The sequence below is a fragment of the Schistocerca gregaria genome, chromosome 3 (genome assembly GCF_023897955.1).
Source record: "Schistocerca gregaria isolate iqSchGreg1 chromosome 3, iqSchGreg1.2, whole genome shotgun sequence".
NCBI lineage: Eukaryota > Metazoa > Arthropoda > Insecta > Orthoptera > Acrididae > Schistocerca > Schistocerca gregaria.
In genome coordinates, this window is record NC_064922.1 from 231,058,092 (window position 1) to 231,202,270 (window position 144,179).

The 144,179-nt window shown below is 43.0% G+C and overlaps 1 protein-coding gene across 1 annotated transcript; it reads right to left on the reverse strand.

Moving 5' to 3' along the window:
- Nucleotides 1-28,880: 28,880 nt before the first annotated feature.
- On the reverse strand, nucleotides 28,881-104,777 carry LOC126355323 (basic proline-rich protein-like). The gene is made up of 4 exons (XM_050005617.1): nucleotides 104,685-104,777; nucleotides 62,690-64,568; nucleotides 43,335-43,782; nucleotides 28,881-31,634 (listed from the first exon to the last, which is right to left on the reverse strand). Exons 1-4 carry the CDS (start codon nucleotides 104,715-104,717, stop codon nucleotides 31,415-31,417), a joined length of 2,580 nt encoding a protein of 859 aa, XP_049861574.1. The 5' UTR covers nucleotides 104,718-104,777; the 3' UTR covers nucleotides 28,881-31,414.
- Nucleotides 104,778-144,179: the final 39,402 nt, after the last annotated feature.

Consider the following 144,179-nt stretch of genomic DNA (forward strand, 5'->3'; position numbering starts at 1 on the left):
TCCGAGACCGGAGCCGCTACTTCTCAGTCATGTATCTCTTCATTTTGCCTCACAAGGGCTGAGTGCACCGCGCTTCCCAACAGCGCTCGGCAGACCGGATGGCCAGCCATCTAAGTGATAGCCCAGCCCGACAGCGCTTAACTTCGGTGATCTGATGGGAACCGGTGTGACCACTACGGCAAGGCCGTTGGCAGAATAGACATTAAAAATGAAAACTATTTATCGCTACTAGCTCGTTGTGCATATACTAGGACTTCAAATGAAAGCACGAATATTTTTGTACTGTACCACTATTCGAACTCATATATGCGCCTTTCGTGCAGACCTAATGGAGTTTGAAACCTCGTTGTGTGTGGGTCAGATATCACACCACACCACCATCCGAATTCGAATCCAAGCCCAGCACCAAATTTTTTAAAGTCTCAAGTTCAAATAAAATAAGAACCCTGTCACCTAATGTAACCATTGGCTCATTAAATAAAATAGAGTTTCTACTGTACGGAAGCTCACTGGTGACAGAGTTTCTGTTTCTCGCGATTTCCGCTTCTGCTATGGCCCGACCTAATCCGGCTGTGCCCCAGTTGGTAGCGAAGGGATTCTCAACTACGGTACAACCTGGCGTTCTTCACTTGGCATTACTAGACGAGAAGAAGGTCTTTCCATGTTTGTTTAAAATAGATGACGGAAGCGGGAATCGGACCCCTGGGTTGCAGCTAAGAAACTACGATCAGTTCACGACACCCTCGAAGGCCACATTTGCTACATTCATGATTGTGTCGTGACAAATGACGCCCTTACAAATTAGGAAATTTGTTTGTCTATTAAGTTAATTATCTGCAGAGCACGGAAATTATGGTAGACTTATGTCAGCGTAATGTAAAGAATCTTTCAGACCTCACAGCCTCGATTCTAAGCCCTTTTGAAATATTCATTGGTTCAAGAAATTTCTTACCTCGAGAAATATTATTGAACAGTATAAAGCTACCAAATACTTTGATTAATACAGCCATTAGCGCTATTAACTTCTTACTTCTGCTGTTACTACAACACACAAACATGAAGGAAGCATTTAATGCTTGTTGGTCAATTTTGGAAGCAGGTCTTCAAAAATAACTAAATAGTTCGCAGGTTGCAGCGTTCTACGGGAAGTGAACCATAACAAGCAGTTATTTAGTTGTTTCCGTGTCTAGGGAATACTTTTCTAGTTAATACTGAACATCTCCAATTATTCGTAGATTACGTTAAAACTATATAAAGTGATGAAGACGTTACTTCATGTACCTGCGCTTAACAGTGATGCCTATAAAATTGTAACACTGGAGGTAAACATCACCTTCAAAGCCAGAGGATATTACTGTCGTCTGTTAATTGTTAAATAACAGGATTATTCTTTCCATATGACTTTGTCGGCGTCTCCTATTTCAAGCAGTACAAGGAAGAAAATAATACACAAGATTAATTGTTCTCGTTGCAAAAACTCACTTTACGTAGCCCAAGATCACATTTTCGCAGAAATACTCTAACTGTAGTATCAATTTCAACAATGTAGGAAACTATTTCAACGTTGCAAAGCTGACATCCGACTAAGAGGCCTTACACTTAATCACCAACCAGACATTCTAACTTTGAGGAATACCACTTTTAGTAAATGTGATGTAGCGAAGATTGTTCTCCACTGCTCCTTATCAGCAGAAAAAAAAACGCAGTTGACTTTTTAGGCTCTATAACTGTATTACAACACTATTTTCGTATGCAAGCAATGCAAAGTTTCCTCCCTGCATATTCCTGATGCAAACTGGCTCTGCATAATTTCACGCCTCAGGCACCGCTACGTAATACTAACACCGATACTGTGCTCGTGTTGCCAACTTTATTGTTCGTTTCATGTGGTTTTGTAATCACTGAAACACAAGGCACATGACATCTCAACACGCGAGGTTTCATTTCGTCCCTCCTTTCCTTCTGGGAGATTAGTTTTCTGGTGAGTAATCTCCCTCCCTTGTAACCAGCGAAATACTGCAAAATGCGGCCAGTAATTGCTCCACAAACCGCTATTTAGTACTGTTAAGAAGATTTCTCTTAACGTAATCAAAAGTGAACGGGTTTGGTTTAATCTTCAAACATCTGACGTATCAACGTTCACAAATTTACCGAATAAGAAAAGTTTATTGTACAGGTAGAAAGAGACAAAACAAAGTCTGCACAGCCTGAGCTATGGCGAGTTTCTCGTCTAATAGCATTGCATTATAGTTGGTCTAAGAGGTACCACCCGTTGCATTTTTGTAGTTTTGGAAGTTATTAGTTGAAACCAAGTTTAACACCCGAGGGCAAGGCACAGCTAAAAATACAAAATGATTAACATCTAAAGACTGAGTTCATCCTCCAACTGAGGTGTATTTATAATACGGAAAGCAGGGTAGACGATCTGTCTCTGCTTTCCCCCAATGAGCATTGCAAGCCATAGACGCACATGTTTACAACACTACGAGTATTTTGAACGTTACAATTCACGTTCTACCCCTGAACTAACGATTCTTTGTTTACAACGAATTAAGATTTGTAGAAGCGGCAGAATTCGAACTCGTGAAAAAGATTGTACAAACTCACCGCTTTACCTACACCACTATACACCCACTTGAATGAAGCGCTGTTACATACATGTGTAGTGTAATACCGGAGGTAACAGTTGACTAAAACACAATAGCTGGAGCGACATGACCTTCATCATAACTTGAATCAAAATTTTATCTTTAATCTCTGAAAAAGATACTATTTTCACTACGTATGATGTTTAGAGGCAAAATACATTTACTCTATACTCTAGGCAATACTCGTAAGAATCCAATTTATGAAATACTTTTTCAAAGCACGTAATGTGGAATGGGTTTTCCTTCTGAAGCGAAGAAAGTTCTCTCCGGCTTGAATCGCACTTGGTTTCCTTCTATTTTGACAGTATGACCTTACTTGATAACTGTCACGGCTCAAATAATTTGATGAAGGTCGCTTACATGCACTTTATGCAGATAGATACAGTATCAGTCCCATTTCCCGTGCCCTAGGATGAGGAAAGTCTACGATACATCTGTAGGTCAACAGGATAGGGGAGGATAACGACGTCAAATGGCGTCGGCGCCCTTGACGTTCACAGACTGCCACGGAGAATCAAGAAAAAAGTACATTTCAGTGACGAAAAGCCTTTCAGGTCGAGCATACAAATTAGGGACATCATCCAGCTAAGTGTGAGAAGGTCGATCATCCGTCGTCAACATGAACGGGAGGTATGGGCGAAAACCAGTGGTTGAGGAAATGTTGTAGGAGGAATCTAAGACTGTCAGACTAAACATCGCACTGGCATAATGAAGATAACCGTTTTCGCACAGAAAAAAGTTATATTTTCGCTCGAGAAGGTATTTTCTACTTCACAAAATACTTCTGTACCCGTATATCGACCAATTGGAGCGAGATTCGACAGAAAATATGTTAATCAGAGACAATGGTGAGGCATAACTTCTGTCACAGTTTGGGGATGGATATCAGCAAGTGGTTGCGGTTTTCTGTGGCAACTGGACCGTTCGTTTTCTACTCAGTACTACTGAGAAGTACTGGAGAACGTAACGCTTCCTTCTATTCGTCTGAGATTTTCGGGAGGCAGAATAATCTTCCTTTCTCTTGGACACACAGGCAACTGAGTGAGACACTGCTTTCAAACGAACGGCGGCATTGAGCTGTTGGTCTGGCCTCCTAAAGGTGCTGACAGCAGTCCTATATAGTAGGTACTGGCAGAGATGGAGAAAATTATTAGGTGAAGAAAACCAGCACCGTGAACCATGCCAGCACTCTCCCACGCAGTTGAGGACGCACATAAAGAGTAATCACAGAATCGCAAATTCATCTGGGTACTTGTTGCCTCTTCCCCTGCGGCTATATCCAATTGTAGAAGAGGATGGAAACTAGACAATTTACTGAATTATTGTATTGTTACAGAGAAAATTTAGTTTATGACGAATGAACGTTTTGTTTTCCTCCGACGAAGAGGAAAATTCTTCTGCCTTATCTCTGCTTTTAAAAAAGGAAAAAAAGTGATAGAGTGGATGAATTTACATAAATCATAGCTACCTATTTCATTCTTTCCTGTCGTTCGACAGACTCTTGATTTTAGATTATTTTACGAGCATGGTAAAAATGATTGATGTACACATTTTTTGTCGCATGGCGATGAAGGTATCAAAGAAAGAAATTTTTTTTTAATCGAGAAAAATCATCACATTAGTTTGTGTTCGCTTTATTTGCATGCAGGCAGGACGCCAATACTGACGAAAGTAAAAAAGCTGTATCATTTTCTTTTAATGCCAAGCAGAAATCACAGTGGATAAGGAGAAAATGTGGTGCAAGGCCGTCGGTGTAGATGTAGTCAGTATTTAGGTTCACTAGATGGCAGTTATAAGACTCGAGGGGCATGAAATGGAAGCAGCGGTTGGGAAGGTAGTGAGACATGGTTGTAGCCTGTCCCTGATGTTATTCAATCTGTATATTGAGGAAGCAGTAAAGGAAATAAAAGAAAAATTCGGAGTAGGTATTAAAAACCATGGACAAGAAATAAAAATGTTGAGGTTCGCCGATGATATTGTAATTTTGTCAGAGACAGGAAAGGACTTGGAAGAACAATTGAACGGAATGGACAGTGTCTTGAAAGGAGGATATAAGATGACCATCAACAAAAACAAAACTAGGATAATGGAATGTAGTCGAATTAAGTCAGGTAATGCTGAAGGAATTTAATTTAGGAAATGAGACGCTTAAAGTAGTAAAGGAGTTTTGATATTTGGGGAGCAAAATAACTGATAATGGTCGAAGTAAAGAGGATATAAAATGTAGACTGGCAATGGCAAGGAAAGCGTTTCTGAAGAAGAGAAATTTGTTAACATCGAGTATTAAGTGTCAGGAAGTCGTTTCTGAAAGTATTTGTATGGAGTGTAGCCATGTATGGTAGTGAAAAATGGACGATAAATAGTTTGGACGAGAAGAGAATAGAAGCTTTTGAAATGTGGTGCCACAGAAGAATGCTGAAGATTCGATGGAAAAATCACGTAAGTAATGAGGAGGTATTGAGTAGAATTGGGGAGGAGAGGAGTTTGTGACACATCTTGAGAAGAAGAAGGGATCGGTTGGTAGGACATGTTCTGAGGCATCAAGGGATCACAAGTTTAGCATTGGAGGGCAGCGTGGAGGGTAAAAATCGTAGAGGGAGACCAAGAGATGAATACACTAAGCAGATTCAGAAGGATGTAGGTTGCAGTAAGTACTGGAAGATGAAAAAGATTGCACAGGATAGGGTACCATGGAGATCTGCATCAAACCAGTCTCAGGACTGAAGACAACAAAAACAACATCCTCAGATATGTACTTATGAGTTCTTTATAATAATCATTGGTTAGTAATAGTCATTGTGCTGCTTAACTAAAAACTCTTACCACGAATTAAAAATTCTTGGAAGTTCCTTATATCCAGAGCGATGTTGGGATGCGAATCCACAACACGTCACATCTGGGATATGGCCTGAAGGTGAACCAATCACGCATTACATACGGAGAAGTGTTCTTTGTTCGTAGCTGGATCCACCATCGAGAAGAGCTCGTCGTGGGAGCCTTCTGCGACACATGAAGAAACAGAGCAAACGTGCTGCCTGCCTCGTTTGTCTCAGGTCGACGCTGCAGGTACGACCCCTAACCATTAGGGTGCCTGTGTCACTATACTTTAGATGAACAAGTTGCACTTAAGACGACCATCCCTTTATATCCTATTGTTTAGTTGACTATACACGCTATTGTGTTGGCGTAGGAACGACCAGGCGGCGACCAGATGGTGGAAATCCGAGTGCTGACGGACCACCTGGACTGTGACTGTTCTCGGGGTGGGCAGGGTTATGCCGGTAAACTTCTCTTTTGTGTTGTCTAGGACCGTCGCCTCAAGGAACGTGTCCTTCCCGTAGGTGGATAGTGAGAGGCAGGGGGGTGGGGGTAGGGCGACGCCTGAGGGGAAGTGAGAGGGCCTCAGTTTTCGGCAGTTTGTGACTCCACATCGAGGAGAACACATGTCCAACTATCGCCTCCCCTGCAATCTTTAAGGACGACGATTTTCCCCGGTTCATATGCTGCATTATGACCCATTCATTGCGAGTGCTTTCCTTTGTTCACGATATTTTCGAAGTGTAATTGGAACTGCTACGCATTTTTGCCATCAGTTGTGATACTGTGTATTGTCTTCGATTATCTGGGCTGTAGAGTGGGTTTTGAGTAGGCAGTTGCGGCCAACTCTGTTATCAAACAACAACAGATACTGTATGCTTTCAGGTAATAGATTTTTAAACTCCTCTCTGTCCAACGCCAGTACCTCGTCTGTTGTATGTATTTCTCACCAAAAACAATAAATATAGTACCTTACACCACTGCCTTTTCTCCACCAGCTTGTAGGTGTTGAGTAAAGTGTGAGTGTGTCTGTCACAAGTTTCGAGTGGTATTGCGAAATTTTTTCCCGGCATGATAACACCAGTTGTATGGCATCTTCAGTTTTTGAGTTATATTGCGATTTTATACCATCCTTGTGTAGTGCTATGAATATGGTTGTGTTATTAGGCCCAATATTCCTGATTAATTACGTAATTAGGGTCGAACTTTGCGTCAGTTCCCTCCCACATCTGGACAGTCTCCTTTTGTTAGAGGGTGCACTTGGGCTTTCCGTCCAGTGGAATCAGTGTTCGAGTCCCAGAAACGGCACCACCAATTTTAATTTTCTGCCACTACAAGGTGCCTCTGGTGGTTAAATTATGTTAGGGGGATGCACTTGGGCTTTTCACCCAGATTGGGCACCACCAATTTTAACTTCCTGCCATTTTCGGGATGGGGAAGGGGGAGTCAGCACAGCCCTGGGACAAAGAAATTACCACCAAAATTCGAAATTTTCACCAAAATTCGAAACTCCTTGTCATAGGTTAGAGGGTGGGTGGGGAGGGGCGGAGGGGGAAGACGAGACTGGGGCCCACGTGCAGGCTGAGAAAAACACGTGACGTCATCTGGGGAGGGGGGCGTGTCCGGGCCCGGGAATGGTTGGGGGCGGAGTCATTAATTGACAAATTTAATTAATTTGTATATCAATTTGATATCAAAAGTACTACTGGCTTTTCGTGTATGAATTAGATCAGGATTTATGTGTTCTATATTTATTGATACATGCTGTGCTGGCGGTGCCAAAGTCGTAAAAAAAAATTGGTGATAGTATTTTGATTATTTTTCATTATTCTTAACGTTCTGTGGAAAAAAGCAGCGGTGAATTGTGATTTTACAACCTTGCGTCCTAGTCCCCCTTGGTGGCGTGCTGACTACATGGTTTTGCAGGGTACTTTAAAAATGTTCCCCCTCCAAATGTACCAATCCGCACAGGTTAAAATGTTTAGCAACATCTTTAGGTATCGGTAAGGTTGATACTATAGGATACCGTTTATTTTATATATATTAGTTGCACTTTATGTACACTACCTAAATTTCTGCCTGCCCGTTCCTGAATGCGGAGCCTACTGTCTAGACCTTTTCTTACCATTTTCGTTTCATCAAATGGGTCAAATGGCTGTATGCACTATTGGACTTAACATCTGACGTCATTAGTCCCCTACACTTAGAACTAATAAAACCTAACTAACCTAAGGACATCAGACACATCCATGCGCGAGGCAGGATTCGAAGGCAGCTAACTGAAGGCAGCGAGGCAGCTAATTGAAAGTGACACAGTAGGTACTCTGCTGTATTTTATCAGATCAGCTAGTTTTGATGATGTCGTGTGTGATACAGTGTGAGAACTTAACAGGTGCCTACGCAAGTGTCGTAAAATTTCGGCATAGTGATGGCGAGTTTAGTAACGTGGCAATTGCTCGTGCAGAAACTAGCTTGAGAGTCGTTGAAGCATATTTTTTATCATCATCGTTGAAATGTATCACAACATATACTTGAGTTATACACTTATCATTCTATGTTAAGAAGAAAGTTTGATGTAATGATAGAAAACTGATTGTCTCAGTGACATGAAATGTTAAAGTGTACAACACAGTAAACAAAATGTATATTTACAAGGAAAATGAATCTCTCCTGATGCAGGTATGCAGATACAGAAAGAGGGAGATGAAAAAAGCGTGAAATTCTGCTATGCAATACGTTTTTCACCTCCAGATGTACCTCACTATGTTCACTTCATCCGTAACATGTGCCTCGGGTGGTGATTCAATAAAAGACAAGCAACACAAAAATTACTGCTATTAACAGGCCCTGTGAGGCCTTTCTGAGCCTTCCTTGTGAAGAAACTTAGTATTTCCAGAACGGACACTTCTGCTCACTTCTACGATGTAACTGAATGGAGGTTGTGAGATGGCATATGATGCAGATCTTGCCATATGATCTAGTCGCTGAATTTCGTTCTGGCCGTTTGCAGATTGAATAAAGAAAACGACAGAAAGACTTCAATAACGACTTGTACATCAACCAGTGCTTTGGAAATCGATGACGTTACCGCTAAACCAAAGTGACACTGCTGTGGTACACCTTCTTTCATTACGTCCATGTTCTCTAATGTAGATTTACTCGGGACGTGACATTAGAGAGCAATCATGGCATAGATGGGAAACGTCAAATCTGGGTTCTAACAATGAATTTCACATACTTATTGCGTTATTTGAAGTATTTTTCTCGCAGTTACGTCTCGGATACTGCACGCCTGAAACCATGGAGGTAAGAATAGAGGCTGAAAGCGCTAAGTATCCCAGCCGTACTACGTTTTGAAGCCATGAGGGCGCAACTCGCCGCCATGATACTCTGACCAAAACATAGCCAGTGTGCTATGGCGCTGCGCGTATTCATAGTCGCTAATTGCACCATATACGCATGTAACGTTGTCAAATTAGTTGTTTTAAAGTTTTTGTTTAAAATAAAATCTCGTAAAGGCCTGATACGACAATCTGATTGGACGAATCAGTGCCAGATTTACGAAAAGCGACGATGTCTTTTCCGATTTTCGTGACATACAAACCAATACTTTTCAGTTGTTTGACTTCGGAATGATGTATCGGTTCAAATGGCTCTGATCACTATGGGACTTAACGTCTATGGTCATCAGTCCACTAGAACTTAGAATTACTTAAACCTAACTAACCTAAGGACAACACACAACACCTAGTCGTCACGAGGCAGAGAAAATCCCTGACCCCACCGGGAATCGAACCCGGGAAGCGAGAACGCTACCACACGACCACGAGCTGCGGACAAATGATGTATTATAGCAGCTTTTTACTAATGTGTAACAGACTGTTGTAGTTCTGACCACCACATATATCTGAAGAAGCAGATAAATAAGTCTGATAAAATAACTCAGTGTGAGTTAATGTTTAGCCAACAACCTGTCACATTGTGCACAACTTCATTCTATTGTCAAATGGAATAGAACTGTGGAAAATCCAAACAAATATAAATTAGGAGTTTTTTATCCACAAAAAAGGTACATTCAGCGTGTATAACATTGATTCTGAGGAAGAAAACATAACTCTTTGTCACGCGTTTAATTCACACATCAACAAATACCCATACTTCTTCTCTGAAGTGTTACGCAGCAGCTATAGTGTGAGGCTAGTGTACTTTCTTCGATAACTAACACATCATTTGCGGCAGCAGCACTTGCTTCATGACATGTCTGTTTGTCAAGGCAGTAGCAATTTTGATCTGTTAAGGGAGTCATTTTAATATTTGTAAGGATTTTTAGTTATTCCTTACTTACCGTAGGTTCCGATTTCTTATTTTGGTATGAAAGAGATTTCTTAACAGGAAACAGTTTCCCATGTTTTTAGGTAATTTAGGCATAAAACTTTACACACTGAACTTTGTTTACTTCGATCCCTATTTTATAATTAGCAGTCTTTTAAATCCAGTCGTTTCTTGCCAAGCTGACAGGTATTTACTGTGGTACAAAATGAAATGATGAAGGAATTAAGACAGAGATCATGGACCAAAACCTTATATCAGAGTTTGAGAAGTGTGGAATATCCCAATAAATAAACATATGCGTCATTGCTAGGCAATGACAAAGTTTTATTAACGTTGAAAATAGGTTTTGCTTTTGAAATCATTCTCCTAATAAAAATATTGGCTATATATTCCTTATTCATTCATGAAAAGTATAGTAACTGGGAGGAATGAAATTAAGCATAAACATTAGGTATTATAGTTAGAATTTTATTCCAGCAAAAAATCTTTCCTTGATCTGTTGTTATCCACTTTATGTTGAATTGCTTGTTATTGGTATATAGAAAAATTATTACAATGTGATCATTTTTGGTTAACTACCTTTTTCACAAGATTATGGAATTTAAAAATAACACAGTTCTATGTAAAAAATGTTATTATATAAAATTGCCACATGAAGGTCCACATCAAAACTTAAATGTACTGAAAAATGTGTGTCCATTATGAATCAGATTTCACCAAACAATAGGACTGAAACAATTACGGTAGGAACTGTGCAAGTATAACATTTGTGACGAACACAGTCTTGAACCTAGCGATTTTTTCATCCTAACTGAAAACAGTATTACTGAAACCAAGCATCAAAATCCCAGAAGCATGAGCATTGCTACACAAGACCCTATTTAGATACTCGTAATTAGACTGTGCTTACCTGATATTCCTCTGAAAAACCTTCGATACTGTCACCAATATAGTGCCACAAAAACACGGTTAATCACACCACCTTCAGAGGGATAGTGGAAAGTTGACTAACAAAGACACACAAAACATGATATTCCAACACTACTTTATTTCGGTATTAGAAGCACAGAAAATTAAGTTCTCGCAGGTAGCTACTGTTGCAGCCTGCATTCACTCATAATTGAAGTCTCTACTGTGAATGCATCGACATCGATCAATCTTCACCAAACTTTGTGAACTGACTAACTTATCAGAAGTCAGTAAACCAACTCCCATAGATTGTATAATGTTGCATGGTGACTCAAATAACACTTCCAAAAATGAAACGCCTACTGCTTTTTGAGAATTAAAAAAATGTTTCAGTCTCCTGACCACACAAATGTAATACTATTTACCATTCCTCTTAGATATATCACAGTGGTCCTGCATAAACCAGGAAAGTAGTCAAGCAAACAGACATAAGAAAATATGCAATCATTTATAAAATATGTCTTACGACAGATATAAATATTGTGATCTGTATTTTCCATACAACACATGGGTTACATTTCAGTGGATTAGGGGAGACACTGCTTGCAAATTTAGTGCTCAATGAAGTAGCAAAATTCCAATAAAGCACATCTTTGAACACTACTATCTCTCTTTCATTTTTTGAGGGTAAACCACTGCCAGACTAGATCACAAAAAAATATAATTTGTAATCACACACAAGCAAAAACTCTAACATACTGTACAATGATGGGAGTGTATTTGAAAGTGCCAAAAATGATACAATTCTATTTCTTATTAATTTGTTGTCACTCATGGTGAAAACTTAATTAACAACACTGGCTAAAATGAACTATAGCATACGCGGCCAAACAGTGGCTAAAGAGTTAAAAAAGAAATATGTGTCCCATTTGAAAGAGCACAGATCACAAGTTATTGTAGAACCAATATTGCATACTGGTATGGTGGAGTATCTGTCTGTTGGAAACACTCTACATATAAAGTAGCTATAAATGTTTGTCTGTGGAAGATATATTGGAAAGACATTTCTCAAGTAAGGACCTACTGGTATGGCAGACCTGCACGCCAGTCTAAAGAGTGGGCAGCGCCGCACCTCCAGGAAGAATTCAGTGCCCGCTGTCAGCGCTGACTAAACCAACCTCCCATCTCTGGTCGGCCCCAGTTCGGTGGCAGAGTTCGAGAGCATCAGTTCGGAGTAACAGGAACACGATACTTACGTTGTATTCTGTGAGTAGTAATACTGGATAAATGCAAATGCAAGCAGGAGCCACAAGAAGATATGTTTCTTTTCTTTTTAGACACAAAGTGTCTCTTAAACTTCAAGTATTATGTACATATCATTTTGGATTCCTGCCACCGGCCATCGGCTCTTCTCTTCTCCCTTGTTTGTGCCGGCGCTGACGCCCACAGTAGCAGACACAAAATCTGGCGAGGAGGATTACACAACCACCGCAGTCTACGCTCTTCGCCGCTGCATCACAGCGTGTCACTAATATTTCTCTTTTTTTCTTTTTTTTTTTAGAGGCGCGTTTGTCTGTAATTACTTTGTCGCGGCGCTCCTCTAATTATAATGGTCTCTCACACGCTTCCTCCACCACCTGCGCCTACAACTCCGGTTTCTGCCGTCTTTCATCTGATGCGGGTTATTCACTTTCAGATCCATCAAATGTCGCAGTTAATGACGGGAGTCCAGCAGCTCATTAATGAACAAGCCGCTGCTGCATCGACTCTGCCATAAATAGCCAGTCAGCCATATGTACGCCACAAGCCACTGCTCCCGTGTCCACCGTACTGAGCTTTTAATAAACAACAAGAGGAATGGAATTACTACTACGCTCATTTCAGCGCTCATTGTGCTAACGTCAAGAATGAAACTTTCGTATTTCTTGTCAACGGCCGACACAGGACTTCACTGCCTCGCTCAGGAGTTATTCCTGACTAGTAGGCAGGAGTTGCTAGTTCAAAAAATGGTTCAAATGGCTCTGAGCACTATGGGACTTAACATCTATGGTCATCAGTCCCCTAGAACTACCTAACTAACCTAAGGACATCACACAACACCCAGTCATCACGAGGCAGAGAAAATCCCTGACCCCGCCGGGAATCGAACCCGGGAACCGGGGTGCGGGAATCGAGAACGATACCGCACGACCACGAGCTGCGGACGGAGTTGCTAGTTTTTGAAGATTCAGTTTCCTCTCTTCGCTTACGAGGATCAGCTGCAGCTTGTTACAAGTTATTTCGATTGCGGAAAGGGCCAGAACAGAAAGTGGCTCACTGACCTTCAAGGTTTGCACGACACTGTCGTTTTCATTGTAGCTGGGAACAGTACTACAGTGACGCCATGATTCGTGACACAATTACGCACAAAGTGCCAGGCAGTAGGATTCGTGAACAAATTCTTCAACACTCTGATCCTACTTTGAAACAAGTGTTACAAATTATTGAACATCAGGACACGTGTGATAATGCCTTGAGGGAGTTACCCGCGACAAAATGAGAAACAGGTACGGCCTTGCGACCGACGGCTCCACTCGAACAAGCCACTGCTCTGTGGCCAGGGTAAACAAGTGTCAGCGCATGTGTCTGCTGTGGAATCATGTCGCTGCTGCTTTTCTATACATAAAAGAGAGAAATGCCTTTCACAGAACGCAGCCTTGAGGGCAGCCAGGTCAAGTCTGCGTGCTTGCAACAGAAAAAGAATTCTACTCATGTTCACGCTCGCAAGCACGCAGCGTCTCCTCACTCAATAAATGGATTTATTTCTAAACTGGCTACCGATACCAGTAACGATCGGACTCAGGATGCGTCTTCACGCAGCCCAAGTGCTGTGCAACAACAGTGAAACAAACTCTTTGTGAACTCAGTCAATGCCAGACGCTGTATTCAACTTCAGTTACACACTGACGCTTCCGTTACATTGCTTAATACCGGCCGGGGTGGCAGAGCGGTTCTAGGCGTTACAGTCTGGAACCGCGTGACCGCTACGGTCGCAGGTTCGAATCCTGCCTCGGGCATGGATGTGTGTGATGTCCTTAGGTTAGTTAGGTTTAAGTAGTTCTAAGTTCTAGGGGACTGATGACCTCAGAAGTTAAGTCCCATAGTGCTCAGAGCCATTTGAACGTTGTTTAATCGTGCCACTTATGATCAGTTGGGTTCGCCACAGTATTTGCAAATTCCGCTACAGAAGGGATCTCGGGAAGTGTTTGTGGTGTATACAGATTTTTTTCTTTTTTTTGTCATCAGTCTACTGACTGGTTTGATGCGGCCCACCACGAATTCCTTTCCTGTGCTAACCTCTTCATCTCAGAGTAGCACTTGCAACCTACGTCCTCAATTATTTGCTTGACGTATTCCAATCTCTGTCTTCCTCTACTGTTTTTGCCCTCTACAGCTCCCTCTAGTATCATAAAAGTCATTCCCTCATGTCTTAGAAGATGTCCTATCATCCTGTCCCTTCTCCTTATCAGTGTTTTCCACATATTCCTTTCCTCTCCGATTCTGAGTAGAACCTCCTCATTCCTTACCTTATCAGTCCACCTAATTTTCAACATTCGTCTATAGCACCACATCTCAAATGCTTCGATTCTCTTCTGTTCCGGTTTTCCCACAGTCCATGTTTCACTACCATACAATGCTGTACTCCAGACGTACATCCTCAGAGATTTCTTCCTCAAATTAAGGCCGGTATTTGATATTAGTAGACTTCTCTTGGCCAGTAATGCCTTTTTTGCCATAGCGAGTCTGCTTTTGATGTCTTCCTTGCTCCGTCCGTCATTGGTTATTTTACTGCCTAGGTAGCAGAATTCCTTAACTTCATTGACTTCGTGACCATCAATCCTGATGTTAAGTTTCTCGCTGTTCTCTTTTCTACTACTTCTCATTACCTTCTTCTTTCTCCGATTTACTCTCAAACCATACTGTGTACTCATTAGACTGTTCATTCCGTTCAGCAGATCATTTAATTCTTCTTCACTTTCACTCAAGATAGCAATGTCATCAGCGAATCGTATCATTGATATCCTTTCACCTTATATTTTAATTCCACTCCTGAACCTTTCTTTTATTTCCATCATTGCTTCGTCGATGTACAGATTGAAGAGTAGGGGCGAAAGGCTACAGCCTTTTCTTACTCCCTTCTTAATACGAGCACTTTGTTCTTGATCGTCCACTCTTATTATTCCCTCTTGGTTGTTGTACATATTGTGTATAACCCGTCACTCCCTATAGCTTACCCCTACTTTTTTCAGATGGTTGAACAGCTTGCACCATTTTATAATGTCGAACTCTTTTTCCAGGTCGACCAATCCTATGAACGTGTCTTGATTTTTCTTTAGCCTTGCTTCCATTATTAACCGTAACTTCAGAATTGTCTCTCTCGTGCCTTTACTTTTCCTAAAGCCAAACTGATCGTCACCTAGCGCATTCTCAATTTTCTTTTCTATTCTTCTGTATATTATTCTTGTAAGCAGCTTCGATGCATGAGCTTGTAAGCTGATTGTGCGATAATTCTCGCACTTGTCAGCTCTTGTCGTCTTCGGAATTGTGTGGCTGATGCTTTTCCGAAAGTCACGTGGTATGTCACCAGACTTATATATTCTACACACCAACGTGAATAGTCGTTTTGTTGCCACTTCCCCTAATGATTTTAGAAATTCTGATGGAATGTTATCTATCCCTTCTGCCTTATTTAACCGTAAGTCCTCCAAAACTCATTTAAATTCCTATTCTAATACTGTATTCCCTATCTCTTCTAAATCGACTCCTGTTTCTTTTTCTATCACATCAGACAAATCTTCACCCTCAAAGAGGCTTTCAATGTATTCTTTGCACCTATCTGCTCTGTCCTCTGCATTTAACAGTGGAATTCCCGTTGCACTCTTAATGTTACCACCGTTGCTTTTAATGTCACCAAAGGTTGTTTTGACTTTCCTGTATGCTGAGTTTGTCCTTCCGACAATCATACCTTTTTAGATGTCTTCACATTTTTCCTGCAGCCATTTCGTCTTAGCTTCCCTGCACTTCCTATTTATTTCTTTCCTCAGCGACTTGTATTTCTGTATTCCTGAGTCTCCAGGAACATTTTTGTACTTCCTCCTTTCATCAATCAGTTGAAATATTTCTTCTGTTACCCATGGTTTCTTCGCAGCTACCTTCTTTGTACCTATGTTTTCCTTCCCAACTTCTGTGATGGCCCTTGTTGGGGACGTCTATTCCTCTTCAACTGTGTTGCCTACTGCGCTATTCCTTATTGCTGTATCTATAGCGTTAGAGAACTTCAAACGTATATCGTCATTCCTTAGAACTTCCGTATCCCACTTCTTGGCGTATTGATTCTTCCTTACTAATGTCTTGAACTTCAGCCTACTCTTCATCACTACTATATTGTGATCTGAGTCTATATCTGCTCCTGGATACGCCTTACAATCCAGTATCTGATTTCGGAATCTCTGTCTGACCATGATGTAATCTACTTGAAATCTTCCCGTATCTCCAGGCCTTTTCCAAGTATACCTCCTCCTCTTGTGATTCTTGAACAGGCTATTCGCTATTACTAGCTGAAACTTGTTACAGAACTCATTTAGCCTTTCTCCTCTTTCATTCCTTGTCCCAAGCCCATATTCTCCTGTAACCTTTTCTTCTACTCCTTCCCCTACAACTGCATTCCAGTCACCCATGACTATTAGATTTTCGTCCCCCTTTACATACTGCATTACCCTTTCAATATCCTCATACACTTTCTCTATCTGCACCGAAATTGCGTGAAAATGTAATCACATGTCAGTTCTAGTAATGCCCGTTTATCATCTGCATTTCTTCTTAGTGTAGCAATTTTAATGGCCAGTAGTGTACGTCCTAGTCTCCTCCTAGCCCCCTCTCTCTGTCGTGCTCCCCCCCCCCCCTTTCTTTGTCCAACTCATCATCCTCTCCTTTCCCTCTCTATCCATCACCTTCTCACCCTCTCTCTGTTCACCTTCTCCTCCCTCCCCAATTTCTCCAACTCCTCTAGCCCCCCTCTCTCCGGCCATCTCCCGCATCCACTTCTCTATGTCCATTTTCTCCTCCTCCCCCTTTCTTCATCTCCTCTTCGTCGCTCTCTTCCTGAAATTCTAATTATACTTTGTTCATGGTTACTTAAAATTAAAGATGTTATAATAGTATTTTAATCACATGCCGATAATAATCTATAAATAAGTCTTCGTGTTTTCTGTGGAAACCTACTGCGAGAAAGAGGTGAGATAGTGTTAGCCAGTTTGCTCCCATACCACTGTCGTGACCCAACATGCTCTACAGAGTGTCAAAATGTTGCCTCGGCCTGCTCAAGCACCAGATTTGTCATGAACCACTATCGGACGACAACTAAAGCTTCATCCATAAACCGATCAAGAGTCATGGAACCCCATCCCAGAAACTGACCTGGCATCTGACCCTTAGGAACACAATTTATGCACGTTCCGTGCTTGCAGTGAACATTCTGGCGGTTACACCGTTTTTGGATGAAACAGCAATTTAAAAAAAAACGGCAAATGGCTCTGAGCATTGTGGGACTTAACAACTGAGGTCATCAGTCACCTAGACTTAAAACTAATTAAACCTAAGTAACCATGCCCGAGGCAGGATTCGAACCTGCGACCGTAGCAGCAGTGCGGTTCTGGACTGAAGCGCCTAGAACAGCTCGGCCAGAGAGGCCGGCCCAGCACGTCACTTTTGCAATTGCTTACCTCGCTCATACGTTAAGCTATGGTTTTGCAATATTAATCACTTAAATACACTCCTGGAAATTGAAATAAAAACACCGTGAATTCATTGTCCCAGGAAGGGGAAACTTTATTGACACATTCCTGGGGTCAGATACATCACATGATCACACTGACAGAACCACAGGCACATAGACACAGGCAACAGAGCATGCACAATGTCGGCACTAGTACAGTGTATATCCACCTTTTGCAGCAATGCAGGCTGCTATTCTCCCATGGAGACGATCGTAGAGATGCTGGATGTAGTCCTGTGGAACGGCTTGCCATGCCATTTCCACCTGGCGCCTCAGTTGGACCAGCGTTCGTGCTGGACGTGCAGACCGCGTGAGACGACGCTTCATCCAGTCCCAAACATGCTCAATGGGGGACAGATCCGGAGATCTTGCTGGCCAGGGTAGTTGACTTACACCTTCTAAAGCACGTTGGATGGCACGGGATATATGAGGACGTGCATTGTCCTGTTGGAACAGCAAGTTCCCTTGCCGGTCTAGGAATGGTAGAACGATGGGTTCGATGACGGTTTGGATGTACTGTACACTATTCAGTGTCCCCTCGACGATCACCAGAGGTTTACGGCCAGTGTAGGAGATCGCTCCCCACACCATGATGCCGGGTGTTGGCCCTGTGTGCCTCGGTCGTATGCAGTCCTGATAGTGACGCTCACCTGCACGGCGCCAAACACGCATACGACCATCATTGGCACCAAGGCAGAAGCGACTCTCGTCGCTGAAGACGACACGTCTCCATTCGTCCCTCCATTCACGCCTGTCGGGACACCACAGGAGGCGGGCTGCACGATGTTGGGGCGTGAGCGGAAGACAGCCTAACGGTGTGCGGGACCATAGCCCAGCTTCATGGAGACGGTTGCGAATGGTCCTCGCCGATACCCCAGGAGCAACAGTGTCCCTAATTTGCTGGGAAATGGCGGTGCGGTCCCCTACGGCAGTGCATAGGATCCTACGGTCTTGGCGTGCATCCGTGCGTCGCTGCGGTCCGGTCCCAGGTCGACGGGCACATGCACCTTCCGCCGACCACTGGCGACAACATGGATGTACTGTGGAGACCTCACGCCCCACGTGTTGAGCAATTCGGCGGTACGTCCACCCGGCCTCCCGCATGCCCACTATACGCCCTCGCTCAAAGTCCGTCAACTGCACATACGGTTCACGTCCACGCTGTCGCGGCATGCTACCAGTGTTAAAGACTGCGATGGAGCTCCGTATGCCACGGCAAACTGGCTGACACTGACGGCGGCGGTGCACAAATGCTGCGCAGCTAGCGCCATTCGACGGCCAACACCGCGGTTCCTGGTGTGTCCGCTGTGCCGTGCGTGTGATCATTGCTTGTACAGCCCTCTCGCAGTGTCTGGAGCAAGTATGGTGGGTCTGACACACCGGTGTCAATGTGTTCTTTTTTCCATTTCCAGGAGTGTATGTTACCTAGACGAATGTATTTCTGAAATTTCATTACACTACGTGTTATTTTTTGTCGCTGCGATATTATTCCTTCAGTGCATACTGGAACTATTTCGATGACATCGTTAATTCTTCAGTTATAGAGTATATCTGTATATTTCTGAAATTAGTTAGAGAAAGTGTGGATGTTCAAGCCATACTTCCTCAGCCATACACAATCTTGTACCTCGAAGATGAAGAAAGCCTTCTGCCATAAAATACGTGATATTTGCAGATGAACTGCTTTTCTTATATGTCTTAAAAATTTTCCCCTTCTTTAAAATCGAAATTTTTGTTTGTTGCCAATAGCCTGTTTCAAAATGTTTTTAACTTGTAAGTGATTTTTGATAATGCTCGGTCTTAATGTGATTAGACTTTCTTATTATTATTGGTGTATTGTAGAGCAATAACGTAACACAGTAACTCTTAAATACAGTACTGACAACATATTTTTGTGCTGTTACACATTTAAATTTGGATGGAGTATTTCTTCCTAGGTACATGGCCAACCTTGGAGCAGTTGTTACATTTTGAATCCCCTCACTTTTCGGGTGTATCTGTTGTAATCTCAGGAAAAAGAGTGCAGCCAACGTATAGCGACTGAGCGAGGTGGCGTAGTGGTTACCGCACTGGACTCTCATTTGGGTGGACGAGAGTTCAAACCCGCGTCCGCCATCCTCATGTAGGTTTTACTTGATTTCCCTAAGTAGTTTCAGCCAAGTGCTGGAATGGTTCCCTTGAAAGGGCACGGCCGACGTCATTCCCGATCTTTTCCTAATGCGATGGGACCGATGACCTCGCTGTTTGGTCCTCTCTACCAAGTAACCAAAAATAAATTGAAGACCGTCATTTCGAAATGACGTAAGACAAAATACTAAATCTGTAGACGAACATCTGAAATGTGTTCCAAAGTACAACACTCCGCTATAAATAACCGGATATGTAGTCTGGTTGGTGAGGATGAGAAACTGTAAACTAGTTACATTGATGTTGTATGGTGTTAATTATAGTGTACACTGAGATGAAAAGAGTCATGTAATACCTGCTAATATCGTGTCGGACCTCCTTTTGCCCTGTGTGTAGGAGCAACTCTACGTGGCGTGGACTAAACAAGTCGTTGGAAGTCCCCTGTATAAACATTGAGCCCATGCTGCAGCTATAGTCAACCTTATTTGCGAAAGTGCTCCCGGTGCAGGGTTTTGTGCACGATTCATGTCAGGCGATCTGTGTGTCGAATCAAGAGCTCAAACTATCCAGAATGTTCTTGAAACAAGTCGTGAGAAATTGTTTCCTTGTGACAAGTTTGGGAATATGAAGTCCATGAATGGCAGCAAATGGCTTCCAAGTAGCCAAAGATAAACATTTTCAGTCAATGACAGGTTTAGTAGGACCAGAGGAACCCCATTCATCCCATTACGGAGGCAGCATCATGGTCCATGCCTTCATGGGGTCTGCGCCACACTCGAATGCTACCATCAGCTCTTACCAAACTAAATCGAGAATCATGTGATCAGGCCACGGTTTCCCAGTCGTCTCGGATCCAATCGACATTGTCAAGAGCCCAGGAGAAACGCTGCAGGCGATGACATGCTGTCATTAAAGGCACTCTTGTCTGTCGTCTGTCGCTGTATACATTAACGCCAAACTTCACAGCACAGTCCTAAAGGACACTTCGTCATAGCCCCATATTGGTTTCTGCGTTAGTTCACGAAAAGTTGCTTGTCTATTAGCACTGATAACTACGCAAACGCCGCTGCTCTTGGACGTTAGGTGAAGGCCGGCTGTGGTGAGAGATAATGCCTGCAATTTGGTATTCTTGGTACACTCTTGGCACTGTGGATCTCTGAATATTGCACTCCCTAACGATTTTCCCATACGTCTGTCTCCAACCGACATTCCGCGTTCAAACTCTTATTTTCCGTCAGGCGGCCCTAATTACATCGGAAACCTTTTGACATGAATCACCTGAATACAAATAACAGCTCTGCCAATAAACTGCCTTTCCCTGCATTGTGTACGCGATACTACCGCCATCTGGTGTATGTGAATCCTACTATCCCATGACTCCTCAGTGCATGTGGGATTACCAGCGGAATGGAATCTTACACACTCACTGAGGTGAACATCTGCGGAGAAGGGTAAGGAACACATGGGTGCATGGTACGGGGATTACACCATTTGCTAGTTCCAAATCTAAGTCGGGCCATCCAGAATTATGTTTCCTATGATTTAATTGCTTTAAAGCCAATGCCCATCTTTGTAAAAGGAAAGTAAGTTTCAGGAAATTCAATTGTCCATCCTTAATTCGTTTGGTCTCCGATGACTTTGGGTGGAACGTTAGATCCTAACTTCCTGTTGTTTCTTTATGAGTTTCCATATGTAATGGACTTACAGAAATGCATAGTGCTACACTTACATAGCACCCGTCCAATATCAATCAAATTTTGTAAAGGTGTTCAACATAGAATGAGTATTAAATGATTTACATCCCACTTCATTCGGAAATTCAGGGTAGGCCGGCCACTTTGTCGATTCCTGCGTCGATGATGATGACGACGACGACGACGAAGAAGAAGAAGAAGAAGAACAAGAAGAAAAAAACACATACATTGTAAGGTGTCAGGCAAATCCTACACCTTCCATGAAAACCCTGACATGATAAGCAAATCCAGTAGTATGTCACATAGCTCCGAATAAATAGTGACATTAAATTAACCAAAGTAATACGTGTAACGAGTGAGCAAATGGAATACCACAGACTAACACAAGAATGCCTAAATGCATGTCGTACCTTCCCACCGTGAGGCAGACGCAGTTCCGAGGGGAGAAACGAGGACAGAAGCCGAGAGCAGAACCGTGTTAAGCTAGAAGGCCCTACGATAAGGGTCGGACATCCACGTCTCCAGCTAACCACTAGGGCTCACCAGCCGCACTTTTTAATGTGAGACTTTTTCGCGTCTCAGGTACGTTAAGGACCACCCCCCAGCCGATGTTAAAAGATAGAGCCCTCCAGAAGAGCAGTATAGATCTCACGATAACGCTAAAAGGACCACACCAGCTGCAGGTTTTAGCGTGAGACTTTTTAGAGTCTCTGAAACGTTGCAAACTTTAAAAACATTGCCCCACCACGAAAAGTATAACTTTTCTCATTGGATAGACAGAATTTTTGTAGGCGGAGCTTAAGGTTAACATTGAGACCCTGATTGGTTAGATTAAAACACAGCCAGATAGGTTTTTTTAAACCAACTTCGGTGAATTGTAGTAAGGAGAAGTTAGAGAAGAGTTGGTTTCGAGACGGCGAGCTGGATGGCTGGTGCGCCGGCCGCTGTCGCCCTGACGCTGCCTAAACACCGACAAGGTAATGAACGCACGCGATGCCGCATTTTTGAGCGCATAAGGCTTCACTCAGAACTGCAGAAGACTCATCTGTTACACCCCCTTTTTGCGTAATACTAGTGTCGATCGTTAATTAAAACTCATGGTGTTCACATTTGCCACTTGAAGTAAAGATCTGAAACTAGATGATTTTTCTATTTTATAGTTATTGAGAAGCCACATCAGCCACTGTAATTTACGACAGGTTAGATAAGTAATTAAAGATAATTGAGGGTCACTGTAGACCATTTTGATAGTTTTCTCTTTTGTGAAACTTAATTTAAACCTAGATTATAGATGTGATATGGCATAGGTCATCCTTCGATCGATTGTAGAACTTGGAAACCCATTTAGGGAATATTCGTTCACATTTTTGTTGAACGCAGTTGGTTTTTACTGTCCTGTATTAAAACATTTCCTTTTATCAATAGTGCAATTTATAAACGATGTTTTGTGAGTAGAATAAAATTTCCAATGGTAAACTTAACTGCTTTTTCGACGTTATTTTACCAGCTAACTAAAAATAGGATAGCCTTGAACCCTTTCCACTAAATTTAGTTAGTATTAAGATTCTTTTACAGGGAGTGCAGTGGAGCTTACGCTGAGATCATTTAGTATTTGGTTATATAATCGCTAGTCTCACTGAACTCTTCTGAATTCTACATGTCATGTGTGGTCTGGCGTCTCCTTACCAGCTACAGGTCCCAGGTTCAAACTAGTTAATTCCCTAAAAACACACTCAGAGCGTCGTTGCGCGAAAGTGGTAGGGAGACACGATATAGTACAATCAGACACCACCATGAATGTTTAGAACATACAAGCAGAGAAAATCCCCGACAGACCGGGAGTCGAACCGAGGACTCGGTGATCTAATCAGCAATTCTGAACCGAAGACCACGGGTCTATGACTATGTGGAAGCGAACGACCTCCTGGTCAATGTCATCTTGAGGAATTTCTTACTACGCTTCGAACGGATGTTCTACCAAGATCGCTCGTTGGAGACTGGCGTAGAAGTGTACGTCTTACCACCACAGCCCAAGTATGCTGTTCTACGTCTTTTAATTAGCGGACACCCCGTCTAGTACTCAAGTTTGGCAAATTTATCTTCATTTACCTACGTAGCTGGATGTCCTCCCTTCGCCGCAGCCGTCAGTTACCTGAGGTAGCTAAGTCGTGTGCGTCACCTGTGTGTAAATGATGTAAACATTGTGTTATCTTATTTTAAAAGTTTGTATATCGTATTTTGTGAGGTGAAAATTGGTTACTAGTCCAGTGTTTGCCTAAACGAGCTTGGGAACCGTCTGAAAACCATAGTAAGTCTGACCGGTGCATCAGCCACGGTGCTTAACCTGCTGCGTGCATTAGATCCGCGATTGCTTATCTTCCCGCGCGTTGTGCTTTACGGACGGTTAACTCAAATATGCTCTGTGGGTGACAACTTATAGGACACGGGAGTCCAGTCATGGTTGTGCGTTCCCTTTAGACGTTTGTGTTGTGAACTGCAATGTATAATCTTGCACGATCTTGTGGCAGTATGTTATTCATGTAGGGTATAACAACAAGGTTTACCATGGTTTGCAAGCATTCTGCCACCTTTGAGCAAATCAGTCATTTTGTCACATTCGATAGCTCCCTACACGATGATCTCAGCAGTTTCAAAGGCATGGACTGTAAGAATCTGATCTGCTCGTCTGCAGACACCTTGATGTCGGTCTGACTGCCACGAATTGAATCGAAACTCGTTACTAAACACCACAGAATGACCCTAAATGTGCCAGTGGCATCTCGCTCCTCACCGTGAATGGATTTATCGCCCTTATTAGGATGTCAGCGGTAAACGATGCGTGGTAAATCTCGGTCTCGACCCTGTCGGTAAATAGTGGCGGGCTATGACCTTCGTCCAGATTTCAGCTGTCCTCGCACGCCCATTCCTAAGAACCGGGCGAAAAATCCTCTCGTGGTGTGCGACCTGTACCTGCCCTTCCTGCCACGCTGTCATCCTCAGCCCACCTTGTCACTACCGGTTCTGCAGTGATTACACTACAGCGAGCTGCGTGTACGATCTGTCGATATGACGCCCTCATTTCACTTCTATAAATTCTCGACCTGTCTTGAACTCCAAGAGATGGTGATAAGCTGCAGATGCACGTCCGCTGAGCTCGTGTTGCTGTCTCCACCTGCAAAGTTATTATGACGTTTGTAAAGTTTTCATATCTTTTCTGTCATTGCAAATATTTCACCTTTACTGTACTGGGACAAAGATGCGGGATAGCGCTGCATGAGTAATGAATAAGATCCTTGATTCTGCGGTTAATGTAATATGTGGTGCCCTTATTTGCCAGTCAGTTGTGCAGCGCTGTGTAGCGAGCAGTTGAGTTTCGGAGGAGATATATTTGTCAATCTTGGAGAAATTAGCCAAAATGTTTTATTATGGAGATGTAAATTTGTTTATCAAGCTATTTGATTGTTCGTATATGGACAAGATATTTTTGGAGCAATATTTCAAGGTGACCCATGCCCGCGCAAGAATGAGATGTTTGTCACAACTATCAATTGTTAGAAATCTTGTTCCTGAGATAACTAATAATACTCACAATGTCTTAATTTGATCTCTGTTTTCATTTTGTCACAGATCACACAACTGAATGAAATGTCTGTAATTTTTGTAATGACAGAATTTCCTAATTGTTATGTTGTACAGCCTTTTTTCCTCTACTATAATCAGAGTTCAATTTTTACAAGAACGCTTTTCTTTAAAGTAAAACCCTCTCCCATCATTCTTAATAAAGTTTAAAATGCCACGTGTGCATTGCACGTATGCCACACGCAGTCATAGATTGCTTCTCATAAGCAAAGAAAAATTGGAAGTACATTATTTTTCTTTAGATGCTGTATTTGTTGACAAATTTTCTTTCCAGAACTTCAGTACTCCACACACGGAATAGCAAATGAGCAAGTGGTAAGCTACTTTTCCTTCAAGACACCCCTCACTGTGCGTTCTTGTGAGCCAACTGTACATAATCAGAATTAGCGTGTTGTGCTAAGTAAGCAGATTAATTTACAGTGAAGTGTAAGTTTTCTAAATATTTTCTTCCGTGGTGAGCAGTATTTTATTTTGTGCATATTTCAAGTCAGAGATTGCCTTTCATGTTACGTAACTTTCATGAGGTACTTCAGTACTGAGTTTCAGCTCACGAGTTTTCACTGAGAACAGCACTACTTTTTTTGGGATTTAATTAGATTCATTATTGCCCACGATTAAAGTTTTGTTTCACGCTTCTGTTCACATGCACATCACTGGGCCAAACAACAGTTAGTGTTGTTCAGCATTTGAACACGACGTCCTTAATAGAAGTTACAAGAAGAGAAAGTTTTTGAGAACAGAATATTATGTGCCTCATAGACAAATTACAAAGAAAACTACCTCATTACACACTCACCTAACCGCCGCCATGCACTCACAAAACTCATCTATAAGAATAACTCTTGATGTAGGTACTGGAAATTTTCAGAGTAAGCTTCATTCCTGCTCAAATTTTAACAAAGTTTTCAAAGAAGCGTGTAAATATCGGAGTATCAGTGTGGTAGCATTCCGTCAGTGTTCACGACATAGCGCTATGCCTGCCTTAAGCGCATTTCTCTATAGAATAGCAAACATACAACTGTCCGCTATGTACATATGACTCAAACAATGAGCAACACCGCTCCATCGCAATAGCAGCAGAAATATTCCCAAATTTAATTTCTGTTATATTATCTTTTTGCGAGTTGCTGATGCTTCCTTTTAATATTTCCCAACCTATGGCAACCATAATATTAAATTCCAAATAAATTAGACACGACGTCCTAATGTCAATGTAACTAGTACTGAAACGAAAGCTAGATATGAGTGGTCAAGGGAAAAAACTAAGTAGGTAATTTTTTTTCTAAACTGAATTATTGCTATACCTCGAATCGGACTTACATATGCAACTGTTAAGAACCTAAAAAAAATTTAAAAAACTAACCCACACATGAGCATTCAAAGTTTTGCTGTAAGGGGAAGCAGTCATGGAAGTCAGTTTTTCAGGGGAAAGAAGCAGCCACGTCAGGATGACTCATCTGCCTACAAAAGGGCAAAAGAACAGACATACCTCTGATGCAATCTCTCCCCTTAGTAAATTAGAGGCACTGAACAACAAAAAGGAAGGAGGCTGGCTGCATAGACTTTGCAAAAAATGTATCCGTGCAAACTATAGCAGCCATTGACGTTTACGTTAAGCAGCAGTCTGTTTTCTTTCATTATCCATGTTCTTGCAACAGTCGAATGTTTTTTACGTTTGTCCTGAATCCATTGCGAAGAAGATCACAAGTAATGTGACGTCATTCCTTTTTCACTATCACATATTCCTTGGATGAGGACACTGAACTACACTACACTCTGTGCCAAAAGAGTTATGTTCAGTATTCATGGATACGACATCAACGATTATTCGAAGCCAAAATATGTAGTAAACACGGGCATTAAACTGCATACCGGTAACTTGACAGCTATGAGCACAGCTTCGTGATCGATACTATGAAACAAACCTCTTCTACTGCTAGCTCTTTTCTTTCTGTATTTGAGAGGAAATAGTATGGACCAAAACAAGAAAAATTATCTGGTAAACATGTGTTCTAAAATACATGTCTTAAGAACTATGAGCTCTTGTCCAGTAGAAGTGATATGTTTCACAGTAAAGATGAACAAATGCTTATAGCTCTTAAGATATGCACTTTAGAGCCCATGTTTAGTGGACTTCTTTGCTTAGACCTTTCTTGTCATATCCACGAATATTGGGCATTGCCCTGGGACAGCCTGTAAATTTTGTGATTCTTCTTCATTCAGTCAAATTAGAGGGCTCAAGAAGATCAAAATTACATTCCCTGTTCGTGGCCATTCGATTTTAGAGAGCGATAAAAAATTTAGATTATGGGACACAAAGACACTGATGGTAGCACCTGAAGATTTCAAGAAAATGATCGAATCATCCCTGTGTAAGCCATCTCCTGGTTACTGATAACGAAGAAATGCAAAACACTGCTGGACTGAAAGGGTGATGAGAAACTCCCTTTCAAAACTAAGCCCATTGACATAATATCTGATCCCGTATGCTTACATATCAAACGATTTATCACAGAGGAATGAGCACTGGAATCAAAGACACCACGAGAATGTCAACCAGTGGATGGAGTGTCTGAACTGCTTATAATAGTACCGTATGTTTAATGTCAGAATTTCTTACTTGTCTAGAGCACAGTAGCTTTGCAGTTATTTTCAATTCGCTGCAATCTAACTTGAACAATTCCTCCTTCCAATTTGCAGGCTAAAACAAAGATTTTCAAACCCTGATTATGTTTTTCTGTCGTGATGTTTTTCTGTCAGCTGCTCTGAACGTTCCTGATGTTAGTACTATAGCTGTACTATCACAGAAATTCGTTTCGTCGTGATTGTTTCGCTCCACTTACCTGTTTCTTCTCTCTTACGTTTGACTGCATTCTGTGAAACTACATCATTCTGGGAACACTCCGGATACAAATAATGCTATTTCCACATTCAGTGCACCAAAGATGTTTAATTTATTAAGTAAAAAGTATTTAATGTACTTACATTTTCATGTAATGGCAATTCGAACATTAAAATCGCTTTTCACCGAGTTTCATAAACTCTGACTTCTCATTCTTTCCCCTCGCCCTTCAAGCAAGAAAACATGATAACGTGTCGTGATTCTTAATGTTACCCGAAATGATAAATAAATTAATGATTATGGCTAGAGTCACAATGCCAAATTTAAAATTTATGTTCAAATCTGCTTGTCAAATTGTTGTGTCCACTCCATACTTTTAAGGATAAAGTAGTGTGTTGTTAATACCGTCTGTTCCAGCATACACGCGAACCGTGACAGTAAAAGGAACTAAACTACTCGCATTGTTAACGACCTGTTTCTCGTGTCGTATTTCTATTTTTTTTTTTTTTTCAACTAGTTCACTACAGTCAGGCTCTGATACCCCACGGCAAGTACTTCCTTAACATTAGGCAGTAAGAAAAGTCTCCTGTTCTGATGAATCGCTCTTGGTGCCTAACGCGGTGGGAAGTTCAGTTAGCGGGAAGTTCTATTAATGTTAAGATTCACTATTGTAGAGGTGCAGTAATTTGCCTCTCTGAGTTCCGCCTTTATAGTGTGAAGTAGGACAACGTACGATACTTCAGCGATAGCTATAACATGTATTACGGAAAGGAGTGCGTTCTTCTGTAGTTATATATTTTCGCTCCTACATTCTGTCTACAACGCTCGTCTGTGGGCTGCTATGTTGCTGTGGAAGACTGCAGTTGACGTACTTCGAGACATACAATTTGCCCGCCATTAGCACCCGAGGAGACCAAATATAACGGCGGAACCGCTGGAATAGCCGATACAGCTGCCATCTGTGCGTCGCTCAACGTAACCACCCTCAGTCGCTGGATTCGCTTGCCATCTAGAGGTCAGTTTGGGAACAATTTCTGCGCTATGTAAGAAATAGTAAGTCATGTGAAGCTGTAAACTTTAATTAAAAAATATTTTACACAGATACGAACTAATTAAATAAATATATTATTAGATTAACTGAATCAGGAAACTTGCGGAGAAAACTCATTGACAGTTTAAGCGCTGAAACACAGCTAATATAAACGCAATTATATGACAATCATGTTACGAGTTAATTTTCCCTTAATAAACCTAATATCGTGCACGGTACACTGACAGGAGTAAGCGATAACATTGTTATTCGCTATTGTATTTATTATCACACCCTCTGCTACAATATAGATTGATTTAATTCCAAAAATGTAATCAACAGGATAATAACATAGGAATCAGTGAACATAGAAACGTAAATCAGTAACTTTGAAGTACACATATATATGGCCCATGTGTATCTGTCTTCTAAACGCAATTCTCAGAGATAATACAATATCCTCATTTATTCTCAGAATAAGTTAATAATGTATCATACGTTTCACGTCAACGAAACTTTTTTAAAACCTTTTTTTTTTTGTTATATCAAGAATGATTCCTACGACGAATATCGTCGCTAGTGTTCCTAGATGTGTAGGTAGATGATATTCGAAGAAACTTTCTACATGTGAACACGCTGGTAACAAACTGTCACCCCAACAAAGAAGAAAACGAATAATTTACACAGCAGACCACCATACGTTGGGCATAGCTGTGAGAGTAAATTGTTTGAGCATTAGTTAATTTCGACGGCATATCATAGGAAAACATAAAACAAAAATTCCAAAGCCATAAAATTCACAAATTTTGGAAGCACAGCACTTGACCGTAAACAATTCCATAGGGGGTGAGATTCTTTTCTGCGTAACTATCTTCCACAACAGTTACTTGCTGCTACTTGATGTACTGAAAGGAAGTATTTAAAATCGTTTGGTTTCTCGGTTCTCTCCCAGCTCTCCTTCATAGCTCTTACGGTCGTAATAACGAACACTACTGTCTCGTAGGATGAACTGAAGTTGAAGAGTTCAGGCGTGGCTTCTGACCCATTAGCTAATGAACTATTGCTGCTGCTTCGACAGCAAATCTGTGATATGGAGCCAAGGTGTTTGGTAATGGTATCTGCGCCACTGCAAAAGACTAAAGGATCTATAACCGAAGTATGTAATTACTATTTGTGTGTGTGATATCCTTTATGGAGATATGAAATGAATGCCAAGTAACCTCAGTCAGATAAAACCTACCTGATCTTACGAAACATATCCTCATCAAACATTATTTCGAAACACATCTTTACCGAATATTATCAAATTGTTATTTTATTTGATTATCAATGCCGCTACTTCTGAAGTAAGTACATATGGATTTATTGCTTCAAATTCTGTACACATATAAAGAATCAACTGCACGGTTAATCTAGATTCCCAACTCTCGGAGTCGGATAACGGAAACAGTTGCCCTATGGAATGCTGGCAGGACACTTTGAAGATGGGAAGTCAGTAGGGCACGAAATAGAAATATAGTTCCGTGGCGCGTTTCCAGTGGACCTTAAGCAACGTCTTTATGGCCCTCACAATTCACCTTCCAGAGAAGGTATCACACTGGGCTACGAGAACGGTGCGATTGATCACTACACTGCCGTACCGTTAGCTATAAATTGTTGGCCCAAATATTTCAGAGGCATGCATGTGCGTTTTTTTTTTTTTTTTTCAAGACAGTGTCACCAGAAAATCAAGCATCGGCGCCCTGCATAGCCCATTGTTTTTGGAGTGTTAATAATGTATCGTGATATCTTTCCACTCCAGCGCTGGATTTGCTGATGTTATGGTCGCGCCACGGGATGTCCGCTATGTGAAGAGCGAGGGGGCACTAACGGATAGAACTTTGTGCGCATGCGCACAACGAGTAGCGAAGTTCAAGGCCGGAAACAGCCGGCTAGTTGCAGGTGTGGTTAAGTGGGGCAAGTGTTCCTTAGCTCAGGCTGTGGATTAGGGGCCATGTGGCATGCCTTGAAGAGCTACTGCGACTTCTAGCGGCGCGAGGACAGTAGGAAACCGGCTGATGCTGACCTGTCAAAGGAGTGTGTGTGTACGTAAATGCCCAATTTCTCCTTTCTTGACTAAAGTGCTACTCGCGAAAGTGTAGCAGTGCTCCTAGGATAAAGTAGTTGCGAGGTACATGTAGAAAACACTACTAGGGTGCGATAAGAGGGTTTCGTACCCTCAGGCAATAAACTGCACGGATCTATTTAGGACATCGATTTGTTCTGCAGGTGATGATTCTGCAGAGCAGAAAGTGGACGTTTTCGAACAGAAAGGTAAGCATGGTTTGTTGTGTGCGATTTAAATTAATTGTGGTTCAGTAACCAGTGTGGCAATGTTTGGTGGACGCCATCATCATCGACAAGTCCTCAGTGGCATATAAGCAGTGAACACTGCAGAGTCCGTAGGTGATAGCATGTGTCGTCTGTTGACTGCGCTGGCTGTGGCGGTTGTGGTGTTCGCAGGTCGCGACTGAGGAGACCACCGTCGGTGCGAGGTGGCTCCTAGTCGGGGGCGGTGGTCGTCTAGACGAAGGAGGGCGTGACGGGGGTGGGAGGCACGGGCAGGTGGTCTCCCACGGCGTGGAAGCCCGTCTCGTCGGCCACGTAGCTCAGCGACACCTGCTTGCCCTCGGGGCTTATATAGGTGTAGGAGCCTTCCTTGACCAGCACCGCCTCCCAGCCATTGTTCACCGGCACCAGCCTGCCGTGCTCCGTCACCACAGCGCCCTTCTTTTCCGCGTACCTGCAAAACCAACGGGACACACCTCAAGAACTATGCAGTACAAAAGTGGTCGCTTAGTGCACTAACATCATTCAGCTACAATATAGCAGGTCAGCGACTGGAAGCAGTTAATTCCATAAATTATCTGCGAGTAGGTATTAGGAGTGATTTAAAGTGGAATAACCATATAAAGTTGTTCGTCGGTAAAGCAGATGCCAGACAGGTTCATTGGAAGAATCCTGAGGAAATGCAATCCGAAAACAAAGGAAGTGGGTTAGAGTACGCTTGTTCGCCCACTGCTTGAATAGTGCTCAGCAGTGTGGGATCCATACCAGATATGTTTGATAGAAGAGAGAGAGAGAGAAAATACAACGGAGAACAGCGCGCTTGGTTACAGGATAGTTTAGTAATTGCGAAAGCGTTACTGAGATGATAGATAAACTCCAGTGGAAGACCCTTTTTTTACACTCTCTGTATAGAAATTTAGCACTTGAGGGTCTACATCTACATCCATACTCCACAAGCCACCTCACGGTGTGTGGCGGAGGGTACCTTGAATACCTCTATCGGTTCTCCCTTCTATTCCAGTCTCGTATTATCCGTGCAAAGAAAGATTGTCTTTATGCCTCTGTGTGGGCTCTAATATCTCTGATTTTATCCTCCTGGTCTCTTCGCGAGATATACGTAGGAGGAAGCAATATACTGCTTGACTCCTCGGTGAAGGTATGTTCTCGAAACTTTTCAACAAAAGCCCGTACCGAGCTACTGAGCGTCTCTCCAGCAGAGTCTTCCACTGGAGTTTATCATCTCCGTAACGCTTTCGCCACTACTAAATGATCCTGTAACGAAGCGCGCTGCTCCAGTTGGATCTTCTCTATCTCTTCTATCAACCCTATCTGGTACGGATCCCACACCAGTGAGTAGTATTCAAGCAGTGGGCGAACAAGTCTATTGTAACCTACGTTCTTTGTTTTCGGACTGCATTTCCTTAGGACTCTTCCAATGAATCTCTCCTAATGCCTACTCCCAGATAATTTATGGAATTAACTGCTTCCAGTTGCTGACCTATATTGCAGCTAATTAATAAAGGATCTTTCTATGTACTCGCAGCACATTACACTTATCTACATTGATATTCAATTGCCATTCCCTGCACCATCCGTCAATTCGCTGCAGACCCTCCTGAAATTTCAGTACAATTTTCCATTGTTACAACCTCTCGATATACCACAGCATCATCCGCAAAAATCCTCAGTGAACTTCCGATGTTATCTACAAGGTCATTTATATTTATTGTGAACAGCAACGGTCCTACGACACTCCCCTGCGGCACACCTGAAATCACTCTTACTTCGGAAGGCTTCTCTCCATTGAGAATGACATGCTGCGTTCTGTTATGTAGGAACTCTTCAATCCAATCACACAATTGGTCTGATAGTCCATATGCTCTTACTTCGTTCATGAACGACTGTGAGGAACTGTATCAAACGCCTTGCGGAAGTCAAGAAACACGGCATCTACCTGGGGACCCATGCCTATGGCCCTTTGAGTCGCGTGGATGAATAGCGCTAGCTGGGTTTCACACGATCGTCTTTTTCGTAACCCATGCTGATTCCTACAGAGTAGATTTCTAGTCTCCAGAAAAGTCATTATACTCTAACATTCCATGGACGCCACATGTCAGCAGGGAACCGTTCAAGCTGGTGGGGGCTCTGTAATGATGTGAAGCGAATTTAGTTTACTCGTGATATGTCTAGAAACGACAATGATAGTGACACGAACGTAAGTATCCTGTCCAATCACCTGCATCCATTCATGACCATTGTGCATTCCGACAATGTATTCCAGCAGGACAATGCGACACCCCACACGTCTAGAACTGCTACAGAGTTGCTCCAGGAACACACTTCTGAGTTTAAACACTTCCGCTTGCCACCAAACTCCCCAGACATGAACATTATTAAGCATATTTGGGGTGTCTCCCACTCTTACGGATTTATGGACAGTCCTGCAAGACTGATGGCGTCAAACAGCACTATTTCAGATATGAGTCGAGTCCTTGCCACGTCGTGTTGCGGCACTTACTCGTGCTTGCGATCTCTACACGGTATCAGGCAAGAGTACCAGTTTCTTTGCCTCTTCATTGTAGGAGGGCTTGTTTGCCCGCATGGTACCACTCTACTGGTCCACATCGGTGCTAATGTCTTGCTACATCAAAACCTCGCCGTCGTCCTTGTACTGATTTCTGCTGAGTGCACCCTTCATTCGAGCAAACAGATGGAAGTCGGAAGATGCGAGATCCAGGATGAAAGATGGATGAGGATGAACAGTACAATGAAATTTTGTGAACTACTTCAGGTGCTGTTCCCGTGAGATGACCGAAGTTAAGCACTGTCGGGCGTGGTCGGCACTTGGATGGGTGACCATCCTGGCCGCCATGCGCTGTTGCCACTTTTCGGGGTGCACTAAGCTTCGTCATGCCAATTGAGTAGCTACTCGATCGATTAGTAGCGGCTTCAGTCAAGAATACCATCATAACGTCCGGGAGAGCGGTGTGCTGACCCCAAGCCCCTCCTATCCGCATCCTCCACTGAGGATGACAAGGCGGTCGGATGGTCCCGCTAGGCCACTCTTGGCCTGAAGACGGAGTACTCACAGGTGCACAGACTTGTGTGAAACCTTACGTTGTCATAGAGAAGGAGCTGTTCGTCTGCAAACTTTCGTGGCCGTTGTCACTGAAGTTAAAATCTTCTGGGTTATTAGGCCGCGTCATGTTTCTTCTACAATGTTCGACATTTCGACCCCTCTGCTGGGATTTTCTTCAGGATCTTTTGTGTCCACTACTGCTACAACTCAGATAGGACACCAAAAGATCCTGAAGAAGGTCCCAGCAGAGGGGTCGAAACGCCGAACATTTTAGAAGAAACATGACGCGGCCTAATAACCCAGATGATTTTAACTTCTAGATGTTGGTTAGCATTTTTGTGGCGACGAACACCGTAACACCGTAAGTCCTCTCTTTCAATTTCCTTAGGGGAGCACAACACACTTCAGAGTTGCTCGTTGCATCAGGGGCGGCGGGGGATGGGGGGGGGGGGGGGGGGGCAGACATCAAACAGAATAACCCATTCAGAGTCCCAGAGTCCCTCGAGACCATTACCATGACTTGACTGGATCAAGGTGCGGCATTGAACTTTGTCTTCGGAGGTTGGTGGCACTCCATGGATTGCGGTTTTGTTTCCGGTTCCAAGTGATGAACCCGCGTTTCATAGCCCTTGACGACTTTCGACAAAAATTGTCACGCACACATGTGAGCCCTTGTTCCTCCTTACACTCTTCTGTTGGGCGGTGAAGAACCCAGAGGACACACACCTTTGAATATCCCAACTGATGGACGAGTGTCTGAGCACTATCAGCAGAGACATCGAGGTGTGTAGCGTGATGTTTGTTTGAGATTCGTCGCTCATCGCGAATCCCAGACTGTACTCATCTATTCTTTGATAATGAGAGCACTCAGCTCCTTCCATCGAACTTTAGGCAAAATTTCGAACATTTCTTGCACTACTTCTCCCTTACATGCTTAAAGTCAAGTATAAGGGGACATAGAAACTTTCCCTTAGAGACATTGCCGCAGCGTATATGCAACATAGCGCAACTCCGAAGCGGCTATATACACGCCGACATGTAGGCAAGGTGTTAATGTCGTATGCGTGTCTTTCCGACGTGCATACGATAAATGCGGAAACGTCAACTGCGGCGGCGTTGTTACCAAATCCGTCCACACAGGACCAACGTGTTGTTCGTACTTTCTTGGCTGCCCAAGGAGTAACACCGGTACACATACATCGAGCAATGAACAGTGTATACGTGGCAGCATGTGTGTGTCGGAAACCACCGTCGTAAAATGGTGCGCCATGTTCCCCGCTGGTCGCGATTCGACACAAGTCGGAGCCCATTGTTAATTTCCTGGTGGCCCCGTCATTTGGGAACGACACTGCGAAACGTCAGAGACATGGCGGCGTATAATTAAGGCGAAACGTTGAGGAAAACTGCGATAAGGGGTGTGTTGCTTCATGGTAACTCATGTCCCAATATCGCAAATGTCGTAACGCAGATGTGACAATAACTGAGTGGGAGAGTTTCGAGAACCTGTCCAACAGTACTGATCTTTGTCCATGAGATTACTAAAGGTCGACGATTTCTGTCAGACAAGGAAGATGTGTATAAGGCAGTTATAAACTACTTCACGCGGCAGGAGACGTTGTTTTCCCAAACGGTTATCTTCAACCTGGTACATCGATGGATTGATTGCCTCTGTGCTCAAGGAGATTCTGCCTGATTGGTGTACCGATTTTGAACTCCACGGTCTTCGAATGTAAACTTCTCAGTCGCCCCTTATATTTAACACGAACTCGTTTGTAAGATAATCAGGAGTTTGAAGTTTTCGGCAACACATAAGACTTTGAATCTTTAAAGAATTGGGAATGTATGCAATTCTAACATTCCGTTGCTAAAAGTATCACCAATTCAAGTTTGATTAGTATTTTATCGTTTTCCTGTCACAGTTGCGTAATATTCCTTGATAGTGACTAGTTTGGAACGTTGAAGTTCGAAAGTAGACACCACCACGAATTTGAAAGTAACTGTGACAGAAAGATTAAACGAGACTTACTGGTTACTTTCTATCTGGAAAGGAGCACTGTGGGATTAAGAACGATCTACATCCCAAGGAATGGGAATGAAAAGGGGCCGACAGTGAAACATCACTCAGGAGCGCTTGGAGCATTTTCAACCAAAATTATTTGGAACAAGATTTGTTATTTGTATATAAATACTCCCTACTTTCATATGGGGGGTTGCGGTTGGGGGGGGGGGGCGCGATGAGAAGGGATGAGGTAAAAATATTCGAAAGCGACCTGTTGGTGTGCATTTTCTATATTTAGTTGTTTGTACTACTTTTAAAAGTATGAAGTGGTATTTGACCCTCATTTCTACTGGTCAGTGTGGCAACCGTGTCCCAAAAATGAGGACAGCGGCAAGCCAGTTATAGAGTCAACGCCACGAGGAGTAGTATAAATATATCGAACATGTTCCCTGGATTCGTATAGCGTAAAACAGCAGAGAATGTGACGGGTACCCCTAAAACGGCGCAGGACGTATTCGCCTTTATGTGCTATGATAGGAGCGCATTATTCATTCCGTTTTTGAAGAACAAACAACCCATTTACACGATCACTATCATCTAAGGTCATACCAAGAGTACAGGGAAAAAAGTAGGAAAACTGTTCCAGACTCGACCATGGACAGAACATATTCCAAGTCAGAAGCAGTACCAGTAGCACACGCGGCTCTAGGACAGGTAGCAAGAGTGCTATCTGTGGCCGAGTAGCTCAGAGGGCTGTGCTGAGGTCCTCACCAACGTATGGAGCGTACAGTAGACTTCAGCTACGTCCCCGCAGGACGTGTATACGCAAGTGTGACGTGCTCTGACACTAGCTGCCGCGCGTTTGTGGCTGTGACCGCACAATTCTTGTGTAATTCACACGACCAGAAACACACGAGTTTGACAAATATGGAAAGAAGTCTAGACCTACGTGCCTTGGACATAAACGCAGATAACTAACGTAGCCTAGGGCTCATGCAATTTTATTTGGCCACGAACGGCACCTGTGCAATGTCCTTAATACGTTATAAGTGCTAGTTGTGATCAAAAGAGTCTTCTTGTCGTTGGGCGTGCATTATCTCGGAGCTAAGTGAATTCGTACGTCGCCAAATTGGTGGTGGACCTATAGTGGGTGCTTCCATTACCAAGGTGGTAGAAGTGTCTAGTGTTTGAAGAGGGACCGTGTTGAAAATTTATTCCGTGTACAGGGAATGCCGAAAAACATTAGCCGGAAAGTGTGTGTTGAATGATCGTGGCGGACGGTCATTCAAGAGACTGGCGAAAAATAAGACAGCAGCGAAAGTCACAGCAGATTGGTTGGTTAGTTGTTTTGGGGAAGGAGACCAGACAGCGAGGTCATCGGTCTCATCGGATTAGGGAAGGACGGGGAAGGAAGTCGGCCGTGGCCTTTGAAAGGAACCATCCCGGCATTTGCCTGGAGCGATTTAGGGAAATCACGGAAAACCTAAATCAGGATGGTTGGACGCGGGATTGAACCGTCCTCCTCCCGAATGCGAGTCCAGTGTCACAGCAGAGCTGAATGTCGCACGAAGGAAGCTCCACATGCTGGGAATTGCAGTGTCAGCTGTAATCAAAAAACCAATCATCATTGATGCAAATGTCCATATCAGGAAAATGCGGTGTCGAAGCCATAAAACCTGGACTGTGGTGTGATAGAACACACAGTCATTTCGTCAGATGAGTCTTCTTTTCTTCCACGCTGTTTCCTAATTCTTGCCGAGTTTACATTCCAAGAGAAACATGGTGGGTATTCGGTGATAATTTGGGCAGCCATGTTGTGGTACCCCTTATTCCCCATGGCTAATCTGAAACGTCGCATTACTGTCTAGGATCATGTTGCCATTTTGGCTGATAACGTCCATCCTGTGGAAAAATGGTTGTTCCCGGATGGTGATACTGTGTTCCAAGACGATAGGGTCTCTGTTCTCACAGCTTGCATCACCCAGAACTGGTTTTGTGACAACGAGGATGATTTGTCGTATCTTCGCTGGCCACCAGTCACCAGATTTCAACAGTCATCTGTTTCGTAAAGAGGGATGGTTGACTGATCTGTCCATTTAACCTAAATCATTCTGGTACTGCAGTACAGCTGAAAGCAACGGGAACTACCTCTATTGTATACCCCCAAGACCTGCAGCTCTACTGTATAGTGGAATGCTCATGCCCCATTCTTAGGTAAAATATTCCAGACGCAATGTAGTCCCTATTCGCATTTCTAGGCATTAACTACTCAGTAAAACTAATAAACCACATTCTACCGGTGAAAGTGTGGAATATTAGATCTCTCAGTCAGTTAGTGGTTAGGTAATCCGAAAAGAGAAAAGGATAGGTTGAATTATGATATAGTGGGAATTACCGAAGTGCTAGGCACGGAGAACAAGATACCGTCACAAAATAAAACAGTGATAACGCAGGAGTTGGTCTACTGACGAATATGAAAATAGAAGTGTAATTAAACTACTGTGAACAATATAGTGAATAGATTATTACAGCCAATATACAGGTTGTTTCAGGAGGAACAGGCAATATTCAGGAGTAAGACAAAAGGATCATTTGAAGCACAAGTCTAGTAAAAATGGGCTCCAAAATGCAAACCTTAAGAACTATGAGCATTTGTTCAGTAGAAGAAATGTACTTCACAGCACCGAAGGTGAATAACCATCTTAACTTATGCGCCTTAGAGCCCAGCTTTACTAGACTTTTCTGCTTCGAATGGTGGTTCTAAATGTTGATAGGACCTTCTGGGACACTGCGGTCACAAAGTCAATACACACCATAACAGAGGAAGTCACGCGTCTGCTCATTCCGTGTATGATTAATAGATTGAATTGTGAATGTTGAGATGAAAAAAATTATTCGATACGTTAACGGGTACTAAACTTCATTTGTGATTCTGCACAGTAACTCGGTAATAGGGAAAGGAACGAAAATGAAAATACTAGAGACTATAACGTTGACAGGAACTCATTCTTTGAATTTCTGCAGTGATAACAGCGAGGAAACACAGGAAGAGAAGCGTTATCTAATACTCGTTAAGAAACCAGACTGAAGTGATAAGGACATGAAAGTTAGGTCTTGGATGAGAAGGGAATGGGATAGGATATTTTAGTCTGTACATAGAGCAAGCAATGAAGGAAGCCAAGGAAACATTGGTAAAGACAATTTAATTTCAGGGAGAGAAATTTAAAACCCTGAAGTTTCCGAATAGCGTAGTAATTCCGCCAGAGAAAATTAAGCAGCAGACTCCATGTTAATCGTCACAATGTGTATGTTTTAAAGCTGAAAGAACAAAACCGTTTCGGATGTTATTGCCTTCCATTACTGCACAGAATGGGCCTACAATGAAAACAGACCTTTTTTCATATCAACATTATGACTCAGTCAAGCTGAGAAGTTTTCACCATTTTTTGCAGCTTGCAGAGACAAGCCCAATAGAAATTTGCAACCAATGCCAGTGCTGTAAATGCAGACACGTCGTGCGGAATGTCAAGCAGCGTACCTGTTACGTGGTTCCATCTGCCGGCGAGCTGTTGAACTCTTAGCGCTGACTTGCGCGAAGCAGATGCGCAACGAGATTTCTGAAACCTCTGATCACAGTTCAGTATCGTCCCTACCATGTGGGGTAGTGAAATTTATTGTAAGAGAAGGCATTTTTGCGGCAAACATTTACTATTATTCACAGAAAGAATTCGCTAACCAGTGTACATCTGAAAGTAGGAGCCAATTTTTTTAAACTTAAATCGTGACACTAGATAATGTCCAAAGGCCTCTAGTTTGGATAGCTATACCCAGAGACTGGGCTTTCCCCCTATTCAGACAACACATACACTTCTAGAAAGACAGAGAGCTGCCCCGGGCATGTTTTATGATGTTTAATAGTTGTCGGATCTGTTGCTGCCCATGAAGGATATATTCCACATGACTAATAAATCCTGATGAAATTATCTACTGCAGTTATTGCGAGAATCAAGTTTTTGGTTTGGGATACTCCTTGTGGATAGTGTGGAGTTCAGATAAGAAGTATTTTCAGCCTCTCAGTGCAGCAAATTGAAAGAAAATTGTTTTAATGGCATTACAGAAGCGTACTTCCAGTTCTTCGCGGAAGTGATATATTACCGTTTTCATTTACTGGCGGCTGTTATCATCAAAAAATAAAGAGCGGGAAGCTGTTTTGAATTTCTATCCCATCTCTGTATTTCATGATTAATGACAATCAGCTTTGCAGAATGTCACCAACCCTTTATTCCGTTAATTTATATCGCAGGAGAAACAAGAGCGATAGATCAGCTAATGTATACAGTCGATGTAAGCCTGAGCTGTACTCGACATAGGGTTCGGTAACTAATCGAAAGTAATCCATTAATTGTAATTATTTGTGTAACTGGTTTTGGCTTTAGCGATATTCTTTTCATGTCAATCTTACGTAATCGATAATCTTCACGATTACTTAGTGCAGTTCTCTCTCTCTCTCTCTCTTCAAGTTTAGGAATTGCACTTTATAATACACAGCTGTAATATTTCACCTTTGTTAAAGACGATCAGATTCATGACCGAAATGGATACTCTTTTATGAATATAAAACAGTAGAGCTGTATATCTGTAAGAGTAAATTCCCTTTTTTTGTTGTAAAACCTGTTGACTGTTTATTTGATGTCTGTAGCTTCATTATGGAAATATGTCTCTCGTCTAGTAACTATGGTGTGAAGTCGGTAAAAGGACGAATATTCATCTCGACTGTGTACCATATACGATCGATGACGACATCAGCGATCTAACAGTACTTTTAAGTGGAGTGGCGAAGTTGTGTGTTGATTGTGGGATTTCAGAAATAAATAAAGCAACAATTGTGTTTGCACATGTCTCTACGATGTGCTGTCACGACATTTTGTTACTTCTATTAGTTAGAAAAAGAGAAATATAAAAGTGATGACATCACTTTATCTTTTATGGGTCAAAATCTATCGTAAAAATACTGGACAAGTGCGAGTAGGACACGCCCTATGGCGGCTCCACGCTAAGTTAATTATGTATGTGGGTAGCTGATCTACAGGTTTTGATGCGTTAGTTTGCGAATATCCAAATATATGAGATAAATGGACGAATTGATTTAGAAGCTTCAACTTTTTGCACTGCCAAGGGAGCACGAAGCTTAATGGCTCTGAGCACTATGGGACCTAACATCTGAGGTCATCAGTCGCCTAGAACTTAGGACTAGTAAAACCTAACTAACCTAAGGACATCACACACGTCCATGCCTGAGGCAGGATGCGAAACTGACTGAAGCGCGTAGAACAGCTCGTCCACCGCGGCCGGCCAAAAAGCTTAATATTTCACAGTTTTCAGTTTGATGTATCTACCCATTCCTGAGAAAAAGGAGCTTAGCAGAGGGACAGGAGGACGGAAAACAAATTGATCCTGTAAGAGTTCTGATGTGTATTTTCAACTTTTCTCGGCGTAAAGAGAAGTCAATTATATTTCGGGCATGCAGCTGCGGATAATGAAGCTATAGGCAGCAATTCTTCAGACTTATTCCCTAAAATGGCCGGACGATACGCGGCCGAAATATCAGTGGAAGAAATTTTATTTGCGCAGCTGCATGCTCGAAATACAATGGGTGGACCATAAGAGTCCTTTTTTTATCACTTCAGTTACACAACTCTAAAAAATATTTTTATGGGAATGCTTTACAGGCCTAAAAATAGAGACGTAAAATGTTGTTGTTGTTGTCTTCAGTCCTGAGACTGGTTTGATGCAGCTCTCCATGCTACTCTATCCTGTGCAAGCTGCTTCATCTCCCAGTACCTACTGCAACCTACATCCTTCTGAATCTGCTTGGTGTACTCATCTCTCGGTCTCCCTCTACGATTTTTACCCTCCACGCTGCCCTCCAATGCTAAATTTGTGATCCCTTGATGCCTGAAAACATGTCCTACCAACCGATCCCTTCTTCTAGTCAAGTTGTGCCACAAACTTCTCTTCTCCCCAATCCTATTCAATACCTCCGCATTAGTTACGTGATCTATCCACCTTATCTTCAGTATTCTTCTGTAGCACCACATTTCGAAAGCTTCTATTCTCTTCTTGTCCAAACTAGTTATCGTCCATGTTTCACTTCCATACATGGCTACACTCCAAACAAATACTTTCAGAAACGACTTCCTGATACATAAATCTATATTCGATGTTAACAAATTTCTCTTCTTCAGAAACGCTTTCCTTGCCATTGCCAGTCTACATTTTATATCCTCTCTACTTCGACCATCATCAGTTATTTTACTTCCTAAATAGCAAAACTCCTTTACTACTTTAAGTGTCTCATTTCCTAATCTAATTCCCTCAGCATCACCCGATTTAATTTGACTACATTCCATTATCCTCGTTTTGCTTTTGTTAATGTTCATCTTATATCCTCCTTTCAAGACACTGTCCATTCCGTTCAACTGCTCTTCCAAGTCCTTTGCCGTCTCTGACAGAATTACAATGTCATCGGCGAACCTCAAAGTTTTTACTTCGTCTCCATGAATTTTAATACCTACTCCAAATTTTTCTTTTGTTTCCTTTACTGCTTGCTCAATATACAGATTGAATAACATCGGGGAGAGGCTACAACCCTGTCTCACTCCTTTCCCAACCACTGCTTCCCTTTCATGCCCCTCGACTCTTATTACTGCCATCTGGTTTCTGTACAAATTATAAATAGCCTTTCGCTCCCTGTATTTTACCCCTGCCACCTTTAGAATTTGAAAAAGAGTATTCCAGTCAACATTGTCAAAAGCTTTCTCTAAGTCTACAAATGCTAGAAACGTAGGTTTGCCTTTTCTTAATCTTTCTTCTAAGATAAGTCGTAAGGTCAGTATTGCCTCACGTGTTCCAACATTTCTACGGAATCCAAACTGATCTTCCCCGAGGTCTGCATCTATCAGTTTTTCCAAATAAAATAACAGTCTCAAAAATATTACTGGGATACAGTTAACTGATGTGATTAATTGAATCATTTACATATTCAACTATTACTCAGTGTCCATCACCATACGTACCCTTGTGTGAACTGGCCCAGGTTGTCAGCAAAGTGAACCCGTGTGCCGACAGGGAATGACTGCGGAGATGTGGCCACGTTCGGCGGCGGCGGTGGTGGTGGAGGCGGCGGAGGTGGGGCACCCGGAGCGCCGGGGCCACCAGGAGCACCTGGTGTGCCAGGGGCACCTGGTGTGCCAGGTGTGCCGGGGGCACCCGGTGTCCCAGGGGTGCCAGGGCTGCCAGGCGCGCCGCGGGCACCTGGAGAGCCAGGGGAGCCAGGCGTGCCAGGGATGCCAGGGATACCTGGCGTGCCAGGTGCACCTGGTGTGCCGGGGCCGGGGACACCTAGTGTGCCGGGGGTGCCTGGTGTGCCGGGCACACCTGGCATGCTGGAGCCGGGGACACCTGGTGTGCCGGGGGTGCCGGGGGTGCCTGGTCTTCCAGGGGCACCTGGGGCGCCGGGCGCTCCTGCACAGGCCAGATACATCCAGTGGCACATACGTGGCTGCTATCACAAAAAACCAACGTACTAATAGTCATATTTCTTAACACATTCTTAAAGTGTAGGACCACCTTTTTCTTCCACATATCTTGCCTACTCCTTCATTGCCCAATAGAACACATCTCTCAAAGAAAAACACACATCCACTGTCTTCAAATATACTGCAGAAGGATAACTAAGTGTATATTATGTGCCTACTAAAAAGTGTAGTGGAAAGAAAAATAGGTATATTTGTGGAATTCCGTTTTAATTTTATGCCATATTTGAATTCACACACTAATTTATTGTTACATAGCAATCAGCAATTACTAAGCACTAGTGAGATTAGGCATCTATGACCGGACAACATATCTGGAATAGTGGTAATAAATTTTATACGCACCACATTAATCGAAGGTCAGTCTGCCTATTAATGAAAACCATCTCAAAATCCATACAGTACTTCCTGAGATTAACCATCACATACAGACAGAACGAAACAGCGCTGGACAGTCCATTAACAATGTGTATAGATGTACAGATTGATTTTGAACATAATGGGTATGAATGAGTGTTGTTTAGAAATTAACCTTCAATAAATTTCAGTATGAGAGCAAATGTGACAGAAAATAAACACAGGGAAACAGTAGATAATATCGATTATCACAAAAATTGCGAACTGTGCAGTAGGGGAACAAGTAGAGGAATTCTCATAGTTTTGAAGAAAGATTAGCCGTAGCAAGGAAAGTACAGGACAAGGTGTTGTGTATCAGCATCAAATATTGATATGGGATGGAGAAAGTAGGCCTTCAAAGGGCACATTTGGAGCACAGCACGGTATAAGAATGATACGTCAGCCATTGGGAATATGGAGAATTAGAAACGGGGTACATTAAAAATCTATCATTGTCGGAGATTGTTCAGAATCAATTGGACAAGTAAAATATGAAGTGAAAAAAAAACGTAAATAGTTAGGAAACAATTGTGTGGGAAGCTCTTACCATTAACAGCAGCAAGTCACTAGAATAATGCTACAGCTTCCTGGAATAGGAAAGTTGAAGAAGCAGAAGAGAGCAAAACTACATGACCTGATTAAAAGTATCTGCGCACATATTAGTGGACTTTAAGATGAGGTGTGTCTACCATTCACCTTTATTGAACTCTGGTGGCGACACTGTCAGTGAGATGTCTGAATGGCGGCCTATACTTTCACAAAAGCCGAAACCACACAAAGTAGAGATATTGCATTCTAAACGCTTGGGCCTGGAGTCAAGTCGACGTTGTAATTCATCTAAAAGTTATTCCATTTGCTTCAGATCCTAACTCTGGGGTAGCCAGTTTGTTTCAGGAATTACATCACACATGCTACTTACGACAGGGTAAACTGCCGTAGGGCACAGTCATCGACTCCCACCTGTTCCTTTACTGTACACAATAACAATACTGTAAAGGGTGTACATGTCCTTCCAAATTTGCCATGTTCTTAATCCTAGTAAGTGGACCACACACTAACCACGAGAAACACACCCATACACTAATAGCACATCCCCTATACTGTACTGTTGGCACAACATGATGGCAGGTAATGTTCTCCTGGCATTCACCACAACCAAACACTTCCATCAGATTGCCAGAGGCTATAGCGTGAGTCATCACTCGTTTCAAGTAATCCACAATTCATTGGCGTGGCTCTTTTCACCACGTAATGCAGACAGAAAAACGCGATGGGGGAGTTCATATATTGGGCACAACGGGTAAAGTGCAGATATTTTGTGTGTGTTGCCTTAATGTGTACACACATTAGTGTGTTGACTGTTTTCTCTTTGTATGGAACAGTCTTTCCACAAACACGTGAGAAACTTTATATCGTGCAGTTTTCTGCACAATTTTAACTGCACCACTAAGTGGTCTACACATGTCAGTAGAGACTAAACGTTTTTTGCCCTCTCGTCGACGCTACAGTAGCTAACCGGTTGCCCAGGGGAAAATAAGTGTTGATTGCTTACTCTTGCCACATCTACTAGGAGGCACTAATCAACCTAAAAACATACTATTCCTGATAGCTATAATTACACTCGTGTTCAGAAAAAGACGGAACACCTTGAACGACTAGAGAGATAGGACGTTCATATTCACAGGACACGTACATTAATAAGTTCTGCAGAAATCATTAACACTTCAGTCGCCTGGGTTCAGCATGTGTCCTGTCGCTTAGTTGGCACAGGGGACGCCTTGGGCCCTGATAGCTTGTTCCATGCATGATGGCACCGACGCGTATAAGACGCAAATGGCGTCCTGTGGTGTAGCCACCTACGCTGCATTCAGCTGGTTCCAAATTCATCTGCGGTGGCTGGCATAGGGCCAGAACACTGCACCTGTCATTTCACAATATCCCACACATTTTCGACTGGCTACAAGTATTGTGATCTGGCGGTCCAGGGTAAAAGGCTGACATCCTATGATACCAAGAAGGCAAGTGTTCGAGCAGTGTTGTCTTCTTGAAAAATGTCGTATGGGGTCTTGAGCTGAAAGGGTACAGCTACGGGGTGCAGGAAGTCATTTACTTAGTTCCCACTGGTCACAGTGCCATGGATAGACAGCATCTGTCATTTGTGGTTGTACCAAGTAGCACCCCACACCATATGGCCTTGAGTTAGCGCTTTATCTCCAGTGCGGATGCGACATTGCCATGGCGCTCCCCCTGTGTGAGGCGAACCAAAATGCGGCCATCATTTTCAAACAAACAGAACCTGGATTCGTCCGATAACAGTATCAGATATCATTCCTGTCCCCAGTGACACCATTGCGGTCTAGCATGTTTCTGCACGATCCTCAAAGATAGGAAGAGAAGTGGACGACGCCCAGTAAACCATGTCGTAATAAATGGTGACGGACTGTCACCCCTGACAGTGTACGACGTGTCACACTGTTCCACTGATGCCCAAGAGCCGAAGATCTGTTCCGCAGTGCCATTTGGGTTAGGTGTTGATCTTCTCGGGTGGCAGGCAGGAGGTGGTCTGTCGTGCGATCTGACCCATCTCGTCGTGTTTTCTGGCCTTCCGTGAACCGTTCTGCACACACCCGTTGCACTGCCGAAACACTTCGTCCCACACGAGCAGCAATTTCGCGGATAGACGCATCACATTTCGTCATGCTAGTAATGCTCCCACTTTCACTCTCTCTGATTTGACCCTACCGTTCACGTAGACGTCTGTGAAGTACCTTCAACGTCTGCTGAACTCGCACTGATCCATTACCTTGGGTTTATAGCGTCAATGAGAGCGGCAAGCACATTTTACCGGTAAGTGGTGTTGCGCCACGGTGTCTATGTTGACCTTGAACCCACGGGCCGAAATGGTTCAAAAGGTAATCTTTTCTGCTGAACGTACTCATGTACATATCCTATGAATACGAACGCCATGTTCTTCGTCATTCAAGGTGGTGTTCTTTTTTTCTAAACATGATTGTATTATCTGCAAATGACGTAAATACTGATGTAATGTAGTTTAGCACCTGTTACATCCCCGTATATGTATAGATGTGTAGCACGTGTACGACTGCTATATGTGGAAGGAGGGCAAACATTTTTGTCTTCGTCGGAGCTACTGCAGGAAGCGTTCCGAGGTAAAGCCTCGAATGTAGTTCACATTTAACGGCAATGATTTATTTGGTATTTGTACAAAAGCGACATTAGGAATGCAGATACTTTATGGTAACAACTTACTTTTGTGGAAAGAGTCATAGTTTACAATTCGAGAGAGAGTAAGTTGACAGTACGTCACTTATTTGGATAAAGAGCCGGAACAATCTTTAGCTTTTCTTCCTTTCGTTGGCAACACTTCGTTTAAAATAGTAAGAATCTTCCGAAAATTTCAGGTAAAAGTGGGTTTCCGCCCACCATCGAAGATTGCGGACGACGAAGACGCCGTTATCAACACCTCAGTTAGTTTCAGTGTGGTCAGGCAGTTGCACTACGAGAAGCTGGATGTTCCTTCTGCAATATCGCAGAACGACTTGACAGGAATGTAGGCACTATACACGACTGCCGGCAGCAGTGGTCACGTTAATGTACGGTCGCAAGACGACACCGCTCCGGACGGCTACGTGGCACTAACGAGAGGGAAGATCGTCGAGTTCGGCGCATGGCTCTGTTGCAATGTACTGCAGCCATTTTGAAAGCAGCTGGCACTACAGTGACAAAACGAACAGTTACAAATTAGTTGCTTCAAGAAAAGCACCGAACCAGGAGCCCTGTATAGTGCCCTCCACTGACCCCAAACCACCGCCATTTGCGACTTCAGTGGTGTCATGGGAGAGCGCACTGGAGAACAAGGTGGAGGTCTGTTGTTTTCTGATGAACTCTGATCCTGAATCGATGCCATTGATGGCCATATGCTGGTTACATGACGGCCAATTGGGGGGCTGCAACCAACCGGTCTACATGCGAGATACTCTGGACCTACACCTCGAATTATGCTCAGCGGTGCGATTTCGTATGACAGCAAGAGCACTCTCGTGGCTATCACACCCACCCTGACTGCAAATTTCTACCTCAGTCTGATGATTCAACCTGTTGTGCTGCCATTCATGAAGTAGTTCTCAGCTGAATAACGCTCGCCAACATACTATTGTTGTAACACAACGTACTCTACAAATATTGTCTTTGCGCACTCGATCCCAAGATCTGTCTCCAAACGAACAGGTATGGGACATCATCATCGGACGACAATTCCAGCGTCATCCACGAACAGAATTAACCGCCCCTGTACTGACCAACCTGGAACTCCATCACATAAACTGACATCCGGATCATACACAACACAATGCATGCCCGTTTGCTTGATTGCATTCAACTTTAGGCGGCTACGCCGGTTATTAATTTACCAGCAGTTCACATCCGTGATGAAAGAACGTCAAGTACCGCTTACACCTTTATCACTCTCTGATACACGGACGCTGATAATCTTTCCCTCTGCTCCTGAGATCCACATTCTCCATTCGACACCAAATCCTGACAACTTTTCTAGACAAGTGCAGAAGATTGTAACAGTGTCGAGTGTCATGTGAACGAGTGATACAACCTCGGGAGATAGTGTTTCTTTTCTAATAAAAACTATTAATTGTTGTTGTTGTCTTCAGTCCAGAGACTTGTTTGATGCAATTCTTCATGCTACTCTATCCTGTGCAAGCCTCTTTATCTCCGAATAACTACTGCAACCTACATCCTTCTAAACCTGCTTAATGTATTTATCTCTTGGTCTCCCTCTACGATTTTTAACCCCCCCCCCTCCACGCTTCCCTCCAGTACTAAATTGAAAATTCCTTGATGTCTCAGAACGTGTCCTGTCAGCCCATCCCTTCTTCTAGTCAGGTTGTGCCACAAACTCCTCCGCAATTCTATTCAATACCTCCTCAATAGTTACGTGATCTATCTATTTAATCTTCAGCATTTTTCTGTAGCACCACATTTCAAAAGCTTCTATTCTCTTCTTGTCTAAACTGGTTATCGTTCATATTTCACTTCCATACATAGCTACACTCCATGCAAATACTTTCAGCAACGACTTCCTGACACTTAAATCTACACTCGATGTTTACAAATTTCTCTTCTTCAGAACCGCTTTCCTTGTATAGCCACTCTACATTTTATATCGTCTATAATTCGACCCTCAATTATTTTGCTTCCCAGATAGCAAAACTCATCTACTACTCTACGTGTCTACTTTCCTAATCTCATTCCCTCAGCATTTAATTCGACTACATTGCATTATCTTCATTTTGTTTTTGTTAATTTTCATCTTATATGCGCCTTTCAAGACACTGTCCATTCCGTTCAACTGTTCTTCCACGTTCTCTGACAGAATTTCAGTATCATCGGCGAACCTTAAAGTTTTTATTTCTTCTCCATGAATTTTAATTCCTACTCCGACTTTTTCTTTTGTTTCCTTCACTGCTCGTTGAATATAAAGATTGAATGACATCAGGGGTAGGCTACAACCATGTCTCACTCCCTTCCCAACTACTGCTTCCCTTTCATGCCCCTCGGGACTCGTAACTGCCATTTGGTTTTTGTACAAATTGTAAATAGCCTTTCACTGCCCGTATTTCACCCCTGCCACCTTCAGAATTTGAGAGAGAGTATTTCAGTCAACATTGTCAAAAGCTTTCTCTCAGTCTACAAATGCTAGAAATATAGTTTTGTCATTCCTTAACCTATCTTCTAAGTCTTAGGATCAGTATTTCCTCGCGTGTTCCAACATTCCTACGGAATCCAAACTAATCTTCTCCGAGGTCGGCTGCTACCAGTTTTTCTATTCGTCTACAAAGAATTCGTGTTCGTATTTTGTAAACGTGGCTTATTAAACTGATAGTTCGGTAATTTTCACACCTGTCAGCATCTGCTTTCTTTAGAATTGGAATTATTATATTCTTCTTGAAGTCTGAGGGTATTTCACCTTTCTCATACGTCTTGTTCACCACATGGTAGAGTTTTGTCATGGTTGGCTCTCCCATGGCTATCAGTAGTTCTCCTCACGGGGCCTTCTTTCGACCTAGGTCTTTCAGTGCTATGCCAAATTCTTCACGCAGTATCGTATCTACCATTTCATCTTCATCTACGTCCTCTACCATTTCCATACTATTGACCTCAAGTACATTCCCCTTGTATAGTCCCTCTATATACTCCTTTCACCTTAAGGCTTACCATTCGTTGCTTAAGACTGGTATATCATCTGAGCTCCTGATATTCATACCAGTGGTTTCCTTTTCTCCAAAGGTCCCTCTAATTTTTCTGTTGGCGGCATCTATTTTATCCCCAGCAATATATGCTTCTGCATCCTTACATTCGTCCTCTAGCCATTCCGGCTTACCCATTTTGCTCTAATCTCTTCGATCTAATTTATGACACATTTGTATTCCTTTTCGTCTGCTTCATTTACTGCATTTTTATACTTTCTTCTTTCATCAGTTAAATTCAATATCTCTTCTGTTATTCAATGATTTTACTAGCCCTCGTCTTTTCACCTACTTGATCCTCTGCCGCCTTCACTGTTTCGTCTCTCCTTCACTGTATTCCTTTCCCTTGTTAGTCGTTCCCTAATGCTCCCTCCTAAACACTCTACAACCTCTAGTTTTTTTCAGTTTATCCAGGTCCAATCTCCTTAAATTGCTATCTTTTTGCAGCTTCTTCAGTTTTAATCTGCAGTTCATGACCAATAAATTGTGGTCAGAGTCCACATCTACCCCTGGAAATGTCTTACAATTTACAACCTAGTTCCTAAATCTCTGTCTTACCATTATATAATCTAACTGATACTTCCTAGTATCTCCAGGCTTCTTCCATGTATACATAATTCTTAAACGAAGTAGTAGCTACGATTAAATTGTACTCTGTGCAAAATTCTACTAGGCGGCTTTCTCTTTCATTCCTTAACCCCAGTCCATATTGGCCTAATACTTTTCCTTCTCTTCCTTTTTGGACCGAATTCTAGTTCCCCAACAAAATTAAATTCGTCTCTGAATAATTTCTTTTATTGCATCATACATTTCTTCAATCTCTTCATCTAGTTGGCATATAAAGATGTACCACTGTGGTTGCCGTGAGCTTCGTGTCTATCTTGGCTAAAATAATGCGTTCATTATGATGTTCGTAGTAGCTTATATGCGTTCTATTTTTATTTATTATTTTTTATTCATTATTTTTGATTCATTTTTATTCATTATTTTTTCATGATTAAACCTACCCCTCATGCCACCGCGCTTCTCTAATTCCCACTATATCTAACTTTAACCTATCCATTTCCATTTTAAAATTTTCTAACCTACCTTCCTGATTAAGGGATCTGACACTCCACACTCCGATCCGTAGAACATGTTTTGTTTCTCCTGATAACAACGTCCTCTTGAGGAGTCCCCGGCCGGGGATCCGAATGTCGGAAGTTTTTACCTCCGGAATATTTTACCCAATAGGACGCCATCAAAATATAAGCACGCAGTAAAGCTGCATGCCCTCGATAAAAGTTGCAGATGTAGTTTCCCAGAGCTTTCAGCTCATTTATACTCTAAAAAAGTAAACGACGCGCCACTGAGAAATCACGCGTTGGAACTAAAATCGGTAGATGTAATGTACATGTAAAGACAAACTCATCTTTAAAATTTCAGAAAAATGGACTGTTTGTTGAAGAGAAAGTTCACAAGCTAATCAAGTAAATAACGTGTTGGTCAAAGTGAGGGTTCGCCATCCACATAATTCAGTCTGGAACAGGAGGACTGGCAAGTATCTGCTCGAACGCCTTAAATCTCGGACCAAGGGCTAGGTCTCTGTTAATCCATTGTGGACATGGGACAGCAACTTTTCAAATATTTAGCAGTGAAATTCGCCGGTCAGCCGTGCATTTGAGACATTTTTATTTTATTTTCTCTTTCAGTTTCGGCATTTAATTATGCGATCTTCAGGTCACATATGCAGCTCTAAAAAGTAATCGATATTGGCATACTAGAGCCGTATGTTTCTGGATGTCGTGAATTTGTAGCTCAGGTGCTTCCTTCGAAGACTAGACTTCAAAAGTGATGTCTTCGAAGTAAGAACTTGAGTTAAGATCTGACATCTGGAAACATATGATCCCAGTATGTAAATATCGATTATGTCTGAGAGGTGCATATTAGGACTGAAGATGGTATAATGAAACTTCCTGGAAGATTAAAACTGTATGCTGGACCGAGACCTGAACTCGTGACCGTTGCCTTTCGCGGGCAAGTGCTCTACCATCTGCGAAACCCAAGCACGACTCACGCCCCGTCCTCACAGCTTCACTTCTACCAGTACCTCGTCTCCTACCTTCCAAACTTTACAGAAGTTCTCCTGCGAACCATGCAGAACTAGAACAGGAAGTTTCATATCAACGCACACTCCGCTGCAGAGTGAAATCTCGTTATGGTGTAATGAATTGCCGAAAGTGATAGCGAAAGTATAATAGAGTAACATCTCAATTGCATGGCAGTATGGCGAATTTCATTGTTAAAATAGCAGGATTCGTGAGTCATTGTCAGTGTATCACCAATTAGAAACGCCTGAAAACGGAAAGAAGTCGGTCTGTTAAAATACCGCGGCTCTAGGCGACGCCACCCACCTGAATACCTGAGAACTGCAAAAAATTGGAAATTAGTGGTAAGGTCCTATGGGACCAGACTGGTGAGGTTATCGGTCCCTAAACATACGCACTACTTAATATTACTTTAACTAATTTACGCTAAGGACAACACACGCACACACACACACACACACACACACACACACACACACACACACACTCACACACACTAACACACACACACACATACACACACACACACACACACACAAACACACACACACAAGCCCGAGGGAGGACTCGAATGTCCGACGGGCGGAGCCGCGTGGACCGTGACAAGGCGTCCTAGACCACGCGGCTACCTGACAACTATTCAATATTTTCCTACCCCGAGAAAACCTAAAAGTACACAAACAATCAGTGCAGAGGCGTTATCGGCATCTTAGATACGTAGTGACCCATCACAGCAATTAAATGAATGTAACAGGTGGTCAAAAAGTCAGTATAAATTTGACAACTATAAATTTGACAACTGAATAAATCACAGAATAATGTAGATAGAGAGGTACAAATTGAGACACATGCTTGGAATGACATGGTGTTTTATTAGAACAAAAAAAAATACAAAAGTTCATGACGCTTCGTCTGATCAGAACAGCAATAATTAGCATAACAAAGTAAGACAAAGCAAATATGATGTTCTTTACAGGAAATGCTCAATATGTCCACCATAATTCCTCAACAATAGCTGTAGTTGAGGAATAATGTTTTGAACAGCACTGTAAAGCATGTCCGGAGTTATGGTGAGACATTGGCGTCGGATGTTGTCTTTCAGCATCCCTAGAGATATCGGTCGATCACAATACACTTGCGACTTCAAGTAACCCCAAAGCCAATAATCACACGGAGTGAAGTCTTGGGACCTGGAAGGCCAAGCATGGCGAAACAGGCGACTGAGCACACGATCATCACCAAACGACGCGAGCAAGAAATCTTTCACGCGTCTACCAATGTGGGGTGGAGCGCCATCCTGCATAAACCTCGTACGTTCCAGCAAGTATTTGTCAGCCAGGCTGTAACATATCGGCGTACCTCCCACCCGTCACGGTAGCACTTACAAAACCTGAATCACCCATTTCCTCGAAGAAAAAAGGCCCGATAACGGTAGATGTGGTAAATCCAACCCATACCGTGGCTTTCTCGTCGTGCAATGGAGTTTCCACGACAGTTCTAGGATTTTCGGTAGCCCAAATTCTGCAGTTGTGGACGTTGACAGACCCTCGGAGCGTGAATTGAGCTTCGTCGGTCCACAATACGTTACTCAACCAATCACCTTCCGCCATCTTTTGAAACGCCCAAACCGCAAATGCCCTCCGCTTCACTAAATCGCCAGGATAGCATCGGAGGGTACGCCTCAGTGCCAACCAAACGGTAGTGTATGGAATGCCAGTGAGACGTGCGTGTACACGAGCGCTGACTTCCCCGTTCGTAGACGAACCCGCTACAGTCTCCATTTCTTCCTGAACTATCTCAGCAGCATTACGCCTTGTGCTCGGTCTGCCACTACGAGGTTTATCGTCTAAACAACCCGTGGCTTCGAACTTCGAAATCATTCTCGCCACAGCTGCATTTCTCACGAAATTCGAAATCATTCTCGCCACAGCTGCATTTCTCAACGGACCTTTACCCGTTCGAATCCCCTTCCTATGGCGATAGGACCGTAACGCTGAACTAGCACATTCCCCACTAAAAGCGCCTTTTCAGATAACGTCACCATGCTGCGACTGCTGGCGAATCTGATTCTCTCTCTCATTACAGCTCCTTTTACACACGATTGTCATGCGCAATCACTGACGTATTGCTGTCCAGCGCCATCTGTCGGACATTTTGTGAACTTCGTTTTCGGTTTGGTTCTAATAAAACCCCATGTCATTCCAAGCATGTGTGACAATTTTTACCCCTCTATCTACATTATTCCGTGGTTTATTAAGTTTTCAAATTTATACTGACTTTTTGATCACCCGGTATAATAGTTGGGAGCAACATAATTGGAATACGAATATTTCTTCGTGTCTGTGAGTATGCTTGGGAGAGGGTGCCCGCGATTAGTAGTTTCTAGGTAGGTACATCAGGCTCACCCTGGATGTCACGAAAATGGGAACCGCGCGTGGACAAGTGCAGCGTCCATTTTTGTCCGGCTGATTCCAGGTCGCAGTGCATCACCCTGAGCCTCGCATGAACCTACAGGACACATTGGACGTCTCAGTCGGAACATGCCATTTACGAGTTCAGGATGTCGTAAGGGACACCCTGGCGCCTACTTATAGCATATCCCTGGGGAGAAGAGCGTTGTCTGCCACGGAAAGAGGACAGCCGTTGACATCAGAATACGTCATGTGGGTATACATAGCTGTTGTCGGCAAATTTCGCTTTTGGGAGAGTGCTTTACACATTGTCTACAGTTGAGTCAGCGTAAGTTGACCCCCGACAGTTACATCGGCTGGGCACGGCACTTTTGCTCGGCCACTTTAGCCAATAATGCAAACGCCTCAGTGTTGCCACAGCTCTGTAGCCGTCTACCGTTTCTGCCTGGGGCCGTTAGTGCTCGACAATTGGAGACAGTTTTTTGGCGACTGTCCTTTTGAAGCGATGGTGTTGAGAAGGGAAGCAGGGGAGAATTTTTTCGGACATTCAGCGGAGATATGCCCGAGAGTATGGTCTTGGTTGTTCGCGGGTGCCAACCAGTATTCTCCACTCAACTTTGTGCAAGTACACACTAGTTGCTGTTGTAACAGTTACGCACCTAGGAGCAGACACCGTGTCATACATTCCGCAGTACACAGGTGAACATATCCACAACCAGTGCATATTAGGGATTTTTCTTGAGGAGTTGATTCTTCACTTGACTGAGTCCATCTGACCTGTAGTTCTTATACTTCAGCCAATATAGTGAACTGGCAGCTAGAGGTGCCTAATCTCTGTCAATTCAGGGGAAGTCAGATACATCTGTATCGAATCTCTTCAAATCATATTTAAGTGCCTGGCAGTCATGGTTCACCGAACCACTTTCACAATTCTCTATTATTCCAATCTCGTACAGCGTGTGGAAATATCGAACAAATATCTTTTAGTGCGAGTTCTGATTACCCTTAATTTATCATGGTGGTGGTATCTCGCTATGTAGGTCGGTGTCAAGAAAACATTTTCGAATTTAGGTGACAAAGTTGGTGATTGGAATTTCGTGAGAATATTCCTCTGCAACGAAAAACGCCTTTGTTTTAATGATGTCCATCCCAAATTCTGTATCATTTCAGAGACACTCTTTCCCCTATTTCGTAATAGTACAAAACGTGCTGCCCTTCTTTGAATTTTTTCGATGTACTTCGTCAATCCTATCTGGTAAGGATCCCACACCATGCAGCAGTATTCTAGAAGAGGACAGCCAAGCGTAGTGGAGGCAGTCTCCTTAGTAGATCTGTTACATTTTCTAAGTGTACTGACAATAAAACGCAGTCTTTGGTTAGCCTTCCCCACAACATTTTCTGTTTATTCCGTCCAAAGATCTAACTTCTACGTATTTGTTTGAATTTACGGCCTTTAGATTTGACTGATTTATCGTGTAACCGAAGTTTAACGGATTCATTTTAGCACTCAAGTGGATGACCACACACGTTTCGTTATTTAGGTTCAATTGCCAATTTTCGCGCTATACAGATATGTCTTCTAAATCGTTTTGCAATTTGTTTTGTCTTGAGGGCTTTACTAGTCGATAAACGACAACCTAAGACGGCTGCTCTGATTGTTTCCCAAATCGTTTATATAGACAAGAAACAGCAGAGTATCTGTAACACTGCCTTGGAGAACGCCTAATATCACTTCTGTTTTACTCGATGTCTCTCCGTCAGTTGGTACGAACTGTGACCTCAGACGGGAAATCACGTCACATAACTGAGACGATATTCCACAGGCACGGAGTTTCACTACAAGCCGCTTTTACGTATAGCGTTTACGTTGCAATTATTTTATGGGACGGATCATGTCAACTTGACTATTCCTTTCCAATTTTATAACTGTCATCCGTTGATACCTGTCAATTTTCGTTCATGTTTTTTCAATAATTTCTACCAGTGTCGTTTTTCTGTGCTTTCACATGTTTCAGTCTGGGCAGAACACTTAGTCATTTCAGTACATAATTCTTACAATTCATTTATGAATTTATTAATTACCTTGTGAGTGGAGCAGACGTTAGCAGAAAAGTAATCTTATACTAAAAGTCCAACTTATAGTCACTTCTGAACGTTAGTGTTATGAAGTCCATTGTGCAGCATTATTGGTGGTGAGCCTTAAGAATGATACTGATCTGCGGAAGAAATTCTGGATCAGGTATTCCAGCAAGTTAAACTGAACTACACCTCTTACAAATTTCAATCAACAGGCGGATTTTTTATCTGAAGCTTTGTTGCCTGCCCTACTGGCTAGTCTATGAGGTGGTTGTACAGATAGATAGGTGCAACTGAAGTTTCCTGGAAAAAAAAAATCTTTAAACATACACAGAGGCTGCCCAAAGGGCTCTGTTTGTGGTCCAGAGTTCTGGGAGTTTGGCATAGAACCGTTAAGTGGACCAGCTCCAGAGTATTACGCTAGATGCTGCATCGGCTGTCATCATAATGATCATAGTACTGCTAACAAAAATCCTGAATTAGAGGAAAATCGTATGGTAATTCACGAAAGACTAAATAACTGATGCGTAGAAATCTAACGATAGCAGCACACAAAACAGTTTGTATGTCACAAAAGGAAACATTATCAAGAACGAGAAACCCCACAATCAGAATAAATGACCAACTTGTGGAAAAAAATAAGTGTACGTGTGCCTTGGAATTAACATCGACGAAATGCCGAACTTCCTTCTGCATTTATAAATCTTCCACAGGCGCATTTAAGTCCTTGACAAAATAGCAGCAACTGGCCAAAGAGTATTTCAGATGTCACTAAGTGCAATAAGACTGTACCACAAAGCAACCCTACTTCCTGTTGTGGGCTACAGGCCGAGCGCTTGGGCCCACAGAGCTGGGCTCATAGCCAGAAAGTTAAGGACAGCACAGGCTGTTAGGCGAGCACGGAAAGTGTACTCTTGCGCCTGACAGGCGCTTACTAAATAGCACTGACTGAAGCGTTGCTTGTGGTCTACGCTTGCTGCCTCTAGACCTACCCGTAAGAGAGAAAGAGGTGCACAATATTGGCTCAGAAATCTCGAATACGATAAAGTAAATAAAGGCATGATTTGACAGAGAAGGGCAACCAGCCTGGGGACAGGGCAGAAACAGGGAGGAGAACCCATCAGTTCCTTCGTAACATAAAAGGAAGAACAAGACTGACGTACTTCCTTTTGACCAAGAGAGCTATACGCAGGCTGTCGCGACATGGTCCATATGCATGCTACTTACTAAAAATACAGTACAACGTACCACAGACACTTGGGAATGTGGATCAAACAGCACCCCTGAATCACATCGCCGGGCAACGTGCTATTAGAGCAGACGTTACAGACGAGTACAGGAACGCTTTGCTAATACAACTGTCTACACTGAGATGAAAAAAAAGCCATGGGATCCTTTTTACCCGGCGTCGTGCAGCAACTCGACAAGTCGTTGGAAGTCCCCTGCAGAAGTATAGAACTATACTGCCTGTCTAGTCGCCCGTAATTGCGAAAGGTTGCCTGTGTAGGATTTTGTGCACAAACTGCACCGTCCATTATGTGTTATAAATTTCAATAGGATTCATGTCTGGTTGCCTGGGTGGCTAAGTGATTCGCTAGATTTGTCCAGAATCATCTTCAGACCAGTCGTCAACAACTGTGGCCCAGACAGATATTTGGGAACATGAATTATGAGAGGCGTTCGACAAGTCCGTGCAAAAATAAAAACTACTCACGTGTTTGGGGCAAACCTGTTTTATTTTTCGACATAGTCTCCTTCTGGACATATACACTTCGTCCAATGCTGTTCTAATTTGTTGATCCTTTCCTAATAAAAGGAACTGTCAAAGTCTGCAAAATAGTTATTAGTTGCTGCACCTCCTAGTTCGAATAAAATCTTCGTCCCGCCAGCCATTTCTTCAAATTGGGGAACGAATAGTAGTCCTAGAGAGCCAAGTCTGGAGAATAGGGGGGATGTCAAACGAGTTGGAATCCTGTTTCCATTAATTTTGCGACCACAACTATTGAGGTGTGTGCTGGTGCATTGTCATGCTGGGAAGGACTACTTTGCGGTTCAATCGCCAGCATTTTTCTTGCAGATCGGTTTTCAAACGGTCCAAAAACGATTAATAATATGCACCTATAATAGTTTTACCCTTTCCCAGATAGTCGATGTGGATTATCCCTAGCGAATCCCAAAAGACAGTCGCCATAACCTATCCGGACGAAGAACAGGTCTTCACCTTTTTTGTTGCGGGTTCTCCCTTGGTGTGTGCTGGTGCATTGTCGTGCTGGGAAGGACTACTTTGCGGTCCAATCGCCGGCATTTTTCTTGCAGATCGGTTTTCAAACGGTCCAATAACGATGAATAATATGCACCTATAATAGCTTTACCCTTTCCCAGATAGTCGATGAGGATTATCCCTAGCGAATCCCAAAAGACAGTCGCCATAACCTATCCGGACGAAGAACAGGTCTTCACCTTTTTTGGTGCGGGTTCTCCCTTGGTAACGCATTGTTTAGATTGTTCTTTGGTTTCAGGAGTATAGTAATGTATCCATGTTTCATCCACAGTGACGAAATGACACTTCCTCAACAGCTGCAAACCATCCTTGCAACACATCACACGATTCCATTTTTGGTCAAGCGTGAGCAATCGCGGAACCCATCTTGCGGATAGCTTTCTCATGTCCAAATGTTTATGCAAAATATTGTGTACCCGTTGATTCGAGATGCCCACAGCACTAGCAATCTCACGTGCCTTAACTTTTCTGTCATTCATCACCATATCAAGAATTTTATCAATGATTTCTGGAGTCGTAACCTCCACAGGGCGTCCAGAATGTTCAGCATCACTTGTGCCCATATGGCCACTCCGAAAATTTTGAAACTACTTATAAACTGAAACTTCCTGGCAGATTAAAACTGTGTGCCCGACCGAGACTCGAACGCGGGACCTTTGCCTTTCGCGGGCAAGTGCTCTACCAACTGAGCTACACAAGCACGACTCACGCCCCGTCCTCACTGCCTTACTTCTGCCAGTATCCGTCTCCTACCTTCCAAACTTTACAGAAGCTCTCCTGCGAACCTTGCAGAACTAGCACTCCTGAAATAAAGGATATTGTGGAGACATGGCTTAGCCACAGCCTGGGGGATGTTTCCAGAATGAGATTTTCACTCTGCAGTGGAGTGTGCGCTGATATGAAACTTCCTGGCAGATTAAAACTCTGGGCCGGACCGAGACTCGAACCCGGGACCTTTTGACAATCACTCGACTTCCTTGATTCACACTAATGACAAATACGAAGAAATCGACCAATATGTCTGAAACTTGGGTGTGCATTCTTTCCAAAGATGCTACTAACTAAACATGACCTCGATGCGCGCCTGTGGTGCCATCTCTCGGACTTTGCACGGACTATTCTAACTCCCCTCGTACATGAATGGCTGCAGACTGACAATAAGTAGCCGAACATAACAATTTCCAGTCAGCGATCAGTTCACCTGGACCAGATGACCCAGTCCATTTCGTTATGGACCACCACCAGCTTGCACAGTGCCTTGTTGACAACTTGGGTCCATGGTTTCGCGGCATCCGCGCAACACTCTAACAGTACCATTAGCTCGTACGAACTGAAATCTGAACTTATCTGACCAGGCCACCGTTTTCCAGTCGTCCAGAGACCGACCAATGTGGTCACCAGTCCAGGAGAGGCGCTCGATATCGTTCTATCACCAAAGGCATTCGCGTCGCCACAGCTCTTCAACGCCAGATTTTGTCGCACGTCCCACTTTCATTTGTGCTGTTATTTCACGCAATGTTGCTTGTCTCTTAGCACTGAGAACTCTACGCAAACTACGCTGCTCTCGCTCGTATAGTGAAAGCCGTAGGTCGCTGCGTTGTCCGTGGTGAGAGGTAATGCATAAAATTTGGTATTCTCGACACACACTTGACACTGTGTATCTCGGAATACAGAATTCCCTAATGACTCCAAATGGAATGTCTCATGCGTCTAGCTCCAACTACAATTCTGCGTTCGATGTGTTAATTCCCATCCTGTAGCCATAATCACGTTAGAAACATTTTCAAATAAATCACGTCGGTACAAATGACAGCTCCGCAAATGCGTATTCCTTTTATATCTTCTACACGCGGTACTGCCACCTTCTGTTTATGTGCATATCGCTATCACGTGACTTTTGTCACCTTCCATACAGTGCCTTTTAAAATACCAAATATTTCGATTCCCTTGGTTGTGGAAGCACACGCCATACGAGCACTAACAATTTGCCAACGTTCAAGTTTACTTAGCCACGCTGTGATGCACTCCGAACTGCACAGAACACTATCGTGACCATTACTGACACTTTCAACCTATCGACGATGCTGTACAGGTACCGTTCTTGATCAGATTCAATAGCGCTTCTTGCAGAATCGGCTATCATCTGCATTTGCGTTCAATAGTGCATTTCTCGCGTTCTTTCCAAATTTGTGTCCAACCCTGTAGCTCTCATTGGAAATCCGAGAACTGTCTGTTTTTGGTTCATTTACGTTCAGATCCTGCAGTGTCCTGTTAATTGCATCAGTATTTCTAATATTAAACAACAGTTGCAATACACCAAGATGGGTATCACAGTTTCACAGTCTCTCTGGAAATTTAGTCTATCCATATTAGAAAGCTACAAATATCAAAAGAACACAAGAACTGCTTTAGCAAGTCACTAAAATGTGTATGTTTCACATCGCGTTTCTGACTGCTATACCTGCATTACTTAGTGTGTAGTACTGTTGTCAGTATTTAATTAATTATGTTCGCACCTAGTGCATTTCTCTACAGTGGTCCTAAGTTTAATTTCGAAGTTATTTATAAAATAACATTTTCCAAATCGTTTTGTGTGTAGTGGAACATGTAATCTATGTATAATTCCCGAAATGGTACATACCACTGAAGTGTAGCACCACGGATTTAGCTCAGAAATATTTCTTGAAGAAAACATTCCTGACCTTGTAGGAATTGTTATATCCACCGAATGAATCAAGAATGACACTGTGAAACATGGTTTATAACTGCAAAGAAGAAACGGCAGTAAACAGAAAACTATTATTTCACCTGAAGGGTAAAGCAATTCACCAAACAATAAAGACATTATACTCGAGAACGCCCTGTAAATATATGAAGTGATGGTGGTGGTTAGTGTTTAACGTCCCGTCGACAACGAGGTCATTAGAGACGGAGCGCAAGCTCAGGTTAGGGAAGGAATGGGAAGGAAATCGGCCGTACCCTTTCAAAGGAACCATCCCGGCATTTTCCTGAAACGATTCAGGGAAATCACGGAAAACCTAAATCAGGATGGCCGGAGACGGCATTGAACCGTCGTCCTCCAGAATGCGAGTCCAGTGTGCTAACCACTGCGCCACCTCGCTCGGTAAATATATGAAATGAAAGTAACATTCAGTGCAGTGTGAAAATAATCCTTGAAGGAACTGTATATAAAATACCTTCCATTCAAGTCGACTGTGTTGTTACCCTTCATAATATTTGTAGATATTCCATGAACAGTAGTCTTTATGCTCACTAACAGGGCATATTAAAAATATACTGTTACCTGTTGGAAGTACACCAGCATTCCTTTCAGGTGCACGAACAGTTGGGGCACCTGGAAAAGCTGGAGTAGGCGCACCAGCAGCTCCAAACTGGCTGGGGAAGCCTGGAGGTTGCGGTGCACCTGGAACTGTGGGCAAAGGCTGTCTCTGCAAGAAAGAGGGTGGCGGCGGTGGTGGCGGCGGCGGTGGCGGTGGTGTTGGCGGCGGCGGGGGCGGCGGCGGCGGCGGCGGCGGTGGTGGTGTTGGAGGTGGCGGCGGTGGCGGCGGTGGCGGCGGCGGCGGTGGTGGTGTTGGAGGTGGCGGCGGCGGCGGCGGCGGCGGTGGCGCAGGTATTGGAAAATGGGTGGGAGGGCTAGTAGGTTGGGGTGAGACAGCTTTGCCAGGCCCAGAAAACATTGGTTGCTCAAATGGCTGTGGTGGAGGTGGTATTGGAACTTTCGGTTGCCTACCACCTGTAAGTATAGGTGGTAGTGATTGTGTTGTAGGTAGCTCAAATGGCTTTGGAGGAGATGGTGGTGGAGGTCTAGATGGGAGAGGAGGTGGTGGTGGTGGTGGTGGTGGTGGTGGAGGAGGAGGAGGAGGAGGAGGAGGAGGAGGAGGTGGGGGTGGTGCTGATAGAGAAGGCAGTTGGGATAGTTGAAATGATGGTGGTGGAGGTGGAGGTGAAGGAGGAGGAGGAGGAGGAGGAGGAGGAGGAGGTGGTGGTGGTGGTGGAGGACTAGGAAATTTTACTACTAGATTAGGTGGCAATCCTTTCGTTTCTGTAGGTAAAGGCTGCAGCTGGAGTGGTTGTGGTGAGGGTGGAGCTGGAACACTTGGCTGCCTCCCACCTGGAACAACAGTAGGTGGTGAGAATACCTTACCTGTAGGTGGTGAAACAGGCAGTTCAAATGGCTTTGGTGGTGGTGGTGGTGCGGGAATGGGAACTGGAGCAGATTGGATAGTAGGTGGAGGGGAAACAGCTTTACCAGGTACAGGAAACAATGGTAGTTCAAATGGTTGCGGTGGAGGTGGTATTTTCCTAGCCCCTGTGATACTAGGCGGCAGTGATGGTGGTTTAGGTAGTTCAAATGGTTTTGGAGGAGATGGGAGTGGAGGCCTAGATGGTCTGTGAGAGGGACTTGAAAGTGGAGGTGAAGGTGATAAAGATGGAGAAAAAGGGAAAGGAGGAGGAGGAGGAGGAGGAGGAGGAGATGGTAGAAGAATTGGTGTTGGAGGAAGTGGAGGTGGTGGTGGTGGTGGTGGTGGTGGTGGTGGTGGTGGTGGTGGTGCTCTTGGCAGTGATGGTGGTGGTGGTGGTGGTGGTGGTGCTCTTGGCAGTGATGGTGGCGGTGGTGGTGGTGGTATAATAGGAGGCTTCAATTCATTCCTTATGATGGGTACTGTTGGTAACTCAAAAGGTGGTGGTGGTGGTGGTGGTGGTGGAGCTGCTGGCAGGTTGGTTACTGGTGGTAACATTTTACTTGGTTTCATCAAAAACGGTTTTTGTGGAAAAACAGATAGGGAGGGTGGCTGTAGTGGAGATGGTTGGGGAATGGGCAAAGGTTTTGGCACTGTTGTAACTCCAGGTTTCGGGAGGACAGGTGCAGGAAAATGTGGCTGTGCTGTGGGTATTGGTGGCAGCTTACCCACACCTGGACTGGCAGGTAGGACTGGGCGTGAAGGCTGGGTGACTGCAATCGGTGCCGGTGCAGGCACTGGGGCGAAGCTGGGTGGTGGCGCGGGCACCACAACGATGCCATGAGTGGGCGGCGCTCCTGGGGCGGCAGGCGAGGGGGCGGCGCCCAGAGGTCTGCCCGGCAACAGGCCAGGAGGTCCGTACTCCAGCGCCGGTGTCGCTGGCCAACTACCACCCGGTGCCCACAGTGACGCGTACCATACCTGCGTACGTTCCAACCAGCACAGTGATGTGATGCTATGTCACACCTACAAACACACTACTCATGGTTAAACTTTAACTATGTTTGCATGCAATGAAAGTCTGATGGGATGCAAATGATAAAGATTTCAGTGCAACCACACAAAGTTACATATACTAGGTCAAAGGCCAGCTACTCGTACATTCTTTGCATAATGAGTAATCGCACAGGGTTTTTCATTCAGAAATTGCATATGAAGTTGGCTGTTTCATATTACCTACTGTCGAAGGAGGAGAAACATCTGCCAGCAGTATCAGAATTCTACTCGACTGGAAATTTTATTACAGTGTTGCCAAGTTGTCTTTGTCTGACCTCCATTTTCTACCGAAAATATGCATGTGACAAATTCGTAAGAAACATTTCTGTAGTGTTGGTTTTCGAGGACGATTAAAAGTTTTGATTCATGTTGTTTATAACTGGATTTGGTAAATGACAAATTGGCTCACTGAGACAGTTTGCAGACAACACACTTTTGAAAAGGATGTGCCATAGGAAATTAATTAGAAATACTGAAATATTTTAATATGTTCTGCGCTTGGTGCAAAGAAGTAGGTTCTGAACAAACATTAATATAATGAAACGCAAGTAAATAAATACATACTTAAATACACCGAGGTGAGAAAAATCATGCGACACCTCCCAATATCGTATCACACCTCCATTTGTCCGGCACAGTGCAGCATCTCGACATGGCATGGACCCAACAAGTTGTTGAAAGCTCCCTGCAGAAATATTGAACCATGCTGCCTCTATAGCCGAAAGTGTTGCCGGCGCACGATTTTGTGCACGAACCGACTTCTCGATCGTGTTCCATAGATGTTTGATGAGATTAGTGTCGGGCGGTCTGGTTAATCAGATCATTCGCTCGAATTGTCCACAATGTTGTTCAAACAAGTCACGAACTACTGAGGCACCTTGATATGACGTCGTCGTTTGGCAACATGAAGTCCATGAACGAACATAGCCATTTCCAGTAATGATCGGTTCATTTGGCCAAGGGGACCCAGTCTGTTTCACGTAAACATAGCCCACACTATTATGGAGTCACCACCCTCTTGCGCAGTGCCTTGGCTTCGTGTGGTCCACGCCACACTAACACTACCATCAGTTCTCACCAACTGAAATCGGAATTCATCTGACCAGACCAGGGTTTCCCATTTGTATAGAGTCCAACCGACATGGTCTCGGTCTGAGGAGAGGCGCTGCAGACGACACAGAGATGATGTGCTGTTAACAAAGGCACTCGCATCGATCGTCTGCCTATTAGCGGTACATTTCGCTGCACTAGCCTCACGGATACATTCGTCGTACGTCCGATACTGATTTCTGCGGTTATTCCACGCAGTGTTGCTTGTTGGTTACCACTGGAAACTCTTCGTAAACGGCGCTGATCTCTGTCGTTAAGTGGAGGCTGTCGGCCACTGCGTTGCCCGTGGTGAGAAGTAATGCCTGAAACTTGGTATTCTCGGGGTACTAAAGGCGCTGTTGATCTCGGAACACTGAATTGTGATATGGAATGTCCCATGCGTCTAGCTCCAACCACCATTTCGCATTCAGAGTCTTAATTCACGTCGTGCGGCCATAATCACGCCGAAAACCTTTTGACATGAATCACGTAGGTACAAATGACAACTTTGTCAATGCACTTCCCTTTTATACCTTGTGTACGCGATACTACCATCATCTGTACTGCTATTCCGTAAGTTTCGTACTCTCAGTGTAATTTACCGGCTTAATTAGGGTCGAAGCATCAAGCAACATGTTCCCCAGTGATTAGCGGCCTAACGACCAAATTAAAAGTAGTAGTCAAATGGCTCTAAGCAGTATGGGACTTAACATCTGAGATCATCAGCGCCCTGGACTTAGAACTACACTACTGGCCATTACAATTGCTACACCAAGAAGAAATGCAGATGATAAACGGGTATTCATTGGACAAATATATTATACTACAACTAATGTGTGATTACATTTTCACGCAATTTGGATGCATAGGTCCTGAGAAATCAGTACCCACAACAACCACCTCTGGCCGTAATAACGGCCTTGATACGCCTGGGCATTGAGTCAAACAGAGCTTGGATGGCGCGTAAAGCTACAGCTGCCCATGCAGCATCAACACGATACCACAGTTCCTCAAGAGTAGTGACTGGCGTATTGTGACGAGCCAGTTGCTCGGCCACCAATCACCAGACGTTTTCAGTTGGTGAGAGATCTGGGGAATTTGCTGGCCAGGGCAGCAGTCGAACATTTTCTGTATCCAGAAAGGCCCGTATAGGGCCTGCAACAATCGGTCGTGCATTATCTTGCTGAAATGTAGGGTTTTGCAGTGATCGAATGAAGGGGAGAGCCACGAGTAGTAACGATCTGAAATGTAACGTTCACTGTTCAAAGTGCCGTCAATGCGAACAAGAGGTGACCGAGACGTGTAACCCACACCATCACGCCGGGTGATGTGCGTTCACCGTGATGTCGCCAAACATGGATGCGACCATCATCATGCTGTAAACAGAACCTGGATTCATGGGAAAAAAATGACGTTTTGCCATTCGTGCAACCAGGGTCGTCGTTGAGTACACCATCGCAGGCGCTGCTGTCTTTGATGCAGCGCCAAGGGTAACCGCAGCCATGGTCTCCGAGCTGGTAGTCCATGCTGCTGCAAACGACGTCGAACTGTTCGTGCAGATGGTGGTTGTCTTGCAAACGACCCCATCTGTTGACTCAGGGATCCAGACATGGCCGCACGATACGTTACAGCCATTCGGATATGATGCCTGTCATCTCGACTGCTAGTGATACGAGGCCGTTGGGGTCCAGCATGGCGTAGCGTATTACCCTCCTGAACCCACAGATAGCATATTCTGCTAACAGTCATTGGATCTCGACCAACCCGAGCAGCATTGTCGCGATACGAAAAATCGCAATCGCGATAGGCTACAATATGACATTTATCAAAGTCGGAAACTTGATGGTACGCATTTCTCCTCCTTAAACGAGGCATCATAACAACGTTTCACCAGGCAACGCCGGTCAATTGCTGTTTGTGTATTAGAAATCGGTTGGAAACTTTCTTCATGTCATCACGTTGTGGGTGTTGCCTCCGGCACCAACCTTGTGAATGGTCTGAAAAGCTAATCATTTGTATATCAGAGCATCTTTTCCTGTCGGTTAAATTTCGCGTCTGTAGTACGTCATCTTCGTTGTGTAGCAATTTTAATGGCCAGTAGTGTACTTAAACCTAACTAACCTAAGGACATCACACACATCCATGCCCGAGGCAGGATTCGAACCTGCGACCGTAGCGGTCGCGTGGTTCCAGACTGAAGCGCCTAGAACCGCTCGGCCACTCTCGCCGGCAAAATTAGTGTTGCTCAAGACATATGCCGGACTCATATTTACGGAATAATCTAAACAAAGCTTACACAGGAATTAGGACGTTTATCAAAGCCTATCGGTAACAATTCGGCCGTCTGTGGAGCCTTCACTTAATTCGATTAAAGACGTGCTGCAGAATAACATAAATGTGTGCAGTGATGTTCGTCACGTTACGCGCAGATAAAGCTTTCAGCTTTTTGTTTGAACTCGCGCAAACTCTTATTCAGTGTGCACAGGTGAAACTGTAATGCGCTGCTAACGCGCGAATGCACAAATCTTGCATCTGAACGTAATGAGGTTGAGCAGTAACAGTTCTGTGCCGCTATTGGTTGACGCTGTCACGCCATTAAGGAATAGCGTCTGCCTCGGAAACCACGGTATATCATGTGGGTCGTCCATTTACGTGATGTATTTGTGGTATGTTTTAGTTTTTACTGAATTACAGGAATATAAATTGCTATACTGCTACTGCTCGAGCTTTACTACTACATTCAGTAACGTGACAAGCTTTTAGACAGACACTGCTGATTTTCAAAAACCTCAATCCTTGGTCGAGTTGGAACATGCACTTTCAAAGTCCAAAATATGGTCAGTCTGAAGTTTTCTGTCAAAATTAAATGGTTGAAATGAACATCAGAAAATCTAAGATGACTCTGAGGAAACTTTTAACGAATAAACAAACCTATATAACTCTCATTTTCATTCTGTATTCATCACAACTTTAAAAACCTTCAACTAATCGGTGGACACTGCCGTTTTCACTCAAGAGGTTATACAAATTCCTTGTGTGTAGAAAGCATTTGAATTAACTAACCTAACTAAAACACCCTTCAAAATACCTGTCTGACAACTGAAACTGCCGTTTATTCAAGAACGCAAGGTTGACAGACACTGCAAAAATTGTTAAGTGATTTGCTAGATGACGCGCCAAGTAGTCGACTTGCAAATGTCCTCTTGGACCCATTGAACGCTGACCCTGTAATAGATTTCTGATTTGAAAGATCTTTTTCCCACTATTCGATTAATTTCACGGGACACAATGCATTTTTTTCCTCTTCGTCGTCCTGCAGACGCCGTTCCGTCGATGACGACTGACTTCGAAAATCTTTATTACGTGTCCGCAATTTCACGCACATATTCTACACATTAGCATTTGTTCTCGGTAATGGCGCTATTAAATTCTGTGAATTGGCTGTATGTGAATCATTACAAACAACATCTGTAAATGTGCATTTATCAGCCCTGTTCTTCCACGGTGAAAGCTTTTCTAAAATTCCTGTTCTTCTTCTAGGGAACTCGCATTCTGATTCATGTAGTGTAGCTAACACTGCACTATAAATTACACGATGGAACTCTATCGCTCTTAAGCACTCGTTTCCGCGGAAAATTTAGCAGTTTCAGGCGCAAGTGTCCTTGCAATAAGGAGAGCATATTCTAGCCTCTGCAACAATCGCAGTGTCTTTTCTACCGCATGTCGCGAGCCAAATCTTTCAGAGACTTTTATTGCGAAGAAATCATAACATTTCTTCAGCTCCTTTAGTGTCGCTTTGGTGAGACTTATAGCCAACAACAGCACAGCCCGGCGTTGCTTGCTCACACTCAAGGCAATTTCGCCTGTAAATCACTCGCTACACTAAAGTAACGAAGTGAAGGCGACAACAGTCACGGAATCACACAGCCTGCAACGTACAAATATGGGCGCGAATGGTTCCTCTCTGACGTCATGCGCACAGTGGCAGAAATGCGTTTGCTCCTGGGCAGCAATTGCTGCGCCATCTCCCTCCCCAACTGTATAAAACTTCAGCATGCTGCAGATTCCTCTAGTCTTCATAGTTCGTCTTATTGTACTCATGCTACAAAGATTTGTTCGTGACTAAAATATACTTATTTCTCGAGACATTTACTGTTTTGTCCGCTACTGAAAAGAATGGGCGGCATAGTAATGTGGATGCGAGTAGAGTGACGCGCCCTAGCCCTTCACCCATGAGGTGTTGCCTCTCAGACCGCACGAGAATTCTCGATTTGTTCGTGACTAAAATATACTTATTTCTCGAGACATTTACTGTTTTGTCCGCTACTGAAAAGAATGGGCGGCATAGTAATGTGGATGCGAGTAGAGTGACGCGCCCTAGCCCTTCACCCATGAGGTGTTGCCTCTCAGACCGCACGAGAATTCTCGAACTATCTCTCCAAGGTCATTTCTGCTGGAATGCTTGTACATCTCCCCTCCTTTTCCCTCCTTATGCTACCAGCCCTACAATATTTTATCGTCGTTTGCACGAGCATTATCCTTGCTATACTCAAATGATGTTACGTGTTGGGGTTTCCTAGACCATGCCTCGAACTATGCACCTGTTTTCTGTAGCATGGTACAAAATGTGCTTGCAGGAACGTGTCAATTGTGAAGAGCCTAAGCATGATGAAATTGTTGGTCGATGGATGGAGGGAAATTCTGTGACGTAATCAAGAAATAGATGAAAAAGACAACCATTTTGCAATAGACAGTGATCAAAATTCTGCTAGCGGAAAACAGGATCGTCAGGGGAAAAGCTTCCGGGTAACGACGATGAGCTCGTTTCCGTTTCTCCAATAAAATACTTGAATTATTAAATTAAGGACAAATGTCTTCTGAGTTATGGTAAAGAAAAATATAGATCACTGGATGTTCGTTCTGCAGAACTTTTTTTGTACCTATCGAGTGCAATTTTCATGTGCAAATTTAAACACTGTAATTTAACAGTGTGAAAACATACCTGCCACCGAAGTATTACAAATGTTCCACAGTGTAAAATTCAGATATCTAACATTACGTTTATGTGTATAGTATTGCTTAGAAAACCGCTAACTTGTTATTAGGTGTGATACAAAGTAATATACTGCTGGTTTTATTTAGTGCAATAAAATCAACAATGGGGATTCAAACAACACTTAAGTAACTGTAAAAATAAATGTATTGCAACCATAATAAAAACTTCTATATGATTTACATCTTAAATCTCTGTTTAAGAGGGTAAACCAAGGTGACACTATTTTGGAAGCTATATTCATGGTTTTTGTAAAATAAAGTAACAAATTACAGAACTGACTTTGTATCTTTATTGTACGCCCTTAAGATTGTATTATGTATTTTTTGGGTAAAAAGCTTGCACCCAGAGGGCGCCTCACGACATCGACAAACGGCCGTCGCGGCGTTCGAGGGCGGTTAGTGGGAGCTCTGAAAATCACAATTTTCAGCCTGGATCCAAACTTCAAAAACTGCTTTGAAATTGATATTATTGTCTAACGCAGTGCGTAGGTATATTTAAAAGAAAATGGTTTTAACGAAAGGACGGCACTTTGGAATAAAGATCAGTGTTTTCGACAAATAAGTCGCTATAAAACATGCACCAGAAGTCGAAACTATATCATATCGCAAAAATCCAAAATACGTCGACTCACAAGCTATAGAAAGGTATAACGTAATTGCATGAAATGTATTAGCAATAGCCACGGCCACACCTAAACTTCCCTAAGTATTCGTTCCTGCGTTACGTGTGCTCTTACACAAATTACGTAATTCTCTTACAGGGGAAGACATTTTAATTGGAAGTTGTTGCCCGTTACCGGCGGATAAATACGCTATTGCAGTGGCTCTGTTGTTAAGAATAACGACGGAGTGTTCCTTCCGACTTGAATGCATGCATATCAGTGACAAAACTGCATCATCGTTCTTAACACCACAGGCACTGCAATATCGTATTATAATGTAAAAGCGTGTATTTTCATGAGTTATAGCTCCCTCCAACTGGAAAAATGTTTTTCGAGAAATAAAAGCCTTCAAGTTTAACTTGTGTTTTCGAGTACTGAAAATGAACAAATTTTTTTAAAGGCAGTGCGAGCACCGTAATGTAAGTATTTTTCTCGCTGATGTCGAAACACTCTCATTTTGACAAAATAGTGTCCATCAACTGCCCTCCGCTAACACATCAACGCGTTTTTTGAACAATTGGGATTATTTTTCGAACCTTTCCTATCCGTATAAATAGGTTTGTCATTTTCAAGCACTCACCTTTTACTTCGTATAGAAAACAAGCGAAATGAGAAGTTAAGCAGACGCGAGAAAAGTTCGTGCTTTCAAGCTGTTTACGATACACAAATTATGTAACGAAGAAAACTATTGTTGAAAATAGTATTTTAGTTAGTACTGATCACCCCTCTGGTACTATCCGAAACTAACAGGACCACTAACTATTCCGTGGGCGATTATGTTACAGTATTACAACGGCTGCATTCTAGCGCTTGGATGCGACAGACCCCCAGCAGAAAATCACTTTTATCAAATTTTAACATTTATGAAACACTTTGTAGCAATGAATCTTGAAAATAGATTCTGTAAGGAATATTTTAAGCCAGTAAAAAAATTCTTCCTAGCGCCTTAAACATTGCGTCTCAAAGAGCGCGCCTCGTAATATGCGTTGAAGAAAAGTAATCTCTTGAGGTAGAAAGTATTGTACATATTGTTCTAAGAATATTTCCACAAATGAAACTAAGAGAACATTGTAATTGTGAGTGGCCTGAAGGGGTTGGGCCGACGTAAATACATCAAACCGTTTCGTGTCTTCAGCGCTCTTACACTGCCGAAATAGTATCAATCGAATTGTTCATTCGTGTTCATGGTATCAGGAATTTCTAAATCAACAGCTTCTTAATCCTGGATCTGTGTATGCAAATACCGAAATTTGCTTATTCTTCACTATACATGTTTCGTTTTATTCAGTTAGAACATAGGCAAAGATAGGATGTTCTCGTATGTTTCTTGTTTTTAATGTGGATATGACATGTGCACTGACGTTGCACCACAATTTTCCAGTTTGGGACTGAAGATGTAATCAGAAATATAAGGAAGTGAAAGACACAGGCCATATGTAGGCGGTGGGCTGAAGAGAGATGAGCTAGTACTGTTTCCCAACTGCCTGTCTCACAAGTCGCTGGCATTCTTCTCAGCGGAATAATGTAACAACGCCTAAAGCAAGAAACTACAGGGTGTCCCAAAAGAAAGTTTACATAAGAAGGGAGCTTTGCGCATGCGCACCATGTCGGCGGATAGTGGGGGTTACGTTCATTGCTTGCTTGGTTGTTCAGACGATATGGAGAGCTTCTCTGGAGCAGACCGGTCGTTCTGGGTGCGAGAATTTTACAATAACAGTTACTCGCCATCTGTAACACGGAGGAGATTTTGCAGTGATAGTGGATTGCTCAATGTAAATGATACTTCATTTGTTCTGCTTATCCGGAAATGGTTCGAAACCTTTCAGGAGAGCGGTTCAACACTGGTCAAACCGAAATCAGGGCGGCCGAAGTCATCAAGAGCCGGCCGATCCGTGGAGAGTGTAAATCACTCTTTTCGTGACGATTCTAACTTCTCCATTCCTAAATGTGCATAGATCATCACTGCTCCTTCTGCAAGAAGACCTTAAAATGCACCCTTAGAAAAACCTATTGGTGCAAGAATTAAAGCTTTAGGCGCCAGACATTAGCTGCAGTTCGTTAAGGGCCTTTTATTCATCATCTTGTTTTTTGAGAAGACTCATAGTCACGTGAACCATCACGACAATAAGCAAAATTACCACTACTAGAATGCAACGAGTCCTAAACAGAACCCTGAGAAACCCCTTCATTCGTCTTAAGTTATTGTGTGGACTGCGATATCGGCCCGAGGAATAATTGGCCCGTACTTCTTCGAGAAGGGCGGTCGTGCAGGTACGATGAATTGTGCTGCGTGACGATATTAAATGACTTTCTGGGCGAGCCTGAATTGCAAAACCTCCTTGGTTATAACCAAAGAATCTTGGTTTCAGCACATCATGGACAGCATATGCGTCCAATGTGTCTTACTGCGATTTCGTGAAATTTTTCCTGGCAAATTGATCTCCAGAAAGGGTGACAAATTGACAGTCACACAGTCCGTTTTTGAGTCCAATGGACATTTTTATTACGCGGATATGCCAAATCTGAAGTGTTTGTCAGTAATCCGATTTCTCTCAAGCAATGGGAAGAAAATATCTCTAGTGAAGTGGTAGCCATCCCAGTGTCTACATCCGTAGCAATCATGCGAAATTTTGTTCATTGCTTAAATGAATGCCGTAGGCGTGCTGGATTGCGTTTAAATGACATTTTTAAGTAGTATATTCCCAAACTGCATATTTTAATCTCCCCTGTGATTTTGTTCTTTTAAATGATAACGAAAAATTATGTCTAATTCATGAAACTAAAGTTATGAAAGGGCACTTATTGTATGTACCCCGCAACAAAACAACAATCATTTACAACAGTGTTGCTGTATTATGAATATCTTTCCGTTTGCAGAAATACTAATGAGAAGTACATATTATCTACTTTGAATAGAACTTCAGTGCCACGATTTGATAGCGGAACAGTTACATGTTTCATGAACAGCGAAGAAGTACATGTAAGCAATTACAGTTTCAAAGAGATCTGGCAGCAAGGTAACCACGACAACAGCAAATGACTGTATCGAAATACCAGCTGCACAGCAATTATAGACAGCTACATGAACTACAGTAATGCTATTAAGCACTTGCCTCTTTGCATACAATCAGTTTATTGTACTTAACGATGGAAGTAAATTACTGTATACCATACATTATTTACATCTTCTGTACAAAGAAAATGGTACTGAAATCTCAATTAAAATGCGAAGGTAATGGTATTTTAAAGAGTTGAGCCAGCGATATCAAAATTTGCTATCAATAACAAAATGACTGAGCAAGTTAACCATTTTATTTCTTTAGGATACAAAATAAGTTAACATCGTAACAGAGATAAAGTCACCAAGCATCATCGATTTCAGTGTAATTTAGCGTTATTAATAGAGCTTTAAAGAACGGGGTTAGAAAGGTAACAAAAATGCAGTTTTATGGGACTATGGCTATGACGCCACCGCTCGACGGCGTTAAACCTGGGTTAAAAAGAGTGGTAAGAGCAAAATACAGGCAGCTGAAGTGAGATTTATGTTTACGGTGGGAGCTTGCACACGTCAAACACCAGTTTAACAATGAAAGAGTAACAGAACAAGTGAACGTTGAAGGGATAAACAACACAACAGACAAATAAACAAACAGGAAGAAAGGGCATGTTAGCAGAATGCCAGAAGAAAGAACGACGAAACAACCGTGAAAATACATGCCGAGAGGAAGAAGAAATCTCGGTAGGTCCAAAATGAGCTGGGCTCAACAATAGCCTCTGAAGACGGAACAAACGGTTAGCCTCATCTTTGGAAGTGGATTTCACACTATTAGGTAAAGTATAGGGTGATTCAAAAAGAATACCACAACTTTAAAAATGTGTATTTAATGAAAGAAGCATAATATAACATTCTGTTATATATCATTACAAATAGTATTTAAAAAGGTTTTTTTTTCACTCAAAAACAAGTTCAGAGATGTTCAATATGGCCTCCTCCAGACATTCGAGCAATATCAACCCGAAACAGTAACTCGTTCCACACTCTCTGTAGCATATCAGGCGTAACAGTTTGGATAGCTGCTGTTATTTCTCGTTTCAAATCATCAATGGTGGCTGGGAGAGGTGGCCGAAACACCATATCCTTAACATACCCCCATAAGAAAAAATCGCAGGGGGTAAGATCAGGGCTTCTTGGAGGCCAGTGATGATGTGCTCTGCCATGGGCTGCCTGGCGGCCGATCCATCGCCTCGGGTAGTTGACGTTCAGGTAGTTACGGACAGATAAATGCCAATGTGGTGGCGCTCCATCCTGCTGAAATATGAATTGTTGTGCTTCTTGTTCGAGCTGAGGGAACAGCCAATTCTCTAACATCTCCAGATACGGTAGTCCTGTTACAGTAGCACCTTCGAAGAAAAAGGAACCATTCTCTGTAAACTGTTTATACCAACGTTCAATACACCACCTATCAGGAGGTTTAACACCATACTTCGTTCGAAATGCACGCTGAACAACTGTCGTCGATTCACTTCTGCCGTACTCAATAACACAAAAAGCTTTCTGTTGAGCGGTCGCCATCTTAGCATCAACTGATGCTGACGCCTAGTCAACAGCGCCTCAAGCGAACAAAAGTACAACTAAATGAAACTTTATAGCTCCCTTAATTCGCCCACAGATAGTGCTTAGCTCTACCTTTTGTCGTTGCAGAGTTTTCAATTCCTAAAGTTGTGGTATTCTTTTTGAATCACCCTGTATATGAAGCACACTACTGATCATAAGACTTTAGTGAATCTCTTTAAAACAGACGTATTTATTGAAGGGCATGAATATGTATTTGGCTTTGGACTGTGAAGCAGGCATCCTTGCACATTTTAGTAATAGTTAACAAGCGCTTGTTTAACTCTTCTGTAATGTTTATCTTCAGTAGTGGCACGTCTGAGCACGAAATGTCAACTTTTTTCAAGAGGCGACTGCATTGTTTGGGATACTTAACGTTGTGAACCAAACGTACATAAAGATTTATCTGCTGTAGTGTCTAATTTATCGGTTTATACAGCATCTCATGGCGTTGTTTTGTGCAGCAGTGGAATGAATGAGTAAAGCACAAGTAAAAATAAAACAGAATCAGTGTTCAAATTAACTAGTAAATCTCCGAATCACATTTGGATTTTAAAACAGGAGAGCTAACCTATCGCTATTTGAATTAGTTTCGAAAAAGTTAATTTTACTGTTTCCCATATATCTGGACTATCCAGTGTAATAGATTCGTGTTGATGAAGAATCTGGAATTATTTTCCATTTCGTTATAGTGACACTTCTTGGCCGCTACTCTGTACTTAAGCAACGCCGGCATGCTCAAAGAATTGCCGTTCAATATCCGGTGTAAGTCGTCCTTCCGCAGGACAAGGCAGCTAACGTTGATGTGGACACGGACATCCGACCTCACGAGAGACAGCGATGTCAGCACACGTAACACAAGTGTTTAACGGGATTTATGCTCACAGCACTCTCAGGCGACCGTTGTCGGCTTTATTTGGCTCGCAAACCGCACAGTTTCCTTACGGAAGTCCGCAGCTCGTGGCCTTGCGGTAGCGTTCTCGCTTCCCGCGCACAAGATCACGGGTTCGGTTCCCGGCGGGGTCAGGGATTTTCTCTGCCTCGTGATGACTGTGTGTTCCTCTTCATGACTTCATCATCATTGACTCGCAAGTCGCCGAAGTAGCGCCAACTAAAAAGGACTTGCAATACGGCGGCCGAACTTCCCCGCATGGGGCCTCCCGGCCAACAATGCCATAGGATCATTTCGTTTCATTTCCTTACAAAAATGGACACGCAAAACACAGCTGCGTTAACTCTGTTAGCGATTGTCGAAGGAGGATGGAGAAAGTGGCGAAGAAGATTCTGGACTCGTCGATGGCTTGAACAGTGAATTGCTAGTTGAGGGAAAACTGCACAATGCTATACAGCGGTCTTGGGTACGCACTAGTCGAAGTTATTCGTTTTAAAATGAATATAGTTAAGATATAGCATCTAGTGTCAGTCTGCTCATACACAAAATACATATTCTCGATGTTGCATTGAGGAACAACGCTCTGAAATAACGTATTCCATCACATTGACTTCAAGATTGAGATTCTTTTCGTAACTTCATTCGAATGGAAGACGCTCACCATAATTGAAAAAGATATTTATCGACTGCATATAAACATGAACCGGTATATACAGACTGGTTGTTTCGTCTATGTTACAACTTCTGTGCTGCAGGAGTATACTGTTTCATGTCTATGGCACAATGATGGTCTATCAAAAGTGCATCTTTTTGGTACAGTTTGCTATTAAACATCAAATAACGATATTTGTAGATACAGTCATTAGACAGTCTATACAATAGATGTAGAGTCGGCAACTATGTCGAAACTGTAGAGAAGTTGATAGCAGGTTCGCGTCCGCCTTTCTCTAAAAATTTTTTCACCATTTGTTTTCTGAAAGTTTCCGGCTCTTTCTTATTCATTTAATAGAAGTATTATTTCGAAAGTCTATTTTATACATTATATATAATGTATTTTCTGCAATTACGCAAGGTGTAACACTAGAAACAACTACAGGAAGCCGTTACCTATCGATAAGTAGTACCTTGTCACTATATTATAACAAATCGTAGCTAAAACGACGCGTTTTCGAGAGACTCTCAATTTGTTGTTGCTTTGAAACAGGTTATCTCAGTACCGCGCACTCTATGACAAAGAGAAAACAGCAAACACGAGGTTTAACGCCATACAGCCTGGTGGCTTCTGGCTGCTATGGCCTGCTTGTGACGTGAATCGATGTCGCATCTCATTGGCCACATTCCTCTCCACGACGCAAAAATCAAACATGCCAGACCCATTATTTTACGCTCCTGGTGTAGTGGCACATGGGATTCCAGGCTGTAACGCCATCAGCTCCTCGTCCCACAACAATACTAAAATTGTGAATATATTGGAAAATGTAGCAACAACAAAGAATTTCATGCAAGTCGTATGCCATATACTTGTAAATTCTGAAAATGATTCCCGAAATGTTTAATATAGTGAGAGAATAAACTCCATAGATGTATTTTCATGATAAAATGATAAACCTGTTAAACGTCTCTGGAGTGTAAATTCTCTAGCATTGTTAATATCTTTGCTTACGTTACCGTTGAAAAGCAACCGAAGAAGAAGGCGGTAGCTTCTGTGTCTCGATTCAGATTCCAGCAGACGAAACTGGTTGAACAAATTCGACAAGAAGTGCTATTAATTGAAAAAAAAATGTCTCCTACCAAGTTAGCATGTACAATGTAAACTACAATGGCTGTCAACGGTTCCCATGCAAATTTTAACAGCCGAAAAATGTCAAGCACATTTCGAGAATTAATGGTGGTCAGACAAAAATGTAAGTATCAGTAAATATTAATGTAGTTACGAACACAAAGTTTGTCTTACAAACTTGTACACAATTTTAACTTTTTTATTTCTTTCGCTGGAGAAGAATATTCCGAATATTGCACCTAGGTCAGCTGTATCACCTCACTATGGTTCAGCGCAATAACACGACTTGGAAATTTTACAAACGTTATGACGAATTAGCATCCACTCAGTAAAAGAATATTGGACTCGCGACGACATTCACACACTGTTTCTATTTAAAGTATGCTCCACCACTTTGATCGACGTTGATTACGTTTTTTAACGCATAGAAAATACTGTATTGCCATACGGCGATATATACCAAGAATGTTGAATTAAATATATACACTCCTGGAAATGGAAAAAGAACACATTGACACCGGTGTGTCAGACCCACCATACTTGCTCCGGACACTACGAGAGAGCTGTACAAGCAATGATCACACGCACGGCACAGCGGACACACCAGGAACCGCGGTGTTGGCCGTCGAATGGCGCTAGCTGCGCAGCATTTGTGCACCGCCGCCGTCAGTGTCAGCCAGTTTGCCGTAGCATACGGAGCTCCATCGCAGTCTTTAACACTGGTAGCATGCCGCGACAGCGTGGACGTGAGCCGTATGTGCAGTTGACGGACTTTGAGCGAGGGCGTATAGTGGGCATGCGGGAGGCCGGGTGGACGTACCGCCGAATTGCTCAACACGTGGGGCGTGAGGTCTCCACAGTACATCGCTGTTGTCGCCAGTGGTCGGCGGAAGGTGCACGTGCCCGTCGACCTGGGACCGGACCGCAGCGACGCACGGATGCACGCCAAGACCGTAGGATCCTACGCAGTGCCGTAGGGGACCGCACCGCCACTTCCCAGCAAATTAGGGACACTGTTGCTCCTGGGGTATCGGCGAGGACCATTCGCAACCGTCTCCATGAAGCTGGGCTACGGTCCCGCACACCGTTAGGCCGTCTTCCGCTCACGCCCCAACATCGTGCAGCCCGCCTCCAGTGGTGTCGCGACAGGCGTGAATGGAGGGACGAATGGAGACATGTCATCTTCAGCGATGAGAGTCGCTTCTGCCTTGGTGCCAATGATGGTCGTATGCGTGTTTGGCGCCGTGCAGGTGAGCGCCACAATCAGGACTGCATACGACCGGGGCACACAGGGCCAACACCCGGCATCATGGTGTGGGGAGCGATCTCCTACACTGGCCGTACAACTGTGGTGATCGTCGAGGGGACACTGAATAGTTCACGGTACATCCAAACCGTCATCGAACCCATCGTTCTACCATTTCTAGACCGGCAAGGGAACTTGCTGTTCCAACAGGACAATGCACGTCCGCATGTATCCCGTGCCACCCAACGTGCTCTAGAAGGTGTAAGTCAACTACCCTGGCCAGCAAGATCTCCGGATCTGTCCGCCATTCAGCATGTTTGGGACTGGATGAAGCGTCGTCTCACGCGGTCTGCACGTCCAGCACGAACGCTGGTCCAACTGAGGCGCCAGGAGGAAATGGCATGGCAAGCCGTGCCACAGGACTACATCCAGCATCTCTACGATCGTCTCCATGGGAGAATAGCAGGCTGCATTGCTGCGAAAGGTGGATATACACTGTACTAGTGCCGACATTGTGCATGCTCTGTTGCCTGTGTCTATGTGCCTGTGGTTCTGTCAGTGTGATCATGTGATGTATCTGACCCCAGGAATGTGTCAATAAAGTTTCCCCTTCCTGGGACAATGAATTCACGGTGTTCTTATTTCAATTTCCAGGAAGTGTATATAACTCCATAAAATTATTGAAACTTTGTAACATAATCATGGCCATGAACCACCGACACTATTTTCACACAAAATCTTTTACACTGACAAATCCAATTAGCTTAGATGCTGCAGTATCCCAACTGCTTTCCATGTAACGAAACGTGAGAAAAAGACTTCGTGCATTCCAGGACGGAAGTTTTTTTTTCATGGCATATTTGCACGGAACCAAAATGACGTTCGGCGTTATTTGGTTCCGAAACTTTGGCAATGTGTTCACGTTGCGTATTAATTCAATCTGACGCACATCGGTTGACGTGTGGTACGGCCGCTGCCTGTTACGCTATTGACCTTAACGAATGTTAGTACTACGCTTACGACGGTCTATTCGACTCGGATGCTGTCTACTTACGTCACGACATATGCGGTCATTTAGATTAAAGATATGGCACTAAACTATTTTCTCCGCGACGGTATCAAAGAGGTGTTAGATTATTGGATTTCCCTGCTGGACAAAGAAACAGACTAACAATGCTGGCGAAATATAGGTCCTGATTTGCAATGAGCCCTCCAGCTGGCTGGGGTGTTCCAGGTGCGAGAAAAAGAGATGTCTATGGCCCACCATTCATGACAAATTTCATCTTGTATATACAGGGGACAGTACTCCTCAATGTGCGAGAAGACGACCTGGACACACTGTATGCTCAGTTGTTGAGGGGTTTTCTTTACCTAGTTAGTATGGTTCTTACTTCGTAGTAAAATAAACAAATAAAGTAAATAATAAAAAAAACCTGTTCTACACCCGTGAGCAATGCTACGCAGTGGGCAAAAGTCGAGTGGCGACCCCTACCATGTCTGCCGCCATACTCCATAAAAAAAGTCTGCAACCATGCAGCGGACCCAGTTTCGATCCCCGGCCATGTCGGAGATTTTTTTCTGTTTGAGGGCTGGGTGTTCTATTGTCCTCATGCTCATTACATCATCATAATAGACACTGAACTCGCCCCGCTTGGTGACGACTGAAATTACAATGAACTCGAGACCTTCAGCTGCTTACAGGAGTTTATAAATACGAATGGGCACAGTTGAAAATGTGTGCCCCGACCAGGACTCGAGCCCTGGATTTCCTGCTTACATGGCAGACGCTCTATCCATCTGAGCCACAGAGGATAGTTCGACTGCAGGGATTTATTTCTGGCACGCTCCCCGTGAGACCCATATTTCCTACTTACTGTCCACACACTACCTTTGTTGTGCCCCTGCCCACTATACTCATTACTCGCGGCAGTCAATCTACCGATTCCCGTAAGAGTTCGGACAATGTGACTGATCCACACTGAACAACATCATTGGCAGGTAAGCATTATGTATATGAAGATGGGATCTGCTCTTTCGGACATATCCGAATCAACAGATAGCATCTTCATACTGAAAAGACTTGTCACTCAGCGGCCGAACTTCCCCATGTGGGAACTCCTGGCCATGAATGCTGTATGATCATTTTCTCACATGTGTCAGTTTTCGCTGTTACATTATCCATCCTGTATTTATTGGGTGTCCCAGGAGCAAAACAAATTTACTAAAAATCGGCACTAAAATGTATACTTTAAGAGGTAAGCGCACTACATTTTCCATGCTCTGAAACAAACCTCTTCCACTGATAAGTTTTTGCTTTCCGTATTTTGAGAGGTGGTAGTGCGAACCAAAACAAGAAAAAAATATCCATTAAGCATGGGCTCTAAAGTGTATACCGTAACAGCTATGAGCTCTTGTTCATCTTTGTTACTGTGAATCCCATGTCATCTACTCAACAAGCTCTTATGGTAACAAAATTTTTATTGTGGTACTTATGTTTAAATAAACGAAAAAATCTTATGTGTACAAATAACTTGCGGAAATGCAACCGGGTGACGCTGTCGATATTTCGACAGGAGCACACCCTGCCATTTTCATTTTCAAGGCATAACTATAGCAAACAAGCGCTGTGTAAGAGAAGTTAAAACCTCGGTCCTCAGAGAAACTTCGGAAGGATAACAATCACACACACTGTAAACACAAGAGCCGGCCGCGGTGGTCTCGCGGTTCTAGGCGCGCAGTCCGGAACCGTGAGACTGCTACGGTCGCAGGTTCGAATCCTGCCTCGGGCATGGATGTGTGTGATGTCCTTAGGTTAGTTAGGTTTAAGTAGTTCTAAGTTCTAGGGGACTAATGACCACAGCAGTTGAGTCCCATAGTGCTCAGAGCCATTTTTTGTAAACACAAGCGCCATCACAAAGCGAAGATGACCGACTTAAGAAATTATTGACAATGAAATTAATAATCAACAGGTGAGGTAGCCTAAACTCTGTCCTTATAACGTTACTTGCCGCCCTTGTAACTGTGTGTTCTGCTTACCCTCAGTACACAGATATTCCACAGTCCTGATAGCCTGACCGATCGATGGCATGTCACAGCTGCAAGGAATACGATAGACACCCGCCATACGCAAACCAAGATTATCCTTTACGGGAGTTAAACGGACCCTGATCTTAGACGGTGGTCGAAAAACACACTGCCTCATATTTCCAATCCTGTTCTAAATTTCTCTGTGTAAGACAACATGGCCGCAGACTTTAATGCCACCTCTATATTAACATTTACCGGGTGCCGAGTTGGTTGATGGTACAACGCACCTCTGATCTGTCTTTCGCTATAGCCATTCTTATGAAAGGCCAACCGAGCTGAGGAAACACTCAGAGTACGAGATGAAACGGGCCCTGTCAACTAATGCATGAAGTATCTCTTCACGCTGAGCTGGATGGTGACAACTATTAGCCTGCGGATACAAATCAGTGTGAATAGGCTTCCTATAAGCGGTGTGTCCCAGTGTACCATAACCTTCCCCTTGCCTAACACATGAAGCAAGGAGGTTTTGGCATGCACTCCTGCCATCGGGATACCCGTTCCATTATTCTAATCTTGTTTAGTAAACAAGACAACAATGTTCAAGTGGCCTTGAAACTAACCGCAATGTGCGCAACGATCTTGGACCCTACGTCACCTAAGCTATGTAGAGATGAAAGACCGCCACTGTTACGTGCACGTACACAAGTTTCAAAACTCCTCTTACTGTGATACACTCGGAGTGTACGGCTGTGTCAAGACATGGATGTATCATTTACATAGTTAGCAGGCTGAATCTTATCAGTAGGCCTATTCGTACTGTAAGACTCTGGAAAGCAACATAAAATTTGAGTCAGGACCTAAAAGAGCATCTGCCTGGTATAAACAACGTGCGCTTACTATAACGTACGACGTGACGTGATGGAAGTTATTTTCCTGCGAAGTCTGTTCTTTTATTTTGAAATAAACAGTTTATTACGTACAGGTTATGTAATTTCACCCCTTTGGCGTAACAATGAAAATTGTTACTCTAACAACATGAAGAATTCAGCACATTAGTGTAGGAAGGAAACCTATCATAACGTTCCTAATAAGAATTTCTTATAACCATAGTAGGTGTGGGAGCAACTAACACAGATTTGAAGGCGGTATGTAAAATGGAAGAAGTGTGACCCCTACAAGGGTTTTGTCAAAGTGGCAATATACATAGCACATTAGAATACCTTAGCGTAACTGCTGAACTGGAGACGCATATGACGTGGTTAACGTCTTAAAATCGTAATAGGGTGCATGCAATCAACTTTATTATACCATGTTTGTTTCCTCTTCAGTAGATACATCAACATATTTTTAAGTGCTGTTATGTTAATACTGAGACATAAGGGTTGAACGTTTTCGCTTTACTTATGGATTTCGTATCTGTGTTAGTTGTGCGAAAACGTTATTAGGGGCACCATCAGATGTTGTTTCTCCCCATATGGATGTATGAAATAGGCTATAGTGAGGAGTCAATACAACAATTTATATTGTGATATAGCCTGATAATGACGAAGGGGAAGAAATGAAATAACTACTAAACAGTGAAATAAAATTTTCATTTCAAAATAAAAGAACAGACGACACAAAAAACTTAGTTCCTCCGTATTTAGATAACGACCCTACGTGGAGCCCAGGTGCCATTTAAGCGGTTATTGCGACGATAAAATCTCAAAAATCACAGCCGTTACTTCCAGTGCGATGAAGCTGGGAGTTCACCGGAGTAAGGTACCGTTTCCTAACTGTGTTACATCTGTAACGATCAGTAATCACTCACCACAGATCGCTGAATGTTTCGTTCCATATTGTTAGGCGTAGTACTGTAAATTTGATCACTTAGAAGTGTCTCGTATCTGCGATGCGGTAAACTGAACGGAAGCTGCACACTGACGTGTTTTTCACACACACCTCACCCTGCCTATGAGACGAGTAAACAAATTTCGTTAGTACCTGGGTGATTCAACAATTAGAAGATGACTATTATTTCAGTTCCATCGTCGATATGAATCCTGAAACAAAGGCTTCAACTTCTCATATTCTCGAGACTTGAGCACATTAGAAATTATCTTCTACGGAAATGATAGCTTCGCTTTTATAATGACACTGACTACGACCATTCTCTACGATAATCTTCTTGCTTTAGGCTCCGTAACGAGAGCCTCTGTGGAATCTGAGAACTTGGAGGGGTGTAAGCGTTTGAAGATTTTATCAGAATTGTGAGAGCATTGCTCGGAGAAAGTAAAGCCTTAGATTCAGTACTTTATTTGGTACACAGCTAATCTGCCTCGAAGCCTCAATATTTAGAACATTAGAGCAATAGCTGATTGATGGATTGATGTGGACTGTTCTTCTGGAATTATAGTTCATGTCATATGTCATCCCATATACGTCTCCAGTATTATAAAATACAGTTTAAAAAACATTGCCTATCTTCAGTGGCAGTATTTCTAGTTTCAAAGTTTCTTTTTTGCTAAATGAAATGCTTTATATCGCGAAATAATTTCTTGTTTGTCTTCTCCAAGTTTGTGGACTTACACACTAATTGAGGCACGCTGTTTTATGGAAAGAAATAGCTAAATGTAATATCGCAGTTCAGGTCAATTTATATTATGGAAAGACATATAATGCAAATGGTGTAACTGAAAAAGTTAATAATCATCTTATGAAAAAATTGTATGTGCCTCTGAAGGGCAGACTTACAGGGTGGCTAAAATGGCTCTGAGCACTATGCGACTTAACTTCTGAGGTCATCAGTCGCCTAGAACTTAGAACTAATTAAACCTAACTAACCTAAGGACATCACACACATCCATGCCCGAGGCAGGATTCGAATCTGCGACCGTAGCAGTCACGCGGTTCCGGACTGAAGCACCTAGAATCGCACGGCCACCGCGGCTGGCTACAGGGTGGCCCACGTTTCTTTCACAATTTACGACGCACATTAGACATACTGCTGGGATCTCTACAGCAGTACCACCAGAGCTTGGAAAAACAAATGAGTTACGAAATGACGTGTAATTCACGATACTGCCGCTAGGAGACTAGTAAGCAGCAATGGCTCACAATGGAAGAGTGACGGCACAGCAATGATCGACAATTGTGTTACTTTTTCATGAAACGAAAAACCTTGTTGTGACTCAGAGGCGTTTTCGAGAACAGTTTAACACACGATGGGTCCCTTGCAAGAAGACCAACCACACGTTGTACGATAAATTTGTACAGGAAGGAAGAGTATTGGAAGCGAAGCGACCACGGCCTAAGCCTGTTTGTTCGCTGGAGAATATTGAAGCGGTACGAGTTTGCTATGCAGAGAAGTCCCGGGAAATGGTGTAGAAAGGCAGCAGTGCAACTGGGAATATCCAGACTCTCCGTTCAACGCATTCTTAAAAGTGACCTCCATATGTACCCACACCTGTGCACAGAAGCTCACTGAAGAACACAAGCAGTAGAGACTACTGTTTGCTCAGTGGGCGGAGGATAGGGAAGAAACTCTCAACGTTTGGTTTTCAGACGAGGCGCATTTTCATTTAGACGATGTGGTTAACAAACAAAATGTACGCTTTGGGCCCCTGAAAACCCCCAAGTGCTTCATGAACGACAAAATTATGCTCCGAGGATTACAGCGTGGGCAGCAATTTCCAGTCACGGACTTATTGGACCCCTTTTCTTTGAAGAAACTGCGAACAGCGAGCGTTATTTGAGCATGCTTCGCAATAGCTTCATTCCACAGCTTCTTGCTACTGCCTTGCCCTTCAACACGCAGTTGTTCATGCAAGATGGAGCGAAGCCACATACTGCAAACACTGTGTTGGAGTTTTTACACTAGCATCTATACATGTAGATCATTTCACTCAGGTTTTCAGGTCACTTCAATGACGGATAAAATTGCCCCTCCAATAGTCCAGACCTCAATCCCTGTGACTGTTTCTTTGGGGGTAACTAAAGGAAAAAAGTTTCCCGAAACGTCCACGTGATTTAACGGAGCTCAGAAGACTTATTCTTCAAGCTTGCATGTGCCGAACGGTAATCACTAGCTTCAGTGTTCGTTTGAAGGAAGTTAGGAAACGAAATGGTCGACATATTGAGCATGTGCTTAGAACAAATGTCCATGAATGGCTCCTCAGTGTAGTATATGTTCCTTTCAGATTGTATTGACAATAAAGTTTATATTCAAAAACAACATGGTAACACATTTCGTGCGCCACCCTGTAGTAGTCAACCAAGTAATTTAGTTCCCTCACATGTGACGTGGGAAAATACTTTGCACATTTCTCAGACAGTGAAAACGCTGATTTAAAATTCAACCCGTTTCCTCGACGAGATGGAACTACTGGATCCCGGGATATTGTGTTCGCTGCTTGGTGAGAATACGTAAGCAAGCCACAGAATCGGAACATGATTATGTCGAAATGGTCCTTGTACCTGGCAATAACAGGCGGGTGATGGAAGGGGAAAATTATGCTGTTGTTAAGGGGAAATTTGTGTGAACGGGTAACAGCCGTGCGCGGTGAACGGCCGTTAGGCAGCTGTTTGCGCAGAGTGAAGCAACCCCCCGGTATGCGGCCCCACAGCTGACACAAATACATTAAACGAGGCGCCGAAGTACTTTCCACTCACGACTGATAAACCGATGAACAGACTCGGCTCACGTAACGCCGGGAGCGGAAGTGAAGCCATGTTTTCAATCGTCGCCTGAGGTGGATACGTGGAGTAAGGACGGCATAGCTTTAGGCTATTCATCGAAACTGAGGTGTAAAGAGAACAGGGCATTTTTCTCACGTCACTGCCGGTTAAAATAGCAAGGCATTTCTTCAATCTCGTGATAGCGTAAATTTATTGCCCAAATGGATGTCTAATGTGTTAAGTTGGTGCAAGAGTTCATAGATTTTTATGCAGCAGGTTGTTACTCCAGTTGCTAGTGGTTTAATTATCGACTGTCCAAAAAAAAAGTAAATAAATACAATGGCTCAAATGGCTCTGAGCACTATGGGACCTAACTTCTCATGTCATCAGTCCCCTAGAACTTGTAACTACTTAAACCTAACTAAATTGCTACGGTCGCAGGTTCGAATCCTGCCTCGGGCATGGATGTGTGTGATGTCCTTAGGTTAGTAAGGTTTAAGTAGTTCTAAGTTCTAGGGGACTAATGACCACAGCAGTTGAGTCCCATAGTGCTCAGAGCCAAACTAAACTAAGGGCATGACACATCCATGCCCGAGGCAGGATTCGAACCTGCGACCGAAGCGTTCTCACGGTTCCAGACTGTAGCACGTAGAACCGTTCGTCCTCCCCTGCCGGCTTATCGATTGTCATTTTTATTTGTAGTTCACTTTTGCTATTTGAGTTTACTTATTGTCATTTTGTCATTTGGAGGTAGCGAGTGGAGCAGTGGACGTTAGAAAATGGAGAGCCAATATGACAAATCGGAACACTTCCGGATGGCAGCAGCGGAAGTATCCAGTAACATTTGCGTCATGCATGGATAATGCCATTGGGTAGAGCAAGGAAAGAAAACAGTTGCCTCATTTTGAGGAGGATCGTTTTGCCATTAATGACTCTCCACGTTCAGGAATACCTTCGGAATTTGACGGAGATCGTATAAACACATTAGTCCTCGATGATTCACGTGATTTTACTCGAGAACTGGCAAATGCGATGAACTGTGATCACGCCACCATCGTACGACATTTGCATGCAATGGGGAATGTTCAAAACGGTGTGTATCTGTACCGCATGCTCTTTAGGCCGAATTACAAAATCAGCCGGTGACCATACGTGCATGTCTGCTTGCTCATCAACTAGCTCGTGTACAACACCGACCATTCCTAACCTCTATCACCAATCTTGACGAGAAACAGTGTCTTTACGCCAACATAAAGAAAAGAAAGGAATGCTTGAACCAGAACAAGGCAGTAACGCCCCGAACAAAGACTTGGCGCGGATCCACAAAAGATAATGTTATGCATCTGATGGAACAGACACGGTAGGGTGTATTACACATATGTTGTGACGTGGATGCGATGCAGCTCTCTACTGTGTTTACCGAGACGACTTGTCGTCGTCGTACGCAATTTCCAGACATATTCATAGGATCTTTCTTCTTCTATTTCCAGTTAGGAATCCGTCCCTACAGTTCGTTAGTTTTATTAATGTCCACCCCGTGTATAATACGAGGGTGCCCAGTTACGTATGTATTATCAGACGTCTCCTGAGTAAGCGCGCTAAGTTCCCGTCGCTTCCGATAATAGCGTAACTGCAGGGCAGTTTCAAAACGGCGTCTGTGGGTGATGTACGTTACGAGAGACGTGCCGCCATTGAATTTCTCACTGCAGAGAAAGAAACTGTGAGGAATGTTTACAAACGCTTGCGCAATGGCTATGGGGCATCTGCTGTCGACAGAAGTACAGTTAGTCGCTGGGCACGGAAGGGTGGGTGAGGGCGGAAGAGATAATCTGAAAGCGGTTCGGCGGACCTGCACGATTTGCAACTGTCGAGGAGACCATCCACTGCTGCCACACCTGACATGTTGCAGCGAGCTGACGTTGTCATTCGCGAGGATAAAAGGATGCCATTTGTGGAAGATACTTTGAGGACGATGAGGAGGCGATTCACACAGTGAAGCACTGTCTCTGCCACCAGGACAAGGATTGATACCGACAGGGCATACACACCCTTGTTTCGCGCTGGAGGAAAGTCATAGAACAGGATGGAGATTACGTGCAAAAATAGAGTTTGTAGATAAAACACCGTTCTTTCATTACGTTCAATAAAGAACTGTTGAAGAAAAAAAAAAGCGGTGCATTACTTTGTGGACAACCCTTGTATATGTGCCTTTTTATTTACTTATATGTTTGATTCTGTTGTTATATTTTAACATGTAGTTCTTACGCTATTCTTATATATACTACAAATGTTAAACAACTGGCAAATCATTCTCTCGTATTAAACAGTGCAAGAAATTAGTAGCGAAATTGCGAGGGCGTGCTGAAAAGTAATGCCTCCGAATTTTTTATGTGAAAACTTGAATATAGTTAAATAAAACACACGTATTAACATTCCACATCTTTATCCTTCATATCTATAAATTTATTTCTCAACAGTCACCTTGGCGACGAACGCATTTCTCGCAACGAGAGGCCAGTTTCTTGATAAAATCAGTGTAAAATGTGACGTTACACACTGCCACACTACACGCTACGATTCAGAGCCCTCTGGCGGCAGAGGTTTGCAAGTTGTGTCAACGAAGCGGGAAGGTCAGCAGAGCAATGTGCGTGATATGCAATATCTCAACAGATATTGAGAACAGAATAAAAAGCTCGGAGGCATTACTTTTCAGTACGCCCTGGTGTAACTGATTGTGCTTAGCAGTTAGTAAATAATCACTGCAAGAAAAAGCCTATCTGCAAACCCCAAAGATCGTAATTATCACTAATGGCTGCAAAGGTTTTGGTTTTTAGAGAGAGAGAGAGAGAGAGAGAGAGAGAGAGAGAGAGAGGGAGAGAGAGAGAAATTGTTGTGATAGTGACTAGTGAGTCATTATATAGCAACGAGTCTGGAAAATACATATGGTCGTTATGAGTTGGAAACAGAATAGCACCGTTTGTATCTCATGGCTGCTATAAAAACCTAAAACCCGAATGTTCAATCTTTTCTCTCCGATTGAGAAAATTTGATAGGTATAGAGAGCATTCAGCTTTGAAAACCCAGTACCGTGCGTATATTCCTGCTATTATTAAGTGTATTAAGTTTAAATTATAACTCCCTGTAGCAGTTATTCACTAAGATGGAGGAGAAACAAAGTTGTAGCACAAAATTAGAGTACATAACAGTTTATTTCTTTGTCAAAAGAGCTGTGATTCTGGGAATTTTAGACGACAGAATTAAAAGGTTAATTTCCTAACAGGAAGATAAAATCACGGAGCGCGTCTTAACAGCAGGTTGACGAGTTATTAAGTGTGCCGATTATTGGTGAAGTATGTTTGTAAATGTCGTTTGTGAGCAGATTGTTTTCATACATTGAGATAGTTACGTGTGTAATACTGTGTATGTTGTGTATTTATACCATTTCCTCAAGTTTTTTTATATCGCGCAATTCTTATAACAATTTTGAAATCATTGTAACGAGCATCCAGAAAAGTTCTTTGCGATGCGAAAATTTGTTCGCAGTAAATTTGGATATACGTAATACTATGGTTGGAGTAAATTTTGGATATTAAACGATTTTAATTAACCATTTGATTGATATTGGTAAGGAATTGCATCAGAGCGACGTTCATTACGAACAGCTGGTGTGTAGGAGTCTTGCTTTCTGAATTATCTATTGTCAAAAGTAAGTATTAGTGATGAATATTTAAGCTTCTGTATCCGTTGTCACTCTCGTTAAAATCCTTCTTGTTGTGGTGCCGCATCATACAAAATACTTAAAACGCTAAATTTAAGACTTTAGGCATTTTATAAGATTACAAGAGGATTTTAATGGCGTAAGTATTGTCTTCTTCACTGTTTAGTAGTTTTCAAGCAATACCATTCACAGTCAGTTCGTGACTCTCTCGCAGTATAGAATTTTTGAAAGAATGGCTAAGAATATCAGTGACTTAGTAGACTAGACCCTTGAACTGATTGTAAATGCTAAAGTGGCGTTTCGAGGTAACAGCGGAACAATAGCGGATGTGAAAGCAGTTACTACAATCTCATCCTGGGACCTCTTGGGATCATATAGAAACTTGGCTTACTGAAGTTAAATTGTGACTTTTACTTTCAAAGAGTAAAGAAAATTTCACTGTGACATTATGTTGTATGAAGTCGCCTTGTACCTCTCGTGTTTAACACCTTGCATGAATGTTCGTCTAAGATTCCCATGAATTGAGGCGAGGCAGAGATTTCAAAAACATCCGCAATGCAAAAGTACCGTCCAACGTTTTCTGAATGTGTGGGACGTTCTTCATATGGCAATGGCTCAGTCAAAACGGCAAACAGAAAAAAACAGAAATTTCCGATCTGTTATGAGAAATTGGAGACGGCATTTCCTCGCGAGGGGCAAGAGATTTAAGACAATACAATTTCTTTCCAAAGCCCACTGGTTCTTCTAAGTCCTAAACAAAAAACAAGTCATGACAATTCTCTTTATTTTTGTAAAGTTACGTTAACTCAGTGGAATGAACAATTTGCAACAATTAACATTGCTACATTTTTGCTACATTGATGCGTGTAGATGCAGGTTGAATGTTGTATGATCCCATTAAAAGCTAGGATTATTGACCAATATCAACTGTTCTACTTGGTGTGCAAGAAGAATGTAATAATTCCAATTCAAGAAAGAAAAGTGCGGACAGTTGTGAATGTTACCGAACTACAAATCTAAAAAAATCGTTGTTGCAAATAAAGGAGAAATTATTTACAGAGGAATGGACAAATCGAAAGCTAAGACCAGTCTGGGAACCGGAGAAATGTAGGAACACGAAAGGCAATACTACCTCTACAGTTTTCGTACAAGACTAGTTAACAAAGACAAACTTTCATTTATAGCATTTGTAGATTTAGAGGAATCTTTTGACATTATGGACAGGAATGCCCTACTTCAAATTCTGAAGACTGCAGGAGAAGGAGAGCAATTAGTTATCTACATCTTGTGCAGAAGCCAGATTGCAGGGCATGAAAGTGAGGCAGTGGTTGGGATATGGGAGACGGACAGGCTAGTGACCTATCCCCAACATTCCTCTATACATTGAGCAAGCAGTCTTGAGCGTCCTGAAAGTTGCCATTAGTCATTTTGAGGATAAACATCAGACTTTCTAGTAACGTCTGCTCTTAGAGTCAGCTGGGTATTTCCATGGACTTCTCACAATGACTAAACAAATACGTGGACAATCGCGCAACACTACCCTGAATCTTTCCCTGGTCTTTCGTCATTTCGCCTGCTGCGGTGGTCTAGCGGTTAAGGCGCTCAGTCTGGAACCGCGCGACTGCTACGGTCGCAGGTTCGAATCCTGCCTCGGGCTTGGATGTGTGTGATGTCCTTAGGTTGGTTAGGTTTACATAGTTCTAAGTTCTAGGGGACTGATGACCACAGCAGTTAAGTCCCATAGTGCTCAGTGTCATTTGAACCATTTTTTTCTTTCGTCATTTCACCTAGAAGTGTCGCAAGATGTTGAGAAATACTCAAGTATAGACTGGACGAGAGTTCCACAGGCAAACTCCTTTGTAACTGAATTACATTTCTATTGGATGCTTTCAATGATCAAACTATGACAGCCACCCTCCATACAACGGTTTTTATGTCTGTGCCCCACCCTCGGAATAAATATCAACAGATGCGTTACATCGATGACTATTACATCATGGTGTAATTAAACGCTATCGGAACTTTCGACTTTGAAGAATGCGTTACTTTTGGTAACATAACATTGCTGCCAAATTGGAAACCAGTATCTCTTGAGCAGTTCAAAGCTGTTAAATTTTATTTTTCTTACCTTCTAATGTTGATTACTTCTCACGTATGCACAACGTTGAAATCCAAGAGTAAGGGCACATGCGTCAAAGTACCATGATCGTGGAACTCTAACATGAATATGAGCAAAATACCAATAGTCCAACTTTCTAATTGTTCATTGCACCTCAGAAAATACGGCGTGAATTAAACATAATTATTTTAGAGATAATTGTTAGGAAGTACAATTTACGAAATAAAACTGTAGACATTCTATACGTATCAGACTCCTCAACTTTAGAAAAGAAACTGCAAAGTAGAATGCCCGTAAAATCGACAGCAGTAACCAGACCAGCATGTCATCATTTGAGAAGGTGGACCACAAACTAATGTACATCGTTTAATAGCGCTCTTATGTCAATGTTTTGGGTCGTTACTTTTGTTGATAAAGCGGTTTTTACATAGGGCTTTTACGCGGAACTGTACAAGGATATGATACGTTCATTTAAATTCAGGCACAGAAATGCTGTTCCGGATGAACATTCTTCGACGAGTTATGTTCGAAGGTCAAGTAAAATGAAGTACTCTCTCCATATTGGGTAACAAATATGATCGTTAAGGGTGGAAACTCGGAGAGCCCAAGAAAACAAGCTAGTGGAAAACTACCGAAGAAGCTGGGAAAGCCTCTCTGTCGAGATTACAAAGCGCTAAAAATAAAAGTGTGTACTGAAGTCCGTCAGTATGAAATTAGTCGGTTATTGACATTTAGTTTGACATAATATGCTACTTTGTTGAAGGTTTTTTCCGGTACGCAGAAAGGCATGTCTCACGCCGTACCCAGGCTGCTTAGTCATTCGTCTGATGGTCGAGGAAGTTGGTCGACAGAAAGAAGAAAAGAAGGGGGCCGGGGGGGGGGGGGGGGGAGAGATTAGTGTTTTTGCGTCTCGTCGTCATCGAGGTCTTTAGAGACGAAGCACAAGCTCTGATTGTTTCCAAGGATGGGGAAAGAATTCGGCCGTACCCTTTCAAAGGAACAATCGTGGAATTGACCTGGAGCTATTCAGGCATATCACGGATAACCTAAATTAGGAAGGTCGGATGCGGATTTGAACCGTCGTCCTCCCGAAGGTGAGTCCCGTGTGCTAACCACCGTACTACCTCACTTGGAACCTATACGCTCAGATTTTGTGCAGATTTCTTGTCTCATAACGGATAGTAGTGAACGAATTTTTTGGAGTTACGTGGTTTCGCGACTGTGGAGCTTTCAAATAAACTGACTGTAGGCTTGGGTGCAGAGCTATGATGCGAACTGTTTAACTGTCTAGCAGTTCTGTATAGCACTGTGTGCTCTTTTGGTTTTGAATTAACAGATGCACTGAATTTTACTTAAAAAATTACCTTGGTCTGGTGCGCCCTGACGTATTAAGTGTACTGTCCGATCTGGCTCAGAGCTTCAACCCGACATATTTGAAATTTATGGTAAGTTATTATGGGACCAAACTACTTAGGTCTTCGGTCCCTAAGCCTACATACTACTTTATCTAACTTTAACGTACGATATGGACAACAAACATACCCATGCCCGGTGGAGGACTAACCTCCGACAGGGGAGCGGTGCAGACCGTTACAAGGTGACCAAGACCGCGCGGCTACTCCTCGCGTCAACAACATGACATTTTTCCCTGCTCCGTCCAATACTTACAGATTTGTTCCAACATTAACAACTACTACGTATTATCTGGATCAATAGAACACACATACAGATTTCGTGGGGTGATAGGCAACAAATTCAAAAAATCGTATGCATTACTAGAGTCCAGCTTCTTGACTGGAGCTCAGGAAAGTGATGTACTCCAAGTGGACAAGAGAAAGTACCATGAGTGCTGCTTTTATCACATAACTAGATGAGACGTTTCGCAATTAGAAAGCTTTATTTAACCCAGAACGAGCATAACCTCTAACGGAGTCCATAATCAACGGGATCACTGAAGTTGAGGACACGCGCATGGATTCCATAATCCCTTTTCAACAGAGAAGTCCTGCCACTTTTCAAAAGTCCAGCCAACAGTTTATTATGTTTTCAGTTTGCGTCGCACTGCAGAGTTGCTTCTAATGGGAACAGTATACCGCCACTTTACCGACTTCCGCCTTTTTCAATGTATATGCTCAAATAAAATAAATAAGCATCTCAATACACTTTTTAATTTTATGCTCGCGCAGAAACTAATTTATGCCTGCGGTAACTACGGCTGGAGTAACTAATCACCTTCATTCCCGATTTTTTTTAATTTGTCTCTTTGTATTCGAATGCTTAGATCGGCGAGTTTGAGACCCGACTCTTTACAGAGAGAGAGTTATTTTCGAATAGAAACGATCCGATAACCCTGATCATTATACCATATAAAAATGAAAAAAGGAATTTCTGTGAACGCGTACGGGTGGGGGAGGATATGAGTGGATGTGAGTGCGTGCTTGACTTTATCAGATTCTCAAGACGGTCACAAAAGTATTGAATGAGTCTTACTTCGTACGTGAGAAGAATACTTCACATTACCCTTATTATTCCTTTTCACATTTTGTTTGTCTTCTAAGTGGATGGCTGTACTGGACGAAGGAATACACGAAGAATGGATTGCGCAAAATTATCAGTTGCTCTTTAGCTTACCTATTTCACATACAGTTTACTTCCATCCCCCCTCCCCTCTTCATTCAGGAAGCGACCGAGAAATCAGCGAAATACTCGTGTGGAATTTTATCATTATGGATAAGGTGGTGGATGTGTAGTCATTTTCAAACAGTTCATTTGCACACGCGTTTACCTATCTATGGGAGTGATGTGGTAGTCACAGAATTCCCACACGTGCGTGATAGCAGGGTACTGGTACCCTTGTCGCATGAATGTCGTAAATATTAAGGAGATGGGTGGAGGAAGGTGGGGGGGGGGGGGGGGAGAGAGAGATAGCATCCGCGCACAACTGACCATGGAAACAAAGAAGTTTCCAGAAATCGTAATGCCAGGAAGTCCTAATCGTGATTATAGTAACCACGTACTCAAGACTAGTTTCAAGGGAATAAACAGACCTTACTACAATGTGGATGCATGCTGAAAGTTTCATTATCTTAGGACAAACTATGACTTACACCAGTACACCTAAGCAAGGCTTCCGATTGCGCAGAAATAACATTCGGAAAGGGACGGTGTAATAACATCGAGCCTCGTTTTCCGTAATATGATCGAATTATAAACAGGAAGAGAGACTCATGATAGTTATGTTATTTCTTTCTTGGCCAAACAAATTGATAGTCCAACATGTTCAATTTCAATTAATTTTATCTACAAACCAGAGTGCATGAGTGTGGTGTCAGCGTCGGTGAGCGTAGAGTTGAAACCAGTCACCTAAGAACATAGTATGACCATCGGATAAATGCTTGTATCGGAGATCAAAAAATTGGAATGTCTTCCTGCTTATCTAAAAGAATGTGAACGAGAAGTGCGGTACCAGCTGCCTCATTCAAGCTTCCTCAGCAACTTTAAAAAAATTTCTAACAGTTTTAGCGTGCCACCTATTCGTACATTTTTTTTACATGCAACTCATCTCCAAACTCCCACAAGCCTCCTAACTATAATTCACTCCCCTTTGCTGTATGTCCCTTATACCCATTCACTCTCACTTGCATTATCTCACTCGTTCAGCCCAACTCATTTTCGTTATCTATGTATCTCTGTCACTGCCTACAGTCTCTCCTCTCACTGTCACTGTCTTCCTCCTGCTCTCTCTTACTGCTACTACCTCATTCATTCATTCCTTCTCATTCTCTCTCCCTCCCTCCCTCCATGTCACTGTCGCAAACACTGCCTCTCGTTATTACTGGCTCTCATCCACTTTCTTCTTCACTTTATTCCTCTCCCATTTGCACTGTCTCCTTCACTCTTTTCTTAGCGTTGTTCTGCTCCTGTCAGCTCTACGTTCCACTGCCACTGTACCTCTCTCTTTCTCTCACATTGCCATTGTTTTTTTCGCTTTTTCTGTAACACAATCACAGTATCTTCCAGTCTATATTACTTTTCCTTCTCTTTGCCATAACCACTTTCTTCTCGCTCAGCATAAGAAGGTGAGAATATATTTGCATACCGAATGTTTTCCCAAAAGCTTTAAAGGTTCCGAGGAAGCCTAGGCAGCTGATGCCCCACTGTGAAGTCAGAGTCTTTTAAATAAATAAGAACATATTCGCGTTTATTGTGCTGTTATAGATAAATTTTTCCAGTGGTTCTCTTTTTTCCCCACTGCAGCGGGTCATATAATTCATATGAAGTGAAATGTACTGATCAGTAAAATTTATATAGTTTACGTGTGTGAATGGTCCCGGCGGAGGTTCGAGTCCTCCCTCGGGCATGGGTGTGCGTATTTGTCCTTAGGATAATTTAGATTAAGTAGTGTGTAAGCTTAGGGACTGATGACCTTAGCAGTTAAGTCCCATAAGATTTCACACATTTGGATAATTTTTGAACTTATGTGAAATTGAAATAACGCAAAATTAATTTTGAACCTCAGTCCGGATTTTACGTGAAAAAATTTTTATGTGCTTCAGTCCTACAACACAGTTTATATACGAAACGGAGACCCATTATAGCATATTTCTCCGTATTACGTCACTTTATAAACCACGTTTTCGCTGCACATCGGATTTTACGTGTAGAAGTAGGGTAACTTTGAACCGCTGTATTTCGGAAACGGATAAACATGTGAAGGAAATTTTAGTTGTTGTTCGATATCGAGATCTTAGGAATATATCGTAAAAATTTCAGCCCTTTGCTGTGCATAGCCGTTTTGAAATCCTCGGTTGGGTTTCGGTCCGCTGGTGACGGCGAAAATAGAGTAAAAAGAGACTTTTTGCGGGATTTGCCGATGAACTGCCCATGAACTAACGGTGCCTCAGTAAGTCTCAACAAGCCATCTTATACCATATCACATGCTGAAAGAACCAACCGATTTCCTCTATACTCATAAGCAGGAGGAAGTGCATAATGTTCATACTTTGACCCTGTACTGGAGGATAGTGGAAAAAGACGATATTTATACTGGGTATATAAATGGTCCCTTACCTAAGGGCTATCCTAAACACTTGGCCCTAGCTTTTTATCGCCAATAGAATCCGAGGTATTAGCACCAGAAACTCCCTTTTTTCCTTTCTCTTTTCGTGTAGTTTTGGAACACGTTAGTTACGCATGCTGTCACGTGGATACCGATTGTATCAGGAAATAAATAAAAATTTGTGAATTTCATAAATTATTGTTACGGTGCAGATATTTGCCGATTTCTTTTCTCGCATTCTTAATGGAATGAGCGAGTATATGTCCAGTGATTCATCAGGGAAAATCTACCGGCATAAGAAATTGTAACTACTGCTGCTGTTAAACATTTCGGGATGTGAGGTGGTTGTCTAAAAAACTCTTCTGTTCCTGACGTTTCGTCCAGGACTGCGCTGGACCTCTTCAGAAGCGCTCCTCCGCTGAGTTTTGCCGACTCATCGGTCGGACGTGCGAGAGTGATATGTATGTCTATGGACCATTTGTGAACCCAGTAGAAATATCGTCTTGTTTCACTATCATGCAGTATAGGGTTGAAGTATGAATATTACACATATATATCGCTCTCGGACGTCCGACCGGTCAGTCGGCAAGACTCAGCAGAGGAGCGCCTCTGAGGATGTCCAGCGCAGTCCTGGAAGAAACGTCAGGAGCAGAAGAGTTTCCTGGACCACGATCTCACATCCCATAGGGTTCACCAGCAGCTATGTCATCCGGATTTCCATGAATTGCAGCTATTGTTTTTTGATTTATTATTTTCGATCTGAAGCCATTTCCCGAGAGACCCATTGGTGAGTTATTTAATATTATTGAAATGAATCTAAGAAGACTCAGAATCGCTTCACTTTTGCTAATAGCGGTATTCACTTTAATGTTAGTTCTAAATAATCTTAATATATCGCGTGAAAGCAAAATACCGCCTGTATGTTATTTAACAATATATTGGCTTTCAACCAAAGATCACTAAGCTGAAAGATCATACGAATTTTGACTCGTATGTAATTCTGATGAGATCTGCATGCGTCATTGCTAGAAGAGAAAGGAAAAAAAGAAAACCGTGGCCTTCGTACACTGAGAACTAGCACTTTATTCAAGTTCGAACAATCTTCCAGCAGGAACCATTCACCTCTAATTTAGACACGATTGATTTTGTAATGCTGTCTCACTACCTCACCATTTAAGTTTAACAAATATTTTGTATATGCTGCAATTTATAAGAAAAGGTAGACTGGAGTTTACTTTTTATAATTAGGATATTTGTGTAACAGTACAACTTCCCTTCCATATCAGAATAATACTTGATTAAGTTACAAATTAATATATATGTCAATAGTGCCTGAGCTTTCGGCAACTAGCAACAAGGTAGAATATTAAAGAACAACAAAAAATACCAACTATATCTAGTCATGCCTGCAAAGTGAGTACAACTGATTGTACTCTAGGTTTCCGATGAACTCATTATTGATATTTCTTAGCAAAGGAACATTTTCTCCTGGTTAGCTTAACGAGTAGTTTGGAAGGTAAATGTCGGTGCTGTCACTTAGGAAATGCCGCCCTTACCTAGGGTGATAACGACGAGTCGAATAAGCCAAGAGTTAATGTAATAGTTGGTATTCGACAGGTAGAAGGGTGGACGGGCCCCACCAGCAATACACCGCTTGGAGCTGTGCTCGCACTGTCGGCTCACACTGTGTTAACACTTTTGCAGCGCCGTACATTGTGCGCCTACCACTACTCAGGTAGCAAATTTCTCCGTATGCGAATACATGTATTTCAGAAACACCCGTAACTCGAGCCCTAATTAAAATGGACAGATTTGTGACGTTGTTAGAAGTTAGAGATCTGTGCCATACGTGAATGTCTGAATTTTTACGTGATTTTTGAAGGAAGTAAGGTCTTTAAATTTCATACTCGTTACAAGTTAAATATTGTGGAACTTGCGAAAAATGCTGTTTTACAGAGCTTACACAGCTTTGAAAGTATCCGTTGCCGAGCGAAGAATTTTGCTATGAGCGGAAAAAGTATTCTAGTGGTTTCAGTAGTTTTCAAGATACGTGATGAAAGTTTGAAACTGGATCCGGATGGTAAAACGTCGCCCGTTGCAATTTAATTAACATAACTCTGGTTATAATTAGAATTAAGAGCAGATATTTACATGCTTAGAGACACTATAGAGATTTATACCCTTGTGCAAGATCAGGGCTATAAAGAAAATTTCTAACGCAGTGGAGCACTTTGGTGACGAAACAGGCCTAGTCACGACAACGTCTCAATTTTGGACCTTGCACACCAGATGCCAACTCATTTGAAACTCTGCAGAGCGACAAAGTTCTTTTTTAATATTAGCCCAGAACACCTTAGTGTGTAAGTAGTGCTGCGCTTCGACTTGTTCGAACACTTTACGTCACAGCTCGAGAAATCTCTGGTACTACAAGGTCTTTCGATCACAGTATACATACACTAGTGGCTCTGTTGACAATATCTCCACCACTTGTCTTAGTGTCTTTAATGCGCTATCGATTTTAATAATAAAAATAACTATGAGACATGAACTGAACTATCTTCTAGGATACAGGTCATATGTAAGAACGGCAATTACTAAATAAATGAATGACTGAAAACCTGATTCTGTGCAGTTTACGATCTTTATCTCGTCCTGCGTTCTAGGGACGTCTGTTCTTACTATCTCTGAGCCAGATTATACCGCTGTAATTTGTTCCTGCGGTAGCAACTGCAGTCATGATATAATTTGTTTGGGTGGCATTTATTTCTTAATTTTATTCCTTGTTTCGCATGAACGTTGCTATCTTGTTTTCAGACTGATTGATTATCATCTTGTAACGCTTGTACCTGGTATCCTATCATGCGAACATGGATTGAACGCTCATTTGCAACCGATTTGGTAAATCATTAGTGTCACTCAAACAAAATTTTAAAATCCTGGAAATGGCATCAGTCAGTAACTGTAGGATTACGGATGCAATCGGAGTCAATCGGCAACGAGCTACACGTCAGAAGGTTATGCAAACGTGTATCTATGTTTCGACAGATTAAAACCTGTCCTCCTCAAAGGAAGTAATAACACGTTCAATAATGGTGCCGGCCGCGGTGGTCTCGCGGTTCTAGGCGCGCAGTCCGGAACCGTGCGACTGCTACGGTCGCAGGTTCGAATCCTGCCTCGGGCATGGATGTGTGTGATGTCCTTAGGTTAGTTAGGATTAAGTAGTTCTAAGTTCTAGGAGACTGATGACCACAGCAGTTGAGTCCCGTAGTGTTCAGAGCCATTTGAAACATCAATAATGGTTCAAATGGCTCTGAGCAATATAGGACTTAACTTCCGAGGTCATCAGTCCCCTAGAGCTCAGAACTACTTAAACCTAACTAACCTAAGGACATAACATACGTCCATGCCCGAGGCAGGATTCGAACCTGCGACTGTAAGCGGTCGAGCGGTTCCAGACTGTAGCGCCTAGAACCGCTCGGCCACCCCGGTCGGCGTAATAACACGTGTTAGATATCGTGTGAAAAGCGAAAGGCTTAGTCAACAGGAAACTGATCCATATAAATGCTATGGTATAGCCACTAGGGTTAGTCAACAGCAAAAGCTAACGGTTAGAATAAAATTTTGACGTGCAATTGGTTGGCTCCATGATTCCCATTGTATGCAAGGAATAAAATATTGTATTGGTTTGAGTTAAGTAATACATTTGGAGGACATTTTCGCCTTTGTCTGTTTACTTTAAAAATCAGCGCAAATTATTGTAAATTTGTGCAAATACAAGGGGAGTTTATCCAGTGATGGGGTTTAGTACCATTTCCTGCTGAGTTTCACTAAATCGTCAGAATTAAGCAGAACCATTGTCTGTCTGTTGTGATTAGTTCGTAGTTTCTCACGTATCCCTTGCCACACGGGTCAAATGTAGCGTGACTATTCGGGCAGGCTCGATACTGTATCGACCGCTGTGGCGTATAGGGAAATCTCGAGCCCGATCGAATGCGAGTGCAGTTCCCTTACCCTAATCATACGTGTGTATTGTAAGGAACAAGTGCTGTGCTGTGGGCGATATGTATGGTAGGAAATGAACACACTTCGTACGCTGCAATCGCTATGTAGACACTTTTTTTTGTTCGAAGATGACGGTTTCGGCAGTCTTCTATTCTCATGGAACTACTTTTAAATTTGCCACGTTATATTAAATGAAGTCAAAGCATCACTCCATATGTATACGTATAGTACCAACAGGGTTTATTCAAGATACGTATGCGTGTGGTGTGCCTTTTATTCTTTAACTTCATGTAATGTAAAGTGAAAATTTTATAAAAAATCCAGTGAAATCAGATGATATCATCATAGGGGTTTTGAAACCGGTCATCAATAAAAGAGTGTTATTCTTATCCAAGATGAACTGCGTAGATAAGTCCGAACAGTGGAAGTTCTACATCTACATCCATACTCCGCAAGCCACCTGACGGTGTGTCGCGGAGGGTACCTTGAGTATATCTGTTCTCCCTTCTATTCCAGTCTCGTATTATTCGTGTAAAGAAGGATTGTCGGTATGCCTCTGTGTGGGATCTGATCTCTCTGTTTTTATCCTCATGGTCTCTTCGCGAGATATACGTAAGAGGGAGCAATATACTGCTTGACTGCTCGTTGAAGGGATGTTCTCGAAACTTGAACAAAAGCCCCTACCGAGCTACTAAGCGTCACTCTTGCAGAGTGTTCCACTGGAGTTTATCTATCATCTCTATAACGCTTTCGCGACTACTAAATGATCCTGTAACGAAGCGCACTGCTCTCCGTTGGATCTTCTCCATCTCTTCTATCAATTCTATCTGGTACGGATCCCACACTGGTGGGCACTATTCCAGCAGTGGGCGAACAAGTGTACTGTAACCTACTTCTTTTGTTTTCGGATTGCATTTCCTTAGGATTCTTGCAATGAATCTCAGTCTGGCATCTGCTTTATCTACGATTAATTTTTTATGGTCATTCCATTTTAAATCGCTTCTAATGCCTACTCCCAGATAATTTATGCAATTAACTTCTTCCAGTTGCTGACCTGCTATATTGTAGCTAAATGATAAAGGATTTTTGTTGCTGTGTATTCGCAGCACATTACACTTGTCTACATTGATATTCAATTGGCATTCCCTGCACCATGCGTCAATTCGCTGCAGATCCTCCTGCATTTCAGTACAGTTTTCCATTGTTACAACCTCTCGATATACCACAGCATCATCCGCAAAAAGCCTCAGTGAACTTCCGATGTCATCCACAAGGTTCAAAATGGTTCAAATGGCTCTGAGCACTATGGGTCAACATCTGAGGCCATCAGTCCCGTAGAACTTAGAACTACTTAAACTTAACTAACCTAAGGACATCACACACATCCATGCCCGAGGCAGGATTCGAACCTGCGACCGTAGCAGTTGCACGGTTCTGGACTGCGCGCCTAGAACCGCGAGACCACCGCGGCCGGCACCATTATTGAACGTGTTATTACTTCCTTTGAGGAGGACAGGTTTTAATCTGTCAAAACGTAGATACACGTTTGTATAACCTTCTGACGTGTAGCTCGTTGCCGATTGACTCCGATTGCATCCGTAAACCTACAGTTACTGACCGATGCCATTTCCAGGATTTTAAAATTTTGTTTGAGTGACACTAATGATTTACCAAATCGGTTGCAAATGAGCGTTCAATCCATGTTCGCATGATAGGATACCAGGTACAAGACTGAAGCGCCTAGAACCGCTTGGCCACCCCGGCCGGCCATCCACAAGGTCATTTATGTATATTGTGAATAGCAACGGTCCAACGACACTCCCCTGCTGCACACCTGAAATTACTCTTACTTCGGAAGACTTCCCTCCATTGAGAATGACATACTGCGTTCTGTTATCTAGGAACTCTTCAATCCAATCACACAATTGGTCTGATAGTCCATATGCTGTGGGGGAACTGAATCGAATGCCTTGCGGAAGTCGAGAAACACAAATACTTTCGTATTAGCCGACAGAGTTCAGTGTGGGACTTGACTTTAGCACCAAACTGACAGACAATCCTTACAGGCAGACTGTGTTAGAAACGTCACTAGAGATACCGACATGCAGCCCAGTGTGTACTTACGAGCAGCGCGAGCAGGCCGCCCCTGGCAGCCATGACTGCTGGTGGAGTTGACGGCACTGTGTGGTCCGGCCGCTGCCTTATCTCATATATATATCTTCTCCCCCGGCGACGGCCGAGGAGCATCCGCGTGTGTGACGACTCGCACGCCGCGGGTGACGACCGCTGCTCACCCCCACCCCTCCCACAACCCTTCAGTACCGTAACTCTTCACGCGGACAAACTCTCGCCGCAGGCTCCATACCGTTCAAGGTAACGCTTATATAGCCCCGCTGCGGCTGCTGTATCTTATTCCTATGACGGCAGACTGCTCGCCCGAGGCAGTAAAGAACTTCTCAAACTGAATACACACCGAGAAAATAAACGAAACTGCAACTGTTGTGGGGTGAACCATGAAAATCTCAGCAGCTAATGATATTAACGCGCACTGAGGATACGAGTATAATGATTTACTCTGTAGGATGGTGAAACCTAGCTGACGGTATGCGTCCACGAGACTCAGATGGCCATAGACACGGGTTCCCAGGTAGATGCCGTGTTTCTTGACTTCCGCGAGGCGTTTGATACAGTTCCCCACAGTTGTTCATTAACAAAGTAAGAGCATATCAGACCAACTGTGTGATTGAAGAGTTCCTAGATAACAGAACGCAGTATGTCATTCTCAATGGAGAGAAGTCTTCCGAAGTAAGAGTGATTTCAGGTGTGCCGCAGGGGAGTGTCATAGGACTGTTGCTATTCGCAATATACATAAATGACCTTGTGAATGACATCGGAAGTTCACTGAGGCTTTTTGAGGATGATGCTGTAGTATATCGAGAGTATATGGGCAATTTAAATCTGCAAGCCATACACAGCAATCCGCTTGCGTTTTGAATCACAAAGTCAAAAGGCTCCTGCTACGTTGTAGTAAAATTAAATTAAATGATCGTATAGCACTGATGGCCGAAATTCCCATATGGGGAAGTTCGGCCGCCAAGCTGCTAATCTTTTGAGTTGACGCCACATTGGGCGACCTGCGTGTCGATGACGATTATATGACATTTAGGACAACACAACTCCCAGTCCCCGAGACGAGAAAATCTTCGAGCAGGCTAGGAATCGAACCCAGGCCAGCTGCATGGCCATTAGTTGTGCTGATTGCTCAGCTAAGGGGGCGGACTACATTACAGTAATCGTACTTAATGAAAATTGCCTATGACAGTATATTACATATTCCAAATCCTATTTGGTGAAAATTTAATTTCTTTCGTCGTGATCGATGTTTTAAGAATACTGCAACCGTGTCATTCGTGACAAATACTAGTACACTGCATCAGTTACGTTTATTCACGCATAGCACAACAATTTTTGCGGTTTTATTTTAATTTTCAAGTGCAAATATCTGCAATTTTATTTTGTATGTCTGCACGTATGATGTTCTGCCTCTATTGCCCTGCTTTCATCTCGCACCACAGAACACCTAGGACAAAAACTTGTCTGTGGCGAAAGGCAGTGAATCGATTAGCTTTTTCAGATCTTATGCTGTATATAATACCTATAGCAAATACATAAATATGTTTATTCCTTCATACATCCGTCATTTAAATATCCAGTAGTGTTACGATAGAAGCTGCAAGTGACAACGTGGGGTAATCAATGTAAACCATGTGAACACCACCTCTGACTGTATCCAAATTCTTTGGGAACCCATGTTGTTGTAATTTCTTTGTACGATTTCTATTTCACGTCAACAAATAATGTGAGTGATGGTATGTGTGTGTGTTTTCTGCAAAGTGGAGGCGGAAAAGTACCTGTAAGTGAAGAGAGAAAAAGTACTGTTTTAACTTCAGCATGTAAAATATCACCACGTTTACAGTTTCCAATTTTCCAACTGCAGTAAAACCAGAAAAAGACGACGGCAGGGCAGGAGGGATAGAACACCACACACGCAAACGTCACATAGAATACCAATGTAAATATTTGCACTTAGTAATGAGAATAAATTCTCGAAACACTTAGTACTGCGCATGCAGAAACGTGACTGGTACAATATTTTATTATTTAAATTGTTCGTTAGTTATGTGTACTACCCATCTAATCTTCAACATTCTTCTGTAGCACCACATTTCGAAAGCTTCTATTCTCTTCTTGCCCAAACTATTTTTCGTCCATGTTTCACTTCCATACATGGCTACATTCAATACAAATACTTTCAGAAATGAGTTCCTGACACTTAAATCTATACTCGATATTAACAAATTTCTCTTCTTAGGAAACGCTTTTCTTGCCATTGCGAGTTCACATTTTATATCCTCTCTACTTCGACCATCATCAGTTATTTTGCTCCCCAAATAGCAGAATTCCTTTACTATTTTAAGTGTCTCATTTTCTAATCTAATTCCCTCAGCATCACCCGACTTAATTCGACTACATTCCATTATCCTCGTCTTGCTTTTGTTTATGTTCACCTTATACCCTCCTTTCAAGACACTATCCAATCCATTCAACTGCCCTTCCAAGTCCTTTGCTGTCTCTGACAGAATTACAATGTCATCAGCGAACCTCAACGTTTTTATTTCTTCTCCATGGATTTTAATACCTACTCCGACTTTTTCTTTTGTTTCCTTCACTGCTTGCTCAATATACAGATTGAATAACATCGGGAAGAGACTACAACCCTGTCTCACTCCCTTCCCAACCACTGCTTTCTTTTCATGTCCGTCGACTCTTACTACTGCCATCTGGTTTCTGTACAAATTGTAAATAGCCTTTCGCTCCCTGTATTTTACCCCTGCCACCTTCAGAATTTGGAAGAGCGTATTCCAGTCAACATTGTCAAAAGATTTCTCTAAGTCTACAAATGCTAGAAACGTAGGTTTGCCTTTTCTTAATCTAGCTTTTAAGATAAGTCGTAGGGTCAGTATTGCCTCACGTGTTCCAACATTTCTACGGAATCCAAACTGATCTTCCCCGAGGTCGGCTTCTACTAGTTTTTCCATTCGTCTGTAAAAAATCCGCGTTAGTATTTTGCAGCCGTGACTTATTAAACTGATAGTTCGGTAATTTTCACATCTGTCAACACCTGCTTTCTTTGGGATTGGAATTATTATATTCTTCTTGAAGTATGAGGGAATTTCGCCTGTTTCATACATCTTGCTCACCAGATGGTAGAGTTTTGTCATGACTGACTCTCCCAAGGCTGTCAGTAGTTCTAATGAATTGTTGTCTACTCCCGGGGCCTTGTTTCGACTCAGGTCTTTCAGTGTTCTGTCAAACTCTTCAAGCAGTATTATATCTCCCATTTCATCTTCATCTACATCCTCTTCCACTTCCATATTATTGTCCTCAAGTACATCGCCCTTGTATAGACCCTCTATATACTCCTTCCACCTTTCTGCTTTCCTTTCTTTGCTTAGAACTGGGTTTCCATCTGAGCTTTTGATATTCATACAAGTTGTTCTCTTTTCCCCAAAGGTCTCTTTAATTTTCTTGTAGGCAGTATCTATCTTGCCCCTAGTGAGATAAGCCTCTACATCCTTACATTTGTCCTCTAGCCATGCCTGCTTAGCCATTTTGCACTTCCTGTCGATCTCATTGTGGAGACGTTTGTATTCCTTTTTGCCTGAAGGATTAAGACTGAAATTTATCGAGGGTAGGGCGGGACCTCCTACTGTCAATATCTACTACGTCTGTATCTACATACCTACTTCACACTTAAGTACTTCGAAGAGGGTTCATAGATCCACTCTACCGTTCAGCTCTCTAATAGCAAGCATGTGACAAAGACGAATACCTAAATCTTTCCGTGCAATTTCTGAGGTCATTTCCTCCTACCTAAATAGAAGTCAACAAAACTTTTTTGCATTCATTAAAGTTCTCGCCGCAACTAGAAACGCCTGTTTTAATGATTGCCACCCACACTCGCGTATAATACTGGAATTTCGTCCCCATTTCGCGATAATACAAAAAGAGCTGCCCTTCTTTGAACTTCTTTATATATATTCGTTAGACCTATCTGGGAAGGGCTCCACATCGCACAGCAGTACTCCATAAGAGCTTGAACAATCTCTAAGGTACATTTGTTGCATCTTCTAACTGTTCTGGCAATAAAACGCAGTCTTCCATTCGGCTTTGTCACAGAATTTGGTATGTGGCAGTCCCAATTTAAGTCGTTCGTAAACGCATTTAGTTCAACCGACAGTCCCTAAATTTTTGCGATTTATCACGCAACGAAATTTAACAAATTTCTTAGTACTCATTTTCAGGACCTTTTTATTGTTCAGCATCAAATGCCACTTTTCGCGCCACACACGTAGATTAGTCTGAATCTCGTAATCATTTTCTCACAAGATTAAATCATCAGAAGGTATTATGGAAGCAGAGAGAGCTACATAAGAGATTCACACGAAACTGAATCATATCTGATACAAAGGTGTAAGTGTAAGCATAGTTAAGCAAAAAGCGTTAGATACATTTATAAGAAAAATCTTACTTTACGATGTTTTGAAGTACGGAAAACACTGAGCAATGAACTCTATACAAAATCAGTCAGTGGATAAATGATGATGCCCAGATGCCAATAAGTAATGGCGCCACCGGATAGGACGACACAGAATGAAATCTGAAATACTAAATTATAATTTTCAAAACTGTTTCACCAACGAAAATGGCAACGTAGTTTCCACTTTCGAATGCAGCAGGAATGTTGAAGTACAAGTTCAAGAGAAATATTTAAGCATGAAAGTGAAAAACAATTGACGATACTTGACACGCAGTAGGTCCCTGGAACGTGTTAGAAAATATAGGAAAACTTGAAGATGACCTTAATTATGACCGAGAAATGGATCTCAACAAAAATAAGTGTAATGGAAGTTAGTAGACTTTTGATCATGGCATCACGAATAAGTCTCTGCACTCAGTCATAACAATTATTTGAGAATGTACACTGAAGAGCCAACCAATCTAGTACAGCTGCCTGACATCGAGTAGGGCCCATGCGAACAAGCAAAAGTGCCGCAGCACGACGTGGCATGGACTCGACTAATGTCTGAAGTAGTTCTGGAGGGAATTGAGACCATGAATCGTGCACAGCTGCCCATGAATCAGTAAGAGTACAAGGGGTGGAGATCTCTTCTGAATTGTGTGTTGCAAAGCATGCCAGATATGCTCAATAATGTTCATGTCTGGGGGGCTTAGTGGCCAGCGGAAGTGTTTAAGCTCAGAAGAGTGTTTCTGGAGCCACTCTGTTTCAATTCCGGACGTTTGGGATGTCGCATTGTCCTGCTGGAATTTCCAAAGTCCGTCGTAATGCACATTGGGCATGAATGGATGCAGGTGATCAGACAGGATGCTTACGTACGTGTCACCTCTCAGAGTCGTATCTAGACGTGTCAGGGGTCCGATATCATTCAAAACTACACACGACCCACACCATTACAGAGCCTCCGCCAGCTTGAACAGTTTCCTGCAGGATCCATGGATTCATCAGGTTGTCTCCATACCCACAAACGTCCATCCGCGACACAATTTGAAACAAGACTCGTCCGGCCAGGCAACATGCTTCAAGTCATCAGCAGTCAAAAATCGGTGTTGACAGTCCCAGCATAGGCGTAAAGCTGTATGTCGTATAACCATGAAGGATACACGAGTATATCGATGATGTTTCGTTGAATGGTTCACACGGTGACACTTGTTGATGGCCCAACATTGAATTCTGCAGCAATCTGTGGAAGGGTGGTACTTCTGTCACGCTGAACGATTCTCTTCAGTCGTCGACGGTCCGTTTTTGTAGGGTCTTTTCCCGGCAGCAGCGATGTGAGAGATTTGATGTTTTACCGGATTCCTGATACTGGCCTCGAGGGTCAGCCGTATGGTCTTAGGCGTCTTGTTACGGTTCGCGCGGCTCTCCCCATCGGATGTTGGAGTCCTCTCTTCGGCATGGATGCGTGTTCTATCCTTAGTCTAAGATTAAGTAGCCTAGAGACCGATGACCTCAGCAGTTTGGTCCCATAGAACTTACTACAAATTTCCTATTTCCTTATATTCACGGTACACTCGTGGAATGGTCGTTAAGGGAAAATACCCACTTCATCGCTACCTCGGACCTGCTGTGTCCCATCGCTCGTGCGCCGACTATAACACCACGTTCAAACTTATTAAATCGTGATAACCTGCAACTCTAGCAGCAGTAAGAGATCTAACAACTGCGGCATTGTTTTCTTATACAGGCGTTGCCGACCGCAACATCAGTTCTGCCTCTTCACGCATTTCTGTATTTGATTACGCATGCCTATGCCAGTTTATTCGGCGCTGCAGTGTACATCGATCATCCTTGTAAAGCTCAAACACCAGTTTTTCTAACAAGTGCGCCTTGACATCCCTTGAATATTGGTATTTTTTTTCAATACGCAGACATACTGCTGCGATCTTATTCAAGGAGTAGTAGTTTAGTGTTTAGCGTCCCGTCAACAACGAGGTCATTAGAGACGGAGGAGGAGCTCGGATTAGGGAAGGACGGAGAAGGAAATCGGCCGTGCCCTGTCAAAGGAACCATCCCGTCATTTGCCTGAAGGTGTGTTAGGGAATGTAAGGAAAACTAAAATCAGGTTGGCCGGACGCCTGTTTGGAGAGTCGTCCTCCCGAATACCAGTCCAGTGTGCTGACCACTCGCCACCTCGCTCGGTGGACTTGCTTGAAATCTGTTCACTATCGTTTTTTCTTCTCTTTCTTACTATGCTGCGGATAATCTCCCATGTACGTAGGTATGTTTAGTACCCGTATGTTTAGTACCCGCTCCTTGGACAACGATTGTCCTTTACCATGTTTCACATGCAGACAGGATTTGTGGCTCTATGACCGACAAAGTCGATGAACTACTTGGCTCGGCACCTGTTTCACTATCACTTGCACTTGTAAAACACACATTGTCATCACTGTACTCCTCATGTACATTGTTGGCACAGTCGAGTGTATAAGACACCAACATTCCATTGACGTGTCTTGAACAAACGCTAAGATTTCCTCTTCCAATTCTTTCTCACTCTGCGTTGGGTTTCTTTCTGACGAAATGTCAACTTCGGTGACTATTATTGTGAATTTAGTCCAATGTTTGCTTCGTTTATCGTTGCCATTGCTCTGCTTTGTATTAACACCAGTAGCACTGTAGTTGTGTTGAGAGTTACTTGTCGACTAAGCAGTTGACCTACGTTCCGTAGCCTCATGCTGTGCCCACCATGGGATACATCGGATACATCCAGCCTGGTTCAAAATGGATCTGAGCACTATGGGACTGAACATCTGTGGTCATCAGTCCCCTAGAACGTAGAACTACTTAAACCTAACTAACCTAAGGACACCACACAAATCCATGCCCCAGGCAGGATTCGAACCTGCGACCATAGCGGTCGCACGGTTCCAGACTGAAGCGCCTAGAGCCGCTCGACCACTGCGGCCGGCTACATCCAGCATGCCCCCCGTTGCCATTAGCAGCAAATATTATGATTGCATGGTAGGCAATACATGGGGTGCCGCGCGGAGTGGCGGTGCGGTTTGAGGTGTCATGCACGGACTGTGCGGCCCCTCCCGCCGTAAGTCGTTTCAGGCAAATGCCGGGATGGTTCCTTTGAAAGGGCACGGCCGATTTCCTTCCCAATCCTTCCCTAACCCGAGCTTGCGCTCCGTCTCTAATGACATCGTTGTCGACGGGATGTTAAACACTAACCACCACCACAACCACCACCACCACCACCCTCCCGCCGGAGGTTCAAGTCCTCCCTCAGGCATTGGTGTGAGTGTTGTTCTTAGCATAAGTTAGATTAAGTAGTGTGTAAGTCTAGGGATCGATGACCGCAACAGTTTGGTAGCTTAGGAATTCACACACACACACACACACACACACACACACACACACACACACACACACACACAAACAAACAAACAATACCATATGACCCTTCAAATTGAGTGGTAAATAACAGATCACACATGGTATCTATTCAGTATGCTAACTATGCGGAGGTCGTGTATTATATAAGACACGAAGAAATTAGGGGTATGCGTGAAATATAAAAGTACAAAGATGTAATATCTCGTGTCTTTTTGTTTTCTGAAGTTCTGAGGGCCTTCCACAATAACAGTTGGAAGGATGGGAGGAGTCGGTACTATGAACCATGATGGACGATCTAACACAGTGGAGTGCAATGGCTAGAATTGCTACTCCAACTTGCAATACGCGTATACTTCCTGAACTGGTAAATAAACCCGAAAAATTCACACCCACATCAAAATGATTTCTGAATTATCCTTTGCTTGATTTTACGTTATTGTTCGGGTTTAATAACGGTTAACTGACGGACAGAGTAAAAGATAGCAAGGAAATCTCGACAAGCAAACCTGGGTCAAGGGCAGCACAGAATCTCATTTCTCTCATTGCGCAGACTACCTAAGCTGGACAGCCTATACGCTCGATCACACACGCAAACATACGATATGCATTCAGTTAGTAGCACAATACATTTTTTTCTCGGTCAGTTTAGACTGAAAATATAATGCGGAGTTTGCTATAGGACACCGCTGATTATTTCCGCTTCCGACCCTGTAGTTTCATGAAGATCCTATAGATGGCGGCGCCCTACGTAGCCTCCAAAATGCGTTCCATGAAGAGAACTGACATTGAGTTTCTTTTGGTGGAAAACCAGAACATCTCAGATATTCAAGCCCCTTGCAGAATAAAGATCAACGGAGAACCATACGTGTGGAGCTGCCTACTCATTACGAAGCTGATCGTAACAATGTGTCGTGGAACATCGTCACAGGTGATGAAAGATGGATACATCAATACGAACCGGAAACGAAACGAGAATCCATGGAGCGGCGCACACACCACCTCTCCTCCGAAGAAAAGGTTCGAAGTTGCTTCCTCTATCGGTAAAGTCGTGACGACGGTCTTATGGGGACTAAACTGGCTACATTATTTCATGTCGTCCCTCATGGTGCAACGATGAGGTGTGAAGTGTACTGTACACTCAGGAAACTGAAGAAGCCGCCTTAGCGAGTTGGTCGCTACAAAAATGCAAACGAACTTCTCCTTGTCCACAACGCAAGGCCTCACAAGTTTGCGCACATGAGAGGATCTCTCAAAACTTCATTGCACTGTTCTTCGCCATTCATCCTACAGCCCAGATCTGGCACCTTCCGCCTTCCATCGTGTTTGGCCCAATGAAGGATGCACTCCGTGGAAGCAGTAGGTGGGTGATGGTGAGGTTAGTGGTGGAGCAAGACCTGAGCTCCGACGTCGACCGATAGTGGTACCGTGCGTCGCACGGACTCTCCCCGTAAGGTGGCGTAAGACCGTCGGATCGAATGGAGTCTATGTTGAAAAATAAAGTTTTTTAGCCAAAGGAATGGGGAATAATATGTGGTATTGTAATCCTGAACAAGCTGCTTTTAGAAAGAAAATGTGATGTATTACCTACTGAACGCCCTTTATATGGGTGTATCCGAAATTCGGTTAAATAAAAACGAATTTTTTTTGTATCAGTTACAGTGCCGGCATTCAGTAGCAAATAGTATCTTGACACGTTTCTCACTGCTAGAAGTATTGCAGAGTTGTACTGCCAGAGGCTAGTTCTGCTACCTAATTAACCGAATAGTTCTGGGTTTGCAAAACTTATTTCCTGTGGTCGGCCAACGACAACGCACCACAAGAAACAAGATACTGGCAAGGTATAAACCGTTTGAATTTTATTCTAGCCCTGCCTTTGTAACTCTAATTCTCTGACACTCTTATCTTCAATGGCGTTCACGTTATAGTTAGGATGTTCTATTTCTGACTGTGGAAGTGGTGGAAGAAATTTAAGTTAACAGCATTTGGCAATCGATAGTGACTTTGGTATATAGTTTACTACCATCAGACTTTGCTCCACTCTCCCGGGCTAATTCTCAAACATCTGCACAATGTCTTACCGTCCGCGTACGGGAGCGTTATTATTAAAGAGGAGCAGACGCATGATTTCATAATCTCCCTTTTATCATTGTCTATTACAAACATGACACTAAACTGTACAAGCAATCACTTATACTGAACTGACACACTTCAACATAACTCCAAGTCTTCACAAATAGGAAGTATCATAATGCGCGAAGAAAGAAACGCCTTGCCGATTAAGAGCCTGTATCTACGCTATCGGCAGAGCCTGCAGGTGGGTAGTCTATCCTCCTGGCCCGCATGCGGCTGTCGTATGCGAGAGGGAGGGGTAATACTCTAATTGCAGAAGATGGCCGATGTTATCTCGCCTGATAACGCAGCTGCGTGAGCGCTTCTTGGCAGCCACGTGTAAATACGAGTGAGTCACGCGCGTATTTACCACCACGTGTATTACATGAGCCCGCATATTGCCTGCTAATTTGCAGTGTGCGCATGCGCGATAAGCCAAGCTTGTCATTTCGGGGTTCGTTTATGGTGCAGCCACGCTGCTGGCTGCTGACACACAGAGTCTCGCTGCTCGTGGCATGCATTACTGCTTTGCGCAGAGCCAGGAAGGCGGGAATGGGCAAGAGCGTAGTCAAAGGGAGACGGGGAGTCCAGGAACCCCTCTATCACCTGACTGTTTGCCGTATAGTAAAATTTGAAGGTATTCTGATTTTCCGTCACACAACGAAAAATGGATGCACACTATCGATGGTCAACAAAGCCAACGATAGATTTAAACCAACTATATATCGACAACACTGTCGGCTATCATCCATCCCTACTTCAGCTCACAAAGAATACTGCATACTGTTGGTCTTACATGAACCCACTGGTAACTTGAAAGTTAAGAATATGCCCACACTAGTATAACAGCCTAATTACTTATCTATGGCAGTGTACATGGAAGTGACAAAAGTCATAGTACAGCTCTTAATATAGTGTCGCACCTCCTTTTGGCCGATGTAACGCTGCTCGACATTGCATGGACTCACGTAGTTGGAAGTCCCCTGCAGAAACACTGAGCCATACTGAATCTCTAACCGCTCATGACTGCCAAAGTGTTGCCTGTGCAGGATTTTGTACACGATCTGATCTCGTGATTACGTCCCAGAAATGTTCGATGGAATTCATGTCAGGCAATCTGGGTGGCCAACTCCTTCACTCGAATTGTCCAGAATGTTGCTCAAAGCAGTCATGAACAACTGTGGCCCAATGACGTAACATCGTTCTTTGGGAACAGGAACTCGATGAACGGCTACATTTGGTCTTCAGTTAGCTTAACGTAACAATTTCAATTCAACGATCGGTTCAGTCGGAACAAAGGAACCAGTCCATTCCATATAACACAGCTCATATCATTAAGGGGCCACCAACAGCTTGCGGATGACTTGTTGACAACTTGGGTCCATGGTTTCATGGGGCCTGTGCCACCTTCGTACCTTACCGTCATCTCTTACCAACTAAAATCGGCAGTCATTTGACCACACCACGATTTACCGGTCCTCTAGCGTCCACCGCATATGGTCACGAGGCCAGGAGAGGAGATGCAGGCGATGTCGTGCTGTTAGCAAAGGCACTCACGTTGTTCGTCTGCTGCGATAGTACGTTAATCCCAAATTTCGCCACACTGCCCTAACTGAAACGTTCGTCGTACGTGCCACATTTTTATGAGGTTATTTCACGGACCGCTGCTTGTGTTTTAGCTCTGACAGCTGTACGCAAACGCTGCTGCCCTCGGTCGTTAACGATTCCCGAAATGGACTCTCCCATGTGTCTAGTTCCAACTACCATTCCTCTTTCGAAGTCTTATTTCCCGTCGTGCCGTCTTAATTACGTAGGAATCCTTTTCACATGAACCGCCTGAGTACAATTCACAGCCCCCCCCCCCCCCCCCCCCATGCACTGCCCTTTTATACGTTGTGTATCCGATACCACGCCATCTGTTCATATGCATATCGCTATGTTAGCCCATGATTTTTGTCACCTCAGTATAATGTTATCACTGTATTCGGTATTTGGAGACTGGTAGAACTTCAGGGTAGCAATACTTCAGTATTTCATACAGCAGCGGATTGGTAAATATAATTACAAATAACATGAAATTAAAATTAGTGCACAAAACGTTTCTATGGCGCCCATAAATCACGTTAATCGACAAAAATGTTGCCCAAGCGACGATGGTTTCGTTTCTTTAAAAAAATTGCTCGAAACAATATAATTAATATGACAGTATATTCTAAAGTTAGTTGATTTCTACAAGATTTTTTCAGCGGGCTGTTTCGAGTCGACTCCATCTTGCATGCTACCAAGCCCCCCCCCCCGTACGCCCTTGGAATACTATAGCTGAGCCATGAATTCAGTGCACAATTAAATCTTAAAACATGCTAGTAAACGCCATATAATCAAACATGCACAATTAAAGGAAAAAAATTCAATATTAGTATTCCTTATTTTGCTGTGATGCATTTTGTTTTGAACACTGTGCAACAAACAATTTTCCCAAATTCTCCGCCGACTGCGGTAGATTCGAGTGATGAACCGCTGAGATAGTAAGCCCTCGATTCAGAAGGCGAGGTGGTTCAAATTCAACTTCGTTGGGTTGATCGGATTTCATTGCCCAGATCGCATAGAATGGTTTTCAAATTCCCTGGCAGTTTCCAGCCAGTTTTCTTCTGTGAATTTCAGTATGCACTCTTCATGCAAGACCTTTCACATAGATTACAAACGTCACTTACTATTTTACAGTGTTGCGTGGCGCATACTCTGTTGGTAATGCAGATTAGAGTGCAGCTATTTCCCAGATATCTAGAAAAAACTAAACAGTTCATGCTACAGCTGTTAGTTTACTGTTAATTAATCAAACGACAGCAAATTCATTCGAAAATAAACAATTTACTTCCATTTTCCCTTAAATCCGCAAGGATTGTGACGAACGCCGTGAACTAACCATTGGGTAAGTCCTAAATACCTGCTGCGTCTCTTAATGTACTCATAAACGAAATAAACTATGCGCGCTGTCGCCTCCCTTTGGGGATCTGGTTAGCTTCCAGACCAGTACTGGTGCGACGTTATCGCTACGGTACCGCCGTGCGTGCACTGAAACGATTTCTGACGTTGCGATCTCGCTGCACGCGCGGCTCTTACTCGGTCACGTGCTTCGAGGCTGAAAGCGTCGCGTATCGGTGCGTGACAGGTTGCTGGGCGCGTCCTTCCGCTTGCGCGTGTATAGCTAGTGATGGGTACCGAGTGCTACTCACACGGTTTCGCCACGCGGATGTTGAGCTCTACGCATCACGTAACAATGCCCTACAACTCTTATCTTATTGCATAAACTACAAGGTATTCTTTTCTTACCATTCAAATGTTACGCACTTGGGTCACATCAAGCATACATGACTAGACGATCGACTACTTGGAATAAGAAGGAAAATAAGCAGAGTAGGCGAAATCGCAAGTTACTAGTTCATATTATTTGCATTGTCTTGCAGTTACTGCGAAGTACAGGGTGATCAAAAAGTCAGTATAAATTTGAAAACTTAATAAACCACGGAATAATGTAGATAGAGAGGTAAAAATTGACACATATGCCTGGAATGACATGGGGTTTCATTAGAAAAAAAGAACTTCACAAAATGTCCGGCAGACGGCGCTGGACGGCAAAACTGCTACCGTGACGGTTGAGAGGTACGCCGATATGTTACAGAATCGCATCATCCCCAGCCTGGCTGATAAACACCTCCTGGAACGTACGATGTTTGTGCAGGATGGCGCTCCACCCCATATTGCAAGACGCGTGAAACATCTCTTGGGTGCGTCGTTTGATGGTGATCGTGTGCTCAGCCGCCAGTTTCGTCATGCTTGGCCTCCCAGGTCCCCATACCTCAGTACATACGATTATTGGCTTTGGGATTACCTGAAGTCGCAAGTGTATCGTGATCGACCGACATCGCTACGGATGCTGAAACACAACATCCGACGCCAATGCCTCACCATAACTCCGGACATGCTTTACAGTGCTGATCACAACGTTATTCCTCGACTACAGCTATTGTTGACGAATGATGGTGGACATATTGAGCATTTCCTATAATGAACATATTTGCTTTGTCTTACTTTGTTATGCTAATTATTGCTATTCTGATCAGATGAAGCACCATCTGTCGGACATTTTTTGAACGTTTGTATTTTTTTGGTTCTAATAAAACCCCATGTCATTCCAAGCATGTGTGTCAATTTGTACCCCTCTATCTATATTATTCCGTGATTTATTCAGTTTTTGATCACCCGGCATTTCACGCTACTTCACACCAAGATATTTCAAAGCGCAAAGATAATTCTTTTCCACGAGTAAAATATTTAATTCATCTACAACGTCAGTGGAGTGACACGGACTGTACTTTCGCAGTATCCTCAATTCTACAGGGGCTGTTCCAAAAAGTGCAGCAAAAGGAGCGTTTGTGGGATTTGGAAAGGAAACCGTTAATCGTCCCTGAGGCACGTCCGAATGGCCCAGTCGGAAGGCCACTCTCCACAAAAAGACGAAAGTAATGAGAAGTAGCAGAAATGAGAACAGCGAGAGACTTATCAGAGTTGGTGATAAAATAAATAGATGAAGCTAAGGAATTATGCTACCAAGACAGCAAAATAACGTACGATGGCTAAAGCAAGGAGGACATAGACTAGCACTGGCAAAAGGGTCATTCCTGGCCAAGAGAAGTCTACAAGTATCAAACATAGGCCTTAATTTGAGGATGAAATTTCTGAGAACGTACGTTCGGACCACAGCATCGTATGAAAGTGAAACATGGACTGTGGGAAAATTTGAAAAGAAGAGACTCGAAGCAGCTGGTATCTGGTGCTACAGAAGAATGTTCAAAACTACATGGACCAATAAGGTAAGGAATAAAGCGACCTTCCACAGAATCGGTGAGCAAAGCGATATATGGAACACACCACTGACAACAAGAAGCGACATGATGACAGCACATGAGTTCAGACACCAGGGAATAACTGGCATGGTACTGGAAGAAGCTGTAGAAGATAAAAACTGTAGAGTTTGGAATACGTCCAACAAATACATGAGGATGTAGGGTGCAAGTGCTACTCAGAGAAGAAGAGGTTGGCACAAGAGGGGAATTCGTGGTGGGCCTAATCAAACCAGTCAAAAGACTGATGACTCCAAAAAATGAAAAGCACAGTGCTGATGTTAGGGTTCGAGTGTGGCGCATCCACCACGAAGTCATGGACGCAAGTTGTCAACAAGGCACTGTGCAAGATGGTGGTAGCTCCATAAAGGTGTGGGCTTTATTTACTTGGAATGGACTGGGTCCTTTGGCCCAACCGGACCGATCATTGACTTGAAATTGTTCTGTTCGTGACGAGGACACAGAAATAATTATGTTCGGCCACCTGAAGATCATTTCCAGCCGTCCATAGCTTCCGTCACCTCAGTTTAATTAATGTTTGTAACTGCTAACTGATCAAGATTCTTCCCAACAGCCTGGTAGCAGGTACTTCAGAAGCATTATCGAGGAAAGAATCTGACGCAGAACGTACCGACAATATGACCATTTCCATTGCACCAGCATTAATTAAGACTTTAAAATGCTTAGTTCATTAAGGGATTACTAATTACCTAACCTCAGATAACTTCCACATGAATACGAGCCAGGTTCCTTCAAGCATAGGAACTCTTATAAAAATGAAGTATCAATTAAAATTAGCTATGGACAAGCCAGAAATGGCTATTACGTGCTTCTTAAGCTCCAGTCAAGCATTCGACACTGTCTACTTTCACATTCTACTTGAGAGAGTCACAAGCCAAAATTTTTCTTAAAATCATGTACAGTTGTCTCGTTAAATACCTCTCAGAGAGCGGAGTGAAAAGGTTACAATGGAGGGATGCAGTATCAGGTATCCCCCTCCCGCCCCACGATAAATACTAAATCCATTACACTTCTCGTAATATGCCAATAATGTGTGTATTCATCCACTTTTAAGTATCGCCCACATGCTGAGATCTTCAGCCATACATAAACGCAAGCCCATTAACGATGTGGACGGTCATCCAAAATATACACGCTGAAACCATGTAAAATACAGGCCATTTTCGTGGCTCGCAAAATGCGTATTACATCATTTCAGTTCAGAGAGTCCCTTCCATTTGAAAATACAAAATTTACCCCGTCTAAGAAGGTGGAGTAGTTAGGAGGTGACGACTTTTATCATAGAGTGGCGCCCCCTTTACTAATATTAACTTTTCACCTTTAACATATCATCTTAGTAGAATGCATTATTTGCGAGATAATCAGTTGCCTCATGCTTAACACCCTGAGTATATATGATATGAGAAGTTCAGAACTCAAATATCAGTACTTCAAAGCAGCTCAACGCAACTCAAAAATTCTCGCGATAGTCAACTCTGCAATATTCCGAGGAACTCCGGGAAATTTAATTTCGTGAGATAGAGATTTTTATGACAGGTAGCGCAGCTTACGCGATAGCGTTCGAGACTGGTAACAAGTTATCAGTGGCCGCAGGTTCGAATCTCGTATGGTTTGTTCTTCGATTTTTCTTTTTTCGTTCAGTTTGAATGCCTACGTCATATAACATCAAAGATATGCTGTTTAGCACGTATGTATTCATTGTTTTTATGAATAATGCAAATCTTGTTTCGAATTACGTATCACGAGGAGAGTTCAAATTTTCATCGCAAATATAACATCGTAATTATCGATGATTCATAAAAGATTTTGCCCAATTTTTAATTTTTTTTTGAAGTCAATAGATTGCTTGTCTTTCATGTGCTATCGATAAGAAACAATTTATATTTTCTATGAAACCTGGAATTTTGCATGTGATATGTAGCCCTAATTAAAAATAATAAGACGTGTGTTTTTCATGACAATAATGATTGGATATTTGTTCATTAGCATATTTATGACTGATTTTACCTTACATGTTGTAGGCGTCAGAAATGAACGAAGAAAGAGACTGCATGAAGATTCGAATTACGGATCATTTGAGTACCCTATCAGTTTTCTCCAACATTACCTAGTGAGCCGGCCGCGGTGGTCTCGCTGTTCTAGGCGCGCAGTCCGGAACCGTGCGACTGCTACGGCCGAAGGTTCGAATCCTGCCTCGGGCATGGATGTGTGTGATGTCCCTAGGTTAGTTAGGTTTAAGTAGTTCCAAGTTCTAGGGGACTAATGACCACAGCAGTTGAGTCCCATAGTGCTCAGAGCCATTTGAAACATTACCTAGTGAGCCATCGTGCACGTTGTTAAAACCGCCTTCATTTTTAGGAATTAAGTTCCTGAAATTCCTCAGTAAACTTCAAAGTCGGTATTCTAGAGTTGCATATTCCTGCATTAGGAAACGTATTAGAGTTCTGAATTTTACATACCACAAATATAATGAATTACAATAACACGATTGCTGGATGGTTTCCTTGGAAACGCTATGCATATGGATATTGGTTTAACACAAAATTACCACCCTCAGTAGACTATTTCTTATATGCTTTGTTTTTTCACGAATACGTCGATACTTTCCCGAAATTAAGCATCTTCAGCAGCCGCTACACTAACAACTCAGTGAAGCTGAATATTAAGACGCATCTATTTCTTCAAGATCCAATTAATGTGAAAATTTTAGCTGATAATGTAGCAGTATGAACATCCTCAATACAGATGTACACTAAGGGGACTAAAGGAAGATGGTACGATAAGTGCATTCGTAAATGGAAAGAATCTGTGAGCAAATTCAAAATCTCTGAAGTAGCGTCTATACTCACTGCAGAATTTACAGCTATTTTAGAGGGACTTAAATATGCAAAAGATTTTCAAGTAGAAACAGTCATCATCATCGTCATCGTCATCATCATCATCATCATTTAAGACTGATTATGCCTTTCAGCGTTCAGTATGGAACATAGTCCCCCTTATAAAATTCTTCCATGATCCCCTATTCAGTGCTAACATTGGTGCCTCTTCTGATGTTAAACGTATTCCTTCAAAATCATTCTTAACCGAATCCAGGTACTTTTCCTTGGTCGGCCCCGACTCCTCCTACCCTCTACTGCTGAACCCATGAGTCTCTTGGGTATCCTTGCTTCTCCCATGCGTGTAACATGACCCCACCATCTAAGCCTGTTGGCCCTGACTGCTACATCTATAGAGTTCATTCCCAGTTTTTCTTTGGTTTCCTCATTGTGGACACCCTCCTGCCATTGTTCCCATCTACTAGTACCAGCAATCATCCTAGCTACTTTCATATCCGTAACCTCAACCTTGTTGATAAGGTAACCTGAATCCACCCAGCTTTCGCTCCCATACAACAAAGTTGGACGAAATATTGAACGGTGCACAGATAACTTAGTCTTGGTACTGACTTTCTTCTTGCAGAAGAGAGTAGACCGTAGCTGAGCGCTCACTGCATTAGCTTTGCTACACCTCGCTTCCAGATCTTTCACTATGTTGCCATCCTGTGAGAATATGCATCCTAAGTACTTGAAACCGTCCACCTGTTCTAACTTTGTTCGTCCTATTTGGCACTCAATCCGTTTATATTTCTTTCCCACTGACATTACTTTCGTTTTGGAGATGCTAATCTTCATACCATAGTCCTTACATTTGTGATCTAGCTCTGAGATATTACTTTGCAAACTTTCAATCGAATCTGCCAACACAACTAAGACATCCGCATATGCAAGACTGCTTATTTTGTGTTCACATATCTTAATCTCACCCACCCAGTCTATTGTTTTCAACATGTGATACATAAATAATATGAACAACAGTGGCGACAGGTTGCAGCCTTGTCTTACCCCTGAAACTACTCTGAACCATGAACTCAATTTACTGTCAACTCTAACTGCTGCCTGACTATCCATGTAAAGACATTTAATTGCTTGCAAAAGTTTGCCTCCTATTCCATAATCTCGTAAAACTGACAATAACTTCCTCCTAGGAACCCGGTCATATGCCTTTTCTAGATCTATAAAGCATAGATACAGTTCCCTGTTCCACTCATAACACTTTTCCATTATTTGCCGTAAGCTAAAGATCTGGTCATGACAAACCTCTAAGAGGTCTAAACCCACACTGATTTTCATACACTTGGTCCTCAACTAATACTCGCACTTTCCTTTCAACAATACCTGAGAAGATTTTACCCACAACGCTGATTAAAGAGATACCTCTGTAGGTGTTACAAACTTTTCTGTTTCCATGTTTAAAGATTGGTGTGATTACTGCTTTTGTCCAGTGTGGTGGAACCTGTCCCGACTCTTAGGCCATTTCAGTTATCCTGTGTAGCCATTTAAGACTTGACATTCCACTGTATTTGATGAGTTCCGACTTAATTTCATCCACCCCAGCTACTTTATTGCACTGCAACCTATTGACCATTTTCTCCACTTCCTCAAATGTGATCCTATTTCCATCATAATTCCTATCCCATTCTACCTCGAAATATGAAACATTACTGATCGTATTTTCACCTACATTGAGCAACTCATCAAAATATTCCCTCCATCTGTCCAAGGCATCCACAGGATTCACCAGCAGTTTTCGTAACCTGTCCAAAATACTTGTCATTTCCTTCTTACCTCCCTTTCGAAGACTGCTAATTACACTTCAGAATGGTTTTCCAGCAGCTTGACCCATAGTCTCCAACCTGTTTCCAAAGTCTTCTCAAGATTTCTTCTTGGATGCTGCAGCTATCTGTTTGGCTTTGTTTCTTTCTTCAACATAACGTTCTCTGTCTTCCTGAGTTTTTGTATTTAGCCATTTTTAATACGCTTTCTTTTTCCTTTTACACGCTGCCTTGACTGTGTCATTCCACCAAGCTGTTTGCTTCATCCTACTTTTACAGACTACTGTTCCAAGACATTCTTTAGTCACTTCTAGTACTGCGTCCCTGTACCTTGTCCATTCCTTTTCCAGTGACTGTAACTGACTGCATTCAACTAACTGGTACCTTTCTAAGATCGCTGTTATGTACTTGTGCCTGATTTCCTTATCCTGAAGTTTCTCCACTCTTATGCTCCTACCTATGGACCTGACCTCCTGCACTTTCGGCCTCTCAATCCCGATTTCACTGCAGATTAAATAATGATCAGTGTCATCAAAGAATCCTCTGAATACACGTGTGTCCCTCACAGCCTTCCTGATTTCCTGATCTGTTATTATATAGTCAATGACAGATCTGGTTCCCCTGCCTTCCCAAGTATACCGATGAATGTTCTTATGTTTAAAAAAGGAGTTTGTGATTACTAAGCCCATACTGGCACAGAAATCCAAGAGTTGTTTCCCGTTCCTGTTGGCCTCCATATCCTCTCCAAATTTACCCATAACCTTTTCATACCCTTCTGTTCGATTTCCAATCCTAGCGTTAAAATCACCTATGAGCAGAACACTGTCCTTGTCCTTTACTCTAACAACTACATCACTGAGTGCCTCATAAAAACTATCAATCTTATCTTGATCTGTCCCTTTACAATGCGAATATACTGGCACAATCCTAATTTTCTTGCTAGACACTGTCAAATCTATCCACATCAGTCATTCGTTTACATACCTTATTGCAACTACGCTGGGTTCCATTTCTTTCCTGATGTAAAGCCCTACACCGCGTTGTGCTATTCCTGCTTTGACTCCTGACAGGTAGACCTTGTATTCTCCCACTTCCTCTTCTTTCCCACCCGTTACCCGAACGTCACTAACAGCTAAAACGTCCAGCCCCATCTTACTTGCAGCCTCTGCCAGCTCTACCTTCTTCCCAGAGTAGCCCCCATTGATATTAACAGCTCCCCGTCTCATTACCATTTGTTTGCCAAGTCGTATCTGAGGAGTCCCTGGTTTGTCAGTTAGAGGTGGGACTCAGTCACCTCCAAACGTCCGAGGCATTTTGCTCTGATTGTTGCCAGAATCATATTTAAAGTACCAGGGAAGCACATTGCTAGCCTTACTTGCCCCGAGTCCCATTGGGTTTTACCCCTAACGGCTAAGGGACTAACCGGTGGATTTGGTAGTCTTTGCCGTATGAGCACAAAGGTGACCACGACTCCGAGTATGTCCGACATGCCCAGCCTTATTCCAAAGTAACTGGTATCCCGACTGTCGGGACCACTTACTTGGCCACTCATACGTTGCCCGTATTTATGTAGTATAAAGTATCATTGATGCTGTTCAGGAGCATTCGCCCCAAACTAAAATGATCAAGTTTTGGGTGAAGGCACACAGAGGACTAAGGGAAATGGAGTACTTATTGTAGCCAACAAGCTTTGTGCACTGGTTCAGTGAAATGCGGCTGTCACCTACATTCCGTGAGAACTATAATCATGATCCGACCGAACGAAAACCTCTGTCTGTCTTACGACAAACGGAGGCACTATACCGCAATGGTACCTAGCCTCCCACCACGTCCTCATCCCCAAAATGGGAGATACAGCATAAACTTTATTGTGACAATGGCACTATTTCGATTCAGTCGCAGAAGGTTCCAGTAATGTCTCTACCACCTCAACGTGATCACGTCACGTGAATGCAGCACTGAGGATGATGTTAACCACATTGTCTTTGGCTGCAACAGAAAATGTCAAGAAATTACGAAAGTAATGCAGCTTTTGATGTTGTATGGCAATACTTTACCATCAAACAAACTCATTAGCAACAGCAGACGAAGTGTATAAGCTCCTGTTCAGCGAGGTAGCACAGTATTGAGCCCATTGGACTCGCATTCTAGAGAGTGATAGTCGAATCGAGCGAATCGAGCGTCCCGCCATTCTGATTTAGGTTATCCTTAATTTCCCTAAACCACTTATAAGGCAAATGCCGGGGTGATTCCTTCGAAAGGGCACGGCCGCTTTCCTTTTCCATCCTTCCCTGAACCGATATTCTGCGCCCGCTCTAATGACCTCGTTGTCGACGGGACGATAAACACTAATCTCCTCCTCCTGTAAGCTCCTATACGACTTTATAACAGACTGACATAACACAGGAAAAGCGACTTTTTTAATTACAGCGTGATAAATATCTTAATTGTCTTAGATCATTGACTTAATTTCGCGTTAAATGGCAGCAACAAATAACTCATTTCCTAAATGTTCAGGCTATTGAAACTTCCTGGTAGATTAAACTGTGTGCAAAGGCAAAGGTCCCGAGTTCGAGTCTCGGTCCTGCACACAGTTTTAATCTGCCAGGAAGTTTCATATCAGTGCACACTCCGCTGCAGAGTGAAAATCTCATTCTGGTTCAGGCTATTACTTACTTAAATGAAAAAAAATCATTCTGAGGCCAGCTGCATGGGTAATGCTCAAAACTATTAATAAATTTACTATCGAAGTTCTTGTTTCATTTGGACCAGCTCCTTACGTAGCCAGTCGGGTTTATTCCTGAGTATAGGGAATCCCTAATAAATGTTGACTTCCTCGTCTGACAGTCGTACGGTGCTGATGGTGTGAAGTATGTGGTGGTGGTGTCGGTAGAAGCAGTAATTGAATTTCGGTCTGGCAGCTGTCACAATGACTCGTCTCTTGCTCTCTTTGCCAACGGAATTGGTTTCGTTTCCTATTTGTCAGCGTGTCATTACACATGCGGTATATATGGACTAATTTTTCTGTACTACGTGCAAATTTTCGATCTCCCACTCACCTTTCTGGCCATGTCTTTGTCCCGCAATTACATGCCCAGTTGGAAAGTTCATCTTGTAATCCAAGCCTCACAGCGTTCTTTGTGAGATGGTTGTTCTTTGGCAACTAATCCCAGTTTGTCTCATGTACCTCCCTTCGCAGCGGCAGGAAAGAGTTTACAATAATAATAATTATTATTATTTTAGTAAAATTTATTTAGTTATTGAGAGCTAGGTTATACCAGTCGTCATCTGTGTAGTTTTTACTTAGAATTTCTATCCAGAGAAATTTTTGGCGCTTACAGCTGTCGCCCATGCAACAAAACGAAAAAAATCTGAATTTATTGCATCTTTCTCCGTTGTTGAGAGAAGCAGACATGTATTTAAAGGGAAGGGGAATATTCAGCGACGTTACTGATAATATTTCTAAAACCCCAAAGAAAATATGCAAAGAACTAGTGAGAGCAGAAAAGACGTGTCAGCTAAATTATTTACTATTAATCCATATTTTTGATGTTCTGTGTGAGCGGCTCTATCACCTGGTACCGATGACAATACGTTTACATTAGCTTAGATCGTATTTTATCTTTTCACACACACACACACACACACACACACACACACACACACACACACACAAATTTCTCTGTTGCTGCTTGGTTATCAGAATAGTCTCTACAAAAACACCGTCCATCGAGAAAGTTCGGAGCTTGATTTTATGCCTAGCGCTGGGCCAACGAGATGTAAGGGCACTGCAACGAGATTGTGACGTCACACTAGTCGGCTTGTTCACCACACATGGCGAACGTCGGCTCCGCACAGGGCCCTCGAGAAACCAATATTTAATTGAAAAGATGCCCAATGAAGCTTTTAAATTCGTCTTGTGTTGTCGAGAATTTGCATGCATTTAAATACGCGGCCAATAATTATTAAACTCGTCCGAAACATAATTGCGTAGGCTTCCGCGGCCAGAGTCAGTCGACATAAAAGTTTTCTGGGTTTGGTACCGCGTCATAATGTAAAAACTACTGCTGGTATAGAAAAGCCAACGTTTCGGCCACGATTGCACCGGCCTTCTTCTGGGTCTTTTTTATATTATGACGCGGTACCAAACCCAGAAAACTTTTAGGTCGTCCGAAACAATTACTCGTTGCCCCCCCGGCAACTGCCACTTTAACTCTTAAGACGTGAGCGGTGCTGTGACGTATTCGCCACGGTCTGTCTCGCAGGCGTGTCGAGGCATACGAGAAAAACAGGCCGCGACGCGGACATCACGAAGGTAGGCCTACGCTCGATCGCTCAACTCAGCGTACAAACTACGTTTCCGCACCTGCTAACTCTTAACTAGGTGTGTATGTACAAACGAGGATTGCATCTTCTACTGTAATCCGCTTTTATGGAGTCTTATTAGTCCTACAATGATCCATAAGCCTACTTATAATTTGTTGCGGCCTTACTGGGGTACAATAAAATCACGCCAAAATGATTATAAGTTGCATAACTTCTTGTATGAAATGAGGACTTAAGCAGCAGAGACTAAGTGCTATGAACAAGCCGTTATACCATTCATATCGATTATTGATCTTACATTTTGTTGTGGTACTGTTAATCAGATTCCAGATTCCAGTAAAAGATGCAGTTCTCGTTAGAACGTACACGCTCAGCTGCGATTAACAGGTTTAGACACGCATTTTGTCTGCTCAGCTGAGCGAGGGTATTTCGTGACGTAAGCGGCGCGGCCTGTAAAGTACGCCTCTAGAGGCGTAAAGTGATGTCAGCGCACTTACTACGGGGCAGCTTGAAAGAAGAACTGAACAACAGATGTGCATACGGCCAGTCAGTTGTTGGCAAGCGCACATGTGGCAGTAGTTTCTCGTCGTAGTCGCTGTGTCACAAATAGCCATGAAGCAATATCTCAAAATAAAGTGCTACAGGTATTTTCCAGAACGTTTTGAAGTAAATAAAAGTGTGTACAAATCTGTCCCACACAGCATAGCTCCCGACTGAAACTGACGCGTGGACAACTGCAACGGTCACAATTCAAATTAAAAACGCGAACGATTATTTTCTGGAAAAAAATAACCACAGGTGACGAGACTTATCAGTGTGAACCTAGAACATAACAGCTAAGTACAGTAATTCTCATAACCGACATTGAAGTCAATGCAACACGCTAGCTGAACAACATCCACAGGAGAACCTCTGAAAGTTTCAACGGTTGTATGGCCATTTTGTACGTTTTAGGCAAGTAGAGGGAGGCTGTGTTGAAGACCAACGGCATATGTGAGTCAAGTATCTGACGATATTTATATATTGCTACCTAAAATTCCGTAGCAGTCTCTTTCTTAGGACGAGTTTCTGATAACTTGGTGGTAGTACACTGGGCTTGGTCGTTAGATATTTTTAATTTATCAGCTCTTAACACATTTTGGGATAACACCATTGTCAGATTTGCAATGTGGCACATGTGCAAGGGCCGATTGTATAAACGTCGCTGACTGAAGATCAAATTTAACATTGGATCACAGCTCTACTGTGTAACGCTAAACCTGGGTCCACCTAAGCAGGTTCAGATATGATCTTAAGTAGCACATAACGGGCTTGGCAACACGGCTAAATTCGGCTATCGACATGATTATTGCGCTTCGGCCACAAATATTTATCGTATATACGCAGTATTTACTATCGAAGGTGTCGTGCTGTAACCATGCGAGCAAGTAACCAGAAAAAGGAGCGACCGTCAAACTTTCCTCAATACGAGAAATATTTGCTCCTGGAAACACTGTTGGGCCAAGATAAATATGTAATTGGGTGAAAAAAAAAAAACACTGTGGCCAAGAAGGTAAAGGCACGGAGAGATGAAGCTGCTCACTTTAATTCTCTCGTAAGGCCGATACCTTATGGACAGCTCTGGAAGCTGTTGCTGTGTCTGCTTCAAACAGATCACCAACCACTATTTGAAAGATTTCTGTGGCGTAAAATCTTAAGGTTAACAGCAACGTGGACACTGCAGTCACGGGTTGGTTTCATCAGATAGTCTCTGAGCCTTAGTTCCAACTGCTCCTCAGTACTTTTCTCCAAACGAAACCTTTGCTTAAAATACGTGTTATTTAAATCCAAGAGAGGGGTTCATCCTTTCACGGGACGTGCGGGTGAGCTCCTTGGGTCTCGTCATTGTCGTCCTCTTGGGCGCATCTGAATGTTCGGATTTGTGAAGTAAGCGAAAGGAAACAACGTAATTTATATCTCGTACGGCTATTGCACACAGAATTTTGCCTAACAGTGGTCCAGAACGCTCGGGGAACAGAGATATAGTATGGTTTCAATGTTATGTTAGGAAAGGAAAATTCAAAATATTTGGAGTGAACAGTTAAATATGGATCTAATTGCGATGTGCACATTGCTGTTGACCTTAAGATTTTACGCCTCAGGAACCTTTCGCACAGTGGTTGATGATTTGTTTAAAACAAAAATTTACGACTTGTAATGCAGAGAGCGAGTAGTAACACTTGGGGAAAAGTTTCAACAGTTGACATGCTTTCGAGCTTGATCATCTGCACTACAGTCCACAACGCAACCTCTGAGCCAGAGAAATGAATTACATAAGCTTATGTGGTTGGTTGTATTTCAATGTACTTGCTTATGTTCTGTTTATCAACGCACGTGGAATTGTCATAGTTTAATGACGTGTTTGGTAGTTAAAAAATTAAGACTAATTGCGTAGTTACTGATACGAGCAGAAACAGAACATATATATGTGTTGCTGAATCGTTATTGCTAGCTGTCAAAATTTCAATACTTAAATGTTCACTGCAAATTTCAAATTTTCCTTTCTTGTGCTGCTGCTGTGCGTCTATAAATGAAGACGACGACGTCGGTTGGTTTGGGGGCGCTCAACTCCGTGGTTATCAGCGCCCGTGCAAATTCCCAACCTTTGCTCAGCCCAATCTGGCCACTTTCATGAATGAGGATGAGATGATGAGGACAACACAAACACCCAGTCATCACGAGGTAGGTGAAAACCCCTGACCCCGCCTGGAATCGAATCTGGAACCCCCAGCTCAGGAAACGTGAACGCGACCGCGAGGCGACGAGCTGCGGCCAAGTGTCTATAAAATGCCCTTGAACTAATCACATAAATTAAGAGTCGTCTCCTAAAAGCTGTTAAGAGATTGATCGTTAAACACACGTGGTGGCCGGTAATTTCCTTAATCTAACCTTCCACACCGAAAAAAATATTTTGTCCATCAGCGGCCTCGGAATGTAGTCACTTATTTAGTTGCCATTTTTGTTAGTAACTTTTCTTATTATTTCAATTGGTATTTCTGAAAACAAAAGTGATGAATCGTAGTGCCACTACACTATAAATTGACGATTTGAGCTGAACCGCGAATTTTCGGCACTCATATATGATCCGACTTCAGGGCGATATGATCTAGCATTAACGTTTATACGTCGCAGATTTCCAAGTTAAGCCTGTTCTGACATCACTTTCTGTCTTAATCTAAGGTTCAATGCCTTATACAATCGACCTGAAAGGCATACATTGCAACACCGCAATAAAGCTGAGAAATGTACCTGTTAAAATCAGTAAAGAGCGTCTTCTCACTTCTTTCTCCGTTCCGTAACACCAGCCCTGCCCAAAGTGACATAGGCCTTCAGGCAATTTTGCCAGTAGGTGGCGTTAGTGAGCGTAATGCCTTTGACAGCTAGCGTAACTATTACGGCCCTTACACGAGCACCAACCGATAAACCGACCGACCAACTGCCAAATTGGGCGTGTATAGGCTCTTCGGATAACCGACCGATCGACTTTTTTTTATCAGGAAGTAGGTCGGATAGGACCACACGACAGCCACCTCACCATCGCTTCACCCAACAAACTGTATCGTGTGTAGCGCTGTCCTGGCAACCGCCCGACAAAAGTTCGTCTCTTTGTCACTGCGCGGGGGATTATATGCTCGGTAAAAGATATGTTTCGGACTCCCACTCTTCGCAGTTTACAATATGTAGCGAAAGCAAACATCAGTCTTCACTGTCTGTCAGTTTTTTACCACAACCAAATTTTCCTCACATTCGTTGGCTTCGCCAGCTCGCAACCAAACTGTCACCTAACAACCTAACCTACACCTCGGGTTACGTTACAGATTTAGCGTATCACCACAACCTAGAGTTCAAAGTGCGTGGGGCGGGGGCTAAGTGATACGTAACTGTTGCATGACGTGTGACAGAGTGCGAGGCCAACGAAACTTCAGTGACAGATTTCTGGAGAAATTTAAAGACTGTAGATGGTTGAGGGACACGTCGCGCGAAGATTATAGCAATATACACTCCTGGAAATTGAAATAAGAACACCGTGAATTCATTGTCCCAGGAAGGGGAAACTTTATTGACACATTCCTGGGGTCAGATACATCACATGATCACACTGACAGAACCACGGGCACATAGACACAGGCAACAGAGCATGCACAATGACGGCACTAGTACAGTGTATATCCACCTTTCGCAGCAATGCACGCTGCTAGAGATGCTGGATGTAGTCCTGTGGAACGGCTTGCCATGCCATTTCCACCTGGCGCCTCAGTTGGACCAGCGTACGTGCTGGACGTGCAGACCGCCTGAGACGACACTTCATCCAGTCCCAAACATGCTCAATGGGAGACAGGTCCGGAGATCTTGCTGGCCAGGGTAGTTGACTTACACCTTCTAGAGCACGTTGGGTGGCACGGGATACATGCGGACGTGCATTGTCCTGTTGGAACAGCAAGTTCCCTTGCCGGTCTAGGAATGGTAGAACGATGGGTTCGATGACGGTTTGGATGTACCGTGCACTATTTAGTGTCCCCTCGACGATCACCAGAGGTGTACGGCCAGTGTAGGAGATCGCTCCCCACACCACGATGCCGGGTGTTGGCCCTGTGTGCCTCGGTCGTATGCAGTCCTGATTGTGGCGCTCACCTGCACGGCGCCAAACACGCATACGACCATCATTGGCACCAAGGCAGAAGCGACCCTCATCGCTGAAGACGACACGTCTCCATTCGTCCCTCCATTCGCGACACCACTGGAGGCGGGCTGCACGATGTTGAGACGTGAACGGAAGACGGCCTAACGGTGTGCGGGACCGTAGCCCAACTTCATGGAGACGGTTGCGAATGGTCCTCGCCGATACCCCAGGAGCAACAGTGTCCCTAATTTGCTGGGAAGTGGCGGTGCGGTCCCCTACGGCACTGCGTAGGATCCTACGGTCTTGGCGTGCATCCGTGCGTCGCTGCGGTCCGGTCCCAGGTCGACGGGCACGTGCACCTTCCGCCGACACACTGGCGACAACATCGATGTACTGTGGAGACCTCACGCCCCACGTGTTGAGCAATTCGGCGGTACGTCCACCCGGCCTTCCGCATGCCCACTATACGCCCTCGCTCAATGTCCGTCAACTGCACATACGATTCACGTCCACGCTGTCGCGGCATGCTACCAGTGTTAAAGACTGCGATGGAGCTCCGTATGCCACGGCAAACTGGCTGACACTGACGGCGGCGGTGCACAAATGCTGCGCAGCTAGCGCCATTCGACGGCCAACATCGCGGTTCCTGATGTGTCCGCTGTGCCGTGCGTGTGATCATTGCTTGTACAGCCCTCTCGCAGTGTCCGGAGCAAGTATGGTGGGTCTGACACACCGGTGTCAATGTGTTCTTTTTTCCATTTCCAGGAGTGTATGTTATGAACGAAAGTTCGTCGACCTTCTATGTTTCAATTTTTAATTTTTGTTTCCGATACTTAGGCAAATAAAATATAAAAACCAAAATACAGACAGATTTAATCTTAGACTTCATTTCCGATGTGTGTCGAAAATAAAACGTAAAAACCTAAATACAAACTGATAATGGATGTTTTATTTATAAAATATGCTTGCTTCCATTTTGAAAGTATTAAAAAAATCCAACGTATATCTAAGCCTTTTGAAAGGAAGAACAAAGTGTGGGGTCTACTTAGTAACAATTGCTAACTTCTTCATTTTTTTATTTACCAGTTGTAATTATTAGATGACGTGTTCCACCACCATTTGTGGTTTTTCTTCTACTGATTTGAAATGAGTTTCGTAACCGTACAGGGCCATCTTTTATGCTACATACCTAATTATAGACTAATATATAAAAGCAAGTCGTTGTTTAATGTTATTTCCAAAAATTTTGAAATGTACTTCCAGGCTTTACTTCAAATTTTTACACGTCACTCCGATAAACTTTCGGATGGACATAGGCTATTATATTTCAGTACAGCACGCTGATAACAACTTAGCTTAACGCCCGCCCGCCGACCTGAACTGCTGGTACAATTAACCAAGATTCTTGCCACCGCTTGTCGCGTAAGTACTCTGGTTTTCGTACTACACTATACAGCGTAGGCTAGCAAAATTAAAAGCTTAGCCATGATACCTGTAAGATTGAACTCAGTGCTATAAACAAAGTTGTTCAGATCCGTGGCTATAAAGCAAGAAATACAACCAGTTGATTATTTCTATTCTTTCGGCAAAATCCCCAACAGCCATCTTCGTATTAAACAGAAGGAAAACGGAAATACACTACTGGCCATTAAAATTGCTACACCACGAAGATGACGTGCAACAGACGCGAAATTTAACCGACAGGAAAAACATGCTGTGATGTGCAAATGATTAGCTTTTCAGAGCATCCACACAAGGTTGGCGCCGGTGGCGACACCTACAACGAGCTGATATGAGGAAAGTTTCCAACCGATTTTTCTTACACAAACAGCAGTTGACCGGCGGTGCCTGGTGGAACGTTGTTGTGATGCCTCGTCTAAGGAGGAGAAATGCGTACCATCACGTTTCCGATTTTGATAAAAGTCGGATTGTAGCCTATCGCGATTGCGGTTTATCGTATCGCGACATTGCTGCTTGCGTTGGTCGAGATCCACTGACTGCTAGCAGAATATGGAATCGGTGGGCTCAGGAGGGTAATACGGAACGCCGTGCTGGATCCCAACGGCCTCGTATCACTAGCAATCGAGATGACAAGCATTTTATCCGCATGGCTGCAACGGATCGTGCAGCCACGTCTCGATCTTTGAATCAACAGATAGGGACGTTTGCAAGACAACAACCATCTGCACGATCAGTCGAAGACGTTTGAAGCAGCATGGACTTTCAGCTCGGAGACCATGGCTGCGGTTACCCTTGACGCTATTCGGGAGGACGACGTTTCAATCCCGTCTCCAGCTATCCTGATTTAGGTTTTCCGTGATTACCCTAAATCGTTTCAGGCAAATGCCGGGATCGTTCCTTTGAAAGGGCACGGCCGATTTCCTTCCCAATCCTTCCCTAACCCGAGCTTGCTCTCCGTCTCTCATGACCTCATTGTCGACGGGACGTTAAACACTAACCTAACCTAACCTAACCCTTGACGCTGCAACATAGACAGGAGCGCCTGCGATGGTGTACTCAACGACGAACCTGGGTGCACGAATGGCAAAACGTCATTTTTTCGGATGAATCCAGGTTCTGTTTACAGCAACATGATGGTCGTATCCGTGTTTGGCGACATCACGGTAAACGCACATTGGAAACGTGTATTCGTCATCGACTTACTGGCGTGTCACCCGGCGTGACGGTATGGAGTGCCATTGGTTACACGTCTCGGTCACCTCTTGTTCTCATTGACAGCACTTTGAACTGTGTACGTTACATTTCAGATGTGTTAAGACCCGTGGCCTGGCACTTCATTCGATCCCTGTGAAACTCTACATTTCATTAGAATAATGCACGACCGCATGTTGCAGGTCCTGTACAGGCCGTTCTGGATACAGAAAATGCTCTTCTGCTGCCCTGGCCAACACATTCGCCAGATCACTCACCAATTGAAAACGTTTGGTCAATGGTGGCCGAGCAACTGACTCGTCACAATACTCTTGATGTACTGTGGTATCGTGCTGAAGCTGCATAGGCGGCTGTATCTGTACACGCCATCCAAGATCTGTTTGACTCAACAGAGGTGGTTGTTCTGGGTACTGATTTCAAAAGATCTATGCACCCAAATTGCGTGAAAATGTAATCACATGTCAGTTCTAGTATAATATATTTATCCACTGTTTATCATCTGCTTTTCGTCTTGGTGTAGCAATTTTAATGGCCAGTAGTGGATGTATATCTCGCGTACTGTGGCCCGTTCCATGATAAGACTATTAATGCATTTAAAAAGGTCCATATTAAGGTGGTTTTCCGCACAAGAAAGAAGTTGGGTTCATGTCGCTGTCACTGTCTGACATAAAGGCTACTGGATGCGACGGCAGTTCAGCAGAAATTGTTTTCTGTTCTCTCTGTTGACAATAGTCTGGACCAACTCTACTCACCAGTATGTTAATTAAACAATACTACATAGGATTATTCGCTTGTAAAAGAACTAGTCATCGATAGCACATTTTTAACTACCATTTTAAGTATTTTCCAAATAAGACCTGTATTTTAAACATTTTGTTTCATGTTATAGATTTAGACTGTGTGTATTTGTTACCAATCTCACTTAATATTGTAAAAGTACTCGTACTTGCAATTTCTTCAGTAATTGTTTAAACATTTTTACCTCCCATTATGTTCAGCGATACGTATTGTGATCTGCAATTGCCGTGCTTTTACAGATGTGGCTCTGTTTATTTTCTTTGGGGCGAGTTATGGCATCCCGTTGGTATCGTTAAAGAATAAGCAACGACTGAATAATATTTTGTAATATTATGCAATGACTGATGACTATGTTGTTACATGTAGAACTTGCTACTATCCCATAATTATCAGTGGCTCCTTTTAATCGTAATTAATGTTCCTGATCCCTGATGACTATGTTGTTACAAGTACAACTTGCTACTATCCCATAATTATCAGTGTATCCTTTTAATCGTACTTAATGTTCTTGATCCCATCCTAAACTGTTCTACTTTGACCTTTTTTGTTATGAATGTAATGTACTATTGCTTTTTTTAAATAGATTGGTTAAAACTGCGTACTGATTTCCAATATATGCCGTATCCCTGTGTTCAGTTCCAACAGCTTGGAGAAAGTGTGATGTTATTACGTTCAAGATTGTGTAAGAAAATTTATTTCCTTTAGAGATTACACAAAAATTTATACGTTTCATTTTGATCTGCAATTGTTGTATCGCAGGTTTGGCTCCGCTTTATTTCGTTTGGGATGAGAACGGACCCTCAAAATTAGAGACGTTTGCTGCAGAATCTTTGAACATATTCTCAGTTCGAGAGGGAAAATCTTCTGTCCACAGATCAGCACTATTTCAGAAAGCGTCGCTCGTGCGAAATTCATCTTGCGCTTTTCCAACCAGAGAGCCTGCAAACCATGGATGAAGGGCAACAGGCGGATTCCATTTCCGTAAAGCATTTGACATGGTGCCACACAGCCGACTGTTGACGAAGGAATAGGTTCTCAGGTATGTAAGTGCCTCGAAGACTTCTTAAGTAACCGAAATCAATACATAGTCCTATACATCGAATGTTCATCAGAGACAACGGTAACTTCAGGAGTGCCCTAGGGAAGTGTGGTACGACGCTCTTATTTTCTACCCGCGCACGGGGTCCCGGGTTCGATTTCCGGCGGGGCAGGGATTTACACCTACCTCGAGATGACTGGATGCTTGTGTTGTCCTCATCGTTTCATCATCATTCCTGAAAGTGGAGAGATTTGACTGAGTAAAGGTTGGGAATTTGTATTGGCGCTGACAACCGCGCAGTTGAGCGCCCCAAAATCCGAATCATCATCATCATCATCATTATTATCATCATCTTATTTTCTATGTGCATAAATGATCTAACTGACAGGATAAGCAACAGACTGCGGCTGTTTGCTCATGATGCTGTAGTGTAATAGGAGGTGTCGACGTTGAGTGGCTGTAGGAGTATACAAGATGACTCCTACGTGATGTGATGAAATAGCATCTACCTCTAAATGTAGAAAAATGTAAGATAATGCGGGTGAATATGAAAAACAAACCCATAAAGTTCGAATACAGAATACAATAGTGTGCCGCTTGACACACTCACGTCGATTAAATATATGCGCGCGACGTTGCAAAGCGATGTGAAATGGAACGAGCATGTGAGAATTTTGGTAGGGGAGGGACTTCCGTTTATTGGTAAAATTTTAGGAAACTCTTGTTCGTCTATATAGGAGACCGCAAACAGGACACTAGTGCGACCGACTGTTAACTACTGCTCAAGTGTTTGGGAACCTCACTACGTCACATTAAAGGAAGACACCGAAGCGGCCTTGGTAGTTTGGACAAGAAGAGAATAGAAGCTTTAGAAATGTGGTGCTACAGAAGAATGCTGAAGATTAGATGGGTAGATCACATAACTAATGAGGAGGTATTGAATAGAATTGGGGAGAAGAGAAGTTTGTGGCACAACTTGCCTAGAAGAAGGGATCGGTTGGTAGGACATGTTTTGAGGCATCAAGGGATCACAAATTTAGCATTTGAGGGCAGCGTGGAGGGTAAAAATCGTAGAGGGAGACCAAGAGATGAATGCACTAAGCAGATTCGCTCTTTCAAATTCTAAAGGTGGCAGGGGTAAAATACAGGGAGCGAAAGGCTATTTACAATTTATACAGAAACCACATGGCAGTCATAAGACTCGAGGGGCATGAAAGGGAAGCAGTGGTTGGGAAAGGAGTGAGACAGGGTTGTAGCCTCTCCCCGATGTTATTCAATCTGTATATTGAGAAAGCAGTAAAGGAAACAAAAGAAAAATTCGGAGTAGGTATTAAAATTCATGGAGAAGAAGTGAAAACTTTGAGGTTCGCCGATGACATTGTAATTCTGTCAGAGACGGGAAAGGACTTGGAAGAGCAGTTGAACGGAATGGACAATGTCTTGAAAGGAGGATATAAGATGAACATAAATAAAAGCAAAACGAGGATAATGAAATGTAGTCAAATTAAATCGGGTGATGCTGAGGGAATTAGATTAGGAAATGTGACACTTAAAGTAGTACAGGAGTTTTGCTATTTAGGAACTAAAATAACTGATGATGGTCGAAGTAGAGAGGATACAAAATGTAGACTGGCAATGACAAGGAAAGCGTTTTTGAAGAAGAGAAATTTGTTAACATCGAATATAGATTTATGTATCAGGAAGTCGTTTCTGAAAGTATTTGTTTGGAGTGAAGCCATGTATGGAAGTGAAACATGGACAATAACTAGTTTGAACAAGAAAAGAATAGAAGCTTTCGAAATGTGGTGCTACAGAAGAATGCTGAAGATAAGGTGGATAGATCACGTAACTAATGAGGAGGTATTGAACAGGATTGGGGAGAAGAGAAGTTTGTGGCACAATTTGAGTAGAAGAAGGGATCGGTTGGTAGCACATGTTCTGAGGCATCAAGGGATCACGAATTTAGTATTGGAGGGCAGCGTGGTGGGTAAAAATCGTAGAGGGAGACCAGAGATGAATACACTAAGCAGATTCAGAAAGATGTAGGTTGCAGTTGGTACTGGGAGATGAAGAAGCTTGAATAGGATAGAGTAGCATGGATAGCTACATCAAACCAGTCCCAGGACTGAAGACAACAACAACAACAACCGAAGAAGTTAAAAAAAAAAGTTCAAATGAGTGTGAAATCTTATGGGACTTAACTGCTAAGGTCATCAGTCCCTAAGCTTTCACACTATTTAACCTAAATTATCCTAATGACAAACACACCCACCCATGCCCGAGGGAGGACTCGAACCTCCGCTGAGACCAGCCGCACAGGAAGCAGTTCAGAGGCCGGCTGCTGTATTTGTTACCGGTAGGTTCGAACTATGCTCAAGTACTACGTTCTTCGAGAACTCAAATGGGAATCATCGGAGGCAAAGCGACGTTCTTTACGAAGAGAACTATTGAGAAAATTTAGAGAAGCGCATTTGAGGTTGACTGCAAGACGATTCTACTGCTGCGTAAGGACCCCAAAGATAAGGTTGGAGATATAAGGGCTCGTCGGAGACATTAGATTGTCTCTTTCCTCTCGGTATATTTGCCAATGGAACAGAAAAGGAAGTGACAAGTAGTGGTAGAGGGTACACTCTCAACTTAAGGTAGGACTTCATTTCCACAGGACATCTACATTAGTATGTTCTGCAGAAATGATTCGCATTCGAATTATGTCGGCCCGCGGGTTCAGGGTCAGCATCGATATCGTGGAGCAACACCACCTACCGGTAAAATGATCAACAACCCATTCAGCGGTAGTGCAGGACGAATCTGCGTCCTCCTCGGCTCTGGCGCAACAGTGGAACAGTGCAACACATCGTACGCTATCAGGGGAAACAGTCCGTCGCCGTTTATTACAGCTTGGGTTGCGTGCGCATCGTCCACGTCTCCGCCTACCTTTGACGAATGTGCTGAAACATGCTAGACGGCGGTTGTGTACGGAACGACGTTACTGGGGACAGGTATTGCATCAGATAGTGTTTTCGGGCGAATCCAGGTTCTCTTTGTTTGAAAATGATGGCCGCATTTTGGTTAGCCGCAGACAGGGGGAGCGGCATCACAGTGATTGCATTTGCACAAGACATACTGTGCCAACTCAAGGCCCTATGCTGTGGTGTACTTCTGGGTACAATCCAGTCTGAGGCACAGTGGCCAGTGTGACCTACGTGAATGATGTCCTGCGACCTGTAGCCATACCCTTTCTGCACAACATGCTATTTTACAGCAAGACAGTGAAAGACCACATGTTGCTGCACGAACCCGTGCCTTCGTGGTGTCAAAGGGTGTCTAGAATGGCACCGTGATGATTTTTTTTAAGATCATCAAATACGGCTGCTCCTCCTTCATTGAATTTGGTAGGTAAGCTGAGACTATTAAATGTTCAAAATGTTCAAATGTGTGTGAAATCTTACGGGACTTAACTGCTAAGGTCATCAGTCCCTAAGCTTACACAACACCTAACCTAAATTATCCTAACGACATAACACACACACCCATGCCCGAGGTAAGATCAGAACCTCCACCGGGACCAGCCGCAGACTATTAAATAGAATTATGGTTTGAGGCTCTTGTTAATAATCGTACTTATGTATTTATAGGTATGTATTTATTTATCTATGTGTAGAAATCGAAATGGATCGTTTTTTAGATCTTGCTCTGTTGTTATATATGTGTCAAATTCTACGTCTATAAAGTCTGAGTATTTGTATCTTCCCAGCCTTTTGCCCTGTCCGGCCGGCGTGACCGACCGATTCTAGGCGCTACAGTCTGGAACCACGCCACCACTACGGTCGCAGGTTCGAATCCTGCCCCGGGCATGGATGTGTGTGATGTCCTTAAGTTAGTTAGGTTTAAGTAGTTCTAAGTTCTAGGGTATTAATGACCTCAGAAGTTAGATCCCATAGTGCTCAGAGCCATTTGAACCATTTAAGCCTTTTGCCCTGTCTCGCCAGATCACCAGACTTGTCACCAACCGGTAATGTGTGGGATATGGCGAAAGGATGGGTGCAGTGTTGTATTCCAACGCTAACCACTAGAGATGGACTTTTGAGCCAGGTGAATGCAGAATGGATGGCTATAGCATAGGAGGCCATTCGCGCCTTATATGCGCCGAAGCTACCAAACCTTGAGTAAGTTATCACGGACCATGGCGGACCCTGTGCCTACTAGGTAAGAAGACATGAGCTAATCACTTCTATATAACATACTAATGCCCATGTCCTGTGAATATGAACGTCCCATCTCCAGTCGTTCAATGTGTTCTGTTTTTTTCTGAAGATGAGTGTAGATGTAGGTGTATGTAAGTAAAGTAATATGTACTCTTTTAATACGCTTTATCATATAAGTTATGCCTGATGTCATAGTGATTAATGTCACTAACGCCACCTACTGGCGAATTGTTTCGACTGCTAGCATCATGTTGAACAGTCCACGTCAGTCAGGACAGTTACGGCGTTATGAAATGAAGTAGAAAGCGATTAGTTACTTGGTGCTGGTTTCAAAGAGTCACGTTTCTGAGCTTCACTACGTTCTTCAGTAATGGTTGAAATGGCTCTGAGCACTATGGGACTTAACATCTGAGGTCACCAGTCCCCTATAACTTAGAACTACTTAAATCTAACTAACCTAAGGACAGCACACACATCCATGCCCGAGGCAGGATTTGATCCTGCGACCATATCGGACGCGCGGTTCCAGACTGAAGCGCCTAGAACCGCTCGGCCACTCCGGCCGGCTTCACTACGTTGTTGCAATGTGCGTCTCTTAGTATTGTACCGGGTGATCAAAAAAGAAAGAACATTTCAGTTGTTTGTTACAGACAAACTATAAAAGATAGAAAACATTGCGCATGTCGCTGGGTAGAAAACGGTTCAAAGTTTTATGTTCGCATACTCACTATTCATAGACTCAGCACGAGCACCATGCGTTGCTCGATAACCATTCAAACAGTAGTCAGTTTCATTAGACATTCGTATTAAAAGCTCCCTGTTTATTGAATCAACAGTTTCAACAATACGATTTTTCAGCTCTTGAAGAGTAGGTACCGGTGCCGGGAGTAAGACTGCCTTATGTACCACTACGGAAAAAAGAACGCTGAACCTGTCTATTAAATAAACAGGAACCTGTTGATTAGTGTATGTAATGAAATGCACTAGCATTTCGCTGTTTCTCGAGCAGCCTATGGTGCTCATGTTGAGTGTATGCCATAGTGTCTATGCGAACCTAAAATTATGAATCTGAGCGCACTGAGTTTCTGTCTTTCATAGTTTGTCTGTAATAAACAATTGAAATCTATTCTTTCTTTTTGAATCACCCTCTCTGTGGCATTCCACGGATGTGACAGTTGTTTTATCCCGAAATGCGTCGTTAGATGATGAATAAAAATTATCTCGCGACCAAAAAAGTGGATTACGTATAGTGTCAAAGGCAGTCGCAGGTCTCCTGATAGATCTTTCACCTAAAGCGATAAAATTCTGAAACTTGCTCAACGCTGAAAATTGATTTTCGGGGCCAGTACGGGCTGCCGTAGTTTCTTGCTGTGACACAGCACATTGCTTGGTGGCCTAGAGAGCGGCTAACATTAACGAGAACCGCTCGCGGCCTTGGCTAGGAGAGAGCAGTGCTTGACAAAACGGAACTGTGTCGGGCGCACTGCATCCCTGCGGCCGGATTACTCACTACTCTGAAGCAGATATTACCGGAGAGCAAGTGGAAGTTGGTGTTCAAAGGGATGCTCTATATCTGGTGACATGCTTACTCTCTGACCTCTATCTTTAGAATGCCACTATGGGAAACGGACGTATGTAGGTGTATAATTCGGATAATATAGGCCTACCGACAATCGTACGCAGTAATTAAAGTTATATATATATATATATATATATATATATATATATATATATATATATATATATATATGCAGGGTGTAAATTTTAAGTTGACAAACCAGAATAACTCGAAAAATAAGCTTCACACGAAAAAATGTGTAGAATCCAAAGTTGATTATTTTCGAGTGGGACATAAATTAGCCTGCCGCCCCAGCCCTCTGTGGGGGGGTGGGTGGGAACTTTATAATTTCAAATGGGAACCCCCATTTTTTATTGCAGAATCATATTCTACATAAAAAACTACGTACATTTTGTCTTAAACATTTGTTTTGATTCTTGGTAGTTTGTGCTGTAATTCAAGAATCTGTAGTTAGCGAGTGGGTTAGTTTTTTCCTCAGCAAGTCTTTTACTTTGTTTACTCTGTTAGTTAATAAGTTCACTCGTTATTAAGTAGGATTTTTTGCTAGTTAGTCAGTTAGTCAGATGATTTTTTCGATAATTAAAAGCTGTGTGGCCTCATGACCACGAAATAAACAAAACTTATCCGAATTTGCTGAAAAAATTAATATTTTGATCAACATTTGTGATACTC

What these genes read in the sequence shown, in the direction of transcription:
- LOC126355323 (XM_050005617.1), bottom strand. Translation starts at nt 104,717, where the DNA reads ATGGCTGCCAGGGGCGGCCTGCTCGCGCTGCTC. An exon ending in GCGGCCTGCTCGCGCTGCTC is followed by an intron (nt 64,569 to 104,684) that starts GTAAGTACACAC and finishes GAACGTACGCAG; the next exon opens with GTATGGTACGCGTCACTGTG. An exon ending in CTGGGCCAGTTCACACAAGG is followed by an intron (nt 31,635 to 43,334) that starts GTACGTATGGTG and finishes TTGGTTTTGCAG; the next exon opens with GTACGCGGAAAAGAAGGGCG.